General features: G+C 37.7%; 2 protein-coding genes across 3 annotated transcripts; one reads left to right on the top strand and one right to left on the bottom strand.

The window, feature by feature from the left end:
• The first annotated feature begins 9,953 nt into the window (after positions 1 to 9,953).
• Positions 9,954 to 54,218, top strand: CLGN (calmegin). The gene is made up of 16 exons (XM_029235330.1): positions 9,954 to 10,125; positions 13,029 to 13,140; positions 22,929 to 23,081; positions 25,830 to 25,903; positions 26,574 to 26,632; positions 29,810 to 29,951; positions 33,505 to 33,586; positions 35,022 to 35,214; positions 38,168 to 38,357; positions 46,019 to 46,132; positions 46,257 to 46,407; positions 47,950 to 48,165; positions 49,318 to 49,443; positions 49,662 to 49,821; positions 51,122 to 51,222; positions 53,040 to 54,218. The coding sequence occupies exons 3-16, from the start codon at positions 22,938 to 22,940 to the stop codon at positions 53,118 to 53,120; spliced, it is 1,833 nt and encodes a 610-aa protein (XP_029091163.1). The 5' UTR covers positions 9,954 to 10,125; positions 13,029 to 13,140; positions 22,929 to 22,937; the 3' UTR covers positions 53,121 to 54,218.
• A 5,586-nt stretch (positions 54,219 to 59,804) lies between these two features.
• On the bottom strand, positions 59,805 to 97,500 carry SCOC (short coiled-coil protein). 2 transcript variants are annotated; one of them, XM_029236092.1, is made up of 4 exons: positions 69,548 to 69,728; positions 63,309 to 63,380; positions 62,855 to 62,938; positions 59,805 to 61,411 (listed from the first exon to the last, which is right to left on the bottom strand). In XM_029236092.1, the coding sequence occupies exons 1-4, from the start codon at positions 69,726 to 69,728 to the stop codon at positions 61,269 to 61,271; spliced, it is 480 nt and encodes a 159-aa protein (XP_029091925.1). In that variant the 3' UTR covers positions 59,805 to 61,268. The 2 variants fall into 2 exon arrangements, with proteins under 2 accessions (XP_029091925.1, XP_029091926.1); XM_029236093.1 differs by lacking the exon at positions 69,548 to 69,728 and adding an exon at positions 97,360 to 97,500 and having other exon boundaries at positions 59,900 to 61,411.
• Between the last annotated feature and the right edge of the window lie 28,404 nt (positions 97,501 to 125,904).

Raw genomic sequence — 125,904 nt, 5'->3', positions numbered from 1 at the left:
AAAAAAAAAAAAAAAAAAAAAAAAAAAATAGAGGTTGACCAGTTACATTTGAATTTCAGATGAACAGTGCATAAGTTTGAAGTATAAAAACCGCATGGGATATATTTATACTGAAAACATTATTGTTTATCTGAAATTCAAAGTTAACTAGGTTTCCTGTATTTTCTCTTTCAACTCTAGTCCGTAGTGAACATTTTAGCGTTCATATGGTTGAATTTTGAATTTAAGACGTAGGAACCCTGCAAATATATTAACTCAGCCTTCCAAGATTATTCTTAGGTTGCTTTCGGTTAAATTTTCATTCTTCTTATTAAACATATTTATGTATGACTCAGGGTGCACACAGAGTAATCTTGGTAGTAGCATGGACTGTCAAGTTTAGAAGTGGCTTTAATCCTCTAATGTTTATGTCATCCCTCTCATTAATGTTAAAATTGTTTTAGTCCCTTACTACTAAATTTTGTCATGTACACACAATATCAACATTTTACCCCATTTGTTTGAAAGATCAGAAATGTATATTAATTTATCTGATTTATACGACTAATCTTCAATCATTTATACACTTTTATTCGTCATTTTCTATAAAGAATATTATCCAAATGTGTTTTTATTTATTTTAGAACAATTAACAACGTGCACTCTTATAACAAAAAATAAACCGTTACTCGTAATTAGAAAGCAAAATGGTAACTTCTTCTTACAGTAATTTTGGAAGGCAATTTAGATTGGTAACCTCAGAAGGCATTTTAATAGTTTGTATTCTTATAATGAAACGGTAGACTTTGCGATACATACAGTCATTTTGATGTGTTTTTCAGTTATGACCAGGATAAAGAAGTTTGGTTCTTCCCAGTGTTTATATTCCCATCATTTGTATGTTCAAGTTCAGAAAATGAGATATTGTTCCTTAGAATACACTACTCTTAAAAGAGCAGATAAAACAGGTTTTTCATTTTCTATGTATGTGTTTCTATAGAAACTAGTTCTAAAATAATTAGGAAATCAATTCTAGTACTGTAATGAGATGTTCTTACATCAACAAAACACAAATTTCATTTAGTTTCTAAAGTAGTGATTTTTTTTTTATTTTTTAACATCTTTATTGGAGTATAATTGCTTTACAATGGTGTGTTAGTTTCTGCTGTTTAACAAAGTGAATCAGCTATACATATACATATATCCCCATATCTCTTCCCTCTTGAGTCTCCCTCCCTCCCACCCGCCCTATCGCACCCCTCTAGGTGGTCACAAAGCACCGAGCTGATCTCCCTGTGCTATGCGGCTGCTTCCCACTAGCTATCTATTTTTCATTTGGTAGTGTATATATGTCCATGCCACTTTCACTTCATCCCAGCTTACCCTTCCCCCTTCCCGTGTCCTCAAGTCCATTCTCTACGTCTGCGTCTTTATTCTCGTCCTGCCCCTACGTTCTTCAGAACCATTTTTCTTTTTAGATTCCACATATATGTATTAGCCTATGATATTTGTTTTTCTCTTTCTGACTTATGAAGTAGTGATTTTTATAAAACACCAAAATAATCCCAATGTTTTAAAAATTTCATCTTTATAATTTTTATCAATGAAAATTTGGGAATGTTTATTAGAAAGATAGCCACCACCTAGTGCTTTATTCTTTCCCTACTTTAAAATTAATTTTTATGTGTAGATAAATAATTTTTAATCTTTTAATTTCTTTTTGTAAGCTCAGTAGTATTAATAATTTGTTCAACAAATATGTAAGCTTCATGAGGTGAGGAATTTTTTTTTCCTGTTTTTGCCTGTTTGATTCACTACTGTGTCCTCAGGATCTTGAAAAATGTCTGACATATAATACGTATGCTAAATATTTGTTGAGTGAATGAATTTAAAAAGTACCTATTCATGTTGTAGGAACTACGCAAATAAATTTTTTTTAAACCCTTGCTTTCATGGGGCTTACATTCTGGTTAGGGGAAATAAACAACAAACATGAGTGATGTAATTGCTGTATGATGTCAGGTGTTGGCAGGGGCAGGAGAGAGAAAGTGTTATTTTAGATAGGGTTGTCAGAGAAGGATTCTCTGAGAAAGGCATACTCGAGTAGATTCCTGAATGAAGTGAGGAAGCATTTTATATGGATAGCTGCAGGAAGAGTTTTCCAGGCAACAAGAAAAGCAAGTGCAAAGGCCCTGTGGTGGGATCATCTTGATATGTTTGAGAAAAAGCCAGGAGGACAACACGAACAGGAAGGGAGTTGTAGGAGGATGAGATCATGGAGACCATAGTAAGAGTTATGACTTTTATTCTGAGTAAGATAGGAAGCCATCTAAACAAGTGTTGTTGAGGGTGTGGAGAAAAGGCAACCCTTGTGCACCATTGGTGGGAATGTAAGTTGGTGCAGCCACTATGGAAAACGGTATGGAGGGTCTTCAAAATATTGAAAACAGAACTACCATGTGATGCAGTAATTCTACTTCTGAGTACTTACCTGAAGGAAAGAAAAACTAGAACGTTACTCAATGCCTTTGCATAAATTGATAAAAACATCAATTCCTGAATTATGTGCTTATTAGAATACAGTTTTTATCAATTTATATATGTCCCTTATAATACGCTGCTTAGTTTGCCTTGTTCCTGGACTTTCCAAAATGCTGCTGACAGTCTTTATATGCCCTTCTAAATTCTCTTTGTCATGATCAAAACCACAAGACTGTTACTTGTCCCAGATGCCCTGGCTGGCTGTGCTCTCATTACGTTTTGCCTGTGGGAGGCAATTGTGCCAGATTAGAGGGTGCAAAAAGGTAGTGTTATGCTGCTTTCGGTGGTTCTTCCACCAAACTACTAGCCCTCACTGGAGTGTCAGGTGTTCAGGCAGCAGCAGCAGGTCCGGTATTGTCAGTGGTGGCAGGCGTGGGAGGTAGCTAGCAGATGGCTAGGAGCCCCTGGGGTGGCTGCATCACCCAGGAAACATTCTCGGGGAAGAGAATCTGGAATTGCTTATTTGCCCTACTTGGGGTTAAACACAGTGATAACCTACCACACTGCCAGTGGGATACCTTCTGCGGGGGCGGGGGGGGGGGGATACTGGAAGTCTCCAGCTGATAGACATTGGCAGAAGTTCTCTCAGTTATCACCTGTTGTTGACTGGGATGAAGTACCTACTGGAATCAAGGCCCTGGAGATCAAGTGGCTGCTGCTTTCACCAATAATGTGTGAATGATGACTTTAAGGATTATGGGTGCGATGGGTTTTATTACTACGCTGAAGAGCTTTATCTATCTGCCTTTTTTGTCACTGTTACACTCTCCTTCTTGAAACATGTTCTTAGCTTAGCTCTCTCGGTTTCCTAGTTTTTTCTTGAGTTTGAAATATTGGAATTCCCCAGGGCTCACTTCTTGAAACTTTTCACTGTCTACACCCACTCCCAACGTGATCCCATCCAATCACCTGGCTTTAAATACTAAATTCTGACCCCTCTCAAATTTATCTCTCTAGTTCTGACCCAGAATGATATATTCAACCGCCTATTCAACACTTTCACTGGGATGTCAATATTACTCTTAACAGAAACATTGATTCCCCACCCCCTAAACTGCCCCTCTCCTCATCACCATTCCAGGACACGGCAGCTCCATTTCTCCATTGTATGCATTTCACATTATGCTGCAGAGCTTGCCTATGTACTACATGTTTTTCTTTTGTATGTATAACATTTTTAAAAATGGAAAGAGTTTGTACAGTGGGAATACAAAAGTAAGAAAACTGAAATAGTAGGAAGCGTACAGTACTCAATTCAGTTGAGAATATAGAAACGATTAATTCCTTCTTCAAAAAAGTTTTAAAGACGAATACCTTTTTATACATATGTGTAACTGATTTATTGAAGCAGTTCAACTTGCTGGGCTGTAAATATGAACAACTTTTTATTTTTCCAATTATTGCCCATACGTGTCCTATCGGAACCCTTTTCTGATAACTGTAGACGTTCATAGTAATATTGAAGACTTACTCTAAGTATCTTTTGGTCACTTTTGGTTATTCACCAAGTCTTATTCCAGTTTTTAAATACCTATTCTGTTCTTCTAAAAAAATTTAATCTCATAGTTAATTAAAAGCTTTCTCGTCATTTCCCTACTGGACAGGGACAGACTAGACCTGTGGTTCTAGGAAATGCAAAGGCAGGAGAAGAAAATGATCTGTTTTCAGACATTTTTCCCCTTGTTTGGTGTAAAACTTCCTCAACCTTAGTGGCTTAAAAAATCACTTTAACTCTCAGGTTAGTAATCAAATTCAGACAGGGCTCTGCTGGGCAGTTTGTGGTCTGCGTGGTGTCAGCGGGGGTGCTCGGGGCTGGAGGAGCTCCCAAGAGGTCCCCCTTACCCGGGCATCTCTCTCATCTCCCACGCGGTGGCTCATCCTCTGAGGCCTCTCCAGGTGGTTTGGGCTTCTCACAGCATGGTGATCTTAGCAAAGGTGTGCTTTTTTTACAAGGCAACTACCTTTCGAAAGGCAGAAAGTGGAAGCTGCCAGGCCACTTAAGACTCCAGCCCAAACTGCTACTGCATTACTTCTGCTGTAGCCTACTGGTCACGGCAGTCACAGGGCTCACCCAGACACCGGGGAGTGGAGAAATTGACTTTCCCTCCTGACGAGGGACTAGCAGGGTCGTGTTGTAGAAGAGCATTTGCTATGGGAGATGCTGTTAAAGTCATCTTTGGAAAATCTGCTGCACCCCTCCTCGGTCCTTGGTCTATACCCCTATGGTACTGGGATGAGAAGGAGTTGGAGAGGCAGAGGTTTCCTTGTGTGATGGCAGCATGATGGTTTCAATTTCTCTGGAAGATGCTTGGATGTGGCAGACATCCAAGGCTGGGTCTTTCATGGCTGCTTCTGAGGGTCTATTGGGATCTCCCTACTTCCCATTCCCTGCTACCTGAGCCTCTCCCCCACCCCGCCTCTGCCCTCAACACAGCCTCTTGTTGCTAGGATTCTCTTGCCTTGCAGGTGACCCTCTTCAGGTGACCTTCAGTGTTCACTCTAGCCACAGCAGACTCAGGTGTCTTTACCACTTCTAGCTGTGTGCCTTCGGGCTACTTCACAGATGTTCCCTCTTCGCTTAGCAATTTCTCTCCCTCTCTCCTGCCCCTTTTCCTCTTGCATGATATATTTTCTGAGCTGCATAAGTTATTTTAATTGTAAGTTCATAAAAGTCTACAATAAATGCATCATCTTACAAAATAATAACCTATGAGAGTATATAAAAATGACTGAGCCAACATTATTTGGTACTTTTTTTTTTTTTTTTTTTTTGTGTTACGCAGGCGTCTCACTGTTGTGGCCTCTCCCGTTGCGGAGCACAGGCTGCGGACGCGCAGGCTCAGTGGCCATGGCTCACAGGCCCAGCCGCTCCGCGCCATGTGGGATCCTCCCGGACCAGGGCACGAACCCGTGTCCCCTGCATTGGCGGGCGGACTCTCAGCCACTGCGCCACCAGGGAAGCCCCTATTTGGTACTTTTGATACTTCCATTAACTTCAACTTAACTATTCCCTTTCCAAATATGAAATTTAAAATTGTCAAGCTATTTATAAAAAGATGTGTAATTTATTTCCAAAAAAAGATGTGTAATCTTTTACAGACATTTTGTTGGTCCACTACTTCAGCAATTTTCAGGTAGAGATGCTCCCCAGCCGTTGACTTAGTAGAGAGAGGGATCATTGTGGAGCACCCAGATTTTATGAGTGGATTTCTTGGGGTCTCCCTTTCTAATCTTGTTGGAAAGAAGGCACCCTTATCCTCAACCGAGTGAGAGAGTATATGTGTGCATATATTCATAGAAAGCCTTGTGGGAGTATGCCTGCAAAAGAGCATGGAGCCTCTAAGTCAGCAGTGTCCAGGATCCAAGTGTGGGCTGTTCAAGACAATAATTGAAATGTCTTGTGGAATTTAAAATATGTAGAACAGGGGGCTTCCCTGGTGGCGCAGTGGTTGAGAATCTGCCTGCCAATGCAGGGGACACGGGTTCGAGCCCTGGTCTGGGAGGATCCCACATGCCACGGAGCAACTAGGCCCGTGAGCCACAATTACTAGGCCTGCGCGTCTGGAGCCTGTGCTCCGCAACAAGAGAGGCCACGATAGTGAGAGGCCCTGCGCACCGCGATGAAGAGTGGCCCCCGCTCGCCGCAACTAGAGAAAGCCCTCGCACTGAAACGAAGACCCAACACAGCCAAAAATAAATAAACAAATAAATAAATTTATAAAAAATAAAATATGTAGAACAAAATGCATGACAACACTTACAAGATAAGGTAGGAGAGGGGATAAATGGAGTTAAGTGTACTCAACTTGTAGCACCATTGAGAAGTGAGGTTGTAAGAATTTGTATTAAGCTGTAATAAGTCAAGGATTCATGTTGAAATCTCTAGTCTAACTACTAAAATAATAGTCAAATAATGCATAATGATATCACTAATTATAGTAAATGATCCAAAAAAGAAATTAAATTATTTCCTGACTGGATATAAAAACAAAACCCTGTTTGATGACGTTTACAAGAGACACACTTAAAATTTTTTAAAGACATGGAAATGTTGGAAGGAAAAGGATGGAAAAATATATACCAGCAACCCAAACCAAAAGAAAGTTGGTGCAGCTATATAAATATCAGCCAGGTAGACTCTAAGGCCAAGCACAGCATGTGTTGAACAAGAGTAGAAACACTTCATGAGCAATCAAGGAAGTGCAAGTTAAAAACTCGATACCGTTTCATACCATTCAGATATTTTAACTTATGAAATCAGACATTTGGTGAGGATGTGGAGCTGTAGGAATGAACACACACTTCCCTTTGGGGGGATGTGAAGTACACATTCAATCACTTTCATGATGAAAGCTATGCCTTTCCTACGTCCTAGCAACTCTCCTACTAGTCAGGGCTGAAACTGGCGTGCAGCCTTATCAATGGCTTATGGCCAGCTTCTCTTCTCACTGATGAATACCCATGCCTTATAGCTTGTTAAATATTTAAAATAACATCCCTACCACCATCTATATCCTAGGGAAACTTTTGAACATGTTTACTAGGGAACATGTACCAGAATATATTCTTGATAGCGTTTAAAAATAACTTTTCAACAGTAGAAGAGATAAAAATGTTGTTGTATATTCAGAAGAGTGGGACATTTTACAGTAATAATAATGAATGAACTAGAGCTTGACTTAGTGATATGGATGAATTTCAAAACATAAATTGAGCAAAAGAAGCAAGTACAGGAAAATACATATATTATTTATTAATGTCTAAACACCAAATGTGCATCAGCTTGCAAAAGTGGTAAAACCTTAAAGAAAAGCAACAATTAATACAAAACTCAAAACGGGAGGAAGGGGAATTTGATCTTGGAAGGAAACAGCATATCTAAGGCTAAGGTAGTAGTGGGTTCATGGATGTTCGTTTTTATTATTGTCTTTCAAACTTTTACATACTTAAAAAAAAATTAATAAACAGAAACCTCAATCAAACAGAAGTGACCAGAAGGGGGAGCTCTCATGCCCTGAGATGCTGGCAGAGCCCAACAGGAAAAAGAGAGACTCTTCTTCTTTAATGGCAAGGACTCAGCCAATGAAAAGCCATGGACTCTTTGTTTAGCCCTCCCAACTTCCTTTTCCCCTCTGTAAAAGAGAGCGCCTTCCTTTGCTGTGTAGTGACTTGCAGTGACTTGCCATGGTTATGGACTCCGAATTACAGTTCTCTGCTGATATCAAATAAACTCATTTTTTTTGTGGAGAAATAACTGACAGTCTATTTGTTTTAGGTCATCAATACTCTTTGTAATGTTGAAATATTTCACCATAAAACTAAGGAGTAGAGGAACCACTCATAGGGAGTTTAAAGGGCATGGTACATAGTGTAATTTGATTATTGCAAAGCATACATGGAGGGGTGTAATCTGAAATGTACTTACCTTTTTAGCTTCATCTCCTACCAACTGCTTCAAATATTCTTTCTTTGGAACCACACTGTGTATAAAAATAAGTGAATAATAAGTTTAAAGTGGGCCAGTACTTAAACGCAATGCTTTTTCCCCTTCTTTCTACCCCTGAGTGAATCACTTGCTTTCCCCTCACTACGCCATACTAGTTTATAGTTATGCATTTATGTTGTAGTTTTCTTAGTCAGGAATACCCTTCCCTGCCCTCTGCTGTATGCAAAATTCTATACCTTCTTCAAGTTTTCAAATATTCCCTCTTCTCTGAAACCTTTCCCACTTCCCTCCCCGACACTTCAATCTTCCTTAAGAATTAATCATTCAAAAAAAAAAAATCATTCCTGCCTCCCTTTGCCTGTGGCACTTAAGGATAATTCCATTTTAACAATTATTTTATAATTAGTTGTTTTTTTAAACTGATTTTTTAACATAAATTTATTTATTTTTGGCTGCGTTGGGCCTTCGTTGCTGTACGCGGGCCTTCTCTAGTTGTGGCGAGCGGGGGCTGCTCTTTGTTGGGGTGTGCAGGCTTCTCATTGCGGTGGCTTCTCCTGTTGTGGAGCATGGGCTCTGGGCGTGTGGGCTCAGTAGTTGTGGCACGCGGGCTCTAGAGCACAGGCTCAATAGCTGTGGCGCATGGGCTTAGTTGCTCCGCAGCATGTGGGATCTCCCCAGACCAGGGCTGGAACCCATGTCCCCTGCAATGGCAGGCGGATTCTTAACCACTGCGCCACCAGGGAAACCCCTAGTTGTTTAAATATATGCTCCTTTCCCCTATACCTTGCATCCTGATTGTCAGTTATTTAGAGCAGGAATCTGGCTTTATCTGTGTTTGTTTACCTATCACACAGCACAGTGAGTGACACATGGTAAGTATTAAATGTAAGAAAGTATGACTATCTCAGCTTGCTTATCATTACCAGAGGTGTTTAGTGAATGAAATAAGGTGGAAAAGTCAGGTCGCGGCCATATTGTATCGGATCTCCTATATTAAGGCAAGCGTTTAGATTTTATTCGGTGAGCATCCCGGGAATCATTTAAAGTCTTTGAGCAGTGTTTCCAGAAGATTAAACATAGATTGGAGGTGAGGGACTATTTAAGAGACAATTATAACAGTGCATCTAGAGGCAATAAAGACTTGAACTATAGTAAAGTCAATGCTGAGAAAGATAAAACAATTAAAAGGGTCTATGATGGTGCTTCTCAAATTTTAACATGCACACCAATCACCTGTGAATCTTATTTAAGTACAGATTCTGACTCAGTAGGTCTCGGGTGAGTCCTGGGACCCTGCGTTTCTAATAAGCTCATAGCTGGTGCTGTAGACCCATGCTGTCCAATATGGTAGCCTTTAGCCAGGTGGCTGTCAAGCACTTGAAATGTAGTTAGTGCAACTGAGGAACTGAATATTTTATTTTAAGTAATTTAAATTTAAAAACGGAAACAGTGCAAAATATTTCTCCATTAAGCAAAATTTTGTTGTTTTGGTGAGACTGCATTTAAAAGAAACCATATAGTACATTTATTACGTTAACATTTAACATACCTATATCATACACTGTCACGAAATAGTAAGCCTCCCTGCCCACCACAATGACGTCTCATCAGAACATCTACAACTCTATGAAAGGCCTGGGGTACTAACTGGACGCTGCTCAAATGTGATTTACTCAAAATTCAGGACCTAATTATGTGCATTAGGAAGCAGAACCTCACAGTTTGCAGAGGGCAGGCGCTCTGCGGAAGGGAAAACTCTTCGGATGGATAACGATAAGGATAAGGAGGAATTCCAGGCCAGCTCCGGAGCCGGATCCACGGAACGATTGGCCGGCTGCGGCGACGCGGCGAGTGGTCGAGAGGGTGCGCCCGACTGCGCCTGCCTCGCCCAGCGGCGCCCCTCTGCGGCCGTTGAGCCCCTCGGTGCAGGTGCGCGCGGCACTCGCCTCGGGCCGCCGGCTTTTCCCCGCCCGCGGCCGCACGCGCATGCGCAGTTACCAGTCGCTGCTGGGCGGCTGCCGGCGGGATTGCTCTAGGGAGACGCGGGGACCAAGTGGCAGCGACTCGGACATCTGAGCTGCCACTGCCGAAAACGGGCCCGCAAGGCAGGTGCGTGGGCAGTAAGCCACTTTCCCGCGTCCCTTTGCCCACGGGCTGGGGTGAGGAATCCGAGTCCTGGCTTCTTCCCTCGGGGCGGGGGTTCCTGGGCCGCACCCCTTTCTTTGGCGAGCCGCCAGAAGGAACCGGTAGGGGCCAGTGAGGGGGTGGGTGTTGAGTTCGGGGATGGGGTTGCAGCCAGCGAGGTTTTTGGGCGGGCTCTCCCGGCCTCGGGAGTGGGAAGGCCGGCCCGGGCGGCGGGCGTTGAGGCCACCTCCGCGTCCGTTGGGTCCTCCGGAACTGCTGTATCCGGAGCGGGGGCTGGCGCGGGGAAGGCCAGGTGTCCCCCTCAGCCTGGCCTGTCCCCGTCGGTTAAGAGGCCCCAGGGAGCCGAGTCCGTTATTCCAGCGGTTGCCATTTCAGCCCCGTTCCACGCTCGATCCCCGCTGCGCGCTCCCGAGGGATGGAGAAGGGGCGCGGTAGCCTCTCGGCGCCGCTAACTCCGCCGGCTGCTTCTCACAAAAACGCGAGCCAAACCAAAATAGGCTCAGCTTACGCCCCCCGCCCCGCCTCTGTAAAGGCGAAGGGACCTAACCCTCACAGAGGTGTGTCCTGTGACTCGCGGCCGCTCTCTCGAGGCGATGCCTGGAGCCCGGTGCGCGCGGATAGGGAGGGCCCTAGAGGGTTGTGTTGAATCCCACGAAGCCCTGAGGACTCGAGACTCATTATCCCCGAAAGCCTGTTTACGATGATCAGATACTTGAGCTGATTTTATTTATAGCATCTGCCTGAGAAACAAAGAGGATGGAATCTAAAAAAAAAAAAAAGGTCATGAAGAACCTAGGGGCAAGACGGGAGTAAAGATGCAGACCTACTAGAGAATGGACCTGAGGACACGGGGAGGGGGAAGGGTAAGCTGGGACGAAGTGGCATGGACATATATACACTACCAAACGTAAAACAGATAGCTCGTGGGAAGCAGCCGCATAGCACAGGGAGATCAGCTCGGTGCTTTGTGACCACCTAGAGGGGTGGGATTGGGAGGGAGACGCAAGAGGGAAGAGATATGGGGATATATGTATATGTATATGTATAACTGATTCACTTTGTTATAAAGCAGAAACTAACACCATTGTAAAGCAATTATACTCCAATAAAAATGTTAAAAAAATCACTGTAGAATTAAAAAAAAAAGCAAATGGCAACAAAGCTCAGAAGGGAGAAAGTAAATCGAGTGGCCATGGGAAGACCTCTCTAATTAGAAGAGAGTTATTTTATACTGAAGTTTTTGATGCATAAAAGCCATCAAAACCCTGATCTAGCCTTCTGAATTTGCTTGCTTTAAAATTTTTACGTCACTCTAGGTCTTTTAATCACTCTCGGTAGCCCTCCTTTTGGTAGTTGTTTGACTTCTTTTCAGTTTACAGTTTTGTCTTTATATCTAATTGGTTTGATCTTCCAGTCACGTTTAGACCTTATCTCTAAATCCTTCCGAAGATAGTCTTTATCTAGTTAATAAAGTTAATTATTGAGTGTGAATGATGCATGTTAATGGATCCGTAGAAGCTGAACAGTGCTATAAATTGACCTGATTGCTTGTTTTCAGTACCTAATAAGTTTTAGTGCTCTTAACTACAAAGCTACAATGGAACTTTAGATCATCCAGGTTAAACTTGGATGAATCCTTAAACTTGACAAATGAAAAAAAAGGTTTAGAACATCCTTAAACTTGACAAATGAAAAAAAAGTTTAGAACATCCTTAAACTTGACAAATGAAAAAAAAGGTTTAGAACAGTTTGAAGCCCTTCCCTTTTTAATAACAGAACAGTAAACTTGGTGCTATGGTGCCAAGCTCAGTGTACTTTCTATTATATTATTTTGTAGTTGAGCTCCTGAAGCTGCATGACAACTAAAACTTTAAATAGTGATTTTTCAAACACTACTTTTGAGCCATAGTGGTGTTGGTGAGTCCTCAGTCAGCCATTAAAACCGAATAGCAGAAAGGCATTTCAGTTATAAGAAATAGTATATAGAAAGCATGAATGTGTTAATAGGTGAGTGTTAAGAGTAAGAAATGAGTCTTAAAAGGGCAGAATTTATACTGAGAACTACAGACAACTATTGAACATTTTTATAAATAGGTAATAAAGTAAGACTTGTTCTTTTTTAGAAAATTCATGCTGGAGAGAAGGTGGCAGATAGATTGATTGATTGGGAAGGCTGGAAGTGAAGAAGCAAAGTCAAAGTTTACTGATCCTTTTCGGAAACCATGGATTCCCAAATTAAGGCTGTGGCATGGATGTAGAAAGATACATTCAAGAAATATCCAAATGCACTTAGTTACCAATGATACAGGATATCAATGAGAAAGAATAATCTTAAGATAGTGGCAAAGCAACTTGGCTAATTTGGTTGACTGGAGGTGAAGGTAATGGGAGAAGGGAATTGAGGAGATAGAGAACAGGTTTGGGAGGAAAGACCAGCCTCAAATTAATGGAGGCTTTGGTACATCCTTGAAGATGGATAGTGATTTGAAACTAAAGAGTGGCCTCTGTGCTGTGGAGATAACATTTGGGAGTTTGTAGGTAGCTTTTATAGGTAGAAGTCAAGAGTATATGAAATGTAAGGAGAAAGTCTGGGGACAGAACCCTAACGAACAGCAACATTTACAGGAGATTAGAGAAAGAGCCCGTGAAGGTGGCAGAGCAAATGAAGAGAATCAAGAATCAGGAATAGCATCATAAAAGCCACGGGAGGAGAGGGCTTCAAGGAGGCAGTAGCAAGGTCAAGAGAGAGCAGTAGGCAATGGGACTGAAAAATGCTATTGCGTTTACCAGCTGAGACGTGGTTGGTAGAACTGTTTCAAAGCTAGAATCAAGTACAAGAATGATAAAAGTATTAGTTTTTCATTGTTGCCACACCAAACTTAGCAGCTAAATGCAGCACAAATTTATTTTCTCACAGTTCTATAGGTCAGAAGTCTGACACAGGTCTCACCGAGCTAACATCAAGGTGTTGGCAAGACATCATTCCTTACTAGAAGCTCTGGAGAGATTCCACTTCCTTGCTCATTCAGGTTGGTTGCAGAATTTACTTCCTTTTGGTTGTAGGACTGAGGTTCCTGTTTCCTTGTTGACTGTCAGCTGAGAGTTGTTTTCAGTTTCTAGAGACCACCTACATTCCTTGGCTTATGCCCCCCCTTCCTCCATCTTCAAGATCTCTATGGTGGGCGGAGTCCCTCTCACTCTTCAAATCTCTTCTGTCCTCTTTCACTGACTTCCTCTTCCACTTTTAAGGGCCCATGTGATTATGTTGGGCCCACTTGCATAATATGGAATACTGTCCCTATTTTAGGGTCAGCTAATTAACAACCTTAATTCCATCTAAAAAGCCCCCTTTGCTATGTGAGGTCACACTCACAGGACCCAGTGAATAGGGTGTGGACATCTTTGGGGGGTCGTTGTGGCTACCATAGGAAGTTAAAAGTACTAACAGTTCATGGATACATTCTTTCTAGATGCTTTTGTTAAGGAAAGGTGATACCTAGAAACATTTACATTATGTAGCATGTGATAATTATAGTCAATAGTAAGCCTTACTGTTTATCCTTGAGTTTTGTAACTAAGAAATGCAAGTATCTTCTTAAATACTCTGAAATTTCTGTGAACACTATAAAATTTTAAAGTCTCATAGGAGTATAAGGTAATACAATGAAGTTGTTAGTTTTTATATTTTTATGTAGCCTTAAGCTGCTTTAAAATCTTTGCTGGAAAGATTTTAAACGCCATTTAACCAGCTAACTAGATATATGTGCATAAAATATAATTTGGATACACATCAAAATATGGCTTTTAAAATATAAAGCCCACAGAAACTGGAATGGATGTCTAAAGGATGGAACATACTAACAAAATATTTAACCTTGTATTTTATAGGCCTAGAACCTCACTGCCATTTAGTGAGTTAAATTGTTAAACCTTCTAACCTTACAGCCTTAATGAAAGGAATGTAGAGTTTGAATAGACCTAACTTTGAGTCTTGCCTTGTTGTTTATTAGCATTCTGTATTCTTGAGTAAGTTACTTACCTCCCTGAGCCTTGCTTTTCTTATGTATAATGGGGTACTAATCCCTTCACCGCAGAGTAGCTGTAAGGATTGGAATTAACATGTCTGAAACACAGTAAATACTTGAAACAGCACTTCCTGTTCTCCTTGTTCCATTCCTCCCTTTTCAGTTCCTTTCTCAAGTGCAGCTTCTTTTGCCCTTGGCCTAGGGGAATCAGTCCTTTGCATCCTTTGCACCTCACTTTGAATGTAACTTTCTCAAGGAGGCTTTCTCTGCCCCTTCCCCTACCCTATAAATTCAGTTCCCCAATTACCAACTCTTACAACTTCTTTACTAGTCTGTCACTTGTTACAGTTTACGTGATATACCTGGGTTATTTGTTTAATGTCTGATTTCCATCCCAGACTATAAGCTCTTTGCAATCAGGGGCCATGTGTGTTTTACTAATTACTGTAAATTCAGTGTCTAACATCATGCCTGGCACATAATTGACAACCATAGGCATTTGTCAAATGAATTTGTGAATGATGAATTTTATTATCTACTGGCTAACCTCTCTTGAATTTCTGGAAACATCAGCCACCACAAAGTTAATAAATCCCTGGTGCAGCTTATTCTGAAGGATGCTCATTTCTTCTGTGAGAAAGTACCTGCATTTCGAATGGAGTCTTTGGAAGAAGGCTGCCTCTTTAAGATGCCACTATTACCTACCTCTCCACCGTATTTGTGATCCTTCAAAGTGAACTTTCTATGTGCTACATAGCCTACATAGCCAGATAATTCCAAGAATACCCTTTAATTTTGGTGAAAATTTGTCCAGTTTTATTTTTCTGATGTGGTAACACAGAATTTTTTCATCTAATTTTTTTGTTTACTGTCTTTTCTAGTAAATTATGAATTGAGTTGTTAAAATGCAGCATGTCTACAGCAAGATTCTGAAATAACTCACAATGAGATGTTTCTTCATAGATGTAGAGTAAAAATGAAAAATATGTTTAATTTCCCCATATTAAATTAGAACATAAAACTGCAAACTTTCTAGATTATTATCTCCTTATCTATAGGAAAGCTTTAACTATGTTAAGTTTTAACAATGTTCTAAAAAACTTTAGAGGGCCATTGTTGGAAGCATTGACATACCCATTTCTCTGTCATAAAACCATAGTTAAAGACATCTATTGTATAAGGTTTCAGTCCATAAATTTTTCTAGGAGTTAAATTCTAAAAAAGGATTTTTTCCTCCAAGGATCTTGTAGAGTTTTATAGACAGTGAAAACTCCTTCATTTTATTTCTGGCCTTCCCCTAATTGCCTGGAAACCCTTTTGCCAAATTTATCGTTGCAGTGCTGCTACAACAATAGTCATTCTAGTTTGTTGCTTAGTAACATCTATTTCTCTCCACCCATAACCTTTTCTTCTTGTCATTTGTGCATTCATTCATTCTGTGAATATATATCTTTCTCTGTTTATCATGTATGAGCACTCTTTGGCTAGCACTGTGAATACAGAAGTAAGAATTCTGGCTCTCGGTGGGCTTATATCTTTGTCTGTTTTCTGCTGCAAGTTTCCTCAAGCAGTTCTTTTGGAACTGCGTAGAAGTAGGATAAATCCTAAATAAATAAATGTATCATTATAATGTTTATATAACCATTGCTTTGAAAATGATGCTATTTAGTCCATTTTAACTTTAGTGGGTAGCTATGTTTTTAAAACCCAGTGCAGAGTTAGTTCATTCTTTCTATAAGTACTATGACCAAATACTATCCCCATATCCTGGATTTCAGCTCCGATCAATTCACTAATCTCAGACCTTCAGTAGTTTCTGAATTTTATAGGATCAGATCCAGAATCTTTGCAACACTTTGTAGGTCTTTGCCTAAATCACCAGAAAGTTGTATTTTCAACTATTATTTCTGCTGTTATGCTTCTTTCCCCACTTTTTACTGTATTTCTTGAGATATTTTCATTGTTTCTAAGTCCTTCTGATTTAGAAAAAAAATACTCAGTTTTAGTTAACAGTATATATTAGATAAGATAATGCTCATATAGAAAATTTTAAAATCCCAGATGCCTAACATAATTTCTGGTTGCTGGTGTCCTGAGGAGTAGATGACTGTGATGGTTAATTGTATCTGTCTACCTGATGGAACCACAGGGTGCCCAGATATTTGGTCAAACATTATCTTGGGTGTGTCTGTGAGGATGTTTTTGGATGAGATTAACATTTGAATGGTAGGCTGAGTAAAGCAGATTGCCCTCCCCTAGGTGGGTGGCCTTCATCCAAACAGTTGGAGGCCTGAATAGAACAATAAAGCTGATACTCCAGTGAGGAAGAGGGAACTCTTCCTGCCTGACTGGCTGAGCTGGGACTTCAGTTTTTTTCCTGCCCTTGGATTCGAACTGAAACATTGGCTCTTCTTGGGTCTTGAGCCTGCTGGCTTTCAGACTAGAGCTTATAGCATTGGGTCTCCTGGCTTCCAGGCCTTTAAACTCAGACTAGCACTACATCATTGGCTTTCCTGGGTCTCATTTAACTCCATTCACCTGAGTCATGCTTAACTCCAAGAAAAATGTAGTATAGTCATGTCTCCTGAAAAAAGAGAAGATAGCTTAGTGATCAGCCAGCAATCTCTCCGTATCTCATACTTGGCCAAAGTTACTTATATTTCAATTTGTTATTGAACCAGCCCAGAGGGAGTGCAGAGAACATACAGGAGATCAAAGATATATGCAAATGGATGGGCTTCTCCAGTGCCTCCTTTCTTCTTCATGAAGGCACAGATATTTTGTGATTTCAGCAACCTGTATGGAGTGAGGAATACACAGGACGCTTAGAACCATGGGCTTGCTATCTTTTATACATTTGTAAGGCAGCAAGGAGGTGGTGTCAGCACCAAAAGTTCTGTATTATACCATATAAACAAATTCTTGCTGCACTAAAACTATATAACTTAGGACAACCATATAGCTCAATAAGGAATTAGAAGACTTGAACAACACTATAAAGCAATTGGACTTAATACACATACACAGAACACTTCACCTAACAATAGTGGAAAGAAAAATTAATGCCAGTCTTCCTCAAACTCTTCCAACAAGTTGAAGAGGAGGGAATACTTACACACTCAGTCTATGAGGGCAGCATTACCCTGATACCAAAGTCAGACAAAGACACTGTAAGAAAACTACAGACCAATGTCCCTGATGAATATTGATGAAAATACATATTTTTCTTAAGTGCACATGGAATATTCTCTAGGATAGACCATATGTTAGGCCACAAAACAAGTCTTAACAAATTTTTAAAGTTGAAATCATTCGAAGTATCTTTTCCAGTTACACTGTAATGAAACTAGAAAACAGTAGCAGAAGGAAAGCAGGAAAATCCACAAATATGTGGAAATTAAAAAACACACTTTTAAACAACCAAATGGGTCAAAAAAGAAATCACAAGGAAATTAGAAAATATCTTGAGATAAATGAAAAAAAGAATCCCACAAGAGATCAAAACTTATGGTATAGAGTGAAAGCAGTGCTAAGAGGGAAATTTATGGCTGTAAACACTTACAGTAAAAAAGAAAGATCTTAAATTAACAACCTAACTTTACAACTTAAGGAACTAGAAAAACCCAAAGCTAGAAGAAGGAAGGAAATAATAAAGATTAGATAAGAGATAAATGAAATAGAGAATAGATAAACAACAGAAAATGTCAGTGAAACCAAGAGTTGGTTCTTTGAAAAGATCAACAAAATTGATAAACCTTTAACTAGATTGAATTAAAAAAAGACGACTCAAATAATTAAAATCAGAAACGAATGAGGGGACATTACAACTGATTCTATAGTTATAAAAATATTATAAGGGAATGCTATAAACAATCATATGCCAACAAAATGGATAACCTAGATGAAATGGACAAATTCCTAGAAACATACAACCTATTCAGACTAAATCATGATGTTGTAGGAAATCTGAACAGACCTGTAACTAGTAAGGGAATTGAATCAGTAATCAAAAACCTCTCAACAAATAAAAGCCCAGGAGTAGATGGCTTAACTGGTGAGTTCTACCAAAGACTGAAAGAAAAATACCAGCTTTCCTCCAGCTCATCCAAAGCACTGAAGAGAAGGGAACCCTTCCAAACTCATTCTATGAGGGCAGTATTACCCTGATACCAAAACCAGACAAAGAAACAACAAGAAAACTGCAAACCAATATCCCTGATGAATAATGTTGCAAAAATCCTTACCAAAATATTAGCAAACAAAAATCAAAAGCACATTCAAAGATTGGGACTTCCCTGACAGTCCAGTGGTTAAGACTCTGCGCTCCTACTGCAGGGGGTGTGAGTTTGATCCCTGGTCGGGGAAGTAAGATCCCACATGCCATGTGGTGTGGCCAAAAATTTAAAAAAATTAAAAAAAATAAGAAGAAAAGATTTATACACCATGACCAAGTGGGATTTATTCCTGGAATGCAAAGATGGTTCAACATATGAAAAACAGTTGGTGTAATGCATCACATTGTCAACGGAGGGGAAAGAAACCATATGATCATCTCAACTGATGCATAAACAGCATCCGAAGAGTTCCAACACCCTTTTATGATAAACACTCAACAAAATATGAATAGAAAGAAACTTCCTCAATGTAATAAAGGCCATATTTGAAAAATCAACAGCTAACACCATACTCAATGGTGAAAGACTGAAAGCTTTTCCTCTAAGATCTGGAACAAGACAAGGATGCCTGCTTTTGTCACTTCTATTCAACATAGTACTGGAAGCCCTAGTCAGAGCAGTTAGGCAAGAAGAAGACATCCAAAATGAAAAGGAAGAAGTAAAATTATCTCTGTTTACAGACAACATTATCTTATATGTAGAAAACCTAAAAATTCCACCAAAAAAATTGTTAGAACTAACAAAAGAATGGTGGTTGCCTGGGGCTTGGGAGAAGGAGATATGGAGGAGTTGTTGTTTAAGGGGTATAGGATTCTAGTGTTGTAAGATGGAAAAACAGGTGTGGAGATAAGATGTACAGCAGTGTGAATGTTCTTAACACTACTGAACTGAACAGTTAAAATTGGTTTAAATGATAACCTTTATGTGTATTCTACCACAATTAAAAAATTTTAAACTGCACAAGTTAGTTACTTCAGTGTTTTGTAAATTACCCCATTGTCAGGCCTCTCAAAGCTCCAGTGCAGGCCTAGCAGTATCTTACCTCTCTTCTTAAGAAATGATGTGTGACAAACCTCACAGTTTTGTTTGGAGCTTGATGACATGTTGGCACCATAGCATGGTAGACGTCCAAGTAATACTGCAAACTTCATGATGTAATTCTCAATTGTCAGTTGGTGCATCACTGAATAATGATAGAATACTGCAGAATTAAGCAGAAACTGTTAGGTCTGTATTTCTGATTTTTTAAGAAAGGAATAAATAGCAAAAACAACCTTGGACTATATCATTTTCTTAATGGAGACTATTATCCTGTAGAACTGCATTGTCTGCAGAATGGTTAATGACCACTTACAGTTTATTTTTAGATATTCCACTTGTATAGTAAGGTTGATATGACCATTTCTGGGTGAATATCTTCATAGCTTAATACTAATAATAATCTAAATTTTGGAAATTTCCAGGAGGTTTGAAATGTGTTATGTTACGATTTTTGCAATTTCTTTCCATTGCTTTATCAGTAAACATATAATCAGTGGGGTAATATTAAAATAAGAAGTAGAATGGTATATTGATGTAAAGTTTTGGATTCTCATCTTGTCTCACATTTCCAGTCATGAGAATTTGATCAGGTTTTTGAATCCTTCTGCTTTCAGTTTGTAGATTGGGAGTAATGATGGCTATCCTCGTGATGTCCTAGGTTGCAAAGATTAAAGTAGCTAGTTCCTTTATGCAAATGAATGATTATAGTCATAGAACTTTAGAGAAGAAACAAACTTTCCAGATAAAGCGTTTTCTAAACTTTTTTTCTGAAGCTTTGGCAACTGTTTCTGAAAGAAAGTTAGGAAGAACCTAATGTAGAAAACAAATAATATACACTGCTGTATTTGAAATAGATAACCAACAAGAACCTACTGTATAACACAGGAAACTCTGCTCAATACTCTGTAATAACCTAAATGGGAAAAGAATTTTAAAAAGAATAGATACATGTATATGTATAACTGAATAACTTTGCTGTACACCTGAAACTAATACAACATTGTTAATAAACCATACTCCAATATAAAATAAAAATTTTAAAAATAAAAAATTATATAAAGCAAAAAAGAAAAAACGAAAGAAAGAAAACAAATAAAATTGGCTGAAGTAAGAGTAGGGTTTCAGAGAGGACACTGCCTGCTTGGTTTCCCCTTAATTCTTCTCTGGCAGCCCAATCCACCAGAGCTCAAACAAAGCACTTAGAACATGTTTTTTCAACAAATTTAATTATTAAGAAACTAAACTGTGCATTCATTTTGAAGGAGAAGATGTGGGGCTAAAGTGATATTAATGTTCATTATTACTGCTATTATTTTATGCATTTCTATTTTACTGAAATGTTATTGATAGCAAGTCAAGAAAAACACCTTTTGCTTTGTTATATAAGTCATGGAAGGCTCTTAAACTTTTAGAACAATGAAGCTTTTAGGGTCGTTAACAGTTAATAAGCAATGTGTAAATATACTCATATCTGTGCCAATAAGTGAAAATTTTAAAAACCCCTACCTTACTGTTATTAAGTCAAAGTGATCCCTTTATATTTACTTTCTATCCCAGTTAACCTCTTTTCTATGACTCAAGAGAGATTAAACTCTTCTAATTATGATTAGTATGCATCATTTTTTGTGTTGTCTTTGTCTGTAAAAATGGTGGTATTAACACACCTTTTAATATAGAATGTTCATATTATGGTAGAATGGTGTTGATTTTTTTAAACCTGCATTTTCAAAGTAAACTTTAAAGTTGTACCCAGTGGCCTTTAGAAGAAATTAAAGCTAACTGGCCCATACATTCTTGTAGAGTTTTGATCTCATTTAAAAGGGTTAGTTGAGCTAACCAAATGGAAAAATGCTTTTTATAGTCTGATGCTTCTTTTTTGAAAACAGCTTAATTGATATATTATTTGCATGCCTACAAGTTGACCTGTTTAATGAGGGTAGTTCAGTGGGTTTTAACATATTTAACATATTTACAGAGTTATGCAACCATTACCATATTCCCATTTTAGAATATTTTCATTACCCTCAAAAGAAACCCTGTGCACATTAACCCTTTCTTCCCATTTCTTTCCTTTCCTTAGGCAATCACTTATCTATTTTCCGATTCTATGGATTTGCCTATTTTAATGGGGTCATACAATATGTGGGCTTTTTATGACTGACTTCTTTCACTCAGCAAAATGTTTTTGAGATTCATCTGTCTTGTAACACATTAGTACTCCATTCTAGTTTATTGCTAAATAATATTCCAGTGTATGAATATTCCACATTTTGTTTATCCATTCATCAGTTGATGAACATTTGGGTTGTTCACACTTTTTTGGCTATTATTAACAATTTTTTTTAAACATTTACATTCCAAGTTTTTGTTTGGACATCTGTTTTCATTTCTCTTGGGTAGATACTTAGGAGTGGAATTGCCGAATCATAAGGTAATTCTATTTTAACGTTTTGAAAAACTGCCACACTGTTTTCCAAAGCTCATTTTGTATTCCTGCCAGCAATGTATGAGGATTCCAGTTTCTCCACAGCCTCCCAAAACTTATTATTATCTCTCTTTGATTATAGCCATTCTGGTGGGTGTAGAGTGCTATCTCATAAATTCAGTGTTTCTTAGGCAGACCCATATAGGTCTGTAGATATGTTCTGCAGAATCTAAGAGTTCTAAGAATATACTTTTTTAAAAAAAATTTTCATGTTGATGGTAATATAACTATACTCTGGAGCATCTGAATGACTGACCACCTAATAACCAAGACTGCCACACTATTTCAGTATTCATATTTACTTGTTTAAAAGTCCACTGGCACCAAGAAATAAAACTTTCATTTTTAACATGCTAATGGGAATAGAGGGGGCTGTAATTACATAAATTATGTATTTCTGCCAAGAGGCAGCCAAATGATATTTGGCCTCTACTCATCTCAATTAATGCTATAAAGAACAGAGGTTTTGCAGTATTTGAATAGAGAAATGGTTATACAATTGACTCATCACAGTATTGTGGGGATGATAAATGCAAAAGAACTTTATGCATAGCACTCAACCTGGTTGCAATAAATCCTATATTTGTTTGAATTTCCAGCTGTGATTTGATTTCAGTAAAATACTATCACATTCAATTGTGATAAAATTATTTTTCTTTTTTTGGTATTTACATATAAATTTATTTTGTTTTTATGATTGTAAAATTTCCAATTGTATGGTTATATACACTTAAACAACATTATAATAAAAAAGTAACTCGAGCGAACATTTAGGAATCACGATCCTTTTTTCTTTTTTTTAGAGGAGTCCACATATTATGAGTTCATTGGTTACTGTTATCTGTATCTTTAGGTTCGTGCCTTTGGCTCTTTGCTTTTAGAGGCAGGCCTTCAGCTGTAGACTCCTGTGAGATTTTGAAGTTTGTGTTATCACTTGTTCAAAGCATAATTTAAGTAAGTTTGGTAATGATTTGTTTTAAAAGCCATCCGAGAAAAAAAGAAGTATTAAGGAGAAATTATTTCTTTGTAAATATACTTACACATATTTTTCACAACTTTGTTTTGTTTTTACTGATTACTGTCAATTTCAGATAATTAATATGCGTTTCCAAGGCTTTCGGCTATGTTTGGGTCTTCTTTTCATCTCAATTAATGCAGAATTTATGGATGATAATGTTGAGATGGAAGACTTTGATGAAAATTCAGAAGAGATTGATGCTAATGAAAATGAATTCTCCTCAGAGGTAAGGTTATTGAGAAACAAGCTATAATTTATTCTTTTAGGGACTTCCCTGGCGGTCCAGTGGTTAAGACTTTGCCTTCCAGTGCAGGGGGTGCGGGTTCCATCCCTGGTTGGCGGGGAGCTACTAAGATCCTACATGCCTCGCGGCCAAAAAACCAAAACATAAAACAGCAGCAATATTGTAACAAATTCAATAAAGACTTAAAAATTAGGTCCACATCAAAAAAATCTTTAAAAAAAGTAATAAAATATTCTTTTACATGAACATAGGGGTGACTAATTTCTTAAGATTCATTTCTATTCAAATAGTCTTTAGTTTCAATATAAATAGGAAAAACATTGCCTTTTACCAACTATTTGTTGCTGTGTTTTTAATTTGTGCATGGCACCTAGCACAGTTTTATTACCAAATAAATATGGGGAAGATCTTTACTATCAAACTAGGAGTTCATCACTGGCTGAAGAGGACTAAATACTTTAGCTAAGGGAAAGGTTTTTAGTCTTATTTTTGACACTGCAAGCCCTTTTCAGATAAAAGAAAAGGTAGTATAATTTTTTCCTAGAAGTAAAGAAAGTAGTGTTTCTTTATTTCTCTGAGGGAAGAAAATGCTAAATAGGATGAATTAGAAAGGGGAGTGATGATGAGGTAGGCATTTAGTAAGGCTCACAGTGTTTCTATCTCAGCATTAAGATGTGTGTCTTGAGGTGGTGACTGATAGGAGTCTGGAAAACAGGAGCCTGGAGGTTTTTGTACACTTCGACAATCCATAAGAGCTTTCACATTGAGAATATTCATATCTAATATTGAGACAGTCAGAAAATTTTTTCAGAAATATTTTTGGTGAGGAAATATCAATTATATTGTGCTAGCCGCTGTTAAAGGGCCAAGGAGAATAATATATAGTTGTCACAGACTTCTTTTTAGAGTTTTTAATTTGCAAATGCAAGTGTTATTTAGCTGCTTAAGGCGAATATTCTTTCTCCTGTTAAGTTTTAAGCTCCACAAGGACATTTCTTTTAAAACCTGGTTCTGTGATCCACAGAAACTAAGTTAGTAATCAAAGTGCTTATGGCTGACTTAGATACAGCTACTGCGAGGGTTTTGGAGGTTAATACTTCAAAGAAATTTCAGATACCTACGACTCTTAACTATATTTGATGATAATTTGAGAAGATGATAAGAAATGGGAGGAACAATTTTTGATGCTTCTAATTTTATAGCATGAGTAATCTAGATATAGTAAAATACAAGTGAAGTATAAATAAAGCGCAAAATAAATTGCTGGTGATTTAAAGGGTCATCTAACAGAAGGAAGCCTCTTGTAACACCATTGCCCATTTTTGCCAATCCATAAAAATATAGAGAACAGTAAAGTTGTAAGTTCTAATTCAGAAAACTTCATGGGCGATTGGCAATTTGGGTAGCAGAATACTGACCTGTTAGTAAGTGTATGGGATTTTGTTTAATTACTGATTTTCCTCCCTTAGACAGGAAACGTACTATTAGGGAAGGGTAGGGACAGTGAAAATAGTAGAAGTACTTCTGCATCCTTTTCTCTTAAGGCTGAGAGAAGAAATTTCATAATTAATCATATAGGTAAAATCATAAAGGCTGATTAAGAAAGGACCAAGATTTATGTATTACTGTAAGCAAAATTTTATTTATTCATCATCAGTTCAAATTATCTTTTGAGGGCTTCCCTGGTGGCGCAGTGGTTGAGAGTCCACCTGCCGATGCAGGGGACATGGGTTCGGGCCCCGGTCCGGGAAGATCCCACATACCGCGAAGCGGCTGAGCCCGTGAGCCATGGCCGCTGAGCCTGCGCGTCCGGAGCCTGTGCTCCGCAACGGGAGAGGCCACAACAGTGAGAGGCCCGCGTACCGCAAAAAAAAAAAAAAAAATTATCTTTTGACAATTTGTCAATAAATTTAATTTAAATTATTTTATTGGTGCATTCGGTATAGTGTAATGGTTAAGTGTATAACCTTTAGAACCTAGGCTCATATCTTTTAAGTCCTGCAGGTGTCTAACTGTATGACAGTGGGCAAATTATTTTGCCTGTCTCCCACAGTTTCATCATACGTAAAATGGGAACAATAAAGTACTTCCCGCATAGAAATATCATGAGGATTAAAAGAGCCATCAAATCACACCCCCCCCATCATCATTATCATCATAGCAGCTAACACTTACATGGCACTTGAAACAATGCTTTGAGATAATTGGTTTGCAGTCCTTTCTCTTTTGAATCTTATTTTTCCTCTGGGTTTCTAATTTCTCAGAATGTTGTCATCATCCTCTAGTTACATAACAGTGAAATTTAAGAGTTAATTTTAAACTAACCCATGTGCTTACTAAGTTTTTCATCTTATATATGTTTTTCATCTTACATCTTTTGCTTCTAATGATTTTTTATCCTCAGACATTGTCACCTGTTAGAATCCTTTCAAAGCCACATCCACTGCATCATGAGGCCTTGGCTAATTACTTCCTCCCATCCCTCCTGTGTTAGAAGGAGTCAGTGCATTCTGTTTGCACATAGAGTTTTTTTCCATCGTGTATCTCTTATATTCTTCTGTATTTTCTTACCAGTAGAATACAAAGTTTTGAGGCCAGAGACCATGTCACCTACCATCTATCTATATTACCTATATGTGCATTCCATACTAGGTTCTTATTTAGTGAGATTATTTAATTAAAATATTTGTGAAGGTGAATAACTTTAGATTTTTAAAATCTATTTTCTAGATTAAATATAAGACACCTCAACCTATAGGAGAAGTATATTTTACGGAAACTTTTGATAGTGGAAGGTTGGCTGGGTAAGTATTCATTCAGGAGAATTTTTTCCTTGATTTGATTAGCTTTTTTGAAGTTATTGGTTGTTAGCCTATGAAAATTGCCTCTACCACAGTACCTTAAAAAAGGGTTAACATACTTTATTTCACGGTGTAAACCAATACCTTAACACATTTTTATTATTGATAGAAGTGTTTAATTTGAATTGTTATCATTTATACAAAGAAAATATACAAATGAATCATGAATGTAAAGTGAAAACTTACATTTCTTCATTCCTTAGGACAGATATTAATAACGTAATTTCAGGTGGCAAATTCAAGTTAATGTTTTATCCTAAATAATGGTAAAAAAACAATAAAAGTTATTATTTATTGATCATTATATGCCAAACACTGCCCTAAGTAGGTGGGTAAGAACTATCTTTATCTGCCTTTTACCAGTGAGGAAACTGAGGCTTCGTGTACCTTAGCTATGATCACACAGCTAGTAAATTGCAGATTCTAAATTTAATTTAACTCTAGCTTTACAGAATTATGTGTAGACATCCTTGTTTAGCCTCTAAGTATTCATTTATCTTAGAAGGAAAAGTGACTGTTGGGTAATCTTCTGTTGTATTTCTGATATGCATTGTATCTATAAATTGTTAGTTGTATTTTTAATGATATACATTTCTTTCAACTTTATTTATAGGTGGGTCTTATCGAAAGCAAAAAAAGATGATACAGATGCGGAGATTTCTATATATGATGGTAAAATATTTATTTAAATATTCAACATAACCAGTATGACCCAGAGTTCACTAGCTTTTGAGATTATATTTTTATTAAATATACCTGAGGCCCCATCCTGCTTCACAACAGAATCTTGTCAAATAGAGTCTTTTGTCTCCTTTCCAATATTTCTGGAAGTCCAGGTAATCCATACTTCAGCCACCATCCAGTTTTCTAACTCTGAACAGTTAAATTTTCACTCCACTGCAGTTAGTCTCTTGCAGGATTTCCCAGGCTACTGCTGTTCTCTACTGTTTTCTCTCAAGCATGGGCCGCCTAGATCAAGTTATAACTTTCTGCAGGGTCCTCCTAGAGGACATTTGTGAGAGCTGTGGGACATGTGGCTCCTAGCCCACAGCCATTATCACTGCGTCTCTGATAGGTTATCTTCACGCTTCACTGTGAAGGAAAAGTCCTATATGCAAGGGTCATCTTTTCTTCTCCAACAGGACTCTCCTGGAGTGTGATGGAAGACTTTCTTCCTCCTCTTAGTCTAAAACCAGCCTCCTCAGTTGTTACCTCCTAAAGCAGGATCAGCCTCAGTCAAGGTGACAGATAGTGGGAATTTCCTCTCTCTCAGAGGACCTCAGACCCATAAGGATGTGACCTCACACTGAGACTCCAACAGGCGTTACATGAGAATAACAACAGAACAACTAACAGCATGTATAGGCTGGCAGCTGTCTACTTCCGTTTCATAGTGTTTGTTTTAGTGTGAGATAAAGATCATGCCTGCATGTCTTCCTTTGTAGTGTTCTCCATCCCAGTGTATATGCTTATGTACTCCAAAAAGAACTCTACCATATGCCCAGAGCAAGCAATACTGCATTCAGTCTAAATCCATTTAGAGAAAAGAATAATTTCCCTCAAAGAAGCAGCAAGCCTGCAGAGATAGAACACTACCTAAAATAATACCCACAGAAATACCTGCCATCGAACAGAATGCTTGACTTAAAACATCTATGTTTAGCTTACTTTACAGTTTTTTTAGAACAGCATTGGGTAGATATTTGCTTTATGTTTGTGTAAGTATCTGTTGATGGAGCTTTCCTAAAATTAGGATATGGTCTATTTTAGGAGTAAGTTTGTCTCTCTTTCTTGCTGGACAAAAATGACTTAGTGTTTAAATGAGTTTTTTCCCCCCCCAGCTTAAAATTAGAGCTCAAGCAAGCAGAAAACAAGCTTCTTAACACCTAAGTTTGGTCTGTAGTCTTATTAAACAAAATTATCCACGAAAATAATTTTTTAGCATATTAGATTTGGTATGTTTGGTTGACTTTTTTCAATTTCTTGAAAGCAACTTTGAAAAATACAGAATCTCTTAAAGTTCCAGGTCCTGAAAATGGCATTTTGTATATAAATATTAGCAATGTTGTTTATATAGTGGTTAGTTGAGACCAATATCAGTTTCTTTGCAGGAATATTTAGTATTTCTAGTCGTTAATCACAACTTCTGTCAAGTGCCACTTGAGTAAAACTAATTCCTGTATTTTCAGGAGTAAGCAAATCTGTGTGAAACATTATGTGCTGGGTAACAGGGTTTGCATTTGGAGGAGACTTATTTAAATTTTTCAGATTAAGTTATTAATAAAAGTATAGCTGTTTTAAAAATCACCAATTCTTTAAGTGACCAACTTTCAGGATACCTTATAAAATTTTGTGAATTCTTTATGAAATTATAGTTACATCAGAGTTCATATTACCTGGCACTGTATAGAATTTGAGTAAATGATTGGTTAATGAAAAGTTATTGTTGATTTGAAGTTGGGAAAAACCTCTTGTCCTTGAAGAATAATCACCTTGTCACAGGTTTTCTAAAATTAAAGTAGTACTTTTAGATAGTACCTTTTCATAGTGGATAAATGTATGCATGTAATTACAAAAGAAGGCAACATAGTTTAAAAAAGCCTTTACTATCAGGATCCTAAAACCCCTAAAGATAAATTTGTTACTTCTTAAAAGAAGACCTTTGTGATTTGGTCAAGCCACAGGTTGGCAGTGATAATACAGTTGCTCATCAGTGTGAGAGAAGAAAAACCAAATGAATTCACTTTTTTTAGAAAAGTACACTATAGCCAAATTAGGGGACAAAAAGGAAAAGAAACTTGAAAACTTTAAAAAATGAATTCTTAAAAACCCAATACTGTGTGCACAATGATAGACCAAAATATACCCTTCTCTGGTTCATGAGACTGTCAGGTTCTTGCACTGTTGTTTTTTTTAGAAAGAAAAAAACGTGTATAAAATACATTAGTAATTCAAAAGTGCCCATTAATATTTCAAGTTGGCACAATACCGGAAAATAGCCAGTTTTCGCTAAATTGAGTTTTCTTGGAATAGGCGATACCTCTAATTTTCAAAGCTAGAACATTTTATACAAATTAATATAAATTAGTTATTTTCTGTTTTAAAAAGAGTAAAGGAGGAAAGTCCAATCCACAACTTTGGGGCTGCAGCTAACCCGTCTAGCTTTGCATTATATGCTGCCTGTGATCTAATTGCAGGAGCTTCCTGATCTTAAACATGGGAAATTCCAGCCCAGAGAGGACCTAACTCAGCTTTGCTGTGCTACAGCCTAGTGCTTATCTAGTATGTATGACTTCCTTGGCCAAAAGTTCTGAGAACTGATTGGCTTAGCTTAGGAAGTGTTAACTTTAGTTTGTGTTCTTTGGGCATAACAATTTTCAAATTAAAATTTAAATCTCTACAATAACTTCTGCAAAGTAAGGAAAGTAGCTGATGATACCATAAATTTCAAAAAAATTGACTGAGGCAAACTCATTTTGTGTTAAGGATGTACTTTGTCTCCTGTGTAATTTAGAAATACCTCATTTTAAAAGTACAATGTTGATAGACCGTATGAGACAAACCACATTTTGTGATTTCATTGATTACAGTCTTTCAGAGAAATCCAAACTAAGCCAGCTTTAGAGGTGCTTTAATTAAATACTGTAGGGTCTGTTATTTATTAGTTTCCACAGTTTTAAGAGAAAAAGAGAACATACATGTACAGATATTATTTTCTGATTTAAAATGTGATTTTATTTTTTCCAAAGTAGCCTTCATGGAAGAATCTTATTGGTCACCACTTCTGATAAATAATTCTTAAGTCAGTGTTTTTGGTTTTAGTTTAACTTGCTTTGTTTTGTATTTTAGGAAGATGGGAAATAGAAGAATTGAAAGAATATCGAGTACCTGGTGACCGAGGACTGGTGTTGAAATCTAGAGCAAAGCATCACGCAATATCTGCTGTATTAGCAAAACCTTTCATCTTTGCTGATAAACCTCTGATAGTACAGTAAGTTTTATTATGTTTTTAATACTTTTTCTGACATTTATATTAGTTTTATATAATTTGGCTTCTGAATATAGGTATAATGGGTATAAAATGGGCATAAAAAACCAGATTTTCCTTTTCCATTTCATTTGCTTAAATACACAATGCATGTATACACACAGACACCCTGAGGTTTCGAGAGAAAAGCAGGTTAGTTGAAAAATTATATAATATATGCTGTAATATGCAACATTCCACCACCATAAACTATATAGTGCATACTAAAATCACCATTTTTATTTTAACTCTTTACTTAAAATGACTTGCTATTAAGATATATTAACCTCAGTATATTCAGAATGGAACCATAAATATTGCTGGTAAACCAGTGATAAGATCCAAAGGCAGCAAATTCATTTTAAAGAGGAAGTGCCCTTTTAAAGGGCACATGATCTCACAGACAGTCACCCCTTCCCTCCCCTGCAATATGACATAAACTAGTTTTATTGTCATGTTGTTTGCATGTGTAACTGTCGTAAAATCCAGTGTAAATTCCTCAAGCTGTTTCACCTATACTGGTGTAAAACCAAAATAAGTGTGTACAAATACAATTACAAAACCAATGAAATTCATATTAAAAACAAAGAAAAGGAAATGTAGAAATGTTACTTTCTACCTTAGAAGATTGGGCTGTCCAAAGTTAATTACAGTGTAAGGAAATACCATTAACTGTAAACTTAACACTCCAGAACCACTTCAGTTTTTTGTTAACATGTTAAATATATTCCTATGTGGTGTAACTAAAATGCCATTTTGTATTTTAGAAATTTAAAACAATATGGCATTTGGTATAATTGGGCTAATTTTTCAGCTGTGATGCTTTGGCTTAGTTGCACTGTTATTTCAATAAATTTAAAATATCAAATAATGTCAAAGAGTATACAGCCATTTAAACAAATGAAAAATATTGTTATAAGTACTTATTGGGATTAATATTTGAGCTTGATATATGTCATTATTCAGAGTTTGGAGTTTCTTTTTTCTTGAAAATTTGAAAGTAATCTTCTTATTCTGTTGAAGTTAGGTGAATATAATATCATTCTCTATTTTAATCCTTTGTGGCTTAACTGAAAGGGTAACGGAAAATAATATAAAGTTTAACTTCTCCAGAGTAAAATGAATCAAATTTGGTATTTTCAGGAAGTATAAATCACTGCTAGGCAAGCAAGTGAAAGATAGCTTGCAAGATTAGAAGCAAAGATAATAAGTCTAAAAAAATTATTAAAGCAGTTGTGAAATTATTATTCTGAAAAAAGAAAAGGAGAATCAAGAAGAATGGAATAGCAGTGTTTGATATGCTTGAAAACAGTTCAAAAAAGGATAGTGAATATTTGTTATTCTTAATTTTGATGAAATGAGATAAATAAAAAATTTTATATTAACTACTATAAATACTATAGATTTATGACATAACTTTACTCTAAAGCTGCTTTTTCCAAATTGTGTACATACTAATATGCATTATGTGGTCATATAAGTTTTAGAAACTAAGAATATCTGAACCTTAAAGATAAGGAAGCATATTTGCCCATTAAAGACTTTGAGAAGTTCTCTGTATGAAAACCTGTTTTTAACTTGAATATTGTGTTTCCCAAACATAATTGACCACAGAAGTTTTTTACCCCCTTAGCAATAATTACTATTTCATGGGACAGTTTAGAAAATGCTACTCTAAAGAAAATAGGGTTAACATATATTCTGCATTTGTCCTCATTTTTCCTATGATCTAAGATTAGCAGCAGTGAAGCTCTATGACATACATTTCACTGATCCTCAAATCCATTGTGAACTATTTATACTAGGCACAAGTTAATGATTTGAAAAATCTGGAAGTTTGCAGCGTATGAAATAGACATAGTGATCGAGTCTAGGCATACTAAGACAGCAGAGCTGTCTTAACATTTATAGAGACAATTTACACAATTGTTCTCTCTAGTTCTTTTCACAGAACCCTTTTTCCTTGGATCACCTATGCTAAAACTATATCTCTTTTTATTTTATTTTACTTAGAGTAGCAAATATTTACCTTTAGTTCACATTATGCACCATTTCTTTTACTTTGTACTCTTCAAAGACATGTTTCATGAAAAAAAAGTTTATCAGCTACTGCTTAAAAGTATTGATAAGGCTTTGAGGAAACAAACTATTTAAAAACTGAAAAAGAACAAAACAAAACTTTTCTTCTGATCATAACAGAAGCTAACATTTTTGAGCATTTATTGGCCCATTACTGTGCATGACAACTTCTAATCATCATAACAGTCCTTTGAGGTGTAGGTATGGGCAATATTCCCACGTTACAGATGAGCAAATAGAGACTAGAGCTTCAGTAACGTGCCTTTAGCCAAGGTATTACCAGAATCCAGAAAAAATCTCAGGTCTTCCTGACTCAGAAGTACTTGCTTGTAACCACTGTTGCAGATATCTTGAGAAATAAAGCAGAGTAGAAAGTAGGGAGGGGAAATCACCATAATCTCCAGCAGCTCAGAGATGATCACGTAAAAGTTTACTGTATTTTCTCTATTTCTTTTCCATACAAAATACATATACTAATTGGGTTCAAACTGTCAAAGTTTTGTATGGCTTTTTTTTTTTTTTTTTTACTTTGTCTCTAAACTTTCTTCAGAAACATTTTAAACTATAGTCCTTCATTAAAATTATCACTGTGTCCTGTTGCTCCTCTAGTTTTCATCTCTTTTTGCTTTAATTCATTAAACCAAATCATAACTTTTTTGGTTTTCACTGTTTTTCAGTTTGATAACCGGTTTGTTACATGTAATTCATCAATTTACTAAAAATCTCTTCTAAATAGTGTTCAGTAAGACTGTCATTGCCTAAATAAGACAAAACAACAACAGAACTATTGCTGAGAATTAGAGTGTTGTAAATCTATGAAGAGACTGCCATGTCAGTTTGCTCTTTTAGCTGTTACACTGTGTTTTCCCTATCCCCTGGCTGTTAAGATCTGGAATATTCCAGGTTATTGACTGAGATTATGAAATCTCTTTGCTGGTGGTATTTAATTAAATGTACAACTTATTTAACATGGTTTCAGTGTAGCTGAACTAAAAGACAAATTAGCAGCAGACTGGATATCTAGGATCATTAGCAATTTCTTAGAAATTTATGCTGTAGCCATGACCCCCAAAGTCTTTGTTTTTAGTTTATAAAGACTATATATAGTACGTACCTTATTTTAATTTGAAGTTTCCTGTTAAAAGTTTTAGTCAAAGTATTTTATTCTTAATTCAACAGTTTTGATAAACAAATTATTTCAACAAATTGGTTGGCTTTTGTATAGTTGATTATAATCATTCTATTTTTAATATTTTAAGGATGTGCACAGAAAAGTCATTTCTGCTTCTTCCCTATAGGTTGTGGATATACTTTGTATGAGCTTTCTGGTAATGTAAAATGTTTGTGTCTAAATGAATTGAGAGTAATACATTAGATTTTGAAGAACAGTTAGTAATTTTTATTTATCAGCAGTATGATTCTTTTTCCCTTCATTTAGATATGAAGTAAATTTTCAAGATGGTATTGATTGTGGAGGTGCATACATTAAACTCCTAGCAGACACTGATGGTTTGAATCTGGTATGATATTTTAATGTTTAAGAAAACCTTATTAAAGTTAATAAGTATTTTTAAGGAGCAATTGACACAACTGAAATTTTCATTTTCAACTGAAATCGAAAATAACTTTGAAAATTTTTACCCACCATGAGTTTATATAGCTTTTACAGTGCGCCTTCAAGTTTCATACACAGCTTTGTTACTTGATGGCATCAGTTTTGTAATCATTAGCCACATAAAAAAGTTTGCTGTGTCTATAAATAAAAAATAACCTGGTGCTTATAAATGTCACTAAAAGATCAGCTTACAGTTATTTTCTTTACAAAATAATAATCACAGAAGAAGTAAGATAACAGAGCAAAGCAGTAAAACACAATGGCCAAAGAACCAAATTAAAAAGGCGGGCCAGTTCAGGAATTGGCAGTCTGCAAAAATTTACTAAGTTAAAAATGTTTTCATAGTGAAGCAGGTTACGTTAGGACCATTTGAGGTTTGGAGACATTTCTTATAGCATCCTCCTACAGGAGGCTATGTCAGGATTTCTGCATATAACAAAAATAAGATAAATGAGACATTAATGAGATATTTGTCACAATGCGTGGCTATGAAACAGATTAAAGGATTCATTTACTGTTATTAGGATTGGGTAACGGGGAAGCCATTTGTAGTAGATGGTGAAACACTTAGGTATTGTGAGGTGATGATCACCTGAAGGTACAATGGCAATAATAAAGTCAAATACCAAGTATTTGTCTAAGCACTTTATCTAATTAATTCAGTTAATCCTCAGAGAAACCTTATAAGGTACGTACTATTATTATCTTCATCAGAGGTAATGAAATAGAACCACAGGGAGGTTAAGAAATTTGCTCAGGGCCACACACAGCTGGTTTAAAGGCAACGGTAGGATTTGAACTCCAGATCCCATGCTCTTAACCAGTGTCCATGCCAAATGAAGAGAAATGACCAATAATGAAATGGGGAGCATGTTGCAGTGTCTGCTTTTGACAGACACAGTCTGTCAAATCAAGAGTCTGAATCTCTTCTTCACATTGTGCTAAGGGGCGCCATTTTCTGGCGTCTTACTGAATAGTAGTAATGGCTAGGTAGGCACTGTAGTCTTAAGTCACTGAATGCTTTTCTCTGTGCTTAATTTTCTTAATAAAATTTAATAATACAGATCTATATAGAGTAACTAAAACATTATGATGTTGCTAGGGTGGTTCCAGCTTCTCTCCTACATCTTGAGGATGGAAGTAATGTGTGCACTTAAAAAACTATTTTGAAATAAAATTTGTTGTGTTTTCCACATCCTTTATTGTCAATTGTGTCAACTAATTCTTTGGTGAATTAGCATTTGATACATTTTTGTGAACTCTACCCACTGGGGTAGAATAGAGAAATCCATTAAATACTCTAATTCTGGACTAATCCCAATACTCATCTCTCTTTGAAGGAAAACTTTTATGATAAAACATCCTATACCATTATGTTTGGACCAGATAAATGTGGAGAAGATTATAAACTTCATTTTATCTTCAGACATAAACATCCCCAAACTGGAGTTTTTGAAGAGAAGCATGCCAAACCTCCAGATGTAGACCTTAAAAAGTTCTTTACAGACAGGAAGACTCATCTTTATACCCTTGGTATGTCCTTTTAATTCATTCATTAATTCAGAGATATTTGCTGACTACCAATGTTTTCGTGGCAAGTGCTTCGGGAGAAACACAGGTCCTTCTGTTAAGGGCTTATCTTTTTAGGAGAATAAGACACACATACTTATAGCACAGGTAGAAAGTAAAGTGTCGTATGAGGTACAGTTAAGAGCTCAAAATCAATATTACTTTCAGTTTGGAAACTTGGAGAAAACCTAGTGAAGGCGGTTATATTTGACTTAGTCTTGAAGTGTAGATATAATGTGGAAGATAGGAGAGGAAAGGGATATTTTAGGCACCCTGACATTAGTGGTGCTGAAAGAATAGAAAACTGGAGAAAAAGGTTAAAGAGGAGGAAGCCCTTAATATTAGACTTTATTCTACAGGCATTTGTCATTGTTGGGTCCTGCCTTGTGGTAGTTGTGGGAAAACTTTGAAAGGGAAAGCGTTGAGCGACCATCTATTAACATGCTTAGCTTTACTTTTGTAACTAGGAGTTTGCGTATATATTGACTAGGAGGAACACTACATGGGATTCTTTCTCCTCTTCCCAAGAACATACAATTATAGAGGTTTGTTCTGCCCATGATTACTTAAAATCACAGCATGTCAGAACCTAACAGGACAACTTCATCCAAGACTAAGGTATTTCAGTTTTCCTTCCAAAAACTGCAGTTACAGAAACATTCATTTTGTCTGCCAACACAGGGAACAATTTTATTTTTAATATCAGTATTGATATCAAAGACCTTTTTCTGAAATTGGAAAATAGTACTAGACATTTTGGGGAGCATAAAGTAAACTGTAGAAATGTAGAGATAATGAGAAATTATAACTAGAAAAAATGAATTTTAATTAGACTTTGTATAAACCTGGTCAAAAGCACCTTGGTAGTGTAATCAAAGGCCACAATTCCACTTTCAGGAATTTATCCAAAGGAAATAATCCAGAAGAAAGAAAATGACCTATGTGTAAAAATATACTGTAAATTGGAAGCAACCCAAATGTTGCAGTAGTGGTTCTCTTTCTATACAATACAAAATGATAACTATGAAAATATTTAGCAACAAGGAAGAGACATTTATAATATTAAAATTGGGAAAGAAAACGAGATTCAAATTGGAGGCACATCCTGATGGCCACTAGACATATTATGCAAACAAAAAGAAAAAGTCTAGAAAAAACTAATTTTTATTAATCACCTGATAGGTACCATGCTCTATGCTAGACACTTTGTTTACAACCGTCCTGTGAGGTGAGCAGTTTCTCTCTATTTTGCCTTAATTTAGGTTAAGTAACTTGCCCTAGGAAACAAAAGTAATTGGTTAAGACTGGAATTAAAACTCAAGTCTGACTCTTAAAACATTTGCTTTTCTTACTACTGTACACAAAAACTTTGTTGTGCTAGGATTATCGAGTGGCTATTTTCTTTTTAAAAAAAACTTTCTGTAATGCTACTATATTTCTATAACATTATCCTGTAGTTGTTCTAAGAACCTTACAGGGTCCCTTAAAAGACTTTATAATCCAATGTCTTTTGTTTTAGATTCATTTAGAACATTGAATACAATTTTCTAAACGGAAAGGTTTTCTGGCTAAAGATTTTGGGCAAAGATGTCTTTTCACATATGTGTAATTGTCATGTGCTTTTCTGATTTACTATAATTTTAAAACATTTCAGATGCAAAATTTATTCAGAAAATAGTCTTTTCAGGATTTTTCTTGAGAAATGTCTTTTTTTTTATTAGAGAGGGTCTAGCACGTTTTTGCATTTAAGATCTTATTCTCAGTTCTGCTTCAATCTTGACTTTTTTCCTTTGTGTAGTAATATAGTTTTATAATCTCAGCTGTAATAGAAGACGAAATGGTGGAGAAAAAAGAGAAGGGAGAAAATACTGAGTGTTCATTTACATTATTTGAGTTTGTATATAAATTGCAATATTTGATTTTGATATAAATAATTTGGCATTGTTGTGACTGAAACCTTTGGAGATTATTACTTCAGATTATTACTTTACAGAAAGTGGTAGCCCATTTACCTAGTTAAGTCAGGATCATCCTGACATTTATTGACAGCTCCTACTTCCTTAACTTACTAAAAGCAAATGTTAGGCAGCTACTTTCGTCTACAGTTCTTTCCAAAGATATAAATTATACTCAGTGACTCCCCACCCCATGTTTACAGAAGGGAGAAAGAGCTTTTATTTCGTCATTACAATGATAAGGGAGTCCTTTATGAAACTTTTGGCTTAGGGACTTTTAAAGAGCTAGAATTTACCTCAAAACAAACGTACTAAAGTGTGAGGTTGAATATTTTCAATCATCCTTAAGACATTTTTCACTATAGTGCATGAATCAATAAATTTGAAATGCCAATGAGCTTTATAGATTTCTAGGAAATCATAAGAATGTATCAGTGTTAAATTCCTGATTTTGGTGCCTAGATTTGGGTTATATAGGAGAATGTCCTTGTTTATAGGAAATATACATTAAAACATTCAGGGATGATACGGATGAGGTCAGTAATTTACTCTCAAGTAATTCAAGAAAAAATAAAGTTCTTTGTAGCATACTTGCAACTTTTAAAGTTTGAGGTCGTTTCAAAAAATTATTTTAAAATAGTGAAGATTGGGTTGTATTCTGTAACTATGAAAGAGTGAAGCTGACTGGTCATGTGAGTCCTAAGCTGAGTTAGCTATTGGGTATTTTTTATTTGAGAAGTAATGGAGTGTTTTATTAAATTATTATTATTACTTAAAATTTTATCTTTGGTTTTAGAAAGCATTATGTCTAGTGATTTCAGTGCATTTTGATTTAATATGTTGGTAATTCCTCTATTGTGGTTGAGAGAAAATTTTACCCATGAAGTTCAGGGTAGAAGATTATCTTTAACATGTCATGTCTGTCAATATGATAAGTGTAATACGTTTAAATTGGTCTTTAGTGATGAATCCAGATGACACATTTGAAGTATTAATTGATCAGATAGTTGTAAACAAAGGAAACCTACTAGAGGATGTGGTTCCTCCTATCAATCCTCCCAAGGAAATTGAAGACCCCAGTGATAAAAAACCTGATGATTGGGATGAAAGAGCAAAAATCCCTGATCCTTCTGCTGTCAAACCAGAAGACTGGTAAGCAAAGAATTCAGTAGCAAAGCGTTCTTTGGCATAAAGTAACGTGTGTTTATGTGAAGTAACGTGTGTTTAAGTGAAGTTTACAACCAATGAAGCTTATTCTTTTAAACATCAGTACTACTTATTTTGACTATTTTGGGTGAAATACTTCTCTAAAATGGATTTTGCAGTCCCCTGCCTCTTAATTTTCATTTTAATTAATATTTTAATTTTGTTGCCCTTTTCAATATAGTATTTGTATTTTGTATGTTTTCAATGCTGTGGGGGAAAAAATTCCATGAATCTAAAACACCAACACTTTAATTTCAGTTCCCAGTTTGATCTTTATCATGTATGTGTGTGCGTACTTTACATAGTTGCGGTGTTTTCAGTTAATGATTAGTTGGCTTAAAAAGCCATATTCTCAGCATCTTATATAGGATTTACTCATACCAGTTTGCTTACCCATAAAATGTTCACTAGCTGAGTATTTGTGTGTTTTCCATTCTACAGGATTATGAATATTTTCCTTAAAAGAAATGTATTCAGTTCCAGATTACCTATAGCCTGAATTCAGATGGTGAGGGATAGTTTTATATCTCTACATTTAACTGAGATATTCTTTGTCCTTCAAATATGTTTTGTAATTTCTCCCTAAAATCTTGTTACCTTTATTCCTAAGAACGTTTTTTTTTTTCCTGCTGACAGTTAACTCTTAATTATGGTTTTGCTAAGTAAATTATCTGTCTTTATGTATTTAACCCACCCTATTGGTTATCTATTGCTGTGTAACAAATTACCAAAAAACTGAAGACAACAAACATGAACTCACCCACTTCCTGAGAGGCAGGAATCTGGGAGTGGCTAGCTCCCCGGTTCTGGCTCAGACTCTCCTGAGGTTGCGAGCTGCCAGTAAGAGCTGCCTGCATCTGAAGGCTTGACTTGGGCAGCTGGAGGATCCACTTCCCACTGGCTTCTTGTAGCCTTTGTCAGGAAGTTTCAGTTCCCTGCCACCTAGGCCTCTCCTTAGGTCAGCTCATGACATGGCCGGTGGCTCCCCTGGAGGGAGTGATCCAAGAGGGAGAGAGCACAACCACAGAAATTGCAGTGCCTTTTATAACCTAGTCTCAAAAGTGACATGCCATCACTTCAGCTGCATTCTGTTTGTCACACAGACCAACCCTAGTACAGTTGGGAGGGGACTACATAAAGGTAGATGTACTAAGTATGAGTAAAAAAAGTTTTATTCTTAGTTTACTAAGAGTTTTTTTTCTCCATGATTGGGTGTTGTATTTTGTAAAACACGTTTTGTGCATCTATTGAGATGACCACGTGGTTTTTCTCCTTTATTTTCTTAGTGTGGTGAATTATATTGATTGATTTTCCAATGTTGACTAACCTTGCAATCTCCTTGGTCAACAAGTATTGTCCTTTTGATGTTTGCTGGATTCTGATTGCATGGTTTTTTTTCTGTCAGATTTATTGAAGTATAATTTTCATACAGTTAAATCCATTTATTTTAGATATACAGTTCTATGAATTTGGAAAAATATATACAGTGATGTTAACCACTACCGCAGTCGTGATGTAGAATATTTCCATCATTCCCCAAAGGCCTGTATATCCTTTTGTAATCAATTCCCTCCTTCCACCTTTAACCTCTGGAAACTACTGATGTGATTTCTGTCCCTTATAGCTTTGCCTTTTCCAGAATATCATATAAGATGGAATTATACAGTATATAACTTCTGTTTCTGATTTCTTTCACTCCGAATGATGCTGTCTGAGATTTATCTGTATTTTTTCTTGTATCAGTAATTAGTTTTGTTTTATTGCTGAGTAGTGTACCATTGTAGGGATGTATCATAATTTGCTTGTCCATTCACATATTGATGGAAGTTTTGGTTGTTTCCAGTTTGGGGCAATTATGAATAGAGCTGTTACAAACATTTGTGGTCAGGGCTTTGTATAGACATAATTTTTCCTTTTTCTTCGGTAAATGCCTAGGAGTGTGATTGTACGATAAGTGTGTGTTTAAATTTGTAAGAAACTGCCAAACTTTTCCAAAGGGCTATACCATTTTGCATTCCCACCATTATGTAAGAGTTACAGATGTTATACATTAACAGCATTTGGTGTTATCTGTTTTTTTAACTGAGATATAATTGACATATAATATTGTAATAGTTTACGTGTACAACATAATGATTTGATATATGTATATATTGCAAAATGATCACTACAGTAAGTTTAGTTAACATCCATCGCTTCACATAGTTAACAGCTTTTTTCTTGTTTTGAGAACTTTTAAGATTCACTCTTCTTAACTTTCAAATGTATGATATAATGTGGTGAACTGTAGTCATCACGCCGTACCTTACATCCCCAGGACTTATTTATCTTATAACTGGAAGTTTGTACCTTTTGACCTTTTGGTATTATCTGTTTTTGTTTTTCTGTTTTTCTTTGAATACTCTAAAAGGTTTGTAGTGGTATCTAATTGTAGTTTTGATTTACATTTCCCTAGTGACTAATCCTTAATCTCCCCAATTTTCATTTACTTGCCATTCATATCAGTTTCTTTGGAGAAGTATCTTTTCAATTTTTTCCCCTGCTTTATTTGGGTTATTTTTTTATATTCAGTTATGAGAGTTCTTTATATTCTGGATACAGGTGTTGTGTCAGTGTTCTAGTTCTGTATAACAAATTACCCCAAAATTAAGTGGCTTAAAACAACATTTGTTATCTCTCAGTTTCTTGTGATTCAGGATTCTGACTGCAGCTTAGTGGGTCCTTTGGCCCTGGGTCTTTCAGCTGCAATTAAGATGTCAGCTGGGGCTATGGTCATCTAAAGGCTCAAGGAGGAGCTAATCCAGTTTCAGTTTCACTCAAGTGGGCATTGGCAGGATTCAGTCTCTCAAGGGACTGAATTGTTGTTGGACTGAGGGCCTCGGTTCCTGGCTGGGTGTTGGCCAGAGTCATCCCTTGGTTCCTTGCAATCTAGGCCTCACCACAGAGTATCTCACAACATGGTAGCTGTCTTCAACGGAAGCAAGGGAGGGGGTAAGGGAGGGGAGAAGACAGTGCGAAGAAGATGGAGGTTACAGTCTGTACTGGGTTCACACTGTCCTCCAAAATTCCATGTCTACCCAGAACCTGTAATTGTGACTTTATTTGGAATTAGGACCTTTGCATCTGTAATCAAGTTAAGATGAAGTAATACTGGATTAGGGTGGGCCCTAAATCTAGTACTACCGGTGTCCTTGTAAGAAGAGGGAAATTTGGACACAGACACACAGGGAGAACACGATGTGACAACTGAGGCAGAAATTGCAGTGATGCATCTACAAGACAGGGAATGCCAAGGGTCGTCAGTGGCCACCAGAAGCAAGGAAGAAACAAGGAAATATCCTGTCCTGGAGCCTCCAGAGAGAGCATGGTCCTGCCCAAAACTTTGATTTCAAATTTCTAGTCTCCAGAATTGTGAGATAATAAATTTCTGTCACTTTAAGCCACCCAGATTGTGGTGTTTTGTCACAGCAGCCTAGGAAAACTAACATACAGTCTTTTATAACTTAATCTTGGAAGTAGCATACCATTACTAATTTCTGTTCATTAATAGCACGTTATTAGGTCCCACCCACACTCAAGGAGAGGGGACTTCACATGGACATGAATACCAGGAGGCAGGATCATTGGAAAACAGTTTCAGAAGCTGCCTACCTCAGTCTGAGATTGCCAGTGCCAGAGTCCCTGAGGTGAGGACCCGGTTAGGTGGCACCCAGATTTCGCAGTAATAAATGTTACTCTAAGCCCCTAAGTTTTGGGGTAATTTGTTATGCAGCAATAGTCAATTACTATAGATATGCAGTATGCAATATTTCCTTTCACTCTGGGGCTTGTCTTAATTTTCGTAACAGAGAGCAGAATTTTTAAATTTTTATGAAGTCTGGTTTGTCAATATTTGTTTTTGATGATTCATGCTTTTTGCATCTTACTAAGATAAGATGTCTTTGCCTAAATGTGACAAAGAATTTCTTTTGTTTTCTAGACAAATAGTTTTGACTAAAACTCTGTTCTGAGTTAATTGTTCTATGTAGTGTGAGGTATAAATCAAGATTAATTTTCAAAAATATGGGTGTCTAATTGTTCCAGCATCTCTTATCATCCATTTAATGTCTGTAATGAGCTGTACTGATGTCCCCTCTTTCTTTTCTGATATGGCAGTTAGTGTTTTTTCTTGATGTGTCTAGCTGAGGGTTTATCAATTTTATTGAGCTTTTTGGAGGACCAGCTTTTGTTTTAGTTTTTTCCCTTCCATTGGCCTTCTTTGTATTTCATTATTGCCTTCCTCTTCTTACTTTGGACTTAATTTGCTTCTCTTTTCTACCTTATTAAGGTAGAAAATAATTTTCGATAGAAGCAGCTGTAAAATTTCTCTAAGCACTGTTTTAACTAAGCTCCACAAATATATATTCAGTTCATACTGTTATATAATTTCCCTAGTGATTTTTTCTTTGAATCATGTATTTTTAAATGTGTTGCTTTGTTGTCAATTATTTATGGATTTTCCAGATATGGTTTTCATTTTAACTCCCAAGTTAATTCTGTTGTGGTCAGAAAACATTCACAAACATCAATTACATCAGCATTGTTCAAAAGCTTTTATATTCTTAATGGTTTTCAGTCTGTTCTCGGTGGATTTGTCTTTATCTCCTTTGAGTGCTTTTAGTTTTTGCTTCAAGTATTTTGAAGATCTGTTACTAGATCAATTCACAGTATTTCATGACCTCTTGAGGAATGACCTTTTTATTATTATAAAATGTCCTTCTTTATAAACTCTTATAATACTCTCTGACTTGAAGTCTACTTGGTCTGATATTAAATCAGCACTCCAATTTTCTTTTAAGTCATGTTTCCATTGAATATTATTTTCCATTATTTACCTGTAACCTGTATATGCCTTTATTTTTCAGGTGATTTTCTTGTAGGCAACTACATTTGGGTCTTGCCTTTTAATTTGAGTGTTTTAAACCATCTACATTTAATGCACTTATTGCTGTGGTTGGGTGTAAACCTACCATCTCACTACTTGTTTTTTCTTTGTCCCATATATTCTGTGGCTTTTTATAAAATGTTTTTCCTGGCTTTTTTCGGATTGAGGTATATTTTATTTGAGTCTTCTATTTTTTCTTCTCTATTGGCTTTTTGGCTTTTCATCTGTAGTTGGTTGTTTTGCCGGTTGCTCTAGGGTTTGCAACATGCATCTTAAACCTATTTCAGTCTACTCTCAAATAGTGTTATGCCACTTCATGTCTAAGTTAATCATATGAGAGTCTTATATTTTCTCCCGTACATCCTTCATGCTATTATCATACATTTCCTTCTTTATATACTGTGAAGGCCATGCATATTTATTCTTCAATCAGTCTCTTTTTATCGGACAGTTATGAGGGGAAAAGTTCTTTTATTTACCCACATATTTACCATTTCTGGTACTCTCCTTCTTTTGTGTAGATAGAAATTCCTGTCTGTTATTGTTTTCCTTCTGCATGATAAACTTGTCTTAATACATTGTAGTACATACCTGTTGTCATTGCATTCTCCTAAATTATTTGTCTGAAAATCTCTTTATTCTGCCTTCATTTTTGAAGGATTTTTCACTGTGGGGTTATAGGTTGATAGTTATTTTGCAACAGCCATTCCTTATCATGAGGCTCACACTGATTCTGATGAGAAGTCAGTTGTTATTCTCATCCTTGTTCTCCTTTACCTAATATGTCATTTTTTTCTATTTGGTTTTAAGATTTATTTTCACTGTTACTGGTTTTCAATAGTTTGATTTTTGTTGTGCCTTGATGTCATTTGTTTGTGTGTGTGTGTGTGTGTGTGTGTGTATTTGCCTTGCTTTGGATTCTTTGAGCTTTTTGAAATGTGGGTTTATAGTTTGTATCAAATTTGGGTAACATTTGGCCATTATTTCCTTAAATATTTATATATGGCTCCCCATCTCTTTTTTGGGATACCACTTAAATGTGTGTTAGACTGCTTTACGTTTGTTACACAAGTCACTGAGAATCTATTCATTTTTTAAAACCAGTTTTTCTCTGTGTACTTCATTTTGGAAAGTGTCTATTACTATTTCTTCAAGTTCTTGTTGTTTGTAAACATTGGGGTTTACCACCTATTCAGATAGAATGTTGCTCCTGGAAAACCAAAAGTGTTAACTTGTTGACTGTCTTTTAGATAAATAGGGGTACTGGTTAGCAGTGAAAATGTCTTTGCCTTAAGGGAAATAGTATAGGGAAGTAACTTGTGCAAGGTAGGAAGAATAGTACTTTTTTAAAAAAATTAACAAGTCACTTATTAGTGTATCACTTCCATGAATTCATGCTATCAGAAAAGGTAGGACTACATCCCTCCATGTGGGCTTTCTAACATTGCTTCACAGTTGTTTGCCCATAAAGAGTAGGGTTGGGACATGAGAGAAACTGTACAATGAGAGAAACTGTATATACCAACCTCATTCTGATTGGTGAAATGTGTGAGAATTTTTTTTATAAAGTGCTAAAAGAGATGCACCCTTAAATTTTAAACCCCGGTTACTCTGAGCCCTCAGAGACCCTAAGATAACATTAATAACAGGCAAGTACAAGTCTTTACATACATAGGTTTGATTATTTCAGTTTGTTACTCAGTCTTTACATATATTGTTGATTATTTCAGTTTGTTATTCAAGTTTTGTTTGGAAAATCGTAATGTAGCTTCTTATTTAAAATTTTTACTTTTCTGTAAAGATGAAAATTATGTTAGTAATTCTATTCACTACTTACTGTGACTATGTTTATATACTTTAGAATTTACTTTCTAAGTGTTATTTTTTAATGAAAATAAAAAAATTACTAGAATTAAATATGGAGAGTTTTAAAAAAATAATATTGGAGTAGGGAAGACCTTTCCAAATATGACATAAAATTGAAGAATCATAAAGGAAAATGTTAATAAATTTCAACTACATGAAAATAAATGTTTTACATGACAAAAAAAAAAAAACCTCACCATGAGCTACATTAAAAAATGCACGAGAAACTGGAAAAAAAATTTACTTCATATAGCTGACAACTGATTTCTTATTAATTTCTAATATATTCCAGGATATTAATTATAGCATTATTCATCATAGTAAGTTTTTGAAAACACTATTCTCAACAACAGATAGATTAAATAAATTATGATATATTCACAAAGTATAAAACTATGCAACTGTTAAGAAGAATGAAGCAGATATATATTTATATAAAACAGAGCTCCTAGAACAGTCTTGACATGTAGTAGTCATCCCATATATGTTTGTTGATGAATGAGTTTTTAAGTGAACAAAAGCAAGGTCTAACATACTCTGTATAGAGTGCTATCATTTGTGTAAAAAAAGTATGTGTGTGTGTGTGTATATATATATATATATACACACACATACATATGTGCATGTATGTATAGAACATAACAAGTAATATATATTAAAAAGTGTATAGTAGAAGATTTAGGTGGATGAGAGAGAGGGGAGGTAGTAGGTACAAAGACAGGGTAGGAAATGCCTTTTGGTACCTTATGAATTTTGTAGCGTGCATTTTTAAACTGCTTGAATAGTTAATAATTAGCATAAAATACTGTATTTACAGGGATGAAAGTGAACCTGCCCAAATAGAAGATTCAAGTGTTGTTAAACCTGATGGCTGGCTTGATAATGAACCGAAATTTATTCCAGATCCTAATGCTGAAAAACCCATTGACTGGTAAGCATTCTTCATCTTCAAATGTCAATTTCATATGTTTCTTACTTGCTTTTTTGTTACTAGTTTATATGACTGACAGGAGAGACTTGAGGTTACTCCATTTGCTTTGTTCTAACATCCTAAGGAATGAAGACATGGATGGAGAATGGGAGGCACCTCAGATTTCTAATCCGGCATGTCAGATTGGGTGTGGCGAGTGGAGCCCTCCCATGATAGGTAACCCAAAATACAAAGGAGTATGGACACCTCCAATGATAGATAACCCTAACTACCAGGTAATAACCACTTGTTCCAGTCCCATAGTAAACTTTAAAATGTTGTGCTATTTATCTAGTTATTGATAATGTTACGTTAACTTCAGGAAATTTGATTTGTATAATAGTGTGCCTTAGCTATCTTAAGAAGTCAAAGAACATAGTACTCCAACTGATTTATGTTTAAAAAGTGAAACATTCCTTATTTAATTTTCTGGGGGAATAAAATTAAGAACTAAAGATAAGTTACTTTATACTATATTTCTCCTTATACTGATGACCACTTTGGAATAAAATTTTATTTTAGAATTAAATATAAGAAGTGACTTCTGATCAAGAAGACTCAGGTTGCACATTTTAGTAATTAAAGTCTGTGCTTAATTAACATGCTCCTTACTCTCTGGTATTATTAAAATTGAATTTTTTCCCTAATATGAATCAGATATATTTTGAGTATACCTAGTTTTGGAGGTAGAAGTCCTTATGTTATCCATTTAACCCTCTAGTTTTATCTAATTATTCATTGACATTTTCTAACATTTATTTTATATATACAGTTATATATTCTTTTTGCTCACTGTAGTTTTTCTTCATAGTATTTATCACAAAATGTCTGTTTTGGTAACTTTTTTAACGTCTATCTCCTTCATTAGATTTTAAACACCATAATGCAGGGACCGTGTCTGCCTTGATTACCACTGTATCCTAGCATCTGGCATAGTGCCTGGCACAGAATAGACATATGTGATGGTGGAATAAGTCAGTGAGTGATCATATTGTCCAATTTATTTGATTTGGTTGAGTTTAATCATTCAAGATCTAATGGAACTTTTGTGTTGAATAATTGTTCTGAGATTCAACCGTGGTTGATTATTGATGCCTATCACGAGTATATGTTGAAAGGTGCGGTTCCGTTTTTGCCATACAGTGATCTCTGATTTGAACAATTTTAATGATATCTTGTCTTGAATATCTTTACTAAATGTAAAAAAAACCCAACTTGTCTAATATAGTGTCAGTTGTGAAATTTAATTACTCAAGTTTCTGTATTGGATTTTCACTCTGCCTCTTTTTTTTTTTTTGGCAGTTTACTTATTTATTTTACTTATTTTGGCTGCACTGGGTCTTCATTGTGGCGCTCAGGCTTCTCTAGTTGCAGCGTGCTGGCTCTAGAGCACACGGACTCAGTAGTTGCACTGCGTGGGCTTAGTTGTGGTATGTGGGATCTTAGTTCTCCAGCCAGGGATTGAACCCAGGGCCCCTGCATTGGGAGCACAGAGTCTTAAGCACTGGACAACCAGGGAAGTCCCCTTTTGCAGAGTTTAAAGTCATTGTTCATAGGGAACATCGTGTACAGGATATATTTCATAGGGAACATCGTGTTCCGGATAAGAAGAAACAAGATTTTATTTCTAGTGAATTACTAATGAATTAATTATAAGTTAAAGTTTTCTTTTTTCCAGTTAGTATTGCTAATTTCATTCAACACCAACTACTTCTTGAGTAACATTTATAATGAAATTATTTTATTTGAAAATGTCTTTAAATTATTTTTTCTCACAGGGTATCTGGAGTCCTCGAAAAATTCCTAATCCAGATTATTTTGAAGACAATCACCCATTTCTTCTGACTTCCTTCTGTGCTCTTGGTTTAGAGCTTTGGTCCATGACCTCTGATATCTACTTTGATAATTTTATTATTTGTTCGGAAAAGGAAGTAGCAGATCGCTGGGCTGCAGATGGTTGGGGAGTGAAAATAATGATAGAAAATGATAATGAGGTACAGTATTTACCATACGGTAATAATAGGATGTGGTCCTGGTTATAGGTTGTACAAATGGCCTTTAAAAAAGGTAAATAAATGTGCCATAATTACTAAATGCTAAAGAAGCATATTTAAATAAATTTATGTAGACAGAGTATTTAGCTTTACCAAATATGATACAGCTTCATTATAAACTAATAATGAATTATATATATGTAAGTCTTCATTTCATTTATTAAATTATGATAGCATAATGGGATTGAGTGCCTTTTGATGGTTATAGAAATGAGACCACTACTACTACTAGAAATGAGACTTAATATCTTTGTCACCTATCAATTTAAGGCCTAAGTGGGAACAGTAATCTAAATATTCTTTATTCATTTTAACTACTTTTCACTTAGAGGAGTATAGAAACTTTTAAAATTTAATATTATTATGTTTCAGTTTTTTTCCCCAAATCTTAACACTACTTAGAAAAGAATAAGCTAAGTATTTCAACACAATGCATCTTGGAGAATCTTAGCTTTAAAACGAATTACTGTAAAGAAAAATGTGTACCTCACATTAGGTCTCTTTGGATATTAGCAAAAACCATCAGAAGAGTAAGTAAAGGTAAAGGGATTCTCATTTGGAAACTCTTTTAACTAAAACATTTGATGATTTTAGATTTTATTTTAGTAAGAGAAACAATTTCCTTCCTGAAGGTTGTGTGTAAAATTTGTTAATAAACAAGAAAAAGAAAACACAATGATTATCAGGTTGATTTTTTTTTTTTTTTAGTAAGTTTTTTAAATGTACAGGTTGAGTTATCAGAGAGTTGTGTACTTCTAAATGAACCAGATAATACATCCATAAAGAGTAGTTCTATCCTGAAACTTACCAAAAAAGAAAACTGTCCAAATTCTTGCTGGTAGGTTAGCAATATTCACCTATATAGTATAATGTACCTTCTACTACAAAGTGTCAAACAGCAATGCATGCGAATAATTGTTTAAACTTTATGAAGTATAAAATGAGAAAATAAAATATCTTTTATCTTACAAATTCACGATTCCTTAATATAAAACCACCTAGGTGAAATAAGTTTTTTGTTTTTGTAGGCTGTATTTCTGAATGAAGGTTTATAAAATCTTAATTGCCTTTTTATGCTTATTTCTTCTCTAGCCTAGTATATTCAAACAGTTGACGGCAGCTACTGAAGAGCGCCCATGGCTTTGGTTCATTTATCTTGTGACAGCAGTGCTTCCAATAGCATTAATTACTTCATTTTGTTGGCCAAGAAAAGTAAAGGTAAAGAAAATGAATTTTTGTCAACAGTAAAAAAAAAAAAAAAAAAATCTCTTAGTGTTTAGGAGTTCTATATTGGAGCAAGTGGCTCTTAAAAGTAATAAACTAAATTGCCTGTAAGTTTTTACTGATAGTTCACTATGATATCACTTATTGCAAAAAATCTTTTTGTAAATAGTGCTTTGCTTTTAGTAAAAATAGCTTGTGTTAAACTGCGACAGAAAAGATATGAAGATGCAGAGTTCAAAAAACTGGACATATGTAAACCACAAACAAAGGGAGCACTAGAGCAAGAAGTAAAGGGAGAGAAAGCAGCCCTGGAGAAACCAGTAGACTTGGAAGAGGAAAAACAGCAAAGTGATGGTGAAATTCTTGAAAAAGGTAAGACGATGACGGTGATTTATAATGGGGACAAAGCTGGGCAAAGCTCACTTAAAATAGTAGATTAAGTGGTAAACACGGGCTGTTGCACTTGTTTATTGTCAGATTTATACCATTTGAATCCCCAAGAAGGCGTGACTGGCGAAGAGGAGTAACATCCTTGCCTGGGTTGTACCTGAGCAGACATCCAATGTATGACTTTTGTTTTCTAGGAAGAAAGAGGCGTAAAAATTGTTCAGTTGCTTCAGAACCTAGCAACTATGAATCCCATATGCCATAGCTTGTTTTTGTTGTTGTTGTTTGTTTGTGTTTTTTTTTGCGGTACGCGGGCCTCTCACTGTTGTGGCCTCTCCCGTTGCGGAGCAACAGGCTCCGGACGCGCAGGCTCAGTGGCCGTGGCTCACGGGCGCAGCCGATCCATGGCATGTGGGATCTTCCTGGACCGGGGCACGAACCCGTGTCCCCTGCGTCGGCAGGCGGACTCTCAACCACTGCGCCACCAGGGAAGCCCTGCCATAGCTTTTTGCAAAGATTTTTCTCCCCTCCAAGGATGAGATGGGAGGTACAGACCATGGCTTCTGTAGAAGAGTAATCGGTTTAAGGCAGGTGATTGCAGCAACAAAATCTACACCAAGTCTCCCAAGGGCTGTTGTTTATCAGATAATTTATCATGTGGAACGAACAGTTTAATCTCTTGAAAGGATTACTAAATCATACGTCCCCTTGCCACCCTCTACTAAACTCCAGAAGATGTTAGAACTGAAGACAGCTGAGGCTTTTTGGTGCCTCTCCAATGTGACTTCCTTATGCACATTGAGGTAGCAATAAAACTATTGATATTTGTCAGGCATCCCAAGCCAGGCTACAGATTGAGCCCTTTATAATCTAAATTATATCTTGAGCACTGTTTTTAACTTAATAGTTGATGCAACAGTTGACTTAAAAAACATACTCCCTCAAAACACACATGCACACACGTATATTTACATATATGTGTGTACACACACACACACACACACACACACACACACACACACATTCTTTGGTTTTCATTTTACATACAGACTGAGTGCTTTAAAATTCTTTAAACCTGCCCCTTTCCTCAAATATGATGATTTATTTATAAAATGTGATAAAATAAATATTTCTATTTAAATTTTTAAAAATGTCTAATGGAAGAAATTGCTTATAAATATTGGAATTTAAATACATCCCTCCACTTTTATTTAATACTTTTAAGTAGCAAAATTCTAATTCGAGTTTTTGCCTTTAATAAAATCTATTTAATAAAAAATTATAGAAGAGGAAGGTGAACCTGAGGAAAAGAGTGAAGAAGAAATTGAAATCATAGAAGGACAAGAAGAAGGTAATAAATCAAATAAGTCTGGATCAGAGGATGAGGTAAGCAACTCTTTAACAGAAAATAAACTAGTTTCTATGTATGACTGGTAATCCATAAAAAAATATTTAATAAAAACAATCTGGTTTTTGAAGAATTTTTTGCCATATTTCTCCCAGCTTTCTTAAGAGCATACATATTGCTTTAAAATGTATCCTTAAGGAAAGCATGAAAATAATGTAATTTATGTCCTCTTAATGCCTAATGAAACAGTATAAAGTAAGCCTTTGGTTTACAAAATATAAAGAGAGAGCTACGTCTGTAAAAAATGACGTCATTAAAGTGTTTTGTTGAAAGGTGTAATAAGCAGACCATCTGAATATTTAAAAAGTAAGTCTGTTTATTACAAGACAATTTTCTTTTAGCCATTGTGAAAACGTTCTCACTGTCACAGTTATTTACTGTAATATTTTGAAAGATTGCATTCATTGGGTAGTTGAGTACTATGCCTGGTAATGGTGTTTTTCTCAAATCTTTAATAAGCTAGTTTTTCATTAACTTGATATGTCTGCCCCCTTTTCCATCCTGATGTATGATAGAACTTTCCACAGTGCCTTTTTTTATAGTCAGTTATTATGGAATCAGAAACCATCCAGGTATAATTCAGAACCCGAGCTTTCTTCTTTCACCTAGTATATACCCCCCAAGCCTGTTTTCTCTGCTTCTCTAGCCCTCTAAGAGCTGCATAACCCCACCTGCCGGTCACCGTCCCCAGCACTCTCATAGCTTAGAGTTAGGTAGGGTAAAGGTCAGTTATGCCTGGACTGTTGCATGTGATGAGATAAACTTGCTATTTTGTTTATTTGAAGAAATCTCCCAGATAAACTTCTGTTGTTAGTATTTTAATTGTTTTCTAAAGCTTATTCAGTACATATACCTGGTTACTGGTCTTAACTGCCTAGTGAGTTTTTTTTAAATGGGCTTTGGGGCTCATTATCTAGTATGCATATCTTTATTTAGAGGGAGCTGGGTGAAGATAATTTCTTTCAGAACAGAGTTTTAAGCAGTCCTTGTTTCCCGCCGTCACTCTTTTAATAATAATATTTGGAATCATTCACTGAATGTGTATTCTAGTTATATTTTGCTTTGTAAAATATTTTGTGTACTTTTAAAAGTATCTAAATTCCATCTTTTCAGTCTTTTAATCTTCTTATATGTTTGTCAGTGAGCTAAAATAAATCAATTTTTATATAATATAACCTTTAGAAATAATTATAACTATTTTGTATAATACCTGCATTATTTTATTGTTATACAAGTTTAATTTATATATAAACGATTATTCTGGAAGGATAGAATTAAAGGAGAGAAAAAGCCCAAACCATAAGTTTAATGTTTCCCTTTCCTCTCTGTTAATTTTTCTCAAAGTGTTAGGTACCAGAAGTTCTGAAAAAGTCTCTGTAAAACCAGCTCAGCAATTCATTACTTACAGAAACATTGTGATGTATAGTTAATGCTTAATATCCCACAATGAAAATATCATGTAACCTTTAATTAACCATGACATTAGATTAAGTTGTAAATCATGAAATAAAATCATGAATTGAGTTATTAGCATTATTCCTTGTCAGATGCATATTTGACAAACAGTTATTCTAAAAATGTAATCATGGCAAAAGATGAACAAATTGAAACATCAATTTATATACACGTTTTTGATCAGTTATTAAGTAAAGGAACATAAAAATAAAGATATATATGTATTATAAAGATGTTTTGTTAGAAACATGTATTTTAGAGAATGAGAAATACATTATTTACTACTCTCTACTAGTTGCCCACTGTATGAAAATAAACGTTTTCATATATTTTTCCCTAGATGAGGGAAGCAGATGAGAGCACAGGATCTGGAGATGGGCCAGTAAAGTCAGTACGCAGAAGAAGAGTACGAAAGGAATGACCTGTATTCAAGTATTTTTAATTCCTAAGAGAGAGAGTCGGCATTCTCAAGTGAACTAGACTCAATCTGCACATCCTGTTTCTACTATCTAGCAATGATATTCTTTCAGACATTTATTTTAATCTTATTTTTCAGAAAAAAAAAAAAACTTTGAAGTTAACCTGGTCTTTGAATTTAGAATAAAAGAAAAGTGGCACATTACATGTCAAATTTTAAGAGATTAATAGCATTAGAAGTGACACAGTTTTAATAGTTTGGAGAAAGTTTTGGTTTCTACAGAGCAAAATAATATGCAGCCACTTCACTGCTATTGGAAGAATCAGTTATTGGAATTTCCCCTTAAACGGCTATACTACAGTATAACTGGTAGTTCCATAGTATAAATAAGTGTGAGTTCTGTTGTACAGAGCTAAATGCAATAAAGTTTCTGCATGGTTGTTTGTTTCTATCAACAACTGAAAGTGTTGTATGTGACCCACATTTACCTCCTTTGTGTCAAATTATAGTTATGGTCCATTGTTCACGTAAATTATAGAGTCCTTTAAAGAGGTGTTTTGTTGACAGACAAATCAACAAAACTGAAATGTCTGTGTGTCATTCATAGAATCACTGGTCAATAGTGCAGCATACTTATATTTGAATACAGAGATAAGAGGTTTATCAAAACGAAATGGTGTACAGATTTTTTTGAAGCTGTTACAGTTGTTTTATGCCAGAATGGCTTACTCTGTTTACAAGATTGCTTATGCCTACATTGCTCTTGAAAGTAACATTTAAATATTTTTTCTTCTTTAAATGATACCATCTTTAATAGGTAAATTATTATGGGGGAGTCTTTCTTTTATCTGATCATTAAGAGATTGTAATGGCTAATAGATATCAATCATCATGCTTTGTATTTTTATCTTTTTTCCGACAAAGTCAAATCTATCTTCTGACAAATTCAAATCTATTGTCTCATCTAGCTTTAAAGCTGCCTCTATGGTAGACTATTGCTCCTCTTTTTAAAACACAGTTGACCCTTTTACAACAGAGGTTTGAACTGCGTGGGTCCACTTATACACAGATTTTGTTTTCAATTAATTCTATAGAACTACACGGTATGTTGAATCCTCTGATGCAGAATCTGCAGATAAGGATGGTCAACTATGGGACTTGAGCATCTGTGGATTTTGGTATCTGCCATGCGTCCTGGAACCAATCCCCCATGGATACCAAGGAACGACTGTAGGTACCAAAAGTCACAGAAGTACATTATAGTAGAGCTGTATTATTCCATTTAACATATTTAAGAATTTTTCATGTTTGGGTGACAGACCCTTTGGAAGGTGATCTAAATCTTTGAGACCATGGAACTACTTTAATACCAACTATCTAGAGAACGCTATACTAGTTGGGTAATATTTTGGATTCCTTCATGGACATATACATCCCATCCTTGGGTAAGCCCGCCTCCTATACATCCCCCTCCCCAGTAGTACATTTAAAGCTTATGTATAAGGAAAAGGAGCCTCTAGCTTCTCCTCTGACATAAAGGAAGCCAAACACAGCCAGTATAGCCACTATTCACTCCTTATTTCAGGGAGTGAACTGAAAATGAAAATAAGTGCTTTATTCCATTGCTGTGTTCTGAACTTTCCATAAGTTGGTGGTGGACAATCTTAATATGTAGTTAACCATACTTTGTATTTATTTAATACTGACTAAACTTAACGCATCTTGCAAGGACTCCCTTTCTTGCTTTGTATTTGGAATGTCCAAGTGAACTAGATATACTGAATGATTCTAGATGAGATTGTTTCTGAAAGTAAACTACTACTTCATGAGATAAATCCTTTCTTAACTTTATGGAAAACTTCTTGCCGACAAGTATCTTATATATGATCATTTTTTTCTAAAGATTATTAAAGCTTTTTTTACTTTCTTGGTTGCAGATTAAAACTTTCACATTTGGTTAAACTCCATGAGCTTGCACGGGTAAAATCTGAGCAACCAGTTTTTGCCAGTTCACTGCTCCTTCCTGTGGATGTACCATGCCTGATAGGTTTAAATTTGTGTATTAGATCCATGCAGTAGACAAAGCATAGAGTCTTCTTTAATAACGAAATGGCTTTTTCCTTTTACCACCGTAATGTGACTTTATTGTTTAAAACGATTTAAGTTTTATCCTTTCCTCTAATAAAGGAGAAAAATAAATGTATTTTGCCCTTTATTTCAGTTGGCCTTTTTAGAGGCTTTTTAACTTGACCAGGCTAAAGTAACTTCCTTTTCCTTGAACTTTTTTTGAAGGTAACCTTGCTTCCATTGGTCATTCCTCTAGGAAGATACATACTGCTAGAACTAGGAGCCTTTTTAAAGTGTCAGTCTACATTTGCAAAACACAGAGGATAAACCTGCTTACGTGTTAAAATTAACCACTAGCAATGAATATAATGTACCTTGGAAATTTAGAATACTAATTTAGAAAACTAATAGTTTTCAGTGAAAACTATTTAGAATAGTTAAAACATAAATATATTACACTCTAGGTACCTATGAAGCTTTTTTGTTCTCTTTTCAATTGTGGTTCTGTTTTTAACTTCAGCAGGATTTAAAGATGAAATATCATATGGTTAATATTGGATAACTACTTAAATCTCATGTAAAGGATTTATTTAAACATAATAGTAGGATTTTCTACATAAATTCTAATAATCTCTTTCCAAATTATAGCTCCCATTTCCATAGTATGACAGCTGTGAGGAGTTAAGGAAATAAAATTATCCCTAATCCGACAGGTCAGATGAAGCAGGTTGATGGGAGAGAAAATGTATTTTTGAATGCATCTGAAGTTTGTAGAGATCCAAATACATGGAAAAGCAATGGTAATTTTAGAGAAAATGGGCAACAGGATAATTTTTTTTAAATGATCTTTTAACACCTAACGTAGTATCTTACCACATATTTTGTGTTTCTTAAATGAATACAGTTTTACGTCTTTTGTAAAATTTTGGAGTAATTTCAAGTTTTAATTACTTAGACTAAACATTTGATAAGCCATCTATAGATAATAATAGAAAATTTAAAACAAGGCAAATACATTATACAATTGATTACAGTGTATTACTTTAGCTTCTGTCATCACTCCTCAATACCCCTTCCATTATATGGTAAATTAGGTCCTAAGGTCAACATAAAGTCCATGTTATAGTAAATATCTTCAAATACCATTAATCTCTATGATTTAAGTGAAATAGACTGTATCTTGTTTTTAGGATGGAGTAGCTAGAGGCAATTAAGTCATTCTTCCAGTTATCAACCTTTCATTTAGTCACACCTCTCTGTTCTTTCATGATGTACAAGTGGTCTCACCAACTAAGTAATATCTGGTCTTTGCTGGCAATTTTGATTATATCAGCATTGAAGAAATATCTGATGACAACCACTAGAGGGTGTTAACTCAAGATAGGGAAAAACAAAATTATTGGGGAAAGTAAAGAAAGACTGCATTCTAAAGAATTAAGATCAGTTTTGCTTTGTTTCGGACCATAAAAGTAATTCTAGAATATATAATTCACCTTTCACTTCTCGTTTGGAGAAAGGACTTGATCAGGAATATAAATATGACATCATAAACTGGTTGGAACTGCATGCTTGGATGACTTTGGTTATTTCTCCACAAATTGTTTTATTGTTACACGTACAATTCCAAATTCCAAAAATCTCTGTAAATCTGAAGTTTTTCATGTTTGACATCAAAACTCATTTGGCAGCCAAACCTGACCTCCCTGACAGGCTATCTGTAGTCTTTACTTACGTAACTTAGTATTAAATTCATATACTTCGCTACAAAAATATTAATGTATTTGATTCCAAGTACTGCCCCAAGCTGTACTGGTGTATGAGTCATAATACTTTATGAAATGAAAAATTCCAAATTCTGAAATAACTGGTCCCAAGAGTTCCAGATAAGGGACTGTGAGCTGTATTAACTTGCTCTAAGTCGAGTCCAAAGTGAATACAAAAAGGACAAATTTTGGATGGAATACTAGTGTTAGTATTGAGGGAAGTTCTACTGGGAGACCCTGAGGAAAAGCGGTCCCTGCCAGTCATCATTCCACCAGCATTTAGAGCTAGGAAGTATCACTATTAAAAATGTCTTCTGACACTGGTTAAAACAATAAGGAAGACTTTGTTTAGGACTATCGCAATAGGGCCAAGACGATCACCATAGGGGAGAGAGAATGGGCTTAACTCCAGATACAGTGAAGACAGCTGGGGATTTATAGTCGTTGAGCAGAGTGGGTCGGGGGAGGGTTGGTGGATGGAAAATTCCTAAGAGGAGACATCGAGGGTAGAAGGGTGCTTGCCATGCCGATTTAACAGGATTCTTGCTGAAGGCAGGCAGGGTGATCAGATTCACTTAGCAGGATTTTTACTAAAACTGGACTAGGCAGGCTGAAGACAGGGCCTAAGATGAGGCCTAGACAAAGAGGGCTCAGAAGAACCTGGTTAAAGTTTGGTCAAGGAGAGAGTCTTGATCAGAAGCTAGGCACAGTCCCTGTGCACACTGTTTACCACCTGTATTTCTAATATAGAAATGACATCCTGAAGATATTGCCATAATGAAAACAGAATATATAGCACTGGTTTACCATTCATATGACGAGCAGGTGGGGCATGAATTTCAGGTAACATTTTGTCACTTGAGTTAACAGCTGTAGGACAGCAGTTGGATAAGCCAAAATGTGAAATGAATTGGCTGTTCCTTGATGCTTTTAGCAAGGTATCGCAGGAAGGAACTTACCAGTGTCCAAGCAGAGATGGAAGGGAATAGAGAAGGATCACACATGTTAGGTACCTCACAAGATTAGAAAAACTAATTGCTTCTGTACCCTGAATAGCAGAAAAAGTTCAAAATGGTTTTATTTTTGAGGTGTGGGAGGTAGAAGGGGAAGGCCAGTTAAGACTTCTCTTCCAAGTGTTAAGGCAATCAAAGGGACCCAGCCCTGCAGTGACACCTGGGTGTTGCAGTCCCAGTGCAGTCTTATTTTCAGTTGGTTTCAAAGTAGCCTCCATTAAAGAGAGGCAGGGTCCTGTGAGGAAGGAAAGCAAGCAAACTTTTGAGAATTTGGTCTAGAAAAGAGCTTGATTGTGATTCCTAGCCTATGGAACTGAAGCATATCGACAACAAGGTTGTTTTTGAGGGAATTGTACAGCCCAAGAAATGTGAGCTTGGCCTACAAACGATGGGCAGCAGACTCACACCAGCGCGAATTGGACTGCTTTCACAACTCCCATGAGGGGAATGGACAAGGAGTAACTTTCCAGTTGGGGGAAGCCATGGAGAGCAATGGGTAAGGGAAGTCCCTTGCCAGAGATTACAGTCAGGGTCTAATCAAGGAACTTCGTCCACTATCAGAGACAGGATCTTTACAGGGTCTCTCTCCCAGGAGTATTCCACAACTGCTTTGATGTGTTTCCCTTTATTCCGTTGTCCAAATTTCGAGTTCTTATTTAGGTATCCTATCCCCACTACACCATTATAAACGGGCAGAGCAAATAATCTGTCATCAGTTTAGAGGCGGTCAGACTATTAGGAGTCACATCTACAACTGACAGACCTTGACAGAGATCCTAGATTTTGAGCCAAGTCAGTAACTGGATGAGGAGAGGTTGAGTACGTTGTGTGTATGGGAAGAAGGCTGGGCACAGATACTTAATAGCGAGAGAAGAGGGCTGTGCCTGAAGCTGCTGCCACCCTCATCCTCTGTCGGCTTCCATAATAAAGTCGTAGCTGGAATATGGCTTCCAGCCAGCAACTACATTTCTCAGCCACTCTTGCATCTAAATCCCCACGCCCTTGGGAATGTGAGAAGACATGAGCCATTTCCAGGCAGGCCCAACCCAAAAACCGTGCATGTGTACCCCATGCATTTTTCTGCAAATCAGAATGGTGATAACTAGTGTGACTTGGAAGCCACGGTTGAAAATGGCAGAGAAATCCTCAGCTCACAAAGCCTGTTTGTTAGTTTACAATGCTCACCTCAGAACCATTAGTTGGAAGAGAAACTTGGTTTTTTTACCACTGCATCTCGTTACAAGAGCTTAGCCTAACCTAAAAAATACAACCACCTTTCCCCTGGCAATCTTGGATCCTTTTCTTTGAATTCTTTGCTTTTATTTTTTAAATTAAGGTATAATATCCTATATTTGTTTTAACAAGAATAGCATCCCCAGACTTCCCTGGTGGCGCACTGGTTGAGAATCCACCTGCCAATGCAGGGGACACGGGTTCGAGCCCTGGTCCTGGAAGATCCCACATGCTGCGGAGAAACTAAGCCCATGCGCCACGGCTACAGAGCCTGCGCTCTAGAGCCTCTGAGCCACCACTACTGAAGCCTGCGCGCCTAGAGCCCGTGCTCCGCGACAAGAGAAGCCACCGCAATAAGCCTGTGCACCGCAATGAAGAGTAGCCCCCACTCGCCGCTACTAGAGAAGGCCCACATGCAGCAACAAAGACCCAATGCAGCCAAAAATAATACAAATAAATTAGTTTAAAAAAATAGTATTCCCTTAAACATCCAGTAACTGGTACTTAAATAAGATATGCTACTTATCCTGTGGCTTTGAACAACCCCGATACACCACTGCACCACTGTATACATCCCAGTTACTTACACAACAATATCAAAACACATGCAATTTTTGAAACAGCTTTTTATTAAACAGCAAAGCATAATGGCAATACAGTTTTAAATGTTTAAAAATTAGGTCACAGAGGGATGCAAAATGTTTGCAGTATGACTATTATATATTCATACAGCTAAAGTCATCAAATCTTAACACCAATACAAACATTAAGATTATTCCATGATCAGCCTAAATTTAATAACCATAAACTATATTAGTGGATCTCTTTTCCTATTTAATATTTTAACATTACTTCTGATACTGATTTCTTTACCAAATGGAATGTACAAACTAAATTTTAAAAAAGTGTTAAATGACTAAAACTCTGCAAACCAGTAGTTGGGTTTACAGAAAATTCTGGGAGAAGTAGTGAGATAAGATACTGAGAAAGCATCAATTAGTATACATGTAAAACTCTCCCATTTTATTCATGATTCTGATACTAATACACTTTTTAAGGGACTTTGCAAAGTTGATCATCTGGGTACTGCAAATAAACCTGAGACCAAATTTTATTCTCTTCTAGATACGGTTTATATAAGGTTAGCCAAACTTAATCCATTTTCTTATATATTCCCCCCCGGCCCAAATCTAATCTGTGCCAGAGATAACACAAATCTGGAGTAAAACTGTTTGGAGTTGGTTACAAGTACTTACCAAGTATTGAATACTTCTCCTACTCTATTTCTATTTTTCCTCAAAATTTTCTATTTCAAACACACACACAACCAGAGCTCATCTTTTCAGGTATCAAGTGGATTATTTTGTGCAAAGGAAGTTTTTAACAACAAATCTTCCCAATACGATAATTCAGTTTCAAAGAAAAATCTTCACCTTTATAGCCCCCGTTTTCAATTGATTAAACAGAAACCAACTATCCTATCTTATTACTAAATATAACAAATAAGCCCTAAACTGAGAAAATATCTTATTTTGGTTAAGTTTCAACAGAGTTCGGGCTACTCTCTTAGATGATTAACTACTGAAATTACTTTTTACAAATGTGAAACCAATTTTTTCCTTAGGGAAAGGAAAATGGGAAGAAAGCAAATGGAGAAGAGGCACACGATGGTGGACAGGGTATATAAAGCTGTGCATTCAGTACGTGATTTTGGTCACTTTTTCACAACACGGTGGTTATTTTCTTGTATCTCTAACTATGCCTATAATAAAAGACAATGCTAAACCTATAAATCAAAGCAAGTTTGATATAACATTCATTTTCAAGTTTCATAAATATATGCATTTCTAATTATAAAGTCTCTACAATACCTTTGCACATTTTCATAGACTAACATAATATACAAACTCATGAAAGTCTTCTGTTAGGCTCTTAATTTTGCTTAGGTCTGACATTATCTTCATAAATACTCAGTGAAGCCACAAACAAAAGTACTATAACTTTTGGAATCTATCCAAGTTTTAAAGAAAAAAAGATCAGCAGCAATTCCGTAAGACATAAGGGATGTCAATCCCTTACTTTCTTTTGCTTTTTGTGTCAGTTGTTTGAAAAACACTAGAAGCTGACATGAGGTTTTCTATATATTGTCCAAGAACTTGGTTTTCTGATTTTAGCTTCAGATTTTCTTCCTTAACTGCATCTACTCTTGCAGAGAGATCTATATGAAAAATAAAAAAGTGCATTGTCAATAAAATGATGGCAATGACTCCGTGTTATAAAATGCTTATTAAGATTCATTCTTAAAAGAAATACAATCCTTAAATTTTCTGTTTTTAAACTCAGACTACTTTAGAAGTTAAGGTAAAGAAAGTAAACTGAGTGCAAATCAATAGCCAAAATTCCTAAAAAGAGATTTCACATTAGACTAAATGTTATTCTTTGTTATTCTTTAAACAGCATTTTTGTTAAGTAGTTAACTCTTAAAATGGTTATTTAAAAAAACACTGTTTTTAAAATGTGAATTTTGGTTCATATCATCATAAAACCATAATGTCTTTACTAGTAATATTTAAGACAGTGTAGTAGGTGAACATAACTGAATTCACATACTGGATATAGGCAGTCAGTTTCCAAGCAATTGATCATTTTGTATTTTTACATTAGCAAGAAATTCAAAAGAGCAGGTCTTGATGATCAAAAAAAGAAGATACCACACCTCAGTCATTCAGCAACTAAGTTACTGAGGTGCCTTCTAAGAGACAGGCACTGTTCTAGAGGCAACAGTAACAAAAAAGGTCCCTGCCCTTAACCAGCTGACATTCTAATGGGGCTTAGGGTGGGTGGGGGTCAGGAGAAAAAGCAAGAAGGGTAAGGGTCACAGGAAGCCAAGGGCGGTTGTCCTGTGATACAGTATAGTCAGGGATAGCTATTTTGATTAAGGAAATTTTGCTAGAGACCTAAAGGAAGTAAGGGAATGAGCCACATGGATATGCAAATGACTAAGGGAAAAGATTCAAGCATAGGGGAACAGCAACTGCTAAGACCCTGAGGAGAAGCTTGCTGAAAGAACAGCAAGGAGGCTGAAGTGTCCCAGTCAGGGAATGTGACAGGACTGAAAGGTAAAAGGGAAGTGAGAGACTTACAGAGAGGAACCTGGCTTCCATTAACTGTGAAATGGGAAGCCACTGGAATGACATGATCTGCTCAACCTGTTTTCAGAAAAAAACACCACCACCTCTTAATTTCGTTGAAAACCAAAAGATGTTTCACTGGTGGAATTAATTTTATGCAAGACATTTAGAAAATGGAAAAACTCAGATCAGTTCCCTTATAATCCCTGAGGCTAATACACTGATTTTACACTCAAATAAGCTTTATTAAAGTGGACTTAGTAACACAATGCAGGGACTTAAACGGGGCTCATTATGTTAGACCTTAAAGAGGGAAGCATAAGAACACTATTTGACTTCCTTATTGAAACGTATCTGTTCTTTGAAATTACCAGCCAAAGCTACAGGCAGGAGAGGAAAAAAACAAAGTAGACTTTGAAATTTATACTTTTAAAAACTGCACAGTAACAAACAAAATTTAGCAATTTGCTTACAATTACAATTTCAATTACCTGAATGTTAGTCAAGAAAAATACAAAATGCAAGCTAACCTTCAAGGGTGTGTTGGAGTTCCAACACTTGATTAATAAGTCGTGTTTTCTCCTCCAGTTCCACCTGATTTTCAGCATCAACTGCTGTAATGAAAAGGTTCAGATTTACTATTAATATTAGCTACCGTTTGTGTAGTATAGCACTTAAAAGATCTGCAAAATGGTTTATATTCATTCTTACTTGACTTATACAAGAGCCCTGTAAAATAAAAGGTTATATCCCACATGGCAGATGAGGACACCAAGGTGAAGGTAAAACGTTCTGCCAACATCTCAGAGTTAAAGAATGGAAGTTGCCTTAAATCTTTTCTAGAACTAGATGGGATTATAAATAAGTACACTGGCCAAGATCAAAGCCTTCTAAGTATTGATTCTCTGATCTTTCTATTGCTTAATAAAGCAATGTATGCGCCACAAAACCAGGAACATACAAAAAGGAAAACGAAGAACATACCATCCATGTCAGCATTCATCATCTTCGGTAACAAACTTTTGGGCCTTGGATACAAAATTCTTGATGAATGGTCTGCAATGAGAAAAAGTTAGAAACACAGACACATAGAGTAATGAAATATAAGCTTGTTTTTCAAAAGAAAATTAAGTGACCCAGTAGGACCCTTTTCACATGCTTTACTAAGAATAAATACCCAGTGGGGAAATAAGCAAAGAATATTTACAGTTTACAAAGAGAAGTATTAAGTAAGTAAGAGAAAATGTTGAGTTTCTTGGTACTCAAAGAAATGCATAATAAAATACCACTGTATATTTCGTAAAATATTTTTCTAAAACAAGATAATGATCAATGCTAGTGAAGTTATGGAAAAACTAACACAAAATATTGGACACAAATTTTAAACGTAATATTTTTGGAAAGCAGTACAGTAATAAACAAGATTCATAAAAACATTTAAATATTTTTTACAAAGTAATTTTACTCTTGGAAATTTAGCCTAAGGAAAATTAAGAAGGAAAAAAATTACATCTATAAAAATCTACTTCAACCTTATTTATAACCCAGTAAACTGGAAACAACATGAACTGTCCATTCAGAGCCTGGCTGATTATAGTTGCCATTTCTAATGGAATGGCTACTAAAAATAATTATGACTATAATAACATGAAAGAATGTTTATGCCATTGTATATTCACTGATGTAAATTATGTGAAAAATCTTCAGTATGGATAAAGAACGCACAGCAAATTGAAAAAGCTCTTACATTAAGGATAATGGCAGCAAGGAAGACAAATCTCTCTAAAAATATTCTTCATTATTAAAACATTGTTTCATATATACCAATTAACACTTTTTAAACATAAAATTCAAAAGAAAAATACTCGTTATCTGAAACACTAATATGGGTTAAATGAAAAATATGTACTTGTCACCTCCTGGTTATAGTTAAAATAGATTAATTAGGATGTAAATGAGTAAATAAATATTAACATTTTCTTGTGTCCATAAAAGGCTCCAAAATATTAGAGCACTAAATCCTTGTGAAACATGTTCTGCTCTATTGTTAACATTCATTTCACAGGCAATGTACTCAAAATTTATTAAATAATGTACCAGATTATTACTGAAAACAGATTTGTTAACCAATCTAATTTACTCAGTGAAGCAACTTAGATCTTAGTCAATGTTGTTACTCTTTCTTCAAGTATTTACTGAGCACCTACTATACCCAAGGTGTTGTTATGCCTCCATATGCTGAACAGTAGAACCCAAACCTACTGAACAAGGATGTCTACATACCAGAACTAGAATCACAATCAAAACAGTGATCAGTGTATTGTATATTCCCTCATGACACTTCAGATGCTGGCATGAACATGGCAATAGAATGCTCAGTGTACACATGTATAAACTACCTCTCAAGTAAGATATCACTCAGTCTAAAAAAGAAAGATATTAAACCTCCTTTACATATAGCTTTATTAAAGAAGTAACACTAAAAATAATGCTTAATACATCTACCCCAAGTCTTCCCACTTACACAGCATTAGCGCTACTCTCCCTGTTTTGTTTTTTTTTTTTGCGGTACGCGGGCTTCTCACTGTCGTGGTCTCTCCCGGTTGCGGAGCACAGGCTCCGGATGCACAGACTCAGCGGCCACGGCTCATGGGCCCAGCCACTCCGCGGTATGTGGGATCTTCCCGGATCAGGGCGCGAACTCATGTCCCCTGCATCGGCAGGCGGACTCTCAACCACTGCGCCACCAGGGAAGCCCCTCCCTCACTGGTTTTAATTATCAGGTTCTTTGTACTTCAGAAAAAGTTTTAAGATAGGTAGATATAGTTGCGTACACACACACACACATAGATGACCCTTGAACAAGGGTTAGAACTATGCGGGTCCACTTACACAAATTTTTTTCAATAAATACTACTACAGAACTACACGACCTACAGTTGGTTCAATCTGCAGATGCGGAATTGCGTATATGGCAGGCTGGCTGTAAAGTTATATGTGGATTTTCAATCATGCAGAGGGTCGGCACCCCTAACCATCGTTGTTCAAGGGTCAACTGTATAAATATGTGTGTATATGTGTATATATATGTCTATACACACACACACACATAAATCCAAACAGATTATGAAATTCTTTTCAAAAATTCTTTAAGTCATTAAATGCTTTGTATAATAGTATTCGAAGACCACACTTCAAAAATTATTCTTCTCCATTCAATCAATGTGTCTTTATAATTGAAGAGGAAGAGTGCTAGCAGTGAAAACTTTATTTGGCCCTTCCCCGAGAGAAGAGCACTTTCATACCACTTCAACTATTGATACTTGTCTGGGAGGGATGACAGAGGTAACAGCCAAAAGCAAAAGTAAGTGATCTTGGGAATAGTCAGCAACAGCTGACTTCCACTTGGCTATCTTCCCTGCTACATGAGAGAAGTATTCCCCATTTTTTACAAGTTTGCTTTATGCCACTTCACTTGTATGAAAGACCTACATTAGTACCTGTTTTGCTAAACAAAAGAAATCTGATGAGGATTTTCACTTTCGTGAAAAAAGGCAAAAAACAAAAATAGCATTCAGCGTTTGTTTTGCAGCAAGGTGTTACAGAGGCAGCACTCACTCTGAGCAGTGACACCAAGCTCCTTCCCTGAGAACTACACTCAGCATCTCAGCCTCAAGCCACCACAGCTTTGACCTGTGTCTGTGAGCATCCGTGTTCTATTTATTTTGTGCATCTGTTAGCAAGATGTGTCCTAAGATAATTGCTTCATCACTTTACGCCATTTCAGCTTACAAAAGGTAGGAATGCTCTACTTTCAGATAGTAGGGGGAAACCTGCATATTAAATCCTCCAGATTTCTAATATCCAGTCTTTTTAAGAATACACCTGACACAGAATTCTCATGACAGCTGAGAAGAGTGATATGATACACAAGTCAAAGCAACAGATAATCACAAAATCAATGCACTCAACTTTGAAATCAGATCTAGTATAGGGATGGGTTATACTTCTTTTGCCCGTATTTTAGTCTAATACTAAAATTAAACCCAGAAGTCTTCCATAAATGCAAAGTGTTCCAGGCTGACCAATGTAGTAGGTAAGGAAAAAGAAGCCAGTTTCTGAAATTTTGGCCACATATAACCCAAACAGTAGAAAATTACTCTTAGAAAAACACATCCAGATTGGGGTGGAAGCAAGAGCACAAAAGCAGGGCGCAAGGACAGTGCTATAGGATATACCACATAACCCAAGACAGCACTACTCACATCATAGCCCATGTAAGATTGCCCTGAGGGCTGAACAGTGCAAAACCTGCCCAACTGTATATGGCAGCCGTGTGCAACACCAGAGTATCACCGGCTGCCTCTGCATGACAACAAAAAAAACACAAGTAGCAATTTTTTCTTATTGTGATGTGATCAAATAGACCAGTCTCAAAACGCTACTCCTGTATATATTCTAAGTCTGTCAGGACATCCAGAGTTATAAACAGATTTATTTTATATATGGGATCAAAAGGTTTGTTGAGCTCTTTAAGTCAAAGTATTTTAGCCATGGATTTTACTTCCTTCAAAATAGGGTCAATCCTCAAACTTTGCAATGCCTACATTAGCACAGTACTACATCATAATATGTACTCGACACAAGATTGAATTTTTCAACTATAAAATTCTTCTCAATCTATAGTTGCTATCATATCAATCCAATGCTGTGTCAGATGTGCTCTTAGGAGTTCATTTTCGACTCCTTCTGCTCCTACACATAAATCCAAACCTGACATTAAAAGAGAGAGAACCCAGGGGCTTCCCTGGTGGCGCAGTGGTTAAGAGTCCGCCTGCCGATGCAGGGGACACGGGTTCGTGCCCCGGTCCGGGAAGATCCCACGTGCCTTCGAGTGGCTCGGCCCGTGAGCTATGGCCGCTGAGCCTGTGCGTCCGGGGCCTGTGCTCCGCAACGGGAGAGGCCACAACACTGAGAGGCCCGCGTACCGCCAAAAAAAAAAAAAAAAAGAGAGAGAGAGAGAACCCAGACAAAAGTATCTCAAGTGTGGGAACACCGAAATAAATGTGGGGTGCTAAAGCTGATCTGTTTATCCAAAATCTGCCTTAGCTCTCCGCAATGGATATGACTGTCTGGGATTCCTCAACTCTGACCTAAGCCGAGCTCAGATCTCATAAAACTTTTCTCAAAAATCACAGTAAATTTTAGTGCCTATCTTCATCTAGCCTTGGTCAGTGGAAGAGAATCTAGAGTTATTCTGATAACTTAAGTCCAGGGAGCAAAAATATGGAAAGACAAGGATACAGAAATGTGGCAAGCATTAGTATTGACCCATTTTCCATGCCCTCACAGTCAACTGTGACCAGAGGCTATCATCTTACCAAGTACACCTCTACCTTCTTTTCTAGTATGCCCAACAGTACCATGACATGCTCTTCATAAAAGGCAGTTTAGCACAGTGATTAAGAACATGGATTTAGGTTACCTGGATTCAAATGCTAGCTCTCCTATTTATAAGCTCTGGAACCTTAGGTAAGATTAACATCTCAGCCTCAGTTTCCTCATCTGTAAAATGAGGTTAATAACAGTATGTACCTCATAGTTTTGTTGTGAGAACATTATGAGTTGATATATATAATGTGATTGCAACAATACACAGTAGTTATTCAATAATGTTAGCTATTATCTTTTCTACTTTTTAGCTGTACTTCAGGCCACAAGAAGAATTTTTAAAAATTACCTGGTCCACTTGCCTCATTTTTACAACTAAGCCAAGGCCAAGATGATAATGGCCTACCTAAGACCACAGTAATACTTACATAGACAGAGCCAAGACTACATTCAGTCAATGTCCCAGTCTAGTTTTTTCCACCACTCCACCACAGTATGCTCACAACGGAGACCTGAGATTTTGAGACTTTTCTGATATCTACCCAACCTAAACCTCTCAACTTTTCTGCATCTAAAACTGATTTTCATCATCTGTCATCTACTTACTAAAGGAACTAGCAAGACTACTAAACGTCACTGTACATTAATATACTAAATTCTTTACATATATTAGCTCATCAAATCAACAGGACATGGCACTTTACAAACGTGGACCCTGTATCTCAGAAAGGCTACACATCTTGCCTTAGAGTTCACAGCCGAAGTCTGTACCAAGAATCTGAGCTCAGATCTAACTATAAAGTCCCTGCTTTTTCCATTATGCAATGGAAGACACTTTAATATGACCCTAATCTAAATTTGCAAAACATTTTGCAACCCCTGATGTCAAATTTCTTTGCTATTTCTACTATCTAAAAAACTGAAGGTAAATTTCATTCACTGCAAGCTGCAACGACTTTCAACATGGCTTGTTCAAGTCCCTTCAAATTCTGACTTGTTCTGGTTAAGTCCAATTTTAAATTCCACAAAATTAAGGGACTGTTTGGCCAAATATTTGATCAGAAATGAGATCCCCAGAGTGGCTAGCTATATTGAGTTTAATCAATGAATGAGTACACGCACGGAATATATAGGCAGAGCTTTGGATTCTCAGGTACAGTGTTGGGAACAGAGCACACCATCAGTCCTTAATATTATTACGTCATAGTACTGGAATCGATACACAACGAAAATCCTGTCTTTCAGGAATGTCTGTTTCTCCTTTCCAACAATCCTAAGTCCCCAAACTTGTCCAGCAGGACCCCTGAAAGATGCCCATTGAGAAACTAACCAGGGAGCTACTTTCAGAGCCTGAAAAGATGTCGCCAGCCCTGGTTTCACCGCTCACTCGGCTCCCTCCCCGCCCCCGCGTCCTCTCCCCGCCCCCGTCTCCGAGTTCTCCGCCGAGAAGCCGCGGGCTAGTCCAGGCGTGCCAGGTCCCAACCCACCCGAACGCCCCTCCCGCAGTCCCACTTCTAGGCGGACAGAGGCCTTAGCCTCAGGATCCGCGGGGAGAAGGCGGCAGGAAGTCCGCGCCACGGACCGCGGGCTGCCCTCCACAAAGGAACCTCTGCGCCCAACAACGAGAGGATGAGAAAAGAGGCTGCGCAGGGGTTCTGCGGGGAGCCAGGCCTCGGCCGCCCACCTAACGCCCAGGCCTTAGGACGCTCTTCCCGGGTCGCCGTACGCCGAGCCGCGTACATCCCGCCCCTCCCTCCAGGCTCTCGTCAGTACCGAGGCCGCAACTCCAGTCGCTCGGGGCCAGGCCCTCCGCGACCCACGACGGCCCTCACCTGCCGTTTGAGGCGCCGGCAGGAGGAGGGACCAGGAGGATACCTCAGGCCTGGACACTCGGACCAACTGCCACCGGCAACCCCGCCCTCTCCGCCCACAGAGCGTGCGCCGAGGCTGGAGTCCCGCCCCGGCCCGGCCCGTCGCCAGCCAATCCCCACTCAAGAAGGGACGCCTGCGCATTAGCTACACGACGCCCCAATCGTCCTACCTCAAACCCTCGGGATCCACCTTTTGCCATAACAAAAGGGCACTGGAATCCAATCAGGGTTGAGGTCGTTGTGGGCGGGTCCGGGAAGAGCAACAGCCAATGACAGTACAGAAGCTAAACTGAGCGTGCGAAAGCCAGTCCGAGCGATGCAGTTCCTCAGTCTCAGCCGGTCCGTGAAAATGGGGTCAAGAAATCCAGTGTGGAAAATTGTGGAAAATTCTGACAGCTGTCAGGAAGGAGGTTGGTAAAACCTGGAGGTTGGTAAAACCTAACACTGGGCGAGAGAGAAATCATTCAAATTCAAGAAAAGGACGTGTGTGGACATAACAGAGAAAGTACCCTGGTTCTTCAGTTCTAAAAGCAGACTTTTCCATATTTTTAATTTCCCAAATCGGAAATCTCTTAAGTGTACGTCTAACGGACTGTTCCTCTCCGCATCTTCCCCAAACTAAATTAAAATCCATAATGCGCCGGACCATTTAATAATATTTTAGAACTGAGAAAATACCTTAATACTACTTTAGTGTGTAGCACTTTTGCTCACTTTATCCCATTTGATCCTCACAGCAACCCACAGAAAGAAGCTTAAGAGTAAATAAATTTCCTGCCCAAGGTCGTAGACGCAGTGTGAAATGCTGTGTGCCAGGCTTTGGGATGTAATGTAATCAGGCTGGGTACCATTCACAGGTACCTAGCACTTGACACAAAGCAGCATTCTGGCTTTGAATATTTGTTATTGTTTCGGCTTTGGCACATTCTCCTGAGTTGTAGAAATGAGTCATATGTCCACCTGTCTCTTGACTTTTACTTCTAGCACAGTTTGCCAACATAGAGCCTTACTTTTTTTAAGGAATAGATAAGAATTTTTTCCGTTCAGTGTTTGAGATCTATACATTTGACTAGAACTAAGATACACACTATGAGGAAAATTTACTAGAATGCAATGCAGGAGCTAAATACATGAGAAATAAGAAAGATTGAACATAAATCTAACAGGAGTGTCAAAAAGAGAGACTAGAGAGAATGGGTGTGGTCAGTATTTAAAGAGTAATAACTAAGAATTTTTCAGGGTTGTGGAATATTTGAATTAGATTCAAGAAGCACTTATTCTTGAGCAGGATTAAAATAAGGAATTCTATACTTGGACACATCGTGGTGAAACTGCAGAACACCAAAGACTAAGAGAACTATTAAACGCAGATTTTTTTTTTCTAGAAGAACAGGTTTTTGGGGGGTTGTTTTTTCCTGTTAGTTTTAAATAGGGTAAAATATACATAAAAGACTTACCATTTAAATAACCATTTTAAAGTGTGCAGTTCAGTAGTGTTAGGTGTATTCTCACTGTTGTGCAGCCAATCCCCAGAACTCTTTTCATCTTGCAGAACTGAAATTTTATACCCATTAAACAACTCCCCGTTCACCTCTACTGCCAGTCCCTGGCAACCACAACTCTTTCTGCTCTATCGATTTGACTATTTGAGGCACCTCATGTAAGTGGAATCATACAGTATTTGTCTTTTGTGACTAACTTAGCATAACATCCTCAAGGTTCATCCGTGTTGTAGCATGTGTTAGAATTTCTTCTTATTTAAGGCTGAATATTATTCCATTGTAAGTATATACCACATTTGGTTTATCTATTCATCCTTCAGTGGACACTTGAGTTGCGTTTAGCTATTATGAATGCAGCTATGAACGTGGTATGTGCAAATATCTCTGTGAGACTGCTTTCAGTTCTTTTGGGTATATATCCAGAATTGGAATTGCTAGATCATATGGTAATTCTGTTTTAAAAGCAACTTTTAAAAATGCGATATTAACACAAGAATAGACAAAAAGAAAGTTAGAAAAGCAAGTTCCTGTACCTGGAAGTTGGTATAAAATAAAGATGTCTGGTAAGGAAGAAATGTTGGTAAGGTTGTGGGAAAAACTATTACTCATTATTCTTGGTAGTAAAATTGGCACAGTAACTTTGTTAATTGGCTATATAAAAGACAAATTATGGTGGTTTTAGTGAAATTGGCTATTCGTATAAAAATATGAAATTAGATCCTGATCTCACACCAAAAATAAAATTAAATTCCAAATGAAGTAAATGTGAAATGTGAAAATACTCTAAACTTTTAGGAAAACACAGATGTCTTTATGACACCACCGTAGAGAAGGATTTGTTAAACCAGACAAAACAGTGTCATTCATTAGGAAAAGATTTTAAATTTTGATTGTTTTATACACAGATGAGAAGACATTTTAAGTCAAGTTAAAAGCAAGCCACAGACTGAAATAATATAATAAAGCTCTGAAAATGTAAAGAATTCTGACAAAGATAAAAAAAATATTCAAATAACATAAACAGGCAACTCACAAAAGAGGAAAACTGAGTGGTCAGAAAGATTTTTTTTTAATGTTTACCTTCACTAGTAATCAGGGGGATTGATATTAAAACAAGATAAAGGGGTCAGTTCATTAAGAAGATGCAAAATCGTAACAGTGCTACAAAGTGGAACTGAAGCAAAAACTGATAGAACTGAAATAAGAAACTAGCCTACAACAATAGTCGGAAAGTTCATCACTCCCCTCTCTGTAATTTGTAAAACAAGTATACAGAAAATCTGTAAGGATAAAGAACCCAGGACCCAAGCTTGCCTTCACATTCGAATCACCTAAGAATCTCCTAATAACTCCAAAGAACAGACTACATCCCAGATTTATTAAATTATGGTCTCTAGGGTGGGATACTGACATGAATATTTTTGGAATTTACAAAGGTGATTTCAACAGAGTGCAGGCAAATTTGGGAACTGTTGATATAAAAGACCAGAATAAAAACTTCTGTCAACATATTTGACCCATTTGACATTTATAGAACATTCCACCCAATAACTAGAGAACTTGTCTTCTTTTCAAATGCACATGGAATATTCACGAAAATGGACCATATTCTATCATAAAACAACCTCAACAAATTTTAAATGATTGTAGTCATAACAAAATATTTTCTCTGCCCACAAAGGAATTAAACTAGAAATCAGTAACAAAAAGATATTTGTAGAAAACCAAGTAGTTGGAAATTAAACTACATGCTTCTAAAGACACTGTGGGTCGCAAGAGAAGTCACAAGAGAAATTAGAAAATATTTTCAATAAATGTAAACGTGTCAAAATTTGTGGGATGCAATGAAGCAGTGCTTAGAGAAATTTCTTTACCATTAAATGCTTATATGAGAAAACCACCTATGAAATAGTCTTGCAAAGAAAGTTTTTTTTTTTTAATGCAGCCTGACCCAATCAAGTCCATAAACTAGAAATTTAACAGGAAATACAGAGGACAGAGAAATATGTTAAGTCTACCACCTGGATAAGCTTAGCGAAATCTGACAATGGAACAAAACAATAGGACAAGAACAAATAACAAGAAACAAACCCTTTCTTTAACAAATAAATCGCACTGGAAGAAAAAAGAATGGAAAGAAGACTTGTAGATAAAAAGACACTTAAAATACATTTTTAAAAACAGACCCAAAAAACCTATGGTTTATTTTGAATGCACCCTTGGATGATAAAACTAATTTTAAAATGCAAGAAAATGATTACTATAAGTAGGATACGGTAATTCTAGAGCATTCAACTTTTTAAAATTTCAGAATCAAACATATATCTTGCTAGAGAATTTAAACTTAAAGGAAGTCTTTAGACAAGCTATCTGAAGAAGATAACACACAAAAAGGTAACCATAATATTAGAAGAAGCATATCATTCACAAAATGTTGCAAATTGGATAAAACAGTGGTGTCCTTCAATGAATAGAAAAAAATTCTTGAAATGGCAAAAAGGTGAGAAAAAAGAACAGTACACCCAAGTGATTATAAAAAGGGAGTAGAAACCTTGGCAAACTAGTCATGAAGTGAACATTCATTAAATTATTTACTTACATGGTGTTTCATATTTGCGTTACATTTTTCAATAAAAAATCGTTTAAAAATAGCCACAAAATTCCCTTCTGAATAAGAAAAACATTCAAGTACAAATAGGAACAACTGAAATTGTATAGAAATATTTGATTATAAGATGGATATTCATGTGATCTGGAAGGTGCATATATTATAAACCATCTAAATAAAAGCACAAATTAAAATATTCTTCATAGAGAATGGGGAACTCCAAATGGAAAACTATTGTTACAAGACAAAATATTATGTGAGGAAGAAATAATAAATAAAAAAATAGAGAACCTCCAAGGTTGTTTTGATGTTCTAGTCTGATATACTCTCATCAAGCACATAAAAACTTTGAACTTGTTTGCAGTAATTAGAGGGATCTAAACATACTGTGGATATTTTAAAGTGAAATATGCTAAATGGAGGCATTTTGATAACTTTCAAGTGTAACCAGGTGTGTTCCCTCCTACTTTACACTCATTAATTTGCAAAATGTGTTTCATCTCATTCCTAAAAAAGAACTCACATTTTCCTTTTTACTTATTTTTTTTCCCTTGAAAGGTTATTGAATTCATTGGAGAATGAATGTTGTCCTGAATTTGGTGAGTAAAGAATATTTTCTGCTTGTGGAAACTTGATTTCAAGACTAGACTTAATAGTATGCTCTACTGCTATTTGGAAATTAAGTTGTTTTTGTATACTTTTCTGAAGATTATAATTTCCTGATAATAACCAATAGTTGGCTAATTTGAACAGAATCATTTTCATTCATCTGTTCAATAGAGAAAATGTAAGAAATTACCAGTGTATTTTTAGTGCTTCTCAGATGAAAATTCAGAAGGATTTCAGGGTCTCCATGGAGTCAAGCTTTGAACTTCTTGACAGAAATGAAAATAGTAAGGAATGATTCTGTGCAGTCTTGATGCTTATTTTTCTCGAGACAAAGTATTGTCTAATCAGTGTTTCCCAAGTATTGGTGCTTATAGCTCTGGTTGAACATGATGAATAGTTACGTATTTTATCATAATAGAAAAATATGAATAATACAACTAACCCTCAGTTTGCAGATGTTGTTGTTTAGAACAAAGCTAAGTTCAAAAGTGATGTTTAATTAAATGGTTAATTTAATATGGCAAAAATTGCAATGTTGGTATGCAGATGTCTGGTTTGGAAAACCCTGGTCTGTCAACAGTGCAGTAAACATTGGCTTGAAGAAGAGGAAAACTGGGTTCCAGTTCTGACTCACCCTATATATGTTCATTCAATTCTTCATATATTTCCTAGTTTAAAAGTTACTTTAGTGTTCCTTAGAGCTAGATGCTGTAGCATATTCAGATATTTGAAATTGACTGTAAGGTTATGGGGGATGAATCACTTTACCATAGACCCCTGTTTCCTCAAATGAGGGATTGGGGTAAAGTTAATTCTGCCTCTCTAATATTGTATGAAATAACTGAGGAATTTATCAAGTAACACTACCAGTGAGTTATAGCAGTTGGTTCCCCATATTTAAGGGTCAACCATTGATGCTTTGGTTGTGTCTGACAGTCCAGCCCTTAGCACTGTACCTGACATAACATCTGAGAGCTTTCCTGAGTTAGTTATCTTTGAGCCACTCCATTTTAGCTTTTGTGATTTGGGGTTTCTGTGGTTCTCTACACATGAATCTACCACTATCAATCATTTCAGCTGAGTGCCTGTTACACTAAATTTTTATAAAATAATCTGCTTTAAAATTAAGACTAATCATTGGGCTCTTGCAGCATTAAGGGGATTCTGTTTTAATAATACAAAATGATTCTTTGAAGGGCCTAGGAGTCAGGGTTGCAAGAAAATAAGATTTCATAAAAAGAATGCACATGAGTTGCTAGCAAGTCTCTAAAATGCTGGGCTGTGGATGGATTTTCTTACTTTTGATACACAAACGTAATCCTCATAGTTTTCTGTTTCCCTGGTAACTGTTTACACTAAATAATCAACTTGGGAGAGTTCCTCTGTCAGGCTGTGTCAGGATTTGGGATTTTACACAGCTCACAAGCTTACAAGTTAGCCTACTATGAGTTCGTGAATGCTGGGAGAAGACATGAGATGCCTGCGTCAGAGTCCAAGGACTCTGTTACTCACAGCGGCGTGAACTTCATGCTGGTTTGCTTCTGTTTCCCATTTCTCCCAAGCCCCCCATAGATACCTGCACACGCAGAGGGTTATTGTACAGGGAGGAACGCTGAGCTCAGGGAAGCTATTGCTTTTACGGCAAGTGGAAGCAAGCTTGCTCTTCAACCACGGGAAGGCATTACTTCATCCCTTAGAGTTGCTCTCTGCAAACACACCCTCAGAAACGGCCTGAATAAAGGTCGGGCAGGTCCTTGTGCTCTTGGCAAACCAGCAAGAATTTGCAGTGACACTCAGGGCCCATGGCAGACTGCCCCTTCCCCAAACCTCTAACCTCTTTAGTTTGTGACAAATTCCTATTTTCCTTCCTCCTTCCTTATACAATTATCTTGAGGGAAATAGGAAAAAATGTCTCATAAAGTGTTGGTGGGATGCCTATCAGTCAAAAAGGAGGAAAACTACACTAGCTGGCTTTGAAGAAACATTAGTATTGATAGAAGTCAATGGCATAATCATAGTAAATACATTTTTAAATAAATCAAGTCATATTTTGTAACATTCCCCCACCCTTTCTTTTTCGCTATTCCAGCAGACTTTGCAACAATCAGAAGGAAGGACAAGGCTGTCTGTAGTTTGTTTGAAAACAAATGGTTAAAATTAATAATTGACAGGATAATTAGTAACACCCATCACAGCAAAAGCAGATCAAGGCTTCCCCAACTTGAAGCAGAGATCCAGCCAGGCTCCCTTTCTTTTTCTTTGCTAATGAGGGCAGAAAACGAGAGAACACCTTGCTGCTAAGGAATAGGGGCTTTGCCCATCCTGCTCAGATATGGCCTCTGTGTCTTGTCTAAACGCTGATGACAACTGATTTAAACAGTTCAAGTCCCCTTAAAGCTGTAGAAGAAATAACTCCTCAAGTTATGGAAAGAGCCCAGGACTCCTTGCTACTCATCCTTGATGGTAGAATTGTGAGTTCTGGAGTTTGAAGTAGGTTTCCTTTATGTACAACATGAAGCAAGTTATAAGTAAATAGGATGTGATTTTCATTTGGGGAGAAAATTGATATGCCCTTCAGAGGCATCCTGGAGTCCATCCTTCTCACAGAAGTTTCTTCAGAGGTGATCTCTATAGATCTTTATGTTTCAGGGCATTAATTTCACTTAGAGCATTGTTTCTCCCCCTTAAAAAGTTTTATGTCAAAATACGTTTTAGTATATTTTCTAACAAGCATCATTGGCCACAACCCAACTCAGCATTTTAACATTTTCTGGCATGTACCTCTGTGGTTTAGTTTTGGATTTGATGTCAAAGGTGTATAGTCTACTCTTAATATCACCTCAGAAAAGTATCATCAGCTTAAAAAAGCCCCTGGTTTTGCCATTCTGCAAGTGGCCACCTGCAGACGTGGGAATTTGGAGTGCTTGGTGGTCTGCGAGTACTGAGAGTATCGGAATAGAAACCCTCCTATACCCGATTCCTTAAATCCCTTGAAGAAGAACCAGCTGATCTTCATGAATGCAGCCCAGTTGCCAGTACAGTGTCTGCATGTGTGTCTGTAAATACTGGTTGAATGAGGGAGTGAATGAATTTTCTGCTTTGGGTCCTTCCTTTTCCTGTCTCATGAAAATCAGACATATCTATGCTGCATTAGAGGATGACACAGTATTTCCACAGTGTCTTTTCACTTCAGAGGTCACATGACTTTCTATCAAATTATCTCACTGCCCCTTAACACATCCCAGTGAGAGGGCAGCAAAGCCAAAGAAGTCATTTTCCTTATGGTCCAAGTGGTGGTTCTTCACACTTACAGAACATTAGGCACACATGAACCATCACCTAGAGTGACAACTGATGTCACCTCATCATAACTTATGTCTCTGGCAGCTGTCGGGAGATACTCAGAATACACTAAAAGACACCATGAACAACACTTAGGGGCCAGAGAGAGGGAACTGCTAGTGACTTGCTGGCATATGTTCTCTTTGAGATGGTACGCTAGTGACCTCTAGTGGCAAAATTGATTCAAGATCAGTTTCTATTGATAATTCACCACAAAAGATTTTTCTTATATCAATCCTGTGTTTTCCATTCATGTAGTAACATTTTCTACTTGTAGAATGACCTTAGTTATGCACAATGACTTATTTGTAGCTGTTCATATCCAAACATTATTTTCTCATTTCATATAATCAACTTTTGAGCTGAAAGAGCTCTCGAAAGGATTTGTTGGTTTTATTTCATTATGTGTGGAAAATGAGACCCAGAGAAACAAAACGACTTGCCTGAAGTCTCACCTCAGGGGTGGAACTAAAAGTCTAATAAGTCTAAGGCTCTTTTCAAACTTCAGATGACTGCAGCCCAGCTGACATCTGACTGCAACGGCATCAGGGATTCCCAAGGGAAAACTGCCCAGCTAAACCCCCTGAATCACTGAGCCACAGAAGAGTGAGCAAACAAAACGGTTGTTGCCTTACAACACTAAGTTTTGGGGTATGTTATACAGCAAGAATAATCAAAACAAAGAATTTATTTAGGAAATTTCTCTGATTCTATACAAAATAATGAAAAATACAAAATAATATACACCTCTCAGGTACTAGTTAATCTTCTATTAATAGTCAAAAACATCAGCTATAATAAATCAAAGAGCTCTCAGTCCAAGTGAATACATATTCTAACTGAGAGAAATATAAGTTCTCCTTCTTCCACTAAACTACCCATTTTAAAGATATTTACATTTTGAAACTATGGACCCAGTAGAGGATATATGTGTTCTGCACCCTATAAAAATCAATGAGTCAGTCTCAGTCAGAAAGTATCATTGGAACTCCTAATGTGTTGCTCACTTAAGAGAGTACAGACATCTCTCAAAGAATTTATAATCTAGTTGGTAAGACATATCGAACCCACATTAGCTAGAGCAACTGTAAAGCAGGGTGGTGCTAAGTATGACAGAACTTTGGAGAGAAGAGAGAGAGTGGGGCTGGATTAGGAGCACATCTGGGGGTAGGGACATGATGGAGAGACCTTCTGACTAGTAGACTTGATATTCTCCCAACTGCAACTATTACAAGAGTTGGCAGTGCTTCTCCCTTCATTTCTTTCTGTATCTCCAATACCTGGCCCATAACAGGGATGCAATATAAACATAGTGAATGAATGGCTGAATGATACGTGTTTGGAGGTAGTAGGAAGTAAGTTGGAAAAAATTAATAAATGAAAGAGTGAATGAATGAATCAGCTGAGGAAAACATGGAAAGCCAAGCAGGAATTTGATCCAGTGGATTCCTAAGGTGGTGAGAGACATGTTTTCTAGAAAGATACATGGAGAACTAAGTATCCAGAGTGAATCGGTAGGAAGACACTACAGGAGGAGGCGTATATAATAACAACAGTAATAGCTAACATTTACTGAGTTCCAACTATCTGTAAGGTGCTGTACTGAGCACTGAACATAAAATAATTCATTCACTCCTTACCATAATCCTATAAGGTAGTTACTATGATTATCCTTACTTTGCACATGAGAAAACTGATATTCCTAGAGGCTAGGTTATATGACTCTATGACTGTTATAAAATTCAGTCGTGAGTGGTAGAGGCAGTGGAAAAGGAGACGAAGGGATATTACCATAAACATTTTTTAAAAAGTAGAAGCAGGATGTGTTAACAGATTAATCAACCATGGAAGATAAAAGTGAAGGAAGGGTCCAAGATGACCATGATTTTTAGTCTCGAGTTCTAGGAAAATGATAGTACCATGTTGCAACTCTGCCACCTGGGTGGGTTACCCTATCAGACACCAGCCCTTTTTCACCCAAGGTTCTGAGAGAGAACTAAGCCCACCTAAGGTATTCATTGCATGAAATAAAATCAATTCTCCCCTTGCATCTAGAAAGGTACTTCTTATGTGTCATCCCTGAGAGAATTGAGAAAGTAGTCACTCAGATCCTTTTCCATGTTCCAAGGTTCTTTTGAGGAAGCCTGGCTGAGAAAGGCTATCATTGTTTAGGAGAAGACTTACTTTTGAAAACTGTATTATTTAGCCTGTTCACCCTTGTCCTTCCCTCAGAAAACAACCTCAAACTGTATAACTTTGACTAAGAAAGTCCTGGTTCCAAAGTTCTAACTTACAGCGAATTCCTAGCTCTGAGCTGCAGCCTATTTGATGGCCAAATCCACTGAATATTTGATGGCCAAATCCACTGAATTCTTCTTGAACTCAGTAGCTTGAACTGTTAGTTGTTTTGTTTGTTTTGCTTTGGTTTTTCTGTATGTTTTCCTTACAAAGAATTTTCTTGGAAAGATTTTCCCCTTCCACAGTAACTTTGCCTTCTTAAAATGGTGATTCCAGGACCTAGACCTTGTAGGTTGGTGACACTATACCACTGTGTAGAGAGCCCAGAATCTCCCAGACTCTATAGGTCTTTCCTGAAGCACTGAGTGCTTCTCTCACCACTTGGGTTTGATGTGGTTTCCCTGCCTTGTAATCCACTGAGGTTGGGAAGGGCTTACCTCATGGTGACATTTCACTGGAAGAGTCCTATGTGTTGACCAGAACATCTGTAAACCCCTTTAGGTCAGTCACCAAGCTGATGGAAAAAGGTTTCTAAAGTCTCCTAACTATAAGTCGTTCACCTTTTATATCTTTAAATACATAAAGCTTATGGAATTTTCGGGAAGGGATTATTAGGACTGAGGTGGTGACAGAAAAAGAAAATGAATTGCTGTTTCAGGTGGAACAATAAAGAACTGTGGTGGATTTTAGCTAAGTACAACCCAAAGTTCATATTTTGAGCTTAGTTTTTGCATATTAGCGGTGACAATTTTACAAACTTCAAAAATCATTTGTTTAGTCAAGGGTATTAGTTGTAGAGAATTTTCCCTTGTACATCACAAGTATTTTTACTATATTTATAATATATGTAACATTTATTCCCCACTTACCAGGTGCCCCACAGTTTTACAAGAACTATTTTATTTAATTCTTACAAAATGTTTAGAAGGTAGGTACTTGGTATCCCCATGCTATGGAAGAGGAAAATAAAGCTTAGAGAGGTTAAACAACTTGCCCAGTGTTACCACAGTTTGCTGAGCCAGGACTTGATTTCAGGGACTTCAACTACAGAGCTTGGAAACTTAATTATTACTCACTGTTGCCTAAGGAAAAGGCATCCTCCATAAATGAATAATAAGGGAAATAACTAGCCTGTGAAGCAATATTTATTTGTGAATGGTTAATAGACTTAGCAGCAATAATTGTAATGTGCAAATTATATATGCTTAAACCTAAATTTATCTGAGCTAAAGACTTCCTCTCCATGTACTAAAATTATAAAACTAAAACTTTTCCCCAAAATCATTCAATTCAGACTAGTGAAGTATTGTTTCATCTCCTGGACCAGAGGAGCAAAAAGTGCAAAGGTCAGGCCATGAGATTAGGAAGAAGGAAATAGGAAGAGGACCTTGGACAGCATAGATATGAGGACAGCATAGATGGGAAGGAGGGAAGGTAGAAAAGAGGGAGGTAGAACAAGGCAGGGAAGGGAGAAACAAGACCAGAGATGTCAGTTGAGAGGGAGAAAAGTCAAGGTAAGTACAAAGAACAGAGTGGATTTTAAAATTTGTGGAGGGAATAAGGAAGATGTGAGAAAAAAGAGAAGGCATGAGGTACAACAAATTAAAGATGCTACGATGAATCAACCTCTATTAGAATGCTGAAAATGAGACCGAATATGATGGTGTTTTCCTTAAAACAAACGTAGGAGGAAGAGTTACAATAAGTAGTCTAGTGAAATGACAGAGACAGTTCTGCTCTGTATCTTGACCATTTTGTCAACATGGCCCATCTGGTATGTGGAAGTTAAGATCATAACCCTAACATGAATCCTGAATTTGAGGTCCATGTGGAAATAGCAGTGTTTGGCTTATAAACATCCCATCTTCTGAGAGGAATTAAGGTTAACAACTTTGGGGAGCCCAGACACATGGTAATAGGAACACGTGCTGTCTACACCCACCATCCACGTGGTGGCCATTCATTGCAGGGGAAGCACCGCTTGAGGCTCAAACCAGACACACTGAAGTGACAGCCTGAACTGAGAACCTGGTACATAGTAGTCTCTCATTAAATATTTGTTGAGTGGATGAATGGACAAAAGAATGTGCAACTTTTCCTTGTTGGTCATTCTTTCCTATCTCTCTTTTGGAGACTAATTTATGAGAGAAGAAGAAATCAAGTGAGTGTAAGTGAGAATTTTAATAACTCAAGGCAGTAGGAAGAGAATCCATATATGCTTGATTAAAATACTACATATAAAAGATTTCAAGATAGTAGGTAGCTCTTCCTCTTCTCCTTCTTTAAGGGCACGCTGAGGATTTTTAACCCACTCAATAAATTAGGAAACCATGAGTCTATTCTGATTTACATACATACATACATAATAGTCTGATGTGAAATGGAATATTTACATAGTTTCAAAATATCTCCCACCCCCCAAATACTTGCTTATTATTAAAAGAAAAAGGAGTAAGTTACCACCATAACCAAGGGGGCAAAGTGAACCTCACTAGTAAAGGGATAAATAGAAATTATGTACCACCTGATAGGGTGCAATGAGAAGAACACAGCATCACTTCTGATATTCTTGCCAAGTGTATCAATATTGAGGACCCTTTTATAAACTAACTGCTCTATAATCTTTAAAAGTATCAAGGTTACAAAAGTAAAGATTGAGGAATTGTTCCAGATTGAAGGAGGCTAAATCGACATGACAACTAAATGCAATGTATGATTCTAGCTGGGTGCCTTTTCTGTCACGGATATTATCAAGACAACTGGTGAGCCTTAAATGCACTTTGAAGATGAGGTGACAGTAATGTATGAATGTCATTTTCCTGACTTTGTTGGTTGTATCATGATTATGAAGGAGATTGTCCTTGTTCGTAGGAAATGCGCACTAAAGTGTCCGGGGGTGATGGGGCATTGAGTTGGCAACTTACTCTCAAATAATTCCGGAAGAAAGGATCCTTCTTCACATGCTTGCAAGTTTTTGGCACTTGAGATTGTTTCAAAATAAAACTTAAACAAATAAGATATGACTATGCTGAAGGGTGGCATTTACAATTTAATGTCTTATCTCCCCTTCTCCCCACCCTCTGTGCCTGGTGTGTCCTATAGCCAAATCTACCACTTTCTACATTTTATTTTCCTAATACAACTTTTTGCATGCATCACTAAAAATGCAAAAGGCAGTAGTGATGTTTTGATAGGTGTCCTTAATCCTAGCACTGGTATTTTCACATGCTTCTCAAAATCAGCACTCATGTTAGGATTAATATCTTTCTTCTGTATATCAGAAAAACCTCTGTTAATCTTACCTTTAAGAAAAAAATTATTGTATAAATAGAACATGAAAATGTAATAACATAATCCCTACACATTAGTAAATACATTTTCCCAAGTTCTCGTCCCATCCTAGTCCATATACATAAATTACTTTTACATGGTTGTAATCACAACATAGGTACAATTTTATATTCTACCTTTCTTGTCTGAGCATACTCCAATATTGTTAGAGAGCCTCTGGGGCTCTTCTTGCCCTCTGAATCTATGATTACATTTTTGAAACAGTGACCTCATAACATAACTAAGGGACCATATTACATTGTTCAATGTCTGCAAAGCACCTTATTGCTTCCACCTTGTCAGTATAATGCAGTTATGCAATCTGGTAATTGCTGTCCTGATGCACTGTCATTTGATGAAGGCTTTGAAGTCACTCAGACCTGGGCTGCTATCCCAGCTCTGCTTCATACAAGTTCCTAAACCTTTCTGAGCCCCAGTCTTCAATCTCAAAAACAGGGATAATAATGTCTGTCACATGCTATTTGTGAGGATTAAATGAGATAATGAATGTGGAGTTCTGAGCACAGCACCTGGGACGTATTAAGTTCTCAATAAATGTTATTAACATTTATCTAAGAGACACATGACTAGTTAATAGAATGTGGGCTCACTCCAAATACTTAATTTTGTGACTCTCTTAGTTTTATTTGTGATGAATGTGGGTTATTTTTTAGATGGTATCAAATATCCAGAGTTCACCAGGATTTCTAAAGAAACCAACTGATTTTCCTAATTGTCTCCAGAATTGAGAACCTATAGGAAAATTAGAGTGACAGGTGACTAATCATCTTTCTTCAATGTCTGCTTTAGATTATCTGTCTCCCACACCTCAAAACAAAAGGTTGGCAAAAAAGAATCCCTTAAAAATGTAATCATTGGAACATGACAGAAATATTAAACATACAGTTTGCTTTTCAAAAATGAGCAGTTAGCTGTGAATTTGCCTAATTCCTTTTACAGTCAAATGATTACATACTATGGAAAATGGATAATGTCCCAACCTACAAAATGGACCAATAAAGGAGTTACTGTTTGTGTTAGCAGGAAATATTCTACAAGTACTATTCTTTGAGAAATTCCTTGAAACATAGGCTCTCCCTGGGCAATTGTGTGTTTGACGATCGCTAAGTATTTCACAGAGAGGCACTGGCTGAAAATGTTAGTGTTTAGGGGCCAACCATCATTGCTAACCGTGACTTGCTCAAATTATATATCAACTGTGTTTTCTGGGGTTTTTTAAACATCTTTATTGGAGTATAACTGCTTTACAATTGTGTGTTAGTTTCTGCTTTATAACAAAGTGAATCAGCTATACATATACATATATCCCCATATCTCCTCCCTCTTCATCTCCCTCTCACCCTCCCTATCCCACCCCTCTAGCTGGTCACAAAGCACCTAGCTGATCTCCCTGTGCTATGCGGTTGCTTCCCACTAGCTATCTATTTTACATTTAGTAGTGTATATATGTCCATGCCACTCTCTCACTTCGTCCCAGCTTATCCTTCCCCCTCCCCGTGTCCTCAGGTCCATTCTCAACTACGTTGTATTTACAGAAATTCTGTTTTTACACTATTTTAAAGCAGAAGGGACAGGAATCCACTGTACATTGAGGAACACTGTCATAGCACAAAGAAGCTCAAGCCATTTAAAATTCTAAAATTAAAAAGGATAAGAAACAGTGTTGAAAAAACATCTTCTAGATACTTTTATAAACAAAGCTTTCTAAATAGTTATCATGACCTTAGAGAAACCCACTAACCTTTTCACCAAGAATGCAAATGAAAGCAAAATATTCACATAGATGAAGGAATAATAGTTGTCTTTTGTCTGCTTGGAAAAGGTAGTGAAGATTCTCAGGAGGGATAAGAAAGGACGAATGTGTTTTAAAATGCAAGCTTTTTCCACTTTTACTCGTGTCATGCTACCAGCGAGGAGAGAACCAAGCATGTGCACAGCCAAGTAGTCTGAGCCAAAGTCATTAAGCTGACAATGAAACGTGTGTGTGGAGAAACAAGGGAGCAATGATTAAATGGGGAAGAAAGCCAGTAAGGGCTGAAAAGGGGTGACTGTTGGCTGTGTGCATCCCAGGGAGGCTGGTGGAGGGAAGATTCAGGTCGCTCTAACAAAAAGTTGGCAAGGAACAAACACATGAAAAGATGCTCAACATCACTAATCATTAGAGAAATGCAAATCAAAACTACAATGAGGTATCACCTCACACTGGTCAGAATGGCCATCATCAAAAAATCTACAAACAATAAATGTGGGAGAGAGTGTGGAGAAAAGGGAACCCTCTTGCACTGTTGGTGGGAATGTAAATTTATACAACCACTATGGAGAACAATATGGAGGTTCCTTAAAAAACTAAAAAGAGAACTACCATACGACCCAGCAATCCCAGTACTGGGCATATAACCCTGAGAAAACCATAGTTCAAAAAGAGTCATGTACCACAATGTTCACTGCAGCTCTATTTACAATAGCCAGGCCATGGAAGCAACCTAAGTGTCCATCAACAGATGAATGGATAAAGAAGATGTGGCACATATATACAATGGAATATTACTCAGCCATAAAAAGAAATGAAATTGAGTTATTTGTAGTTTGGTGGATGGACCTAGAATCTGTCATACAGAGTGAAGTAAGTCAGAAAGAGAAAAACAAATACTGTATGCTAACACATATATATGAATCTAAAAAAATGGTATTGATGAACCTAGTGGCAGGGCAGGAATAAAGATGCAGACATAGAGAACAGACACAGTGGGGGAAGAGGAAGCTGGGACGAAGTGAGAGAGTAGTATGGACATATATACACTACCAAATGTAAAACAGACAGCTAGTGGGAAGCAGCTGCATAGCACAGGGAGATCAGCTCTGTGCTTTGTGACCACCTAGAGGGGTGGGAGGGAGGCTCAAGAGGGAGGGGATATGGGGATATATGTACACATATAGCTGATTCACTTGGTTGTGCAGCAGAAACTAACACAACATTGTAAAGCAATTATACTCCAATAAAGATGTAAAACAAAGCTGGCAAGGGAGGCTCACTATTCTCCTGGACCATTCATGGGGGCTGCCACTGAGTCCCTTCCATTTCCAATGTCAAATTCAAGGATTGAAAATGAAGGTTAAAGCCTATCCGTGAAAGCAAAACATGTCTTTCTGAAACAGCTTTTACAACAACTCTGATTCTGTGATTGGAGTACATATTGTTTCCTGTAGGGTCACTGAGAGCTTTTGAATCACTTAAACATCATTCCTAGGGTTGAGGAGCACAGCTGAAGCTGGTTCCTCCAGTCTGCCCTGCTCTTTAAGCATCACCCTCCTTCTCTCTACACTCCAGATTCTGTTTGAAGGCTCAAAGAGAACCTTCAAAGGATCTCTCAGGGGAACCCCAAGCGTCTAAGGAAACCAGGCTCTGACCCTCAAATTCGGAACAAGTCAGGCAGGCTGGAGGCCTGTGAGGGGAAATGTGTCCAAAGTGGATCCAATCCAATTGGAGCCTTTTTGAAATGAAGGTCCCCATGATGGAAAATAGCCCCCTGGCTCCCTTCTTGACAGGAAAAAGACGTGGGGAAGGTCAGCATCTCATTAGCTCATGAGCTCAGGTAAATCAAATTCACCCTTGATCTTTTGAATCTCCTCTGGATTTTTCTCTAGGAAAAAAAATTAGCACAATTATGAAGGCTTTCATATAAATTTAACGTAAAACATTCTTACTCCCTTTTTTGTTGTTGTTAATCTAATAAAAAAACACATTACTGATACAAGGCGATTGATGGATGGTTTTGTCTTTTAAGGGAAGAGTCAAAATATTAATACTTACGTTTTGATGAGAAAATTGGAGAACAATCTAGATTACTGAGAATATTTAGATGCTGCCCTAACATTCTGTTTCTTAAGTTTGTTTATTAAAACTAGTTTTTGCATTATGCTAGATTGTTTTATTTCAGTTAAGTGGATTTCTTCTGATGGAAGATTTTTTTTCGCAGAAAGAGCACTTACAATTTCTAGCGATACATTAGTGACCCCAGAGTCATAGCACTCTCAGAAGCTACTGAGAAGCAGAGTTAATCTCCTTTTTCTTATTGAATCTCTTCTGCTAAGTCTCAAAGGCATTTTGCTGGGCCAGGGGAGGTATTCCTAATGCCACTGTCCATATTCAGCTTACAGGAAGAGATATTTCACTTGGCCAATGACACTATGTATACTTATATGGATCCCAAATGCCAATTAAGATTTGCTGAAACTTTCTGCCATTGCTGGTGCAACGAACACCCTTGTTCAAGCCACTAAAAACAAAAACACTTGTACCATTCTAGAGGTGATCTCTTTTGGCATCTCTAAGTATGTCTGAATAATCTTTTAAATTAATATTCATGGCCAAATTCATTGGAGGGTGTAAACTGAGGTGAAGCAGGGAGCACTTCACTGTTCCTGACCAGCATATGCGACCAACCCTCACCTCATCCTTGTGTACTTATTGAAGGATGCCTCCACTCCAGGAGTCATCAGCACCGTATCCTCCCATGAGGTCCAGGGTAACGCAGTCAAGCCATTACCAGCAGTGCAGGGGACGCTGGAGCGTGGTGCTGGCTGCAAACACTGGCTCCATTCACCATCAGAAAAGAAAAGCCTGCTCCCTTTTTTCGGACAAGACTCCTGCTATGACTCAGTGTGTCTCCCAGCTGGGTAGCCACGAGTATGTTTCCTTCTTTAGCCCATATTATAATGGAGGGTGAGATGAAAAGGAATACAGGCCCTTGATACCTTGGAGTGCTAACTAATGCAGGGCGTCGTGTCTGATCTGCTGCTTGGCTGAGGGGATGGCAGATGGCCTTCTGAAAGCTTTTCAAACCCAGACTGCTTTCAGTGGGGCACGAGGGGGGTATTGTTACATTTTCCAAACGGTGGTAGGAAGAGGTACCAAATAAAAGCACACGACAATTGTGCCACTTCTCCAGGAAGCTTATTACCACCTTACAATGAGGGCTAATTGGGATGCCAAAAACAGATGCAGAAGCAGCTTTGACTATTATCCAGGAGAGATTTTAGAGAGCAGAGTCAGGAAGGAGGCTGAGGCAAAAAGGAGGACAGTGGTGGGAAGAATATTGGCAGGGAAGAGGTGAGGGCCAGGATGAAGAGGAAAAAGAGGAGCTGTCTTATTTGTATCAGAAGAGAATCATGCTCTTGTTTAAAGGGTTTGTTCGTATCCACCCCCCGCCCCCTTCTACCACAAGCCTCTTTATCAGGAAGACATCAGCAGTCCCGCTTACAGAGCAGCATCCACAGGGCGGTGCCGTTACCACGACAGCCAATGTTGACAAATCTTGGAACCTTTTAAGAAACTTGTGTGTGATCTCTTTGAAGTGGGCAAAGGAGGAATTAAAACGTACTGAATACTTACTGTAGGCCAGGCTGGTTCAGGAAGCTTCCTTTATTATTTCATTTAATCTTCAAAACAATTCAGAGACATACTCTTATGATCATTTCATGACCTAGGAAACTGAGGCTCAGGGATGTTACATAACTCGCTAAAAGTCCAACAGACTCAAGTCCAGGGATTCCTGACTCCAAAGTTCAAGCCCTTTCTGCCACACTACTCTGAGCCAATTCTCCAAATAGCCAGGTCCTGTCTACTACCTGGCAAGTGATAGTAGGTGCTCAATAAATGTTTTCTGAAAGCAGAACTAAATGACCCAGAAGTGGAGATAGGAAAGAAACTCTTAAAACTAGAAATGATTTAGGAAAGCTGACCTTAGGAGTCTATTCTCAGCTAGGGGCCCTCATCCCAGTGTACACACAAACTCAATCAGAATTATTTGGCCAAAATGTTTTGAGTGTCTATTAGGTGCCAGACATTGGGTTAGGTGCCAGAAGTACAGACATTTTAAAACCCAGGTTCCATCTTCCAGCAGCTCACAGTCTGTTGGTGGAAGGAACCCATATACATACAAGTATAATATGCTGTGAAAATATAGGTAGAGATAAGCTTGGCATTCTCAGAAAGGAGAAAGGAAACCTTACTCAGCCTGGGAAGGTCAAGGAAGGCTTCCTGGAGGAGGTGATGCCTGGATGGGTTCTTAAAGGATGAATAGGAATTAGCCAGGCAAGAAAGGGTGAGTTTTGTTATTCTAGGCAAAGAGAGCAGTATGAGCAAAGTCCAGAGGCATGAAATAGACAGCATGTGCATAGAACATTAAGTGTTTCCTACTGAGCCCAAACTTTGTGGCAGGAAATGACACTGAAGAGGTAGGTAGAGCCAGGAAGAGGGAGACTTTAAATGCCACGTTAAGTGTCTTGGACTTCAGCCAGCAGGGGATGCAAGGCATCGATCGGTCTCTGCAGGGAGAGGGAGTGATATAGGCAGTGTGGAGGAGAGATGTGAAGGGATAGAAATTGAAATAGGAAGAACAGTTGGGCAGTTGATGCTGTGGTTTATGTGGGAGATGATGAGGGCCTGATCAGGGAAGTGGTGATAAGATTGGAGAAGGCCAGATTAATTTGAGAAACATTTTCAAGGTCAAGTCAACAGGAATCAGTGCTTTGATTGGGTTGTGAGAAATGATAATGGGACAACATGTGAATTTCTCGCTTTAGGAACTGGGTAGATGATGCGGCCATTCATTAAAATTATGAATCATACGTGGGAGCAGATTATGGGGTTCCCAAGGGGTAAGATGAGTTCATTTGACACCTGGGACATATCTAGGTTCTAGCAAGCAGTTGGATTATGAATCAGAAACTAAGAAGAGAGATAAAGACAAACGATAAAGATTTGAGAACAGAAGTCTGAAAATACCTTCTTCTGCAGTCATATGTGACCTGCAGATGTGTTTTGTTTGGACTTCCATGATATTGTTTTTAAAATTAGGATTAGGTGGAAAACAGGGAAGAATCAGGAAGTTGCACCAAAAAAAACCCCTGTATTTTTGGTGTCTCTTGAAAACTGTGCTTTTTTGCATTTCCATTCTTTCATGACAGCAGTCAGCTAGAAGTGGGAAGCAGCTTGGCTCTCTGAGCAGGGCACATGCTCTTCAGGAGCCTCAGTCCGCACCTGGCTGGGCCCCTGGCCCAGAGGCTCAGCGTTGGTTGCTATCTCATCATCACAATTGCTGTTGCCTTGCTTACAGTAGAGTTAAAAGAAAAGTAAACTTTTCTTGTTCTCTTCATCAAAAGTAGCAAAAGAAATCTAGTCCAAGAGGACTGTGTGTTTCAAAGAAAATGATGTTGTGAAATTAATAATGTTCCCATGTATTTGATGTGCAAACCAACCATGTCCTTGTTGAAAGAATTAAACTTGAAACATCACTGTGAAATAAACCATATAAGAGTAATATCTGCTATATGTAAAAGATACATGAAGACTTTCCATTTGTTTGTATCTTCTTTAGTTTCTTTCATCATTGTTTTGTAATTTTCAGGGTACTAGTCTTTACTATTGTTAAATTGTCCATACCACCCAAAGCAGTCTACACACTCAGGGCAGTTCCTATCAAAATCCCAATGGCATTTTTTACAGAAATAGAAAAAACAATTCTAAAGGTAATATGAAACCACAAAAGCCCCCAAATAACCAAAAAAAACCTGAGAGAAAAAAAGAACAAAGGTAGAGGCATCACACTTTGTGATTTCAGAGTAATAAAAATATATTACAGAGGTGGACCTTCAAGATGGCAGAGGAGTAAGACGTGGAGATCACCTTCCTCCCCACAAATACATCAGAAATACATCTACATGTGGAACAACTCCTACAGAACACCTACTGAACGCTGGCAGAAGAACTCAGACTTCCCAAAAGGCAAGAAACTCCCCACGTACCTGAGTAGGGCAAAAGAAAAAAGAAAAAACAGAGACAAAAGAATGGGCACGGAACCTGCACCTCAGGGAGGGAGCTGTGAAGGAGGAAAAGTTTCCACACACTAGGAAGCCCCTTAGCGGGCAGAGACTGTGGGTGGCGGAGGGGGGAAGCTTCGGAGCCACGGAGGAGAGCACAGCAACAGGGGTGCGGAGGGCAAAGCAGAGAGATTCCCACACAGAGGATCGGTGCTGACCAGCACTCACCAGCCCGAGAGGCTTGTCTGCTCGCCCACCGGGGCGGGCCGGGGCTGGGAGCTGAGGCTTGGGCTTCGGAGGTCGGATCCCAGGGAGAGGACTGGGGTTGGCTGCGTGAACACAGCCTGAACGGGTTAGTGCACCACAGCTAGTGGAAGGGAGTCCAGAAAAAAGTCTGGACCTGCCTAAGAGGCAAGAGTCCATTATTTTGGGGTGCACGAGGAGAGGAGATTCAGAGCACCTCCTAAACGAGCTCCAGAGATGGGCATGAGCTGCGGCTATCAGTGAGGACACCAGAAACGGGCATGAGACACTAAGGCTGCTGCTGCAGCCACCAAGAAGCCTGTGTGTAAACACAGGTCACTGTCCACACCTTCCCTCCTGGGAGCCTGTGCAGCCCACCACTGCCAGGGTCCCATGATCCAGGGACAACTTCCCCAGGAGAATGCACGGCACGCCTCAGGCTACTGCAATGTCACGCCGGCCTCTGTCAGCACAGGCTCGCCCCACATTCATATTATAACTACTGTACCCCTCCCTGCCCCCGGCATGAGTGAGCCAGAGCCCCCTAATCAGCCACTGCTTTAAACCTGTCCTGTCTGGGTAGGAACAGAAGCATGAGGGCGACCTACACGCAGAGGTGGGGCCAACTCCAAAGCTGAACCCCAGGAGCTGTGGGAACAAAGAAGAGAAAGGGAAATTCCTCCCAGCAGCCTCAGGAGCAGTGGAGTAAATCCCCACAATCAACTTGAGGTACCCTGCATCTGTGGAATACCTGAATAGACAACGAATCAACCCAAAATTGAGGCAGTGGATTTTGGGAGCAACTGTAGACTTGGGGTTTGCTGTCTGCGACTGACTTGTTTCTGACTTTTATGTTTATCTTAGTATAGTTTTAGTGCTTGTTATCATTGGTGGATTTGTTTATTGGTTTGGTTGCAATCTTCTTTTTCTTTATTACTTTTTTATTTTAATTTAAAATTTTAATTATTTTATTTTATATTATTTATTTATTTATTAAAATTCTTTCTTTCTTTCTTTCTTTTCTCCCTTTTCTTCTAAGCCATGTGGCTGACAGGGTTTGGTGCTCTGGCCTGGTGTCAGGCCTGAGCCTCTGAGGTGGGAGAGCCGAGTTCAGGACCTTGGTCTACCAGAGACCTCCCAGCCCCACGTCATATCAATTGGCAAGACCTCTCCCAGAGATCTCGGTCTAAACGCTAAGACCCAGCTCTACCCAATGGCCAGCAAGCTCCAGTGCTGGACACCCCATGCCAAACAACTAGCAAGACAGAAACACAACCCCACCTATTAGCAGACAGGCTGCCTAAAATCATACTAAGTTCAAAGACACCCCAAAACACACCACCAGACGTGGTCCTGCCCACCAGAAAGACAAGATCCAGTCTCATCCACCAGAACACAGGCACTAGTGCCCTCCACCAGGAAGCCTACACAAGCTACTGAACCAACCTTACACGCTGGGGACACACACCAAAAACAATGGGAACTATAAAACTGCAGCCTGTGGAAAGGAGACCCCAAACACAGCAAGTTAAGCAAAATGAGAAGACAGAGAAATACACAGAGATGAAGGAGCAAGGTAAAAACCAACCAATGCTATGAGACTAGATATCAATTAAAGGAAAAAATCTGTAAAAAATACAAACACATGGAGGCTAAACAATACACTACTAAATAACCAAGAGATCACTGAAGAAATCAAAGAGGAAATCAAAAAATACCTAGAAACAAATGACAATGAAAACACGACAACCCAAAGCCTATGGGATGCAGACAAAGCAGTTCTAAGAGGGAAGTTTATAGCAATACAATCCTACCTTAAGAAACAAGAAACATCTCAAATAAACAACCTAACCTTACATCTAAAGCAATTAGAGAAAGAAGAACAAAAAAACCCCAAAGTTAGCAGAAGGAGAGAAGTCATAAAGATTAGATCAGAAATAAATGAAAAAGAAATGAATGAAATGATAGCAAAGATCAATAAAACTAAAAGCTCGTTCTTTGAGAAGATAAAGTTGATAAACCATTAGCCAGACTTATCAAGAAAAAAAAGGAGGAAGACTCAAATCAATAGAATTAGAAATGAAAAAGGAGAAGTAACAACTGACACTGCAGAAATACAAAGGATCATGAGAGACTACTACAAGCAACTACATGCCAATAAAATGGACAACTGGGAAGAAATGGACAAATTCTTAGAAATGCACAACCTTCAGAGACTGAACCAGGAAGAAATAGAAAATATGAACAGACCAATCACAAGCCCTGAAATTGAAACTGTGATTAAAATCTTCCAACAAACAAAAGCTCAGGACCAGATGGCTTCACAGGTGAATTCTATCAAACATTTAGAGGAGAGAAAACACCGATCCTTCTCAAACTCTTCCAAAATATAGCAGAGGGAGGACCACTCCCAAACGCATTCTATGAGGCCACCATCACCCTGATACCAAAACCAGACAAAGATGTCACAAAGAAAGAAAACTACAGGCCAACATCACTGATGAACATAGATGCAAAAATCCTCAACAAAATACTAGCAAACAGAATTCAACAGCACATTAAAAGGATCATACACCACGATGAAGTGGGGTTTATGCCAGGAGTGCAAGGATTCTTCAGTATACACAAATCAATCAGTGTGATACACCATATTAACAAACTGAAGGAGAAAAACCATATGATCATCTCAATAGATGCAGAAGAACCTTTCAACAAAATTCAACACCCATTTATGATAAAAACCCTCCAGAAAGTAGGCATAGAGGGAACTTACCTCAACATAATAAAGGCCATAAATGACAAACCCACAGCCAACATCATCCTCAATGGTGAAAAACTGAAACCATTTCCACTAAGATCAGGAGCAAGACAAGATTGCCCACTCTCACCACTATTATTCAACATAGTTTTGGAAGTTTTAGCCACAACAATCAGAGAAGAAAAAGGAATCCAAATCAGAAAAGAAGAAGTAAAACTGTCACTGTTTGCAGATGACATGATACTCTACATAGAGAATCCTAAAGAGGCTACCAGAAAACTACTAGAGTTAATCAATGAATTTGGTAAAGTAGCAGCATACAAAATTAATGCACAGGGCTTCCCTGGTGGCGCAGTGGTTGAGAGTCCGCCTGCCGATGCAGGGGACATGGGTTCGTGCCCTGGTCCAGAAAGATCCCACATGCCATGGAGCGGCTGGGCCCGTGAGCCATGGCCGCTGAGCCTGCGTGTCCATAGCCTGTGCTCCGCAACGGGAGAGGCCACAGCAGTGAGAGGCGCACGTACCGCAAAAAAAAAAAAAAGAAAAGATACATGATGGAGAAACCTAATAAACTGAAATGAGCATAGAAATTTCAATAGTTTGTTTTGGAAACTGAATGAAATAAACAATGATATACCATTGTCTCTTTCCCACAAATACACTGCTTGGCCCTAAATGTGTTTGAATTTACAAGCTGTTTTAGAGTCACTGGTATATAGCGTGGAACCAGAGAGAGAAGGAAAGCAGGCCAAGGGCAGAATCTTGGGGAAAGACTTGTAGGAAAGGGTTCCCAAAGGAGCCTGAGAATGATGAGGAGAGGTTAAAGGAGAACCTGAGAACTGTGGTAGCATCAAAGCCAGGGGATCAGAAAGACAGGAAGGAAGGACAGATCAATACTATCAAATGTCTTTGTCCTGCACTGTGTGTCTGTCACCCAGAAGGGAGGCCAGTGCAACAACCGTACAGCTTAGACCAGAGATTCCCAAACTACCTTGGTTCACGGTGCCCTTCATTTTAAGTTATTTTTTTACAGTTCTCCAAGGCCAAGAGAAATACCAAACAGTTCCACAAATTAAGTATTCAGGTCCAAACATCTTAATAAGTATTTGTGGCCTTAAAACTTAGTAATCATTTGAAAAAAAAAAAAACACTACACCTAAGCTTAAAGAAATTTCAATTTCTTTAAAACTTCATTCTTAAGTTTTCCTTCTTAACAGCAGGAAACTCAGCATGGAAATAGATGTTATTGAAAGAAATGTAGGTCAATCTAATGTGAAATTGTGAACAAGCTGCATTTGTTTCATCATAATTTGTCTTCCCATTTTTATTTATCAAAGACCAAGAACCTCTTATTAACAAGAGCGTACCAGTACTGCCACATCAAATTGATACACTTATCTCCAAAAGCCAAAGAACATGGGGTTTCAGTTCTTTCCTGCTACAAGTACCTGAGCAATTTCTATTTGCCGTCTTGGAAAGCTGAAGCAGCACGAATCAGAGCTAGTGCCTCAGCCCACTGCTGGTTACCACGCTGGACCATCACTGAAGGCCCCTGGTGCCCCAAGATTCTGTGACTCGTCTGCCCAGGGATGAGGAGGTCTTGAGGGCGAGCAAGGAGCCTTCAAAGCCCTCCCTTGGCTGCGACAGCTCACCACCAACCCAGGCATCCTGCTTACCCCGTCCCAGTTTATCACTTTATTCCGTGCCTACGCCTACTGCCGGCCTCACATTCGGTTAGCTAACAACTTCAACGGTGTCCCTCTCCAAACCGTTGACAACCTTGGATTAGACACCTGACTTCAAATCCCCGCCCTCCTCTGCTTTTGTGGGCCCTGGAAGCGCGAGGGCGGCAGAGGATGAGACACGGAGGGTTAGGGATGAGGCAGTGCCGAGGACTGGATGAAAGTCATCTGTTTCACAAAGGCTTCTTCTCAGCCTCAGCGAGCATCAGCTTTCAGGCCCAGCCCACGTCACAAGGGAGAAAGAATCCTGGGCGGGGGCGTCTTCGGAGCAAGCCAGCGCCCCGTAGGAACCGCACGCGCCCACGGCATATAGGACTTCCCACGCGCACGCTCAGAGCTCATCGTGTCTTCCATGAACTAAGGAGCAGGTTTTCCCAGGTCTTTGTTTCCTTCGCTGCCATCTGCAGCTCTGTCGTTTTTCTAAAACGCCCTGATGGGAGCATGTGAAGGCCAGCGGTATCCCACTTCTTCAACAGCCCGGGGACCTTGTACTTTTCCTCGCGTCGTAAAGGCTGAAAATGCGCCTGTTTGATTTTCAAAGCCCCCAGCATGTTTACGCGGTGCCAGGAGGCCAAGCTTAGCTCTGGCTGGCTGGCAGTTCGGCTAATTGGCCACACTTTAGAAAGAGGCTTTTTGAATCTGAGCATTTAGGGAGAAAGTGGAGACGCGTGGCTGTATGAAAGCAATTGATGTTAAATATTCATGTTCTGCTCTGTTAATCAGAATCAGTAACCCCCATTGCTTAGCTGCAGTCTTGCTGGCTTCTATGACTGTGCTAAGGGAACTTGGATACAAAACAACGCCACCAACCCCCCCCCCCCCCCCACACGACGTAGTTGCTTATAGGTTTGAAGTGTTTCTAGTTAACATTGTGCCACTCAGCAGTGTCTGTTTTCTCTCGGATGTTGAATGAGCCATAGTTATCCCTTCCATCAGCGTTTTAGAACCACTGCTCCCCTCTTTTTCCTTCTCTTGTGTGGAATTCAGCAAACTTTGTCCTTGCTTAAAAACCGGACATTTTCTGCAGTAATTTTTAAAGCGAATTGCAGTGTATTCTAGTTCATTTTTCAGAAATGGTAAAATTATTTCACGAAATAGAGAAGTAGTGGACTATAATTGAACAAATTGGGGTAATAATATCCTAGGTTGTTTTAGGTCTTCTCTCATCACTGACTTCATATTGGCAAACTGGTGCTAAGTAATATAAATGGGGCGTCTGTACTTTATATATATAACATACACTTTACATATGTTGAGGTCATGTTTCCTGAGCTCTTAGGAAATAAACATTTTATATTTTTATTTGTCGACTGATTTTTTAAAGTACGTGTAATTCAACCACAAGAACCTTTAAAATAATCACTTAATTTTAAAGGAAAAAGAAAAATAGCTCTTAATTAAACATTGTTTTGGTTTTATTTTTGTAGCTATATTTTTTCAAGTTTTCTACAATGACTATGTTTTACCATTATAATAAAAACAATAAAAACTATAGTTTTAAAAAACAGCTGAGCAGTTGCTGAATTTTATGTTTCAGAATTCATCAGGTTCTTCCTTACCTGTGTCGTCTGCAAGAGAAATGTTGGTGAAAGTACGATCCTCCTCTTCCTCTTGGCTGGACCCGTCCATCTTGTTCACTTTTCAGGCCTGTTAGTGAGAAAAATGGGGGCAGGGGGAACGGCAGTTCTCTCATGTGATCGCCCTTGTTAAATAATTAATAAATGAGCGCCCACGTAGGTGCTATCTGATCCTTGCACAAGCCACCCTCTTCCTGCTTTCCACCTGAGGAGTTCTTAGTGCGTGTTGTGGACCTAACCGGAAATGATTAGAGACCCAAGTTAAAGAGTTACAAACCTTTACCTGAAGCTGTTGAGTTGGCACTCCTGCTGTACTCTGGCTAGATGTCAAACCTCGCCTTCAATCCAGTGTCAGTTTCCTTAGACTGAATTGTCCAAGAACATTGCCCCAAAAGCCCTGGAATGAGGTTGGGGGGAGAAATTGAGTTTTATGTGATTAACAAATCTTTTGGACACCTACAATAAAATTCTAAGGGATTTGGGTCAGTGACCTAGCACATGACTTGGTCACAGAGCCTCAATTTCCTATCCTGTATCACAATGTCTTCTGTAAGGATTAATAATGACTCCAAACAATCAGGCATATGTGAGGGAATAAGATTCTCTATGTATTAAGCTCATCAGTGCCCTCTCATATTATTGTATATTACTCCATGAAATCTCATTAAAATGACAAGATCTCCCTTCTCTATTTCTGGAGGAGCCAAAGGGGAGAGATGTTGGGCTTGCCAGCCCTTAGGCCAAAGGCCCTTTGCTAGAGGAGGAAATTTTCTTGTACAGCTGTTTTTCTTTGCCCCTAGTCCCCCTCGATATACATAAACAAACCCAAAACTTTAAAAAAATTTTACACCATCACTCTTTGGGGGAAAAAATCAGCCAAATTTGATGAAGAATTTTAAGCAGGTATTAAAATTGAGCTACTACATGCTATATTTTGCCCTAAGTGCTTTGATACATAGGATTTTTTTTATTCATCTGAGTTCATTATTGCTATATCAAGCAAAATGGATGTAAGCTGTTGGAAATCCTAATGTTAAAAATTAAATTTCACTAGAATTCCCCCTAATTTTCCAGTTCCATCCTACACATATTATGTGCCTATTTGATACAAGCTGGGGACTTTGGAGGGCTCAAAGTAAGAAATAGCTATTGCTGTTAATAAGCTTATTAAAAAGCTCAAAGGCAAGATTCATTGAGGTTTAAGAAGGTAAAGAGTATACCTGGTTGGCAGATCTTGAAAGACTTAGAGAAAGTGACATCTGAGATGCTTGATCAGTGACAAGTGGCATCCAATAGGCAAAAATGGCCGGGTGGTGAGTGCTTTCTCAGTGAAGGGACATGGACAAAGGCTCAAAGATGAGGAAGCATTAGGCACATTTGGGAACCAAGAGTGGAAGGTACATGCAGCTAAGAGATAGTAGATAAGGTGGCATATAGGTTAAGTTCATAGCTAAGAGAGTTTTGAATGCCAGACTGTGTTAGTCCTCTAAGAATCGGACACTAAAGTAGGATTAAAAGGGTGAGAGAATACAGGGATGGAACCAGGAAAGGCTGGGAGAGCCATCAGAACATGATGCAGAGCTGACAAAGCAGGATGGAAAGTCTAGCTTGTCCTTCAGACTAGGGAAATTTCAACAAGGTTGTCAAAGAGTACTCAAGCCAAAGTTGACCATAAGAGGCGTCCTGTACCTCCCAGGAATGGTCTCCCTTAGCACTCCTGCAGTGCTTAGTTACTGGATGGGAGCAGCTGGTGGGAAGTGAGACCTCTGTGCAAATATGGTGATGGATTTCAGAGCACAGCAGCTGGGGCTCTTGGTCAGTTACATCAAAGTTGGAGGTCTACAAGGCATATGCTCATGGCTACCATATGAGCTGCATTTTCTAGCAACTCTATATATAATCATGGAAGCATAGAAATACCTCTCTTCCTGATCCATCCTCTGTCAGTCCTAGAAATAATAGCACTCACTCAAGTAGTTACTAGTGCTAAGCAACAACCCCATGAAGTAGGCACTAATATTATTTCCATTTTAAAGATGAGGGAGCTGAGGAATGGAGAGAGATTAAATAAAAGACAAGCAGCTAAGTAAGGCTGGGATTGGAATCCAGCCCCTCTGGATCCAGGGTCTGTGCTCTTAATCACTATATTTATACCATTTTTCCTGGCAAAGAATTTAGAAACCAAAGTGTGCATTTGGTTTAACCTGTGTATTTGGGTTTTATTTTTATTACTTATGGCCAATCGTACTTTTTGTTACTATTAGCCTAGGCACTTGTTTTTTGCCTTCTTTCTGATTACCTTCAAGGACATTTCTCATGAAGTATCTATGTTAATGGACAGGGGAGTGAAAAGAGATAAAACTCAAGTCAGTCAGCTTTGCCACTATTCCCATAGTCTTTGGGCAAAGTTATAATGGAGATGTTCACTTTTAACTGTAGTGGAGAATTATCTGTGGATTTAAATTATCTATGTCAAATATTTACTCCTATGTTTTCTTCTACTAGTTTTATTGTTTTAGCTCTTAAATTAAGGTTGATCCATTCTGAGTTAATTTTTGTATATGCAGTGAGGTAGGGGTGCAGCTTCATTCTTTTGCATTTAGATATCCAGTTGTCCCAACACTACTTGTTGAAGAGACTATTCTTTCCCCTATTGAATGGTCTTGGCATCCTTGTCAAAATCAATTGACCATAGATTTTTTGGGGGGTGTTTATTTCTGAAATCTCAGTTCTATTCTATCGGTACTTATGTCAGTACCACACTGTTTTGATTACGGTAGCTTTGTGGTTAGTTTTGTAGTCAGAAAGTGTGAGTACTCGAACATTTTCTTCTTTAAATAAAGTTTTGACTATTTGGGGTCCCTTGCAGTTCCATATGAATTTGAAGATTGCATGAATTTGGTAATGAATTCTTAGATTTGACACCAAAAACACAAGCAACAAAAGAATTAATAGATAAATTGGATTTCATAAAAATTAAAAACATTTGTGCATTTTGATAATGTCAAAGGACATTATCAAAAATGTGAAAAGGTAACCTAAAGAATGTAAGAAAATATTTGCAAACCACATAGCTGATAAGGATTTAATGTCCAGAATATATAAAGAACTCTTAACAACTCAACACAAAGAGACAGACAACCCACTTTTGAAAAAGGACAGACAAGTGCCTGCATGTGGTCACGTCTGCCAGAGACAAGCGCTGCCTGTCTGAGCCCCAACGTCTGAGGAGGGGCTCTGAGGCGCTTGTCCAGGATGGTTTTTTCCTAAACAGCACAGAGCCTTGCTTTTCTGGATGCTCCCCCGGTGGTTTACTCCCTACTTTTCAGGCATCAGGGCTGTGCCTCTGAGTTGGGAGAGCCCAGTTCAGGACATTGGTGCACCAGAGACCTCCCAGCTCCACATAATATCAAAGGGCGAAAACCTCCCAGAGATCTTCATCTCAACGCCAAGACCCAGCTCCACTCAACAACCAGCAAGCTATAGTGCTGGACACCCTATGCCAAACAACTAGCAAGACAGGAACACAACACCATCCATTAGCAGACAGGCTGCCTAAAATCATAATAAGGTCACAGACACTGCAAAACACACCACCAGACGTGGACCTGCCCACCAGAAAGACAAGATCCAGCCTCATCCACCAGAACACAGGCACTAGTCCCCTCCACCAGGAAGCCTACACAACCCACCGAACGAACCTTAGCCACTGGGGGCAGACAGCAAAAACAATGGGAACTACGAACATGCAACCTGCAAAAAGGAGACCCCAAACACAGTAAGTTAAGCAAAATGAGAAGACAGAGAAACACACAGCAGACGAGGAGCAAGGTAAAAACCCACCAGACCTAACAAATGAAGAGGAAATAGGCAGTCTACCTGAAAAAGAATTCAGAATAATGATAGTAAAGATGATCCAAAATCTTGGAAATAGAATGGAGAAAATACAAGAAAGGTTTAATAAGGACCTAGAAGAACTAAAGAGCAAACAAACAATCATGAACAACCCAGTAAATGAAATTAAAAATTCTCTAGAAGGGATCAATAGCAGAATAACTGAGGCAGAAGAACGGATAAGTGACCTGGAAGATAAAATAGTAGAAATGACTACTGCAGAGCAGAATAAAGAAAAAACAATGAAAAGAATTGAGGACAGTCTCAGAGACCTCTGGGACAACATCAAATGCACCAACATTTGAATTATACGGGTTCCAGAAGAAGAAGAGAAAAAGAAAGGGACTGAGAAAATATTTGAAGGGATTATAGTTGAAAACTTCCCTAATATGGGAAAGGAAATAGTTAAGTCCAGGAAGCACAGAGAGTCCCATACAGGATAAATCCAAGGAGAAACACGCCAAGACACATATTAATCAAACTCTCAAAAATTAAATACAAAGAAAAAATATTAAAAGCAGCAAGGGAAAAACAACAAATAACATACAAGGGAATCCCCATAAGGTTAACAGCTGATCTTTCAGCAGAAACTCTGCAAGCCAGAAGGGAGTGGAAGGACATATTTAAAGTGATGAAAGGGAAAAACCTACAACCAAGATTACTCTACCCATCAAGGATCTCATTCAGATTTGATGGAGAAGTTAAAACCTTTACAGACAAGCAAAAGCTAAGAGAATTCAGCACCACCAAACCAGCTTTACAAGAAATGCTACAGGAACTTCTCTAGGCAGGAAACACAAGGGAAAGAAAAGACCTACAATAACAAACCCAAAACAATTAAGAAAATGGTAATAGGAACATACATATCGATAATTACCTTAAATGTAAGTGGATTAAATGCTCCAACCAAAAGACCTAGACTGGCTGAATGGATACAAAAACAAGACCCGTATATATGCTGTCTACAAGCGACACACTTTAAGCCTAGGGACACATACAAACTGAAAGTGAAGGGATGGAAAAAGATATTCCATGCAAATGGAAATCAAAAGAAAGCTGGAGTATCAATTCTCATATCAGACAAAATAGACTTTAAAACAAAGACTATTACAAGAGCCAAAGAAGGACACTACATAATGATCAAGGGATCAATCCCTTTACAATAACAATTGTAAATATTTATGCACCCAACATAGGAGCACCTTAATACATAAGGCAAATACTAACAGCCATAAAAGGGGAAATCGACAGTAACACAATCATAGTAGGGGACTTTAACACCCCACTTTCACCAATGGACAGATCATCCAAAATGAAAATAAATAAGGAACCACAAGCTTTAAATGATACATTAAACAAGATGGACTTAATTGATATTTTTAGGACATTCCATCCAAAAACAACAGAATACACTTTCTTCTCAAGTGCTCATGGAATGTTCTCCAGGATAGATCATATCTTGGGTCACAAATCAAGCCTCAGTAAATTTAAGAAAATTGAAAACGTATCAAGTATCTTTTCAGACCACAACGCTATGAGACTAGATATCAATTAAAGGAAAAAATCTGTAAAAAAATACAAACACATGGAAGCTAAACAATACACTACTAAATAACCAAGAGATGACTGGAGAAATCAAAGAGGAAATCAAAAAATACCTAGAGACAAATGAGAATGAAAACACGACGACCCAAAACCTATGGGATGCAGCCAAAACAGTTCTAAGAGGGAAGTTTATAGCAATACAATCCTACCTCAAGAAACAAGAAACATCTCAGATAAACAACCTAAACTTACACCTAAAGCAATTAGAGAAAGAAGAACAAAAAACCCCCAAGGTTAGCAGAAGGAAAGAAATCATAAAGATCATATCAGAAATAAATGAAAAAGAAATGAAGGAAACGATAGCAAAGATCAATAAAACTAACTGGCTCTTTGAGAAGATAAACAAAATTGATAAACCATTAGCCAGAGTCATCAAGAGAAAAAGGGAGAAGACTCAAATCAATAGAATTAGAAATGAAAAAGAAGAAGTAACAACTGACACTGCAGAAATACAAAGGATCATGAGAGATTACTACAACAACTATATGCCAATAAAATGGACAACCTGGAAGAAATGGACAAATTCTTAGAAAAGCACAAGCTTCCAAGACTGAACCAGGAAGAAACAAAAAATATAAACAGACCAATCACAAGCACTGAAATTGAAACTGTGACTAAAAAACTTCCAACAAACAAAAGCCCAGGACCAGATGGCTTCACAGGCGAATTCTATCAAACATTTAGAGAAGAGCAAACACCGATCCTTCTCAAACTCTTCCAAAATGTAGCAGAAGGAGGACCACTCCCAAACTGATTCTATGAGGCCACCATCACCCTGATACCACAACCAGACAAAGATGTCACAAAGAAAGAAAACTACAGGCCAATATCACTGATGCATATAGGTGCAAAACTCCTCAACAAAATACTAGCAAACAGAATCCAACAGCACATTAAAAGGATCATACACCATGATCAAGTGGGGTTTATCCCAGGAATGCAAGGATTCTTCAGTATACACAAATCAATCAATGTGATACACCGTATTAACAAATTGAAGGAGAAAAACCATATGATCATCTCAATAGATGCAGAGAAAGCTTTCAACAAAATTCAACACCCATTTATGATAAAAACCCTCCAGAAAGTAGGCATAGAGGGAACTTACCTCAACATAATAAAGGCCATATATGACAAACCCACAGCCAATATTGTCCTCAATGGTGAAAAACTGAAACCATTTCCACTAAGATCAGGAGCAAGACAAGATTGCCCACTCTCACCACTATTATTCCACATAGTTTTGGAAGTTTTAGCCCGCAGCAATCAGAGAAGAAAAAGAAATAAAAGGAATCCAAATTGGAAAAGTAAAGCTGTCAAGGAGTAAAGCTGTCACTGTTTGCAGATGACATGATACTATACATAGAGAATCCTAAAGATGCCACCAGAAAATTCCTGGAGCTAATCAATGAATTTGGTAAAGTAGCAGGATACAAAATTAATGCACAGAAATCTCTTGCATTCCTATACACTAATGATGAAAAATCTGAAAGTGAAATTAAGAAAACACTCCCATTTACCACTACAACAAAAAGAATAAAATACCTAGGAATAAATCTACTTAAGGAGACAAAAGACCTGTATGCAGAAAATTATAAGACACTGATGAAAGAAATTAAGGATGATACAAATAGTTGGAGAGATATACCATGTTCTTGGATTGGAAGAATCAACATTGTGAAAATGACTCTACTACCCAAAGCAATCCACAGATTCAATGCAATCCCTATCAAACTACCACTGGCATTTTTCACAGAACTAGAGCAAAAAATTTCACAATTTGTATGGAAACACTAAAGACCCCGAATAGCCAAAGCAATCTTGAGAAAGAAAAACAGAGCTGGAGGAATCAGGCTCCCTGACTTCAGACTACACTACAAAGCTACAGTAATCAAGACAGTATCGTACTGGCACAAAAACAGAAATATAGATCAGTGGAACAGGATAGAAGGCCCAGAGATAAACCCATGTACATATGGTCAACTTATCTTTAATAAAGAACGCAAGAACATACAATGGAGAAAAGACATCCTCTTCAATAAGTGGTGCTGGGAAAACTGGACAGCTACACATAAAAGAATAAAATTAGAACACTCCTTAACACCATACACAAAAATAAACTCAAAATGGATTAAAGACCTAAATGTAAGGCCAGACACTATCAAACTCTTAGAGGAAAACATAGGCAGAACACTCTATGACATAAGTCACAACAAGATCCTTTTTGACACACCTGCTACAGAAATGGAAACAAAACCAAAAATAAACAAATGGGACCTAATGAAACTTGAAAACTTTTGCACAGCAAAGGAAACGATAAACAAGACGAAAAGATAACCCTCAGAATGGGAGAAAATATTTGCAAATGAATCAACTGACAAAGGATTAATCTCCAAAATTTATAAGCAGCTCATGCAGCTCAATATCAAAAAAACAAACAACTCAATCCAAAAATGGGCAGAAGACCTAAATAGACATTTCTCCAAAGAAGATATACAGATTGCCAGGAAACACATGAAAGAATGCTCAACATCATTAATCATTAGAGAAATGCAAATCAAAACTACCATGAGATATCATCTCACACTGGTCAGAATGGCCATCATCAAAAAATCTTCAAACAATAAATGCTGGAGAGGTACCAATGGACATATATACAGTACCAAACGTAAAATAGATAACCAATGGGAAGCAGCCACATAGCACAGGGAGATCAGCTTTGTGCTTTGTGAACACCTAGAGGGGTGGGATAGGGAGGGTGGGAGGGAGGGAGACATAAGAGGGAAGAGATATGGGGATATATGTATATGTATAACTGATTCAGTTTGTTATAATGCAGAAACTAACACACCATTGTAAAGCAATTATACTCCAATAAAGATGTTAAAAAAAAAAGAAAAAACATTTTTGAAACATTTTACAATATAAAAAAAATCTACAAACAATAAATGCTGGAGAGGTGTGGAGAAAAGGGAACCCTCTTGCACTGTTGGTGGGAATGTAAATTGATACAGCCACTATGGAGAACAGTATGGAGGTTTCTTAAAAAACTAAAAAGAGAACTACCATACAACACAGCAATCCCGCTACTGGGCATATACCCTGAGAAAACCATAATTTAAAAAGAATCATGTACCACAATGTTCATTGAGGCTCTATTTACAATAGCCAGGACATGTAAGCAATCTAAGTGTCCGTTGACAGATTAATGGATAAAGAAGATGTGGCACATATATACAATAGAATATTACTCAGCCATGAAAAGAAACGAAATTGAGTTATTTGTAGTGAGGTGGATGGACCTAGAGCCTGTCATACAGAGTGAAGTAAGTCAGAAAGAGAAAAGCAAATACTGTATGCTAACACATATATATGGCATCTAAAAAGAAAAATGGTTATGAAGAACCTAGGGGCAAGATGGGAATAAAGACGCAGAGCTACTAGAGAATGGACTTGAGGACACGGGGAGGGGGAAGGGTAAGCTGGGACGAAGTGAGAGAGTGGCATGGACGTATATACACTACCAAATGTAAAATAGATAGCTACTGGGAAGCAGCCGCATAGCACAGGGAGATCAGCTCAGTGCTTTGTGACCACCCAGAGGGGTGCGATAGGGAGGGTGTGAGGGAGGGAGTCGCAAGAGGGAAGAGATATGGGGATATATGTATATGTATAACTGATTCACTTTGTTATAAAGCAGAAACTAACACACCATTGTAAAGCAATTATACTCCAATAAAGATGTTAAAAATGTATATGACTATACCTTCTAACAGACAGAACAGTTCTCAGAGCTTTCTGAGAGTCTGCTGCCTGTGTTATAATCCTCAGTTTGGCTCAAATAAAATTCTCTTTTTTCTTCTTAAAAAAATAAATAAAAAAAAAAACTAAAAATGACCATGAGCAGATGTTTCTCCAAAGAAGATATACAAATGGTCAATAAGCACATGAAAAGATGTTCAATATCATTGGTCATTAGAAAATGCAAATCAAAACCACAATGAGATATTACTTCACACCCAGTAGTGTGGCTTTAATAAAAACAACAACGACAAAAATGGAAAGTAAGTATTGGCAAGGATATGACAAAATATGTACCTTTGTGTGTTGCCGGTGGGAATGTACAATGATGCAGCCACTGTGGAAAACATTTTGGCAGTTCCTCAAAAAGTCAAACATAGTGTTGCCATATGACCCAGCAATTCCACTCCACCCAAGAGAAATGAAAGCATATATCCACACAGAAGCTTGTATATGAATGTTTATAGCAGCATTATTCATAGAAGCCAAAAGGTGGAAACACCCAAATGCCTGTCAATGGATGAATGGAAAAATAGATTGTGATATATAAATACAGTGGGATTTTGTTCAACAATAAACAGGAGCAAAGTACTGACACATGGTACAGTTAGATGAACCTTAAAAACATTATGTTAAGGAAAAGAAGCCAGACACGAAAACTCACATATTGTATGATCCCTTTTATATGATATAACTAGAATAGGCAAGACCATAGAGTCATAAAACAGGGGATGAGAGAAGGACGGAATGTGGAGTGATTACTTAACGGGTATGGGGTATTATTCTGGGGTGTTAAGAAAGTTTGAAACTAGAGAGAGGTGGTGGTTGACCAGATTGGGAATACACTAAATGCCCCTGAATAGTATACTTTATAATGGTTAATTGTTCGTTATGTCAATTTCACCTCAGTTTTTTAAAACCGATTAAGAAAATCCAATCAGGAAAAAAATTATCCATGTTTTACCTGTCTATCCATAATATGAATGAATGAATGAAGTACCTTAAATCATAACATACCCAACAATTTCAAATTCAGCATAAGACTAGTCTACCATGTCTCATAGAATTAATAAGGCTAGGAAGGAGGTTAAGGTAAGGATACAAATCTTTACTAAAATACAATCTTCCCTAAAACAGGATTCAAAAGCATATACATTAAGGCCAATATACTTATATAACAAATCATTTTCTCTCATTTTTAAGTGTGGTGTGTGAGATATAAGAGTGTGTGTGTGTGTGTGCATGGTAATGGGTGTTGGGGGTAAGAGAGCTGAAGAAAGTCTAAAATGAAGAGAATTAGTAAACTAATCAGGATTATCACATTCTGTCATGATCTCAAAATTAAGTTTCAATAATGAAGCACTTTGGGGATTCCCTGGCGGTCCAGTGATTAGGACTCTGCACTTCCACTGCCTGGGGCCAGGGTTCGATCCCTGGTTGGGGAACTAGGATCCCGCAAGCCACTCAGCTCAGCCAAAAAAAAATGAAGCACATTGGAAGCTAGTGTTTACTATGGCTTTTCTCAGAGGTTTTTCTAAGCAATAACCCAGGAAACATCTCTAAGGGCTCTGAGTACCAATTATGACATCTGAAGTGCATGTGATCAGGAGATTCCTGGAGAGAACCTGGCATATCTAAAGAAGGTGCTAAGCATTCCTCTGCTGTATAAAAGATTCTTTCTTTAGGAGTAATTTCACGTGAGACTATTTGGATATTTTCAACAAATTAGTGCAAATTGGATTAATTCAACCCATTAGCTACAAAGGGGGAATGTGATGGCAGAACTTTATTTACATTATATGTAGCTAATAATAATAGCTAGTATTTGTTGAGTGATTACTCTGTGCTTAACACTATTCTAAGTGTTTTACCTGTAACCATCTTATTATTCCTCACAACAACCTTAAAAGGAAACAGACACACTTGGATGAGATAGTTTGCCCAAGACTCACAGCCAGGAGGTGGTGGAGCCAGATTCATATCCAGGCAATAAAAGTCCAAAGCCCACACACCAACCACCCTGGTGCATGGCTTCTATAATCACAGGCATCAAAATATACAATCTGATTAATATTGTATTTTTACTACTCTAGGTTGATTTTAAAGATGAAGATCAAGCACTAAAATATGTAAGAAAGGAAATAGGAAATTTTAGATTTGCACTGTTCTCTGGTCTACAAGGAACTAGGTTAGCTATTAGTGTGGTATTTTAAGTAAAATTTTTTCCTTAGTTTTGCCCTGTTCTAAATAAATTTATCGTGTGGTTTTCATAAGTATATTTAAATTATATGTCATTTGAATCAGGTATTGAATTTCAGTAAATATACTTTAATATGCTAACAGCTCACATCAAGAAATCTTTAACATACACAGTTAGCTTTGGCAATAGGATGATAAATAGAACACAATTCCTGACTTCAATGATGGATATTCCTTCATAAAGCATCATTCTGGATTCTTCAGCATTTGCAATAGTGAACCACAGCATTCATAATATACTCATTTAGTTGGGTATATAACATGTATTTAGTAATAAAATTTAATAGCAATTGGTAAAAATGAAAAACATATAGTAAATTTAACGTTTTGTGATTCAGCACAAGGCCAACAAACGGTTAAGTAATGTTAGTTAGTAGCTCTGTTCTATCCGATGACCTTTAGGCAGTCTACTCACGGAGCACAAAGATGGTGGATTTCAGTCCACTATTCATCAGACATTATATGGCTTCAATGTGCTTCAAGGGTAAATACCGTATTTCTTTCAATGCCTTTCAAGATGTCCAATTCTGGAAAATTTTAGGTAAATTTTAATACCTTTTATTTTATATATTGCATGTAAGTTTTAGCCAGTGTATAAACTGACTAGATTGATTCAACATTCATTCAACAAATATGTATTGAACACCTGCAACATGCTAGGTACTGGAGCTGTAACAATGAATGAAACAAAATGCTTTCTATCATAGAGCTTACCTCATTCTTGGTGGTGAAGACAGACAAAGATCAAACACACATATACATACACAAATATAGAGAGAAATATAAATATACTATATGTACAATATATACAAATGTATATATCCAGACACACGCACATACAATGGAGAGAAGTACTGTGAAGTTCTATGAAGGAAAATAACGCAGGGTAAAGGGGACAGAGAGGGTTATAGGAGTGTGGTGTTACTTAATATAGTGTGTGAGGGAAGGCCTATCTGATAAGATGACACATGAGCAGAGACTCAAGGAGTTGAGAAAGCACATGTGAGGACATCTGAAGGATGAAAGAACAGGAGGCACAAAGACCTGGAGGTGGAAGCAAGTCTGGCATGTTCAAAGAAGGTCCCAAAGGACAGTGAGGCTTGAGAGATACCCAGAAATACAGCCTACCCATATAGAGCCTTCCAGGCCCTTTCAAGCTCTTCGGGTTTCACTCTGGGAAGTGGGACACATCATGCAGAGGAGAGACACGATCTCACGTAGGTTCACTTAGGATCATTCTGACTGTACTGAAGAAAATTGACTCTGGTTGGAGAGTGGGGAGGAGAGGAAGGGCAGAGGCAGGGAAGTGAATTAGAAGACTTGCAATAATCCGGGCCAAGAGGTGATGCTGACTTCCACCTGAGTGGTATCTGGTGGTGCGAAGTAGTCCAATTCCAGACATATTCAAATCTGGAGCCAGCTGATATTGCTGATGTGGGGAGTGAGAGGAAAAGATGAGCCAAGGATGAGTCCAAGGTGTTCCGTATGAGCAACTAAAGAAGGAGGTACCATTTGCCCCGGTGAAAAAGACTGTGGGAATTGCCCCTGGGGGTGAGGGAGAAAATAGTTTGCTTTGGGGTATGTCAAGTTTGAGATGCCTTTAAACATCCAGATGGGCATGTTGAGGAAGCAGTTAAATGTGAGTCTAGAGTTCAGGGCAGAGGTCGAGGAAAATATAAACTTAGGACTTGGCCGGGATAGATGTCATGTAAAGCCACAGGCCAGGTGAGATCTCTGAGACAATGGTGTAGACAGAACAGAGGAGAGGATGGTTTATGGATGTCAGTCAACATGTGGAAATCAGGAATATGAAGAGGAATCAGTGCAGGAGACGGAGAAGGAGCAGCCAGCATGGGAGGAGAATCCAAAGAGCTGTGTCCTAGAAGCCAAATGAAGAAACTGTTTCCAAAGGACAGAGTGATCAGCGGGGTTAAGAGCCGTTGTCAGGTCAGTTAAGGTACGAACTGAGACGTGATCGACTGTAAGATATTTAAATGCATGCCTGGTTTCAGTTTCCCCCTACAAAAAATTTTAAGCCATGAGAAAAATCCACGGTTACAAAAATAAGGGGCTAGGACGTGATCAGGAAATGGAAAGTATAAAGAAAAAGGCAACTTGGAAAATATCAACAAGACCTTTCCAGCAGGGTAGATTGAAATCAGAGGAGAACAGGATGGAAAATGTATCATTTCCACAGTTTAGTAGTGGGTCCAGAATTTCTCTTTAGGAAGAACTTAAGGTCAGTGTTCTGATTAGAAGGGGGCAGGTGGGCAACTTGGAACCACATTTTACATGAGATAAAAAGATTATTGTTCTGTGGGGAGAGAGAGGATTAAAAACCACCCTCAAGCATTCCCTTGGAGCCACCACTGCCCAGACTCGGGCTGCCGAAAATGTCGTGCAATTATTCCCGTGCAGAGCTGCCTGGTAGAGGAAGGTAGGGCTTGAAATCCGTCCCTTATTCCTGTTCACCAAGCTGTGCCCCAGACTTCACATGTGTGCCTTTTTCTAATTTGCATATATGCTAGCAGTGGTCCTACATGGATGCAATGGAAACTGTTCTTTCATCTCTAAGAGGTACAAACTTTGTTTATAAATTAAATTCACGTATTAAGGAGAAAAATTGCCAGAACTCACTTCTCCAAATGAAAACTCTTCCTAATCTATGTTTTTCAAAGGTGAACTATCCTTATTTTCATGTCCAAATCCTGCTTAGGCATTTATTAGTATTAATGCCGTCAAGATCAGTTGCCTCTTATTATTAAAACATGTTTACTGTTGAGGAGAAAAAATAAACCCATGAATTAAATCTGACTTTAATAAAATTTCACATGCCCTCCTAGGAACCAAGAAATTGATACTTGCTTGTGTGTGGAAACTGCAATCCTTGTCTGAAAAGCTTAATCGGTTGGCTTGCTAGCGTCAGTATGTTCCTAGTATGTGGGCTGTGTTGGCTTCAGTGTTTTGAATCCTTGAGGACTATGCCTATTCATAGTGAGTGACAGGAGATTTCCCGTAATTGTATATGCCATGTATACACAGGATGCCTTTGGGAGGTATCAAGGAAAGGACTGTCAGGGTAGCAACGGTGATCTTGTAAACATGTGTCAGATGGAATTGCTATTGATAGGCAAAGGGCCTTTCAAGATTTTGTTTGGAGATATAACATATGTAGTAAAGTGTGCAAATTGTAAGATTGTAGATATGTAATATATAACCAACACTCAAATCGAAATCATTTCCAGCACCTTAGGATAAGACTTTTTGAAAACTGGTTTACTTATTAGCATTCAGGTCTATTTTGCAGCAGAGAAAACAAAACAACCTTTAGTTACAGAACCGCTTCCAGTAGTCTACCGAAAGGCACTGTGAGAAAAATTGTGTTAAATGCATTGAGATGAAGTTATGTTGGTACAGCGGTTGACTCTAAGGTAGCACACAGCCATTACTATCCTCCACTCTAAAGTGAAAATTACTCATTTCTGTCCCTTGCTTGGTTGCAATCTCTTTGCTTTCTCAAACAATTTTCCAGTTCTGTTCCTTCTCTTCAGTTCAAAACACCTTGATTGAGTGCTGTGTGCGTGGGGCCGTAGGTACAAAGGGGAAGGAGTTATGGTCCCTGCCCTCCCAGAACTCATAGACCAGTTAAGTTTAAAGCAAAGGGTGGAAATGGGTGATGCCAACCCAAAGTGTTAACTGTGACAATAATAACAGCTAATGTTTATAGAGTATGTCCTAGTATCAAGCTTTTCTCTCAGGATATTACATGCGTCTCCTCACTTGAACCTCATCATTATTACCATTACTTTCCTGATGAGAGGATGAAAGCCCAGAGCTGCTGGTGATTTTCCCAAGGACAATATGGCTGGTGAGCATGGCTGCCAGCCTCTGGCTCCATCACCCACACACGTATCCACTTTCCTGCAGCTGTTTCTCAGGCATGGTGTTGGGAGCACATGCAGGGCAGGAAGGGAGAAGGGAGGTCGCTGACTCTTTTGTCTGTTGAGCTGCCCAACCAGGAGCCACATTCGGCACTACAGAAAAATATGCCCGTCAGCGTCTTTCTCTGATGCAGCCCTAGTCCAGCCCCTAACTTGCTATCTGACAGACTCAAATAAAAGCTGGCCACACCACTGCAAAAATTAAAAGACATGTTTTATTTTCGTATGACATATAGCAAAAATTACTCTGGAATTAACACTTGACTATTCGTTGTTGTGGCATGAATTTCTCCAAATCACAGGTAATCAATAGAATCAGGTGTCAATTTTTTAAAATTTTCTGTTCAAATTGTTGAGTTATGAGTGCTGCCCACTTATGAGTGAATTTTTTTCGATCTTGAAAGCACAATAGAAAACATTACTGTAATCTTAGGGAGTTGCAAATCGTTCAAAGCAGATCAGTGTAGTGGTACCAGATTTTGAAATCCCACCTAAGGGTGGTGTTTGCACCTTCCTCTCGTCAGGACCTTCTAGAGCAGGCAGAGACTCGGGGCAAAGAGAGCAGAGCCTTCCCTCATGATCACCAATAGTCTTTTCTCCTCAAACACAGACAAATCATGTCCATCTGCAACCTCGTGATGTCTTTGCACTTAAGCTCCTCAGAGGGCGAGGACCAAGTTTAAATTTCGAATTAAATTTCGTTTAACACAGGTTAGGGGCAGATGGAAATAGGATAATTACACAGAGTCCAGTACTAGTTATGACGGTGTTCTTGTGGGAAGTGATTCCAGCCTCTTCAAGCCATCTTACATGATGTCAGGTAGGCTGTAAAAAAAGGAGGTTTGTGTAATCGTTTGCAGAGAAAGTAATGGCAGGAACACTGAGTAGTCCTAACGGTAGTCAGGGATGCTTACCTAAAAAGACCCAACCACATTGTGAGCAGTGACTTGGTTTCACCAATTTAATGTTATTAGATTGAGCTTTATTGGGGCTACAGTTTTCTTTGTGTTTGGTTTATAATTTTGTTATGGTTTCATAGCTGTATATGAATTGTAAACAAAAATATATATATTTGTATGTTGATACATATTCTTAAAACAAGATGGTACGACAGATGAATGGATAAAGAAGATGTGGCATATATATACAATGGAATATTACTCAGCCATAAAAAGAAACGAAATTGAGTTATTTGTAGTGAGGTGGATAGACCTAGAGTCTGTCACACAGAGTGAAGTAAGTCAGAAAGAGAAAAACAAATACCGTATGCTAACACACATATATATGGAACCAAAAAAAAAAAAAAGGTCATGAAGAACCTAGGGGCAAGACGGGAATAAAGATGCAGACCTACTAGAGAATGGACTTGAGGACACGGGGAGGGGGAAGGGTAAGCTGGGACAAAGTGAGCGAGTGGTAGTGTATATGTGGACCTACAAACACTACCAAATGTGAAATAGATAGCTAGTGGGAAGCAGTCACATAGCACAGGGAGATCAGCTCGTTGCTTTGTGACCAGCTAGAAGAGTGGGATAGGGAGGGTGGGAGGGAGTAAGACACAAGAGGAAAGAGATATGGGGGTATATGTATAGGTATAACTGATTCACTTTGTTATAAAGCAGAAACTAACACACCATTGTAAAGCAATTATACTCCAATAAAAACGTTAAAAAAAAAAAAAGACAAGATGGTAAAAGACATCAACATTATGAGTTGACAACCCATAAGAAGTTTTACTCTTAAAAGGGGTATGTGTAGATTACTCATGTTGGAGCACTGTACTGCAACCCACCCACCTGTAGAGGGAGGCAAACAAACACAGGCCTTGCTCCTAGGAGCTTCCATTAACACAGCATTCATGTATCGCTGGCAATAGACAAAAGTGAAGAGATTGTGCACCAACATTTTTGAAGTCATGACACTATATTTCTTGCTGGGTTTTTTTTTCTACTCTTCGACATACTTTAATAGTTGTTACTCGGCAAATAGTATTTTTCTGCATTCCTTATCCCTATAAGGATCTCCTGGACATCCTGTTTTTCAATGTGCATGTAGTAAAGTTCACACTTTGTAGTGCACAGTTATATGGAGTTTGACAAATGCATAGAGTCATGTTTCTACCACCCCAGTACCATGTAGAGCATCCCATCACCCTAAAAATTACCCAGTACAGCCCCTTTGTAGAAAACCTCTCCCTTTTCCCCCAACCCCTTGCAACCACTGACCTGTTTTCTATCCCTATAGATGTGCCTTTTCAATAATTTCATAAAGATGTAATCATACAATATGTAGCCTTTTGAGTCTGACTTCTTTCACTTACAGAATGCATTTAAGATTCATCATTATTGTGTGAGTTAAAAGCACATTCATTCCTATGGCTGAATAATAGTCCATTGTGTGGATATATCAAATTCATTTATCCATTACTCGTTTGAAGAACATCTTGGTTGTTTTCAGTATGGGTGACTTCGAATAAAGTTATTATAGACATTCTTATATAGTTTTTTTGTGTGAACATAAGTTTTTAAACTCACTTGGAGTCGAAATACTTAGGAATGAGATTTCTGGATCATGTTGCAAGTGTATGTTTAACTTTATAAGAAATGACCAAACTGTCTTCCAGCATAGTTGTGCTATTTTGCATGTTCAACCGCAAGGAATGGAAGTTCCTGTTGATCTGCATCTTCACCAGTATTTGGTACTGTCAGGTTTTTTGATTTTAGCAATTCTAATAAGTATGCGGTACTATCACATCATGGTTATCATTTGCATTTTCCTGGTAACAGATGATGTTGAACATCTTTCATATGCTTATTTGCCATTGATATTTTCTTTGGTGAAATGTCTGCTCAGGTCTTTTGCCCATTTTACAAATTGGGTTATTTCTTTTCTTACTGTTGAGTTTTAACCAATTCTGGATACAAGTTTTTGTGAAATATGTGATTTGTAAAAATTTTTTCCCAGACTACCTTGTCTTTTCATTTTCTTAACTGTATCTTTGGCAGAGCAAAGATTTAAGCTTTAATAAAGTCCAATTCATTAATTTTTTTCTTTTATGGATTGTGCTTTTGGTGTCAAATCTAAAAACTCATTGCCAAACCCAAGGTCCTACAAACTTTCTGCTATGTTTTGTGTTAGGTGTTTTATCATTTTACACTTAAGTTTTTCACTTAGGTTTATGATCCATCTTGAGTTAACTTTTTTGTTCAGTATATGTAGAGGTTTATTTTTTTGCCAATGGGTGTCCAATTGTTCCAGCATCGTTTTTTGAAAAGACTCTCCTATATCCATTGCATTGCCTTGGCACCTTTGTCAAAACTCAGTAGACTATATTTCTATGGGTCTATTTATGAATTACCTTTCACTTCCATTCTTCTCTGCGTCGATCCTTTAGCCAATACAACACAGTCTTGATTACTGTAGCTTTATAGTATGTCTTGAAATCCTACAGTGTGAGTCCTCCAACTTCTTTCTCTTTTCTCTTTCACAATTGTTTTGGCTATTCTAGGTCCTTTACCTTTCCATATCAATTTTAGAATTGGCTTATCATCTGTAAAATGCTTACAGGGATTTTGCTTGCGATTGCACTGAATCTGTATTTTAATTTGGGGAGAAATGACACCTTAATAATCGTGAAGCTTCTAAACCATGAACATAGTGTATCTCAATATATTTAGATTTTCTTTACTATCTTTCATCAGTACGGTTTTCAGCTTACAGATCTTGCACATATTTTGTTAGATTTATACCTAACTTCTTAACTTTTTTGGTGTAATTGTAAGTGGTATTGTTTCTTAATATCAAATTCCAATTATTCATTGCCAGAATATAGGAATATGATTGGCTTTTGTATATTGACCTTTTAAAACTTACTTATTTGTTCCAGGAGTGTCTTTGTAGATCTTTGGAATTCTCTACATTAACAATCATGTTGTCTTCAAATAATGACAGTCTTATCTCTTTCCTTTCAAGTCTGTATGCCTTTTATTTATTTTTCTTAGCTTATTTCATGGGCTGTCACTTCCAGCATGATGTTGAATAGGTATAGTGAGATTGAATATTCTTGCCTTATTCCTAAACTAGGGGGTAAGCATTCAGTATCTTACTCTTAACTATGATGTTAGCTGTAGATTTTTCATAAATTCCCTATATAAGATTAAGTTCTCTTCTATTCCTAGTTTTTCTGGAGTTTTATAATGAATGGATGTAGAATTTTGTTTTTACTCCTATTGAGATAAGTGTGTGTGTGTGTGTGTGTGTGTGTGTGTATTTTTTAGGCTGTTAATACAGTAGATTATGCTGATTGAATTTTGAATTTGAGCTAGCCTTGGGATCTGGGATAAATCCCAATTGTTAATGTATTATCTTTTTAATGTATTGCTAGATTCAACTTACTAATATTTCATTGAGAAGCTTCCCTTTACATTTATGAAGTATCTTGGTCTGTAGTTTTATTTTCTTTCAATATACAGTTTGGTTCAGGCCTTAGGATAATGCTGATCTCATAAAATGAGTTGGGAAATATTACCTCCTCTTCTATATTCTGGAATATACTGTGTATAATTGACATTATTTCTTCCTTAAATGTTTTGTGGAATTCACTAGTGAAACCACCTGGGTTTTCTTTTTGGAATTTTTGAAGCTACAAATTCAATTTCTTTAATAGATATAGGACTATTCAATTTAAGTACTTCTTCTTCAGTGAGTTTTAGTGGTTTTGGTTTTTCAAGAAATTGGTCCATTTTATCTAAGTTGACTTTATGAACATAAAGCTGTTTATAGCATTCCCTTATTATGCTTTTAGTGCCTGTGAGGTCAGTAGTGATGTCCTTTTTCATTCCTGATATAGGTAGGTTATGTCTTTCTCTTTTTCTTGGTCAGCCTGATGAGGGGCTTATGAATTTCATGACTTTATCAAAGAATCAGCTTTTGGTTTTGTTGATTTAATGTATTGGGTTTTTTTTCAATTTTATTGATTTCTGTTTTCTATTTTTTCCTTTCATCTGCTTGCTTTAAACTTAATTTGTTCCTCTCTAATTTCTTAAATTGGAAGCTTAGGTTACTAAATTCAGATCATTCTGTAGCTCTTTTCTGATATCAGTATTTAATGCTATAAATTTCTGTCTAAAGACACGTTAGCTGCATCCTACAAAATTTGATATGTTTTATTTTTATTTTCATTTAGTTCAGAATATTTTAAAATTTCCTTGGAGGCTTACTCTTTGACCCATGGATTACTTAGAAATGTGTTACCTAATTTCCAAATATTTGGGTATTTACCAGATACCTTTCTATTATTGATTTCTAGTTTAATTCCTTTATAGTTTGAGAATATACTTTATATATTTCCTAGTCTTTTTAAGTGTTAAAAGGATATGTTTGAGAATACTCTCTGTGCACTTGAGAAGAAGGCACTAGATTCAGTGCTCTATAACTGTCAAATGGGACAAGTTGGTTGATGATGTTATTTAGGTCATCTGTATCCTCACTGACTTTCTGCCTATTTGTTCTAACAGTTTCTGAGAGAGGACTGTTGAAGTCTTCACCTAAAATTGTAGGTTTGCCTATTTCTCCTTTAAGATAATCTACCGATTTTTGCCTCATGTATTTTAAAGCTCTATTGTTGGGTGCATACACATTTAAGATTGTTATATTTTGTTGGAGAATTGACCTTTTTCATAATGTAATATCCTCTTTATCTCTGAAAGTATTTCCAGTTATGAAGTCTACCTTGTCTAAAATTAATGTAAATACTTTGTGTTTGCATGATATATCTTTCTCCATTCTTTTATTTTTAACCTAAATATGCCTCTATATTTCAAGTGGGTTTCTCATAGACTGCATATACTTGGATCTTGTTTTATTTTTAGTCAATTCTGATCACTTCTGTCTTTCAGCTTGTGTGTTTACATTGTTCACATTAAAGATAGTTATTGGTATGGTTAGATTAAAATCTATCGTCTTACTAGCTATTTTCTATTTCTTTCACTTATTTATTTCTTTTTGCCTCCTTTTCTGCCTTCCCTGGGTTTTGTTCAACATTTAAAAACGTTTTTATTGGTTGACATAGGGTTTACAATATACATTTAAAAAAATCTAAATCTACCTTCAAATAATATTATTCTGTTACACATGTAGTTCCAGAACCTTATAACAGTATATTCCCAATTTCTCTCTCCCTCTGATGTGCCATTGTTCTCATACATTTCACTTTTACCAATGTTCGAATACGATAATACATTGTTAATCTTGTTGCTCTAAATGGTCAGTTATTTTTAGAGCAGTTAAAATAAGACAAAAATGATTTTATAAGCCTTTTATTTATTCTATTTCTGACACGCTTCATTTCTCGGTGCAGGTCCAATGCTGTGACAAATTTCTCCCTTGAAGAAAGTCCTTTAGCATTTCTTGTAACGTAGGTCTGCTGCTGGTAGATAGGCCCCTGCATTTTTGTTTGTCTGAGAAAGTCTTTGTTGCTTCTATACTTTAGAAGGACATTTTTTTCTGGATGTAGAATTCTGGATTGACATTTCCCCCCTCTTTCAGCATATTGAAGATAGCTTCTATTCTACAGTTTCTCATAAGAAGTCTGCTGTAATTCCTAGGGGAGATGAAGGAGATGTATCAGGGTAGCAGGTCTGGGCAGTAGCTGCTATTCTCCTTACCTAGCTAGCACCTTTGAGGGCATTTTCTTAGGGTTCTCCCCTAAGAGAACCCTAAGTGAGTACCTGATGTTCCTGGAAGAAAAACCTAAAGGCGGTGTGAACCCTCCTATGTCTGCAGCCCCCTGGGGCTTCACACTCTCGAGCTGGCCCACACTTGGCCTTTAGCAGTTCTTTAAGCATTTCTAGTTTAATCTTCTTACCAGCTTTTAGGGCATTCGGCAACAGCTGTCTCAGGTGAGCAAACACTTGAATCTTATTTCTCCCTGCAGGCCTTTGTCTTTTTCTTGGTTTTAAGTTAGTTGTTTGCCTGCAATATCAGTTCTCTGATAGGTTCAGGAAAAGTTGTTAGTTTTACGTTGATCCAGCTTTTTCCTATTGGAAAGATGGGAGAAATGCTTTTTCCAGCTCTTAAGTCTCTGCTCTTTCACCAGAACCGTTAGTTATGTTTTCAAATTTAAATTTCATCAGCATTAATGTGATTTTGAAAGTTTTGGAGGATTTTTGCAACAGCCCCAAAATCTCTCTCAAGGTATATTTGGAAACTACAGCTGGGAGTCACCAATGAAGAGGGTATACTAATATGATGGAATAATATTCTGTGTCACTAATTTATATAGATTTTTCTTTTCTGTATGTTTCTCTCAAACTTGGAGCTGATTCTGTGTTTCAGTGCCTCAAGGGAGGTATGTAGTAGGACAGGAAGAAGTAACTTCCAAGAATTTCTGGGTGTTGTTTCCTGAAGCCTGAGCCTGCAGTATAACTTAGAAGATTGGCTGAGAAAGAACACATGGGGGTTTGTGAGAAGAGGCAAAGAGGATAGCACAAGGAAAAGGAGCCTTTCCCAGACTGGAAAAAATACCCCTGTACCGACGTGAGATGAGGGAGGCCTTGGACTAGAGCACGAGAAGGCTGCAAGAAGCCATAAAGGAGGCACTGTATACGCTACCTGGGCAGACAGGACCCCTAAGCCACCAAGAGATTCTCCTGTCTTAGGTATGACTTGAAAGTGTAAAAAAAAAAAATAAACAGAAACCTGAATTAAAATAGTTGGGAGACCACAAAATATACAAACAGCTCATACGACTCAACAACAAAAAAATAAACAACCCAATCAAAAAATGGGCAGAAGACCTAAACAGACATTTCTTCAAAGAAGACATACAGATGGCCAGTAGGCACATGAAAAGATGCTCCACATCACTAATTATTAGAGAAATGCAAATCAAAACTACAATGAGGCACCACCTAACACTGGTCAGAATGGCCATCATCAAAAAGTCTACAAACAAACAAACAAACAAAAGTCTACAAACAACAAATGCTGCAGAGGGTGTGGAGAAAAGGGAACCCTCTTGCACTGTTGATGGGAATGTAAGTTGGTGCAGCCACTATGGAAAACAGTATGGTGGTTCCCCAGAAAACTAAAAATAGAATTACTGTATGATCCAGCAATCCCAGTACTGGGAACATACCCATACAAAACTATAATTCAAACAGATACATGCACCCCTATGTTCATAGCAACACTCTTCACAATAGCCAAAACATGGAAACAACCTAAATGTCCATCAACGGATGAATGGATAAAGAAGATGTGGTACATATATACAATGGAGCACTACTCGGGCACAGAAAAGAATGAAATAATGCCATTTGCAGCAACATGGATGCAACTAGAGATTATCATACTAAGTGAAGTAAGTCAGAGAGAGAAAGACAAATGCCATATGATATCACTTAAATGTGAAATCTAAAATATGGCACAAATAAACCTATCTACAAAACAGAAACAGACTCCTAGGCATAGAGAACAGACTTGTGCTTACCAAGGGGGAGGAGGGAAGGGAGAGGGAGGGACTGGGAGTTTGGGGTTGGTAGATGCAAACTATTACATTTGTAATAAACAACAAGGATAAACAACAAGAGTGGATAAACAGCAAGGTCCTACTGTATAGCACAGGGAACTATATTCAGTATCCTGTGATAAACCATAATGGAAAAGAATATGAAAAAGAATGTCTCTATGTGTATAACTGAGTCACTTTGCTGTGCAGCAGAGACTGGCACGACGCTGTAAACCAACCACGCTTCAGTTAAAAAAAGAAATAGTTGAGAGACCAGAAGAGGGAGCTGTCATGCTCTGTGACCACAGCAGAGCCCGACAGGAAGAAGAAAGATGATTTTTTCCTGGCAAGGACTCCGCCAATGAAAATCCATGGACTCTTTGTGTACTATCCCTCCCAACTTCCTTTTCCGCTATAAAAGAGTTCTCTCCATTTTTGCTGGGGAATCATGGTTGCAGACCCCAAATTGCAATTCTCTGTTGATCCCGAATAAACCCATCTTTGCTGGAGAAGTATCTGGCAGTCTCTTTGATTTAGGTCAACAGAAACATCAAAGTGCCACGAGTCCTGAAAAGCCCTTGCAACCAAAGACAATGAAGTCTTCGTGGAAACCTATGGGACAGGTGGAAAATACCAGAGTACTTTACCTTCACAGACACCTTCACATTGCAGAATGTGCTCGACACCTGATGTGACCTTGAGGGAGGGAGGGGAGCTCACCAGAGTGACGGAGATTATATTTTCTCATGAGCCCAGCAATATCGGGGCTCAAATTCGAATTTAGCTGATTTCTAGAACTACAGATTTAATATTGCTTGCACTCCTTAATTTGTGGACTGAGGATCATACCTGCTACTAAAGGATTTCATTCTCAGGGACATAGTTATTGTTCTGTTGAATATGTTTTGGATTCTAGCAACTCCAAATTTTTCCCCACTTAGATACATCTGAGAGGTTGGATGTGCCCTCAACTGTAAGGATTCCTCCTGGGGTGTGGGGTGGTAGAGACAGCAGGGGAAAGGCACTTTGAATAAATCCCCCAGGGGATTCTGAAACCGATTCCTTGCGCACCGCTTCCCTGAGATCCCCTCTTCTCTCTTGTTCTGTGTGCTATTTTTCACTTAGGACCCTGAAGCAAAGACACAGTTTGACTCTTTTGAGCAGGAGGTGTGTTCCTATAAAGGTGTAAGTAAAGCAAATGTATTTCTGTGAAAACATATAGTGCTATATACATAAGTTGGAATGATGACCTTTATGCATTACAAACAACTGAAAAAAAAAAGTGTATTTGTGAATCTGTGGCTAGAAGAGAAAAAAAAATCCCTGTATTTCCTTCTTGGGAAGTGGTTATTGACTTGGGAAACTGTCCTCCTTCTGACCGGCCTCCCACCGAGGGGGTCGTAAGAAGTATCCTGTAAAACTCACATAAGCATCTGAATGAAAATGTCCCCAAAGTGCCCAATCGAGACAATTACCAGGCTTCTCCCATTCAGTTCTGTTGACTGAGGCCCCTGGCCCTGGTTTATCGATGAGAGCTCCTTGATTTGACCATAGCAGAGGTGTGTGTTTTTTGCTAGTGTTTCTGTCAATGGGAATAAGCGTTGGGGGCGGATAACGCATTTTGTATCACATTTTCCAGAGCTTCTGTCTGATGCCATTGTGGAAAAACACAGTTAGGGACCTGGTTATGGGACTCACTTTCTTATTTTTGGAAATGTTTCACCGCCACAAAAGGCCACAGCAACCTGATCTCTTACAGCTGCTCTACATGTTGGGTTTATCTCTCTGATCTAATAAAATCATATTACAGCACTCTTCTCCTCTGGGGGTGGGGAGGCAAGAATCAGGTAAAGCAGAGACTTCTAAAAATCTAGGTTAAAGTGTTCAAAAGCATGCTGAGAGAGGAAGGTTATTCCTTGTGATTCCACCAGACAGTGTGGGTATCACTGGAGACACACTGAGGGGAACCAGTTGTTTCCCAAAGAGGTGAGGTGTGGGCTGTCCTTGGACCTGCTAATGGAAGATGTCCTGGGAACAGAAAATGCCATCCAGAGACTGGATGAAGTGTGTTTTTGAGAGTTTGCTCCTATGACAGGACTCTGGTTAGGACCTCAGGCTCTGGAGTTAAAAATGAGTTTGAGGGGAAAGGGGGAGAGAGATCAGCTAGGAGTTGGGGTTAACATACATACACTACTATATATAAAATAGGTAAACAACAAAGACCTACTGTATAGCACAGGGACGATACTCAATATCCTATAAGGGAAAAGAATCTGAAAAAGAATATATATATTATATATACAATATATATATTATATATAACTGAATCACTGTGCTGTACACCTGAAACTAATACAACTTTGTAAACCAACTATACTTCAATAAAAAATAGAGTTTGACACGGCGGAGAAGGGGAGGGTGGGATTAATTGGGAGATTAGGATTGGCATATATACACTACCATGTGTAAAACAGATAGCTAGTGGGAACCTGCTGTATAGCACAGGGAGCTCAGCTCGGTGCTCTCTGACGACCTAGATGGGTGGGATGAGAAGGGGGTGGGAGGGAGGCCCAAGAGGGAGGGGATATATGTATACATATAGCTGATGCACTTCGTTGTACAGCAGAAACTAACACAACATTGTAAAACAACTATACACCAAAAAAAAGAGTTTGAATCCCAATTCTACCAGTTACTAGTTGTGTGGCTTCAGGTTAGTCACTAAAATATAAAAAGGGGACAAGTAAACACCTATCTCACAGGGCTATTGTGAGGATTAGATCACGGCATGCAGTACAGAGCCTGTGGAGCTAACACAGTAAATGTTAGGTATTATTAGCCACATTCTTCCCTTTTAAAATATTTAAGCTACAGTATACTACTTTGTATCATTACTCAAAGGTCATGTCCCCCTAGAAAAGGAATGTCTGTTGACATCCAGGGGAAGAATAGAGATTTGCATTTTTATTATTCCACTCACTGCGAAGAAAGAATAGTACATTCTGTTCAGGGGATTTGTTGGGGTCAAGAACCAGGTTCTTTATGTAGGAGTCCTGACATGTTATGGGGACACTGACTTGCCACCTAGTCCTCAGGTTCTTGATAGAAAGTGTGGTCTGGTGCTTGATTCTCTTGGGCTCAGGGGACTCAGACCCATTTGGTGGTAGGAGCTTATTGTAAGAATAGACAGGAAAGTAAAAAAAAAAAAAAAAAAAAAGGCAGGGAACCGTCAGCAACCATATAGCCATGACTCCTGGAGACTTGGAGGGGCACAGTCTCAGGTCCCAGTGGCTCCTCTAGCCCTGGTTATCTCATTGCACTCAGAGACCAACTTCTCACTGCTCCTGAGACTAGTGTCTCCACCAAACACCTAGCCAGCTTCTCTGCCAACTTCTGCACCTGCTGCTCTTGCTTCCTTGCCTCCTTGAGATTCACATGCAGGAGAAGGAATTGGCCTGGCATATTTTGTTTTCCTCCAATGTGTAGGATGCCTGATATGGCGCTGAGTTCTCACTCACAGGAAGCCCTGAAATCCCAAAAGGACATAAAGATTAGGACCCCATTCCTTCATGAAATGATGACTTCCTGCCTTACCCTTGGCTTTAATTTGTAAATTAGCAAGAGGGTCTTGAATTTAATGGCCACCTCCCCCAGGATACTAGCTTAGGCTCTAAGATCTGAGACTCCTATCTCTTAGGTGCCAATGGAAGATTTGCAATAAAAGAGAGAAATGTTTTGCTCTTATTACTCTCCACACTAGCTCATATGCTCAGTTTAAATCCACTTTTCCAGTTTGATACTTTTTGCTTGCAGAATAAACTTCAGCTTAGTGACTGTTTACTTTGTTCAAGTAGAAGTACAACAATGAATGACAATGCATCAAATGACCTGAAGATCCCCTGGCATGAAAAGACAGAGCATGACTCAGGGAGAGGTAACCCGAGGAGCCTCTCACCTGGACATTCCAATTGGAGGGTAGGAATAGAACCTAATCAACCATCATTTATTATGTCACCTTTATTTAGTTAACATGTAAAATGTCATCTCAATTTTACAGAAACCTCATGTGAAGGCGGATGTGACCTTCGAATAATTTTTTTTTCTTGGTAGTTCTATAGGTTGTAAAATTCCTAGCTGATATAGTGAACAGTACTTTAAATTTTAAAAAAAAGAAAGTGGCAAAGAGGCATTCTGCTCTGTTGCAGTAACAGCTACATGTTTATGAGATGAGACAACAGAAATCCCTAGATTGAAAAGATAATTTTACTCTAAACTACAAATTAAATATATAATTATGTAATCACATATGTAAATCTGGGTCTCTTTTTACTTTCAGTGCCCCTGGTTCAAGCACAAAGGGTATTTTTAGTTCCTGTTTTTCCTTTTTTACCAAGCTTGATCAGTGAACGAGAAAGTCTTATCAATCATCTACTTGTTGGAAAGCGTGGAGCTTTTGAACCACACAGCTCATTTCAAAATTAGAAATGCCCCGACTTAGGACCCCACATCAAGACTTTC

This window comes from Monodon monoceros, unplaced genomic scaffold, assembly GCF_005190385.1.
Source record: "Monodon monoceros isolate NGI ecotype Baffin Bay Population unplaced genomic scaffold, NGI_Narwhal_1 Super_Scaffold_20, whole genome shotgun sequence".
In the NCBI taxonomy this organism is placed as follows: Eukaryota; Metazoa; Chordata; class Mammalia; order Artiodactyla; family Monodontidae; genus Monodon; species Monodon monoceros.
Note: the sequence above shows the minus strand (reverse complement) of the source record. Positions and strands in the feature narration are given on the sequence as shown.

Coding starts and splice junctions, on each gene's coding strand:
- CLGN (XM_029235330.1), top strand. CDS start 22,938: ATGCGTTTCCAAGGCTTTCGGCTATGTTTGGGTCTTCTTTTCATCTCA. Junction 25,904..26,573: donor GATAGTGGAAGGTTGGCTGG/GTAAGTATTCAT, acceptor CTTTATTTATAG/GTGGGTCTTATCGAAAGCAA. Junction 26,633..29,809: donor GGAGATTTCTATATATGATG/GTAAAATATTTA, acceptor TTTGTATTTTAG/GAAGATGGGAAATAGAAGAA.
- SCOC (XM_029236092.1), bottom strand. CDS start 69,728: ATGCGCAGGCGTCCCTTCTTGAGTGGGGATTGGCTGGCGACGGGCCGG. Junction 63,381..69,547: donor GCCGGCGCCTCAAACGGCAG/GTGAGGGCCGTC, acceptor TTCTCATTGCAG/ACCATTCATCAAGAATTTTG. Junction 61,412..62,854: donor ACTCCAACACACCCTTGAAG/GTTAGCTTGCAT, acceptor TTTTTCATATAG/ATCTCTCTGCAAGAGTAGAT.